Below are 130,819 nucleotides of genomic sequence, written 5' to 3' on the forward strand. Positions count from 1 at the left end.
AGCTAATACAACTCAAGGCTTGCAGCTAATACAACTCAAGGCTTGCAGCTAATACAACTCAAGGCTTGCAGCTAATACAACTCAAGGCTTGCAGCGAATACAACTCAAGGCTTGCAGCGAATACAACTCAAGGCTTGCAGCGAATACAACTCAAGGCTTGCAGCGAATACAACTCAAGGCTTGCAGCGAATACAACTCAAGGCTTGCAGCGAATACAACTCAAGGCTTGCAGCGAATACAACTCAAGGCTTGCAGCGAATACAACTCAAGGCTTGCAGCGAATACAACTCAAGGCTTGCAGCTAATACAACTCAAGGCTTGCAGCTAATACAACTCAAGGCTTGCAGCGAATACAACTCAAGGCTTGCAGCTAATACAACTCAAGGCTTGCAGCGAATACAACTCAAGGCTTGCAGCGAATACAACTCAAGGCTTGCAGCGAATACAACTCAAGGCTTGCAGCGAATACAACTCAAGGCTTGCAGCGAATACAACTCAAGGCTTGCAGCTAATACAAATACGAATACAAATACAGACGAGTGATAAAAGTAATACGTAGACATTTATTTAACGAAGAAATAACCAAAACAAACAATCAAATCTAAATATAATACAACTCAAGGCTTGCAGCGACTCAATACTTGCAGCTAATACAACTCAATACTGACATACAACTCAATACTGACATACAACTCAATACTTGCATCTAATACAACTCAATACTTGCATCTAATACAACTCAATACTTGCATCTAATACAACTCAATACTTGCATCTAATACAACTCAATACTTGCATCTAATACAACTCAATACTTGCATCTAATACAACTCAATATTTGCATCTAATACAACTCAATACTTGCATCTAATACAACTCAATACTTGCATCTAATACAACTCAATACTTACATCTAATACAACTGAAACTCTAAATAATTCAACACAATCATTTCAGTCTAAATAAGTGACTTCAAAGTCAGCTAAATTCAGTTCAAATGAATAAACGTGCCGATATGGAGTGGGGTGCTGAACATTACCTGGAGGTTCAGGGTCTCTGTTGCACCGCCAGCTGTCGAACTGGTCTCTCCTCTCCAGATAAAGACCCACCTTCCTCGCCCACTCCGGCAGGCGACGCTCACCGGGACTTACCTTTCCAGGCACACCGGGTCCCTGAGGGGGTTTAGCTGGACTTACCTTTACAGGCACACCGGGTCCCTGAGGGGGTTTAGCTGGACTTACCTGAATGCCTGGAGGTCCAGGGGCCTTGTTGCCCCACCAGCTGTTAAACTGGTTCCTCCACTCCAGATTAGGCCTCCTGTTCTTTGGACTTACCTTTACAGGCACACCGGATCCCTGAGGGGGTTTAGGTGGACTTACCTGAATGCCTGGAGGTCCAGGGGCCTTGTTGCCCCACCAGCTGTAAAACTGGTTCCTCCACTCCGGATCAAGCCTCCTGTTCTTTAGACTTACCTTTCCAGGCTCACTTACCTTTCCAGGCTCACCGGGAACCTCAGGTGGTTCAGAGAAACTTTGGAAAAACAACAAAATGATTATGCAGTTGGCACACAATGTTACATAACCATATCACAGGAACTATTGTCCAGTCTGAGCAAAACTGACAAAGACAAAAGTGAGGTAGTTGTTTTGAAGCCAAGGAGGAACAATTAGAAGTCAGCGCTCTGCTTAGATCGACAATGTTGAAAACCAGAGACCAAGACAGAACTCTAGGTGTTGCTATGGACTCTGAATTTCAACAGCCGCATGAAGACAATTACAACGTCAGCCTAGTGCTGGGTGGTATGACCAAAAGTGTGTATCACGGTATTTTTTAAGATTCTGCCAGTTTCACGGTATATCACGGTATTTTTTTTTCCCCTTGACTGTGTTTTTATATAGGTTTATAGTGGCTTACTCTACTGTCAGGAGTACATAGAATATAAAAACATGTTAATGTCATCATGTATAAAGGCTTTGCTTACTAGAGGGTGTGCTCGTTTGGTCGTATAATGTTGGGATAGCAGCTTGGCTGAAGTACTTCCGCCCCGGTAAGACGTACCTAGAATCCAGTGTTTTAATCATTGCTCTGAACCCGTCTTCCTCGACTGTCTGTAGCGGGACCATGTCCTTGCATAGCTGGATCGTTATTGCATTCGTAATGTCGCTCCACCGCTTGCTTTTCTTGTCATATGCTGCCTCAAGCAAATGCCTCTTCAAGCGATGTGTGACCCTTTGGCTTCACTGTTTCACTAGCGTTAACGTTACTGGTTGACGGCCTCGAATCCGACTGAGGTGATGGAGTAAGTTGCTCGTGTTACCACCAGCGGCAACAACAGTGGCTCGACAAACTCGCAAAACGTCGGATTTTTAAAAACCAAAACACTTCCAAACAGCAGACCCAGCTCCTCTCTTGGGCACAGACATCTCCGGTCTGTCTTTGTTCATCCTGCATCGCTCTGTTCTGTTCTTTAATGTAACGTTACTGTAGCAACGGAGCCTCTCCCAGCTGTAAGCAGACTGTTGTGCTAGCGGGCTAGCGAGCGAGTTGTACCCAGCATGCAGTTTGGCAGTGAAATTTTATAAATGTACAATTATTAGTGTTACAAATTGTTTATTTGTCACAAACTGTTGTGTCGTGGTGTTTTTCCCTGTTAAAGAGCGTTAGTTGTGGGTTGTTAATTGTTGTTATAAAGTTATAACCATGACTAGGGGTCCCTCTCAATACACTTAAGACAACTAGCTCTGACCGCAGCACCCTTAACGGCGAACAATATATTTAGCTGCCTGTTGAAGAGTGACAGCAGTTGTTTCGGCTATGCACCGGTATGACGGTGTGTGAAAAATTCATATCATATGGGAATTAAAACCGGTATTAAAAAATCAAAGCAGGATTTATAAAAACATGTCCATACACCATTTATCTGGAGTAAACTCCCAGAAAACTGCAGGTCCGCTACAACTGTCTTCTTTTAAACCAAGGCTGAAGTCTTTCTATTCGCCGCTGTCTTTTAGCAAATCGTTTCTGACTGCACTCTAACTGTTAGTCTTGTATTTTATTCCTGTCCTATTCTATTTTAGCTAGTCTTAGTTTCCTCTTCTCTTGGCTCTTTAATGCTTTTAATTGTATTTGAATGTCATTTTGTGGTGTGTTTCTTTTGTCTCAATGCTTTTGAAAACTTTGAATGGCCTTGTTGCTGAAATGTGCTGAGTAAATAAAACTTACCTTCTCTTGCCTGGCCTTTGGGGGGAGCTTGGGGGAGAGGAGGGAGTGGATGGCCGATGTGAACCCCCAGGGACACAGCGCGTTGAAGCTGGGATCCTACGGAGGATGTTCCGTGGGGCGTCGGGCCGGTTGGGGTCCTGGATGAGGAAAGGCCTCCACGTGAAGCGTCGATCCGCCTGAAGGTAAAAAGAAAATGACAACCATCAGACCATTGCACCTCGAGATCAGTATTTTGGCCGCCGCCATGTTGTTTTTGAACGGAAAGAGGGATGTGGTGACGCTGCCTACGGCTCTGGTAGTGACCTGTCAATCACGAGGTAGCCCCGCCCTAAAGCATATCCTTCTTTATGGTCTAAAACAGTTCACACAGCTCCACCGAAAACTAGGAATCACTTTAAACTTCTCGCTCCGCTCATAACTCCCTCAGAACCGTTCTTTCTAAAACACACCTCGTGCTCCACAGGTGAGCCGAGAAAACCTGACTACCAAATTAGCAAAAGAGCGTTTGGAACGTCCTCCTGTCTGCACAGAGCAGCAACTAACCATCAACTTGTGGCGGTACAGAGATCAAAAACAAACGCTCTGTGCAGAGAAAGTAACGACAGCTGCTGATGCTGAGGACTCGTCCTACAGGTCGTATCTTTAAGAACTTTTCTTTCTGGTGTTCAGCAGCAGCTGTTACAGGTTTGAATCTCCATCATGCGGATCATGTTGTTTATCCTGCTGTCATATGGTTTCTACACCAGTTTCAGGTTTTTTTGGCTGTCGTGCACATGTACGCATCCAGTTACAGACGGTTAATATCAGTTATAGATTACTCTGGAAGGCTGGAACTCCTCCCTCACCCCACTCCCCCAAACCTCCCCCTTTTGTCTTTTAGTTTTGTTGAGTTTTATGTCTCTTAGATATTTTCTGTTATTTGTAAATGTAACTTGTATAAAATACGTGCAATGGACTGATGATGAAAGAAACGTATAAATAAAGTGTTAAAATAACTGTGTGACGTTCAGGTTCTTGGTGCTCTTACCGTGCTCCTGGTTGGAGGGACTGTAATCGTCCTGCCAGGGTCGTCGTCAGGTGGGGGTCCGGGACGGTTAGGGTCCGGGATCTGGACGCTGGTGTTCGCGCTCCGTCGGGCCATCTGAGGGTAAAAACACACACAACCCTCAGACCACTGATGCACATCATGGTACTTTCTGACATCACATATCACATTAAAAGGATCAGTACCACAAAGCAGTATGACTAGACAGAAAGTAAATGTCACACAATAAATTATACGCTATAAATATATGGAGAAAAAAACACAGTAAAGTGCAAAATGTTTGCATTTGTGTCAGTGTTGTTACTGCAGGAGGCCTTTCATATGTCTACATGCTGCTGGTATCAAACCCGTGAACACACAGTCACCACTGATACAGTTTCACTGTACACAACACAGTTTACTGTCACATGTATTAAAATGACACCTGACCTGCTCTGATATTCACAACGCCATTTTGTTTTCATAATTCGTGAGCATATGAAGGATTAGGCTGTATAATGATTTCTGTCAGCTGTTTATTGTAAACATTAATATGTGCGTGCACGTCAACACGTGTACATGTGTGTAGATAATTACTATCAGTCTGGAAGCGTTATTACAGTTTACACAGAGTACATCTCAGATACATCTTACACAGCGAGATTTACACCAGACTACGTTAAAAAAAAATGTAAATTCTAATTTAAATTAGTCTTGTTGATTGACTAAAAGTCAGAAACATATCAGCGCTTTTTCTATAAAAAGAATATATATTTTAGTTTTTGAATGAGGTTTGGTGTAAAATAGTCTCATTTATGAAAAACATCAGGAGTATGTAGGAAACGTGTGAATTGTGAATACATTGAAATAATACGGATTAAATATATTGTCATACGTGCATCACTTATGATCCATATCACCTCGAAGTTGTATAAATATATAGAAACAATATTTGTATTCGCATTTATCAGCGTATGCTAGCTTAATGCTACACGGTCGGGGCTATAAAGCTAACGTTAGCTAACCAAGAAAAAAGCTTTGGTTTAAAACTTGTTTAAACTTGGTCACAACAGTCAAAAGTCAGTCCTAGTGGATGAATTTACACTGACAATTGAACATATTACCAATATTATCATAAATATTGGTGTATTTTGTGGATTGAGAGAGTCTCAATGGTAAAATACATTGAAAACAACAGTGGTTCAGAAAGTGTATAAATCTTACTTCTTTCCAGCAGAAAGTTCTCAAAACTTCGACAGTAGGTCACAAGTAGAGTTTCTGATGCAAGAAATGCTGGTTTGAAGGTGTATTTTGAGAGATTTCGTCAAGTGAAGGTAGATATTTCTGCTTTTCTGACTGACTGAACTTCGTTTCTGGACAGAAGCCGTGAATTTAGAAAAGATGCACATTTTGGTAGACATGGTAACGACAGAACGTTCAGGTCCCTGCTGAGAACAGGTCTTACCTCAGAGTCTCCATCAGGTCCGGATCAATAGTCCTCCGCTGCACAAACAGCTATTAAATACAACCTTATGAGGAATATCCTTATGGACATGAGCTAAAATAATAAAGCTAGCTTTAGACTCACGGTCTCCTGTCACGTTTGAGAGTCACGTGACCTGCCCAGGGGTTAACCACAAATTAATTCTCCACTCGGGCTTATTATTACATTACAAAACACCGTCTCATATAATGTCCAATAATATAGAAATGCATGTTTGCATGGAGCTTTGAGGGCGTCAGGTTGGACACTGTTATCCAAAGTAGTAGTTTTATGATCCGTTGCACCACTAATTATATATATATATATATATATATATACATGGAACCATGAAACCATGAAACCCATTCAGAGCCCATTATGTGCTCCGAAAATTGTATGAATGTCAATCTAAAACTGTGGATGGTATTCCTTCCTCTATAACTCATCTTCTGAGCGTTCAGCTGTGCGCTCTGTCATCGGGAAAGTGATGAGTCACAACCAGCAGATAATGACTGAGCCCATTTATGTGGATAATTTCAAAATCTGTCATTGGAGAGAGACAGAGAGGCTGAAGTTCACAGATTTATAGTTATAGTGAGATTCCCTTTCCCAAATGTTCATAACCAATTTGTACTGTGTGTCCTTTTGTTTTCCACTTTGACCGAAATTAAATTATAGATATTATCTCTGCAGCGGTGTTCACACAAATAAGATGACAAAAATGGTTATTCAACTAATAAATGGACTGAATAGCACTGAATAGCACACTGAAAAGCAACAAAAACAAAACAGAATCAGCAGGAATATATATTTAAGTACAAAAGCAAAAACAACAATCACACACAAATGCAGTATACTAAAAAGAGGAGTGCACTGCTATGTGCCATACTTGTTTTCATGTATAAGGAAAAAGTAAAGCTGCAAAAACGTCTGTAAGGTGCTGACCACTGTAAGTAGATTTGGAAACAGAGGAACAAGCTGTTTCTTTCAGGGCAACACACATACCATCAATCTTCTTTATAAAACATTTTAGCTAGCTGCTTTCAGCAGAGAGGCCCCTTGCCTTTATTGCTTATGGGGAAGACATGCATTCAGACTCTTGATCTCAGGTTGTTCTCCAAATGAAACACAAGGTTGGACAAACCTGAGTAGTTTCAAGAGGCAGTCAGAGGCAATGATGACCAGTTAAGCAGACAGTGTCCACTCGCATAATGTAATAATGTCTGGTATTCAAAATAAATGAAACCTGCGTGTTTCAGGGTCACTTTTGGTTCACATTCATTCTGATATCAATACAATATTAACCCTTTGATCCCAATTTATTTAGTTTGTGGCACAGTCGACGGTGGGAAGTTCCACCTTGATTCATTACTGAACACAAGACTAACCAGCAGGAGTCACTGTGGAAAGAAGGTTTGAATTGAAAACAGCTTTGCTGAATGTGTTCGGGAAAACAAGAAGATAACAATATGTTGTGTTCCACTTGCTTCATGCTATCTTCACTTTCAACAATCTCTACCAGCATCAGAAGCGTGAGCTTAGGTAACGTTAGCCTATGATGTAGCGACACATTTAGTTAGTATATTAGTATTGATATTTGATGGTTGAAAAATCTAATAATGATATATTGGCCAATATGAATTTTCTTTACAAAACCCTTGAATGTTTTTACAATTGCAACCAAGAAATGCACTGGGAAGGACATTTTGCAATTAAAAATGAACTTGTTGATAGTCATCGGTGGTCAAATTACTGAATGGTGACATTCAAAACTTGTCATTTATAGACTGGCATACGCCGATACCAATATATCTGCAATCAGCCAACACCCGCTTATATATTGCCGTGACTGACTGTAGCTCTAGTATAAACGAAGCATTACTCTTTCCAGTGATAGTAGTCGCTTCAATGCTTATTGTCAATAAGGTTTATTGGATTTATGGATGTTTATTGAATAAACATCCATATGGTAAATTGATGTGATGCAGTTGAAAGCTCCAGAAAAACATAGCAATTGGATATTTGGTTTGGATTATTTTCTCAAAATACATTTTCATATTTTGTCCTTAATAGCATACTAATATAATTTCATGACGTTTTTTATTACATAGAATGACTTAATGGCATAATGTAGTATGACCTTTTTTATGGCATTCTAAACTATGATTTTCTTTTGTGGCATACTGTACTATGACTTTTGATGACAGTTTTGACATACTATAGTATGGCTTTTTATAATAACTTACTGACATACTATACTTTGATATGTTTTGATATTTTAGTGCTATGCTATGACAGTTATTATAGCATATGTATAGCAATCTATCCGATGACGTTTTCAATGACATTTTAATAGCATACTGAAGTATGACCTTTTCAATTAATACTAAACTATACTATGTTTGTATGATATGTCAAAATGAATACTATTCTATGGCCTTTCTTAATGACTTTCATATGGTGTACAATATTATGACTTCTCTATAGCAACCTATACTATGACGTTTTTGCCATACTATAGTAAAGGCACACTATACTATGATATTTGTCTGTCACTTTAACGACAAACTATTCCATGACTTTTTTATGTTGGCATACTTTACTATGACATTTCTAATAACTATTTTTGGCAGACTATACTATTACTTCTTAATTACATATGTTGCACCCTTAAAATGAACCGTCCAACAACACGTCCATCTTCGTATTGCAACTTTTATTTTCAAACCCCACGGTTAAGCACAAGTTTATCTTTGCCTTCAGCCTGCATACATCACGTTCTCTCCAAACTCTCTTAAAGCGACAGCGCTTTCTTCTAAAGGGTCAGTACACCAACTTTCTTCCCTTTACAGTTAGCAAGCATACCGTTCAGTAGTTAATAACATTACCTACTGAAGTAATACAAATATGAATGAACTTAAACACATATTTAAAGCAAATGATTTTACATAGACACACTGATAGTAAATTAGCAAGAAATATGAAATGACAGTTCAGTGCGCTACACCTACTATACAATTATATTGCTTGACCTATAATAGATACTTTATTAATCCCGGGGGAAAGGGGAAATTTGTTAAATTGATGGTATAGTATACAAAGACATTCATGGCATTCTGTACAATACTTTTTGTCTTTTACATTTTATGGCATACATTACACTGTGATTTATTAATCTCATGCAATAATTCAATCCTATATGTTTATATAGTGTAAAATCATAACAAGTTATCTGGAGATACTTTTCAGAGCAAGACCACACCTTCCAAGAAAAAACATCCCTTTATTAACCAGAAATCAATGTGCGAAATATGAATTGTGAGTGCATGAGACAATTTGCAGCCGTAGATGACACAGTCGGCCAGAGCCGCACAAGGTTGCGTGAAGCTAGCCTGTCAGTTTGTGGACCTAATTGGACCCCTTTTGGACAAATTTCATCCAGTGCTTTTCGTGACAACCTGGATGGGAAAAAAGGAACATTGTCCCTCTTCTTGGAGAGCGAGAGCGAAAAAGTGTATAGTACGTCATAAAAGTTCAAAATATAGTATTCCATTTACAAGCCGTAAAAATGTCTCTATAGTAGCCTACTATTGTTTGTAGTCCAATGACCTCATTTTCTGTTTTTCAGTTCAGTGAACGAGTGCACTGAAGTCAGGTTGAATAGGTGAGATGTGAAGGACAGCTGACAGGTGATCGTCCGTGAGAGAGGATCTGGATTTGGATTAATTCAACTTCATCTCGGAGAATGTGTGTTCACATATGTAGGTCGATCGTGTAGGTTGCAGCTTAGCTAGCAAAGCCTCAGATGTCCGTGCCCGCTCTGCATCACCAACACATCCCAGGTATCCGAAATGACGTGGCCCAGCTCCGGCGCAAGCTCGGCATGCCGGAAGAAACACGTCGGGCCGAGTCCGGTTGCCGAATTACGCACCAGAATCGGGCCAAATACACCGGCTCGATTCTGCTGCCGACACTATTATTGAGATTGCAGTGACGCTGCTGCTCGCACACATCCACGAACGTACTAACGTACGTAAAGAGAGATAAAAAAACAACAGCAGTCGCCTTCAAAATAAAAGCAATGCAGCTGTACTCCATGCGTGAAAAAAAGCAGTCTACCACACCTGCGTCAAGATTGTGAACTTGCGCTCTTTGGCAGGGATGGAGTCGTCGAGGTGGACTGAGTTTGCTCCAGATGTTTCCTTGTAAGGAAGATGAGAGACACCAGACCCAACAATGCAGACGAGCTGAAGGCCCCTAGCAAAGCAACCTGGGCTTCCATAACACCTCAGCAGGGCCACATCTCCATGCCACACCGCATTGATGCAGTAATTCATGCAAAAGGAGCCCCGACCACGTATTGAGTGCATACTGTATACTGTACATACTTTTCAGTAGGCCAACATTTCTGTATTAAAAATCCTTTTTTAATTGGTAATATTGTAATTTTCTGAGATACTGAATTTTGGGTTTTCATTAGCTGAAAGCCATAATCATCAAAATTCAAAGAAATAAACGTTTGAAATACATCACCCTGTGTAATGAATCTATATAATATATGAGTTTCACTTTTTGAATTGAATTACTGAAATAAATTAACTTTTCGATGATATTCTAATTCATTGAGATGCACCTGTATATACTGTTATGACCTGGCTCAAAGGCTGCAACATAAGGGAGACAAGGCGAGTGATACAAGCAATAAATAGACATTTATTTAACTAACAAATAACTAAACTAAACTAAAACAAACAATCAGACAAAGAATCAATCAAATGAAGCAGCTGCCGTGAGGACCGGAGAGGAGGGGAGGCACCTCGCCATGTTCAGGTGGTGCATCATAGCTGGCCATTTCCAGCAGGCTGAGGTGGGGCTCGTTAGCTGCCGATCAACATCCTGAAAGACAGAGCAGCCAGCAAACGACACAGACCACTAGTGGATGGGAGGGCTCGTCACAATACAACTTACTACTTATATCTAATATAACTTAATACTTATAAAAACCTTAATACTTATATCAAATACAATACTTATATCTAATATAACTTAATACTTATAAAAACCTTAATACTTATATCTAATACAATACTTATATCTAATATAACTTAATATCTATATGCTGCAACATAAGGGAGACAAGACGAGTGATAAAAGTAATACGTAGACATTTATTTAACGAAGAAATAACCAAAACAAACAATCAAATCAAAATCGACTACAACTCAAGGCTTGCAGCTAATACAACTCAAGGCTTGCAGCTAATACAACTCAAGGCTTGCAGCTAATACAACTCAAGGCTTGCAGCGAATACAACTCAAGGCTTGCAGCGAATACAAATACGAATACAAATACAGACGAGTGATAAAAGTAATACGTAGACATTTATTTAACGAAGAAATAACCAAAACAAACAATCAAATCTAAATCGACTACAACTCAAGGCTTGCAGCTAATACAACTCAAGGCTTGCAGCGAATACAACTCAAGGCTTGCAGCTAATACAACTCAAGGCTTGCAGCTAATACAACTCAAGGCTTGCAGCGAATACAACTCAAGGCTTGCAGCGAATACAACTCAAGGCTTGCAGCGAATACAAATACGAATACAAATACAGACGAGTGATAAAAGTAATACGTAGACATTTATTTAATGAAGAAATAACCAAAACAAACAATCAAATCTAAATCGACTACAACTCAAGGCTTGCAGCGAATACAACTCAAGGCTTGCAGCTAATACAACTCAAGGCTTGCAGCGAATACAACTCAAGGCTTGCAGCGAATACAACTCAAGGCTTGCAGCGAATACAAATACGAATACAAATACAGACGAGTGATAAAAGTAATACGTAGACATTTATTTAACGAAGAAATAACCAAAACAAACAATCAAATCTAAATCGACTACAACTCAAGGCTTGCAGCTAATACAACTCAAGGCTTGCAGCGAATACAACTCAAGGCTTGCAGCTAATACAACTCAAGGCTTGCAGCTAATACAACTCAAGGCTTGCAGCGAATACAACTCAAGGCTTGCAGCGAATACAACTCAAGGCTTGCAGCGAATACAAATACGAATACAAATACAGACGAGTGATAAAAGTAATACGTAGACATTTATTTAATGAAGAAATAACCAAAACAAACAATCAAATCTAAATCGACTACAACTCAAGGCTTGCAGCGAATACAACTCAAGGCTTGCAGCTAATACAACTCAAGGCTTGCAGCGAATACAACTCAAGGCTTGCAGCTAATACAACTCAAGGCTTGCAGCTAATACAACTCAAGGCTTGCAGCGAATACAACTCAAGGCTTGCAGCGAATACAACTCAAGGCTTGCAGCGAATACAAATACGAATACAAATACAGACGAGTGATAAAAGTAATACGTAGACATTTATTTAACGAAGAAATAACCAAAACAAACAATCAAATCTAAATCGACTACAACTCAAGGCTTGCAGCTAATACAACTCAAGGCTTGCAGCGAATACAACTCAAGGCTTGCAGCTAATACAACTCAAGGCTTGCAGCTAATACAACTCAAGGCTTGCAGCGAATACAACTCAAGGCTTGCAGCGAATACAACTCAAGGCTTGCAGCGAATACAAATACGAATACAAATACAGACGAGTGATAAAAGTAATACGTAGACATTTATTTAATGAAGAAATAACCAAAACAAACAATCAAATCTAAATCGACTACAACTCAAGGCTTGCAGCGAATACAACTCAAGGCTTGCAGCTAATACAACTCAAGGCTTGCAGCGAATACAACTCAAGGCTTGCAGCGAATACAACTCAAGGCTTGCAGCGAATACAACTCAAGGCTTGCAGCTAATACAACTCAAGGCTTGCAGCTAATACAACTCAAGGCTTGCAGCTAATACAACTCAAGGCTTGCAGCTAATACAACTCAAGGCTTGCAGCGAATACAACTCAAGGCTTGCAGCGAATACAACTCAAGGCTTGCAGCGAATACAACTCAAGGCTTGCAGCGAATACAACTCAAGGCTTGCAGCGAATACAACTCAAGGCTTGCAGCGAATACAACTCAAGGCTTGCAGCGAATACAACTCAAGGCTTGCAGCGAATACAACTCAAGGCTTGCAGCGAATACAACTCAAGGCTTGCAGCTAATACAACTCAAGGCTTGCAGCTAATACAACTCAAGGCTTGCAGCGAATACAACTCAAGGCTTGCAGCTAATACAACTCAAGGCTTGCAGCGAATACAACTCAAGGCTTGCAGCGAATACAACTCAAGGCTTGCAGCGAATACAACTCAAGGCTTGCAGCGAATACAACTCAAGGCTTGCAGCGAATACAACTCAAGGCTTGCAGCTAATACAAATACGAATACAAATACAGACGAGTGATAAAAGTAATACGTAGACATTTATTTAACGAAGAAATAACCAAAACAAACAATCAAATCTAAATATAATACAACTCAAGGCTTGCAGCGACTCAATACTTGCAGCTAATACAACTCAATACTGACATACAACTCAATACTGACATACAACTCAATACTTGCATCTAATACAACTCAATACTTGCATCTAATACAACTCAATACTTGCATCTAATACAACTCAATACTTGCATCTAATACAACTCAATACTTGCATCTAATACAACTCAATACTTGCATCTAATACAACTCAATATTTGCATCTAATACAACTCAATACTTGCATCTAATACAACTCAATACTTGCATCTAATACAACTCAATACTTACATCTAATACAACTGAAACTCTAAATAATTCAACACAATCATTTCAGTCTAAATAAGTGACTTCAAAGTCAGCTAAATTCAGTTCAAATGAATAAACGTGCCGATATGGAGTGGGGTGCTGAACATTACCTGGAGGTTCAGGGTCTCTGTTGCACCGCCAGCTGTCGAACTGGTCTCTCCTCTCCAGATAAAGACCCACCTTCCTCGCCCACTCCGGCAGGCGACGCTCACCGGGACTTACCTTTCCAGGCACACCGGGTCCCTGAGGGGGTTTAGCTGGACTTACCTGAATGCCTGGAGGTCCAGGGGCCTTGTTGCCCCACCAGCTGTTAAACTGGTTCCTCCACTCCAGATTAGGCCTCCTGTTCTTTGGACTTACCTTTACAGGCACACTGGGTCCCTGAGGGGGTTTAGCTGGACTTACCTGAATGCCTGGAGGTCCAGGGGCCTTGTTGCCCCACCAGCTGTAAAACTGGTTCCTCCACTCCGGATCAAGCCTCCTGTTCTTTAGACTTACCTTTCCAGGCTCACTTACCTTTCCAGGCTCACCGGGAACCTCAGGTGGTTCAGAGAAACTTTGGAAAAACAACAAAATGATTATGCAGTTGGCACACAATGTTACATAACCATATCACAGGAACTATTGTCCAGTCTGAGCAAAACTGACAAAGACAAAAGTGAGGTAGTTGTTTTGAAGCCAAGGAGGAACAATTAGAAGTCAGCGCTCTGCTTAGATCGACAATGTTGAAAACCAGAGACCAAGACAGAACTCTAGGTGTAGCTATGGACTCTGAATTTCAACAGCCGCATGAAGACAATTACAACGTCAGCCTAGTGCTGGGTGGTATGACCAAAAGTGTGTATCACGGTATTTTTTAAGATTCTGCCGGTTTCACGGTATATCACGGTATTTTTTTTTCCCCTTGACTGTGTTTTTATATAGGTTTATAGTGGCTTACTCTACTGTCAGGAGTACATAGAATATAAAAACATGTTAATGTCATCATGTATAAAGGCTTTGCTTACTAGAGGGTGTGCTCGTTTGGTCGTATAATGTTGGGATAGCAGCTTGGCTGAAGTACTTCCGCCCCGGTAAGACGTACCTAGAATCCAGTGTTTTAATCATTGCTCTGAACCCGTCTTCCTCGACTGTCTGTAGCGGGACCATGTCCTTGCATAGCTGGATCGTTATTGCATTCGTAATGTCGCTCCACCGCTTGCTTTTCTTGTCATATGCTGCCTCAAGCAAATGCCTCTTCAAGCGATGTGTGACCCTTTGGCTTCACTGTTTCACTAGCGTTAACGTTACTGGTTGACGGCCTCGAATCCGACTGAGGTGATGGAGTAAGTTGCTCGTGTTACCACCAGCGGCAACAACAGTGGCTCGACAAACTCGCAAAACGTCGGATTTTTAAAAACCAAAACACTTCCAAACAGCAGACCCAGCTCCTCTCTTGGGCACAGACATCTCCGGTCTGTCTTTGTTCATCCTGCATCGCTCTGTTCTGTTCTTTAATGTAACGTTACTGTAGCAACGGAGCCTCTCCCAGCTGTAAGCAGACTGTTGTGCTAGCGGGCTAGCGAGCGAGTTGTACCCAGCATGCAGTTTGGCAGTGAAATTTTATAAATGTACAATTATTAGTGTTACAAATTGTTTATTTGTCACAAACTGTTGTGTCGTGGTGTTTTTCCCTGTTAAAGAGCGTTAGTTGTGGGTTGTTAATTGTTGTTATAAAGTTATAACCATGACTAGGGGTCCCTCTCAATACACTTAAGACAACTAGCTCTGACCGCAGCACCCTTAACGGCGAACAATATATTTAGCTGCCTGTTGAAGAGTGACAGCAGTTGTTTCGGCTATGCACCGGTATGACGGTGTGTGAAAAATTCATATCATATGGGAATTAAAACCGGTATTAAAAAATCAAAGCAGGATTTATAAAAACATGTCCATACACCATTTATCTGGAGTAAACTCCCAGAAAACTGCAGGTCCGCTACAACTGTCTTCTTTTAAACCAAGGCTGAAGTCTTTCTATTCGCCGCTGTCTTTTAGCAAATCGTTTCTGACTGCACTCTAACTGTTAGTCTTGTATTTTATTCCTGTCCTATTCTATTTTAGCTAGTCTTAGTTTCCTCTTCTCTTGGCTCTTTAATGCTTTTAACTGTATTTGAATGTCATTTTGTGGTGTGTTTCTTTTGTCTCAATGCTTTTGAAAACTTTGAATGGCCTTGTTGCTGAAATGTGCTGAGTAAATAAAACTTACCTTCTCTTGCCTGGCCTTTGGGGGGAGCTTGGGGGAGAGGAGGGAGTGGATGGCCGATGTGAACGCCCAGGGACACAGCGCGTTGAAGCTGGGATCCTACGGAGGATGTTCCGTGGGGCGTCGGGCCGGTTGGGGTCCTGGATGAGGAAAGGCCTCCACGTGAAGCGTCGATCCGCCTGAAGGTAAAAAGAAAATGACAACCATCAGACCATTGCACCTCAAGATCAGTATTTTGGCCGCCGCCATCTTGTTTTTGAACGGAAAGAGGGATGTGGTGACGCTGCCTACGGCTCTGGTAGCGACCTGTCAATCACGAGGTAGCCCCGCCCTAAAGCATATCCTTCTTTATGGTCTAAAACAGTTCACACAGCTCCACCGAAAACTAGGAATCACTTTAAACTTCTCGCTCCGCTCATAACTCCCTCAGAACCGTTCTTTCTAAAACACACCTCGTGCTCCACAGGTGAGCCGAGAAAACCTGACTACCAAATTAGCAAAAGAGCGTTTGGAACGTCCTCCTGTCTGCACAGAGCAGCAACTAACCATCAACTTGTGGCGGTACAGAGATCAAAAACAAACGCTCTGTGCAGAGAAAGTAACGACAGCTGCTGATGCTGAGGACTCGTCCTACAGGTCGTATCTTTAAGAACCTCTTTCTGGTGTTCAGCAGCAGCTGTTACAGGTTTGAATCTCCATCATGCGGATCATGTTGTTTATCCTGCTGTCATATCGTTTCTACACCAGTTTCAGGTTTTTTTGGCTGTCGTGCACATGTACGCATCCAGTTACAGACGGTTAATATCAGTTATAGATTACTCTGGAAGGCTGGAACTCCTCCCTCACCCCACTCCCCCAAACCTCCCCCTTTTGTCTTTTAGTTTTGTTGAGTTTTATGTCTCTTAGATATTTTCTGTTATTTGTAAATGTAACTTGTATAAAATACGTGCAATGGACTGATGATGAAAGAAACGTATCAATAAAGTGTTAAAATAACTGTGACGTTCAGGTTTTTGGAGTTCTTACCGTGCTCCTGGTTGGAGGGACTGTAATCGTCCTGCCAGGGTCGTCGTCAGGTGGGGGTCCGGGACGGTTAGGGTCCGGGATCTGGACGCTGGTGTTCGCGCTCCGTCGGGCCATCTGAGGGTAAAAACACACACAACCCTCAGACCACTGATGCACATCATGGTACTTTCTGACATCACATATCACATTAAAAGGATCGGTACCACAAAGCAGTATGACTAGACAGAAAGTAAATGTCACACAATAAATTATACGCTATAAATATATGGAGAAAAAAACACAGTAAAGTGCAAAATGTTTGCATTTGTGTCAGTGTTGTTACTGCAGGAGGCCTTTCATATGTCTACATGCTGCTGGTATCAAACCCGTGAACACACAGTCACCACTGATACAGTTTCACTGTACACAACACAGTTTACTGTCACATGTATTAAAATGACACCTGACCTGCTCTGATATTCACAACGCCATTTTGTTTTCATAATTCGTGAGCATATGAAGGATTAGGCTGTATAATGATTTCTGTCAGCTGTTTATTGTAAACATTAATATGTGCGTGCACGTCAACACTGTACATGTGTGTAGATAATTACTATCAGTCTGGAAGCGTTATTACAGTTTACACAGAGTACATCTCAGATACATCTTACACAGCGAGATTTACACCAGACTACGTTAAAAAAAAATGTAAATTCTAATTTAAATTAGTCTTGTTGATTGACTAAAAGTCAGAAACATATCAGCGCTTTTTCTATAAAAAAAATATATATTTTAGTTTTTGAATGAGGTTTGGTGTAAAATAGTCTCATTTATGAAAAACATCAGGAGTATGTAGGAAACGTGTGAATTGTGAATACATTGAAACAATACGGATTAAATATATTGTCATACGTGCATCACTTATGATCCATATCACCTCGAAGTTGTATAAATATATAGAAACAATATTTGTATTCGCATTTATCAGCGTATGCTAGCTTAATGCTACACGGTCGGGGCTATAAAGCTAACGTTAGCTAACCAAGAAAAAAGCTTTGGTTTAAAACTTGTTTAAACTTGGTCACAACAGTCAAAAGTCAGTCCTAGTGGATGAATTTACACTGACAATTGAACATATTACCAATATTAACATAATATTGGTGTATTTTGTGGATTGAGAGAGTCTCAATGGTAAAATACATTGAAAACAACAGTGGTTCAGAAAGTGTATAAATCTTACTTCTTTCCAGCAGAAAGTTCTCAAAACTTCGACAGTAGGTCACAAGTAGAGTTTCTGATGCAAGAAATGCTGGTTTGAAGGTGTATTTTGAGAGATTTCGTCAAGTGAAGGTAGATATTTCTGCTTTTCTGACTGACTGAACTTCGTTTCTGGACAGAAGCCGTGAATTTAGAAAAGATGCACATTTTGGTAGACATGGTAACGACAGAACGTTCAGGTCCCTGCTGAGAACAGGTCTTACCTCAGAGTCTCCATCAGGTCCGGATCAACAGTCCTCCGCTGCACAAACAGCTATTAAATACAACCTTATGAGGAATATCCTTATGGACATGAGCTAAAATAATAAAGCTAGCTTTAGACTCACGGTCTCCTGTCACGTTTGAGAGTCACGTGACCTGCCCAGGGGTTAACCACAAATTAATTCTCCACTCGGGCTTATTATTACATTACAAAACACCGTCTCATATAATGTCCAATAATATAGAAATGCATGTTTGCATGGAGCTTTGAGGGCGTCAGGTTGGACACTGTTATAACGCTTTTACACGTTTCCATTGTTGTGATCTATTTTTAGAGACAGGAAGACAGATTTTCAGAATAAGTGACACAAACATCAATTTGAAATATAATAAAAATATACATTTTCTGTGTTTTTTGGTCCACATCCTGCCTGTCTTTGGGCAATAGTTGGACAAATCTCTTCTCTCCAGAGACATTTACACACCCCTATATCACACTAGTATTACTCTGTGCTCCTATTGCTTTTTACCAACTAAACAACCTTTTAGTAGAAACTTGATGTTTTTTTAAAGGATGTAACTTTACTAATTGATAACATATTAGTAGCATGTCTGTACATGTTACTGTACTTGTTTGAAATAATAGGGGTTGTGTTGGCCAAGAATTGGGCCGATCACAACATGGTCAGTTTGTAAAGCACATATCCACATGGAGGACAGACACAATCCTCGAGTGCTGCCAGTGTCTCCTTCTAGCTGCTGGAAACTCTTCAAAACCAGCCTGTATGTATGGGTGTGTGGGGCAATATATAGCAAGAAGCAGAATATAAACCAAAAGAACAGTGTCATGCCAGTGGAAGAAAGGATATTCTCCCCTGCAGAGAGCAAGCCTGCCAAATTAACAAGGTATTTAATTAAGGTCAGAGCCGCACCGGCTCAAGTGGCTCATCCAGCTGATGACACTCCAATCATCACCACCAGCAACAAACAAGTAACAGGGACACATAGTATACATGGGAGTAGGAAGGTCGTCACATATGTCGATAAGAGTCCTAAAAAAGTCACAGGGTACATCCCAAGTCTCTTAATTGCATCCCCGTTTCCCTCACTTGCGTCCTTTCATTGCGTCTTAGTCCCTCCCACCAGGGATGCATGGAGGAAACCATGTGAGGAGAGAGGAAACGAGGAAATATGTTTTAAGAGACATCCTTTCCTCAGTTGCGTCACCTCAAGCGACGGCTGAAGGCGGCCGCTGATCACAGCTGATCCAGCTGTGATCAGCTGTCAGTCGGCTTTAACAGCTGGAGAGACTTTTGATAAGTGTGTCTGCACACATGATCACTGTACTTAATAATGGTAACTAATAAATACAGGCAGTTATCACTGTAGAGGTGTTTTCTTTCTGTAGTCTGTTACCTCTTACTGCATTAAGCTCAGTGTATTGGCTTTAAAGCCTTTCACAGCGTGTGTCCGCATGTCGATTGAGGGTGGTGGGAAAGGCGCGGGATAGTTTGGCCAGTCTTCTCAGATTCACGAGAAAACATCTAAATCAAAAGAGCCTATACCATAACTTTTTTCGTCATACTATATTATGACTTTTTTTGACACTCTAGGCCAGGGTGGGGGGGGGGGGGGGCAATTATTTCTCCCAATGGGCCACATGAGAGACAGGGAGTGTTGTGGAGAGCCGGACCAATAGACTGAACTCAATCCTGCTCAACATTATTCCACCCCTTTATAAAAAGCAGCACATTGTTTGGTTTTGATGAGCTGTGAGTGGTAAGAGTAAATATTATGATCAGTGGTGGAATGTAACTAAGTATATTTGCGTAAGAACTGTACTTATGTACAAATTCAAGGTACTTTACTTGAGTATTTCCATTTTATTCAACTTTGTACTTCCACTCCACTACATCTCAGAGGGAAATATTGGACTTTTTACTCCACTGCATTTGTCTGACAGCTTTAGTTACTAGTTACTTTAAACAATATAATTTTTCAAACCTTTCGTAACTACCCAAACTGAACAACAGTGTATAAAGAAGTTAAAATAAACTCCACCTGAAACATCTGCAGTGGGAATAATGATCCAAACAAATATAAATATGTAATATCCATATATAATAGTAAAACACTGACAGGGATCATGTTTCTGATAAATTAGTATCTTTATTAGCTATATTTGCACTCATTAACAGCAAAAAAACATGCCCAGTATATATTCATGTTACATACCTTCAATACTGGGACCTTTCTCATCTTTGAATTAACAATCATTGGATATTTCAACTTTAAAGTTTATAAGTGCCTTATAATTAGGGGAAACCCCCTAAAGAGATGAGCAGTCAGTCACTGTAATCAAGATGTTTTGGTTTAAATACTAGATTTCCTACATGTAGGCCTACAGCTGGTAAACCAGAAAAGTCAGTGAAAAAGGCTGTCACTTTTCCTGTGGATTGACACCGGAAGGCAGACACACTGGCAGGCACTATGACCTGTAGCAGAGAGGAGAGAGAACAGAACCAGTAATCGTCAAAAGGGAAACTTAAAGACGGAAGTAACGGAATACCGGGACAGAAGACGGTACGGACTGACAACCCAGAACTGCAGGACCAGGGTTACTGCCAAGATGTGATTAGTGGAACCCGGGTCTGGTGTTTCAGCCTGCAGGAGATGATCAGCTGATTGTCTACAGCTGTGCCCCAATCAGGGGTGTGGCCATGGGAGGTGTCTGGAGGCAGACAGATGAAAACACATGGCACACAATAACAAACAGGGAAATGACAGAACACATGAGGAGAGGAGATCGGGGGAAACAGAACTCAACACACAATGGGTCAGACAGGGATCCTGACAGGGGCAGTGGTCTCAGTGCTCGCCTACTTAAATACTGCTGGACTCAGCAGTGTTTTCATATACAAACTCACCCTCTGCAGCCAAACACCATTTAAACCCAAAGATATGTATTCTTTAAACTTCCAAATATATAAAATATGTCAGATTGAATTTTGGGGAATTGTACTTGCAGTATTTAGAGTAAAGAGGTTGTATAATATTTGTTTACCTTCCTAACCTACATTTACCCATATACATCTGTAGAGTATTGTGGTCAGAAGCCTGCTTTTACAACTTCTAGACTTTGTGTGTATTTCATTTACTTTGTATAAATCAACACATCAAATCAAAGTAACATGAACAAATTATTTTTCAGGTGTATATAAAAGTCAGATTGATTATAATTTTTCTTAATCTGTTGTGAACCTGCTGAGGTTTGTCCAGATGTTCCCATTTTGTTGCATGTAAGCTTTTCAGTCCTGTCTTCCAAGTGCTTAGTCCATCCTATTATTATCTTGTGACTGATTTTCAGCTCTCTACAGTATTTTCCCTCATTTTGCTGTATAACTGGACTGAAACATCAGACAATATGTTTTTGAAACAACAAACTAGATGTATCTGTCTCTGCAGACAAGGCTTTCACACTGACAGTTATCAGATTGAATTCAATTTCCCCCAGTTGGTAAAACTATTGCAGCATGTTTGTCAAAAGTGCACCTTTGAGAATTGATTTGGCATCAGTTTCCCAGGGCGAACCAACTGGAGGTAATCAGCCCCACCCACCCCCAACCCCCTCCCTGCTTGTTTCCGCACAACATGTAGTCCAATGATTGCTCCTCTGGATCCACAACAATTTTTAGTCTGGAGACTCTCTGTGCTGCTGTTGATGGGCCACCTCTGGTGCCCATTCATGACGCCAGGGGGAGTGTCTGTAGGGCTTGTATTTAAATGAGGGCTCTGCTTCTACTGAACTCTAGACTTTAAATGTAGTTTCATGCAGTTTGGGTGTGTGTCCATTTTTTTCCTGTGAAACACAAAAGCTCAGAGGAGAGGCTAAACAGGGGTTATGTCTTTCACTCTTGTGCTCACCGCAGGGATTTTGTCCTTCTCTTGTCCCTTACACCAAGGCCACAGGAGTCAATATGTGAGGAGGGCCATTCACTGACAAGTCAACACACATTGAACAGAGTCATGTAACAAGACCATGGACGTAAATAAAAAGAGGTGAGGGATCAATTTCTGACCAAAACAAAAGACAGATTCACAAATCATTGTCCAACTATTATCAATTCTCAAAATGTTATCTTTGTGTTCGGTTAATATTGATTTTGAGACCACAGCATGAGAGAAACAGAGCCTAAAGAACACAGCTGGGAGTGAACGGAACAAGATCTGCTCTATACATTTTATGCATCAAGTTCCCCCGTCTCGTAACCTGGGCCCTGTATCACGAAGCAGGATTTGGGGTTAGCGAGGTAACTTCAGGTTTAACCCTGGGTTTTCTGTGGTGGTTCACCCTGCAGAAACTGAAGAATGGGTAAATGAACAGGCTTTATAATATCACTGCCCATCTAGAGCACAATAATTACATGTGTGTATTCCATTAAATTGATGTTGCAGATGTATTCTTAAGGCTTGTATGAAAATATTTTAGCCTTATTCTTTCAGCTGCAACCCTGGTGGTGTGACAAGGACTTGGGAGTAAATGAAAAAATAATATGGGCTAAGCAGTAACTAAACTTTTATATCTTAGAAGTAGGGCTGTACCGAATAGTTCCAAAAGTCATTCTTAACGTTGATATTCGATTTGATAAAGACCACGCTGGACCAATATTAGGCCCATTGGCATTATAAATAGTTGTAGAAATACAGCGTAGATTACAGTGGTGGCTTCCTAGGATTGTTTCTGACTGGTATTTTTTCCAATAACTCCAGAGCGTGGTAAAGTGCAGAAGTCAACATTTATGAAAAAAGACAGATGTAATTATTTCCCAAAAATATTTCTAAATACAAAGTTTCTACTTAAGTTGATATTTCTTGGTGTTTAGCCTTTCATAAACAGCATTTTCACTGCGGTAAAAACATTCAAATGTTTGGTCTCCTGCATTCAACTCGCATCTGTATTAACGGGGCGGTCTAGCAAATGACAGTCCCTACAGTCCCGCAGACTTTATGCATTGCCTTGCGTTACTTTTCTACCAGTACTTTTACGTATACTCCGAGTGATTACAAATTAAGGAAGTAAGAATGCTTAACACTTAGAATTATGTTTTTGTATTTATTTTTTATTTGGACCCTAGTCCGTTCCATTCCGGCGGGGTCAAAAAAAGAATAATAATATATTGTCTCAAACACGCCATCATTTCCCTGAGGTGAATAAAGTATCTTCTTTTATAAGAATACATCGAAGCAACACATCAAACAGAATACACAAATGTAATTACAATCATATCTACCTGTGCTCTAGCTGGGGCAGTTATATTATAAGATTATAGTTACGCATTCATGCTTCTGGCAATTTTTCTGCCATGTCTTTTTTCTGCATTTGGCAGCTGCAACTTTGTTCATTTTATCCTGATTATGTGTTTAATTTTTTTGCTTTATGTCCAATATTGTAGTTTTCTCTTCGTTTGTAGAATAGGCTGACAGCAGACCTGTCAATGTTTGTAAATGGTGATATGCTGCAAACTCCGCCCCTTTTATGTGAACTCGCTTATAGCCAGATTGAGAATCCCTGGGCTGATTTACAAAGTTAATAACCATCATCATAGGGCCGCTTAGCCGGATTGCGGTTGTTGGGGTTGGTTAAAGATACCTTGGGGATGTTGGATTTGATTGGTAGTACACGGCCCTGATTTGAAAACCTGTGGAAAAACAGAGCAAAATGACTGCAGTTAATAAGATCAGTGTTGTCCAGCAGACATACTACACTAATATGTTTCTAATTCTTACATTAATGCTCAAAGGGACACAGACCAAAATCATTCAGACTGTCTTGTAAAACATGTTCATCAGGCCCACTCTTTGCTTCTGCTTGCTCGGTTGTTTTCTGCTCCTTGTTCATGTACTGTTTTAATGGTCTTAAAATAGAGTGTGTATACTTCCCTTATTGTCAGCATTGCTGACAGATAATTGTAAGACCTGCTATCTCACACTTGGAGCTTATTGTGTACATGACAAAATACTAACATTCAACTCAACATTAAAATGAAGGATCGGCGGCTCAGAGGTTTGTAGCAGTCAAGCCAGTTTGATCCTGGTCTTCTTTGCATGGACTTGTTCGTCTGTGCTTGACAACCCAAGAACACACTTCTTATTATATTTGAATACAGTTATCTGTGTGTGCCTTTTTTATTTATTTTTATGAAGCTGCCTTTGTTTTTTCCTAATGTATGCTGCAATAGCCAGGGTCTAGGTTTGGCTCTGTTACTCTCTTACATCATCTGTTTTAATGCACAATGCAATGCAATGCATGAAGAATTCTGAGCACCAATGCTAGGACAAAAGGTCATTTTGGCTTGTATCAATAAAGGGGTGATGCAATGTAGGCTAATGAAAACAGTTAATTTAAATTGACAATAATGATGTGGAACCCTCTTCTGCTTATTCTTCTGTACATAACGCTCACCATTACCTGATTCCACCAGAAAGTCATACAATTAACAAGAACAGGGTAACTCAGTTGTCAATGCAAACATGTAATCATCACACTCGATGACCTCTTGCATGTCATCCCCCTCTCTATCCCCATGACAACTCACAAAAACATCTCACCCTTCATGTTGATGGAGGAGGCAAATTCATTTATGAAATTTGCATGAATGGCATTTCAGCTGGGATGAATTAAATGCCGTGATGCTCCAGAGTTCTTGCTGCTTGTGATTTTGTAATGTCTCTTTGAGAATACTCTCACAACATGAATAGATTTTCCTCCCTGTAGGCTTTGAAGGTGATGGTATAGAGTTTGTAGTTTTCTCATTGAGGAAGAACAGCGGCTGCACTCAGCTTTGAATTCAGCCAGTTCCAATGGATTCCAATAGTGACGTCATTATGATAGTGAACAATATTACAATTTATATTTAATTAAATACTTTACAAACTAATCATAATCTACTATATTCCCCAAACACTCATCATTTTGCCAAACATTACTAAATTCACTGCTGCTTCTATTTCAAACTATTGATTTCATCAAAGGCTCAGCCGGATTTGCATATTTCGAGAAATATCTGCAATATTCTAAACATACAGATGGACATCAGAGGCCTTATTACAGAAACATCCAATGGCTGAATGTATTAATGGGATATACTGTACGTATTGACTGCCAAGAAAATCAATTAATTTATAAAAAGTGGGGTTTTCTCTTCTCCAGCAAATAGTGCCTCCGACACCTCGTAGCTAAAACTGAACGCCCGACTCCTTTTGGCCATGATAGCAAATTAGCTAGCAAGCCAGTTAAGTTAAAGTTTGTTGATATTTTGGCTTGTCAATCTCAAGTAGCCCACCGGTAGATTCTAATCAAAGATACAGGCAGTCACATGCCCCTTCTAAACAAGATTTCTGAAGTTAGGATAAGATAGGAGGTCTGGACACAGCCAGTACTTAAGGAATCGCTTCTGTAATTTTCATCTTTGAAACTTAATCTGAGATAGGAGAAGCAGTTAAGATATGTTTCTGTAATGAGGCCCCAGTGCTGCAAACTGACAAAAACTTTGTGAGACCCACGGGATCGCCTGTGATCTAGGTTGACATACTGTCTTTCGCAGGCTGTTTTGATGTTCGGGTGAGGATGGTGTTATCATATGAAACTAGATGATCTGATGAATCCGTTGGTACCGACCATGGCATGGTGGCTTGTCAGGAAGGGGGCTGAACAACGCGCCAAACTCAGACGCTATTTTGGGAATGGAAAACTGTCATAGCGATTTTCGGAGGGGTGTAACGGTGTATTTGAATATTTCTGCATACTGGTGTCCCTAAACAGTCTTGTATTACAGACATGACAAGAAACTATCCAAATCAGATAAATTCAAGCCCACTATGCGGACAGAAGATTGAGTACGAGTAGAAGATGAGTATTTAGAAAACTGAAAATCGAAACATTTAAAGATTATAAATCCTAAGAAGCACCAGATATTGTGAGCAGCTAGTCCCTAGCATTCCTGCATTTCATTCAACAGCCCAAACTCATTCTTGGCATTAAGCCATATAGGGTACCTCCCTGTATCACACTGACTTAAGATCAAACAGAGGAGGAATTAACTTGTGTTAACACTACTTGGCCTCGAGTTTTAAAAAAACACACACACACACATAACGGTGATTAAACCTTATTTTAACAACTGAGGGTATCGTAGATATTATCTTATTTGGACCTGGACTAGTCTCTTCATCTCCTCAACATCACATCCTGCTGCTTTGCTGTCATGTTTGGAGCCAGAAGGCTTGATCTGCTTCTGTAGTGCTGAGTATTATTATCTTTGAACAGGTTGTTAGGAGATACAACGCATACATACTATGTGTTTATGGCCCTGAGCTTTCTGTTTGGATGTCAAGTCTTTTCATTATATTATACTGAACATATAACTACCCTGAAAAAATTCACATCTGACGATAGTATGTGGAATAGGCTAGGCACTGTAGAATATCAATACTAAGTGATCTACGACATCTGCCCAATACTTTGTCTGCACAAAGACAGTAAGAGGGAGAATAAATGTGTATGCTAAAGTTGGGGAGTAAGAGGTGCTCTAATTCTTTCACGTTTCAGCTTTTGTGTACAATTTTAGATTGGTAAAAACTAGCAACTAAAAAGGAGACAGAAATTCAAACTGTGAAGAATAAAAACTGCAGCTAGTCATTCCTTGTTTTTTCTCTTTTGGAGGAGTGGTGGGGGTTGTTTGGGTCGACTATATTTTAATTTTGAACTGTGTCGGTGTTTTTGGATCACATCTTTCCCTTTCGTATCGGGTCTCTTTTATGATGGGTCAATTTATGCACTGTGGGTTCGGGGTTGATTTTCTATGGGTCAATTTAATATTGAGCTACCGCGTCACAAGGTTTTTAGCCTACCTTCTCTAGCCTCTGTTCCCGACATTGCGGTGGTCCACAGCTTCACTTTCCCGGCTCCCGTGGGCCCACACTCTGTGAGGCCTCTGGGGAAAACACAAACACAGCCTCCAGTACCACAATACACCACCAACAATCCAGACTCCCCAATGCACAGCCACGGTCTCTGCAGCCATTCCTTCTGCAGAGAACAAATCAAAGTAATTGCAGGGCTGCATCTCATGTGGTTTAAAAATAACAGTTTGTATGGATTGGTTTTAGATAGTGAATTGTGTCAAAGATTAATTCAAATGTCCAGTATTATTACTACAAGTTAACTAGTCCTTGTATACCCTGACTAAGAGCTATGTGTTCATTTCCTGCAACAAATCAAATGCATTCTCGTGGGCGAAGGTAGTGCTTGTCACTGATTATGTTTGTAATTTTAATTAATAAACAAATTGTGACATCAGGATCATATCTCAAGTTTATGCTAATGATGTATTTCTGTTAGCTTCATTGGATCAAGACCTCCATCATGCACTGAAGTGGTTTGCATCCAAGTGTGGATTGGGATGGGAGCCAGTACAGTACGATCTGAGGCCACGGCACCGGCCATGGCCCACAAAAAGTGTGGCTTACACACTTTTGTTTGGGTGTCTGGAAAGTGAAAAGGTGAAAGTAAAGGGATTCAAGTATCTTGTTTGAAAAGAAGGGTAAGCTGGAGTGTGAGTGTGCCTTGGATCACCCTCAGAATTAAGGGTGAGGAGTTCCACTAGAGCTGATGCTCCTTTATGTTTAAAGGCAGCTGATCAGTATGTGAACCTGGACACCTTCCTGTTGAGTTTTTCTGGGCACATCTCACTGGGAGATTACATAATATTCTATCAGTCTTGGGATTTCCTTTCAGTCCGCCAGGGGGATCCTGAGGATGTGGCAGTGGAAGGGTACATCTGGGCTACGGTCGAAAAAGTCCTTTTTGCTTAGGAAGGTTCCTAACTGTGTGAAATTACCTGGAATTATGTAAGCGGCCGCCACGATAAGAGCTGTTTGATTTCTCTAAATGTTAAGGAAAGGTGTTTCAATGCTTCCTTTGTTAGCTCCTTTAGCATAGGAAACACTGGACCTTCCTTTACCAAAGGAAATAAGATAATGCCGCCCCACAATTCCTTGCGGCGGCAACAATTAAAGCACCATTCATTCAAATATGAAAACAAATGATATCTTGCACATGTTGATTAATATGAATAGACAGGAACAATCCTTTCGTTTCATTTTATATGTATTTATTTACTTTGAACACGTAAAAAGTCAAAAATAAATAAATAAATAAGAATACGAAATAAAATGAATAGTAAATATAGCAAACAGTGAATGAACTAATTCTCATCTTCAAAAAAAATGCTAGGCCTATGATACATTATTCAACTGTTAAAAAGCAAAATATAACCGAAACGTTGAATCTACATTATTGCACAAAGGAAATATTGATATTGAACAGTTTCATTGATATTGCACGAGTAAATTGTGAGTTTCTACTGAAGCAGTGTTGATTGTTAAGTGTGACAGCAGCAGGAAGGAAGGAGCGCCGGTTTCTCTCCTGCACACCACGGGTGAAGCAGCCTCAAACAAAAGACTCTGTTTATATAGCCTGCATGCATGAGTGGAATAGATTAGAATTGAACATGTTTTAGTTGTGCTTTTTGTAGTCCTTCGTTGTAGTTTCACCATGGCAGACCATGATGGACGGGGCCATTCTACTTGTGTAAAAAGAAACCTCAATCGATAATAGACAAAGCTCAGGGCCTTGTATTTTGGCATTTTCTACTCTGTGTTGTCTTCAGTCATCAATCTGTCTGAAACAGCTCATTTATATTTCCTAGGTCATATTGTGGTGGTCCCTACTAGAGTTGTCTTGTCCACATAATTACCTGCAGTAGTGAGGGTATATAAGGCAGCTAGTTGCTATTAGTGTAAGTTGGTGTTGGTGTGTCTCATGGTGTCTGTACGTAGGACAATATATAACAGTTGGTGCTTTGCACATTACCTGTTTCATTCCTTTCTGTGTGAACACGTAAAGCCACCACCAGCCTATCGGACAGTATCTCTTTTATTTTGAATTACCACGAATTAAGAATGTAATCTTGAAAACTTCCGAATCAAATTGCGTCTGTTTGCACTGCTCCTGGCATAGATGGAAACACAAGATTCTTACTATCTTTCTGCTCAAAACAGAATCACATAGATTGTGGTAACTGCTGTAACAAGTAGAAATAACAGCCTAACTGCAGCCCCAGTTTGTGCTCATTCAGTAAAAGATTGTTTTCATGTTAGATCATGTCATTAATGGAACATTTTGTATTTTGGAGCCTGTGATACAGTATGAATATGTTGCACATTCAGTGTTGATTTCCTTAACAGAGATGTTATTCTCTGGTTCCATAAATACATCATCATATTTTCAATGGAAGTCATATTAAAGTATCTTTATATATAGTTATTCTATGATTTATTCAAAAATATCTCATGAAAATGAACAGATGAGGTTTGTCATTAGTTTGCAGCTGAAAGGTAACGCAGGTAAAAAAACATAAACAGAGGGATCACATGAATGCCTTTGGTTACAGTACACAGCATGGTCTAAAAGAAAATAATTACTCTTCTATTTGTGAAGTATCATCCAGTAAATCAAATTCATTATTTGTAGTCCCTTCACAGGGAAGGCTGGTGCACTGACAAATCTGGAAATCATCTTCAAAATGTAAGCAGTGAAAGATTTGAGTTAACTTCCACTGCATGTGGGAAATTGAGGGACGTCTACAGTTAGTCAGCAGAAGCCAGCGAGAAGTGCTCTGGTAAATAAGAGATGGAGGTAAATAAGAGAACAACATATAGACTCTATTCAGGGTTTTTTTGAGCTTCAGTTTGGTTTATTGAAAATGATGTATGCTCTCTTTATTATCTGGTTTGTGCCTGTAAATCAATTTGACAAAATAACGTTGGCCCTGGGAAAAGATGGAACTGTCAGCAACACTTTTTCCCCCATATGATACTTCCCTCTCTCCCTGCTGTCTCCTGCTGCTCCATAAGACTTCTTCATCACCTCTTCTCGACACTAGATAATAAAACTGGCAGCTCATTACTGCTTATCTCGTACCATCCTCCTTTAATAACCGATGTCATGGCTGCATCAAAATAAGATAAAATTTCAGTCCTTTCCTGATTGTAGTTTGACACTAGAAAGTCAGAAGTGCAAAGTTGTAACCGTCCTTCTCTTTGATTACAGTGTTGGCCTGATTTTTGTTGAATACTAGCAGTGATCAATCATGTACACCATGCAGGCACAGAAAGGACTGCTGATAGCAATACTTGACATCAGACTGAGCCAAGATGAATGATGCCATGCAGGCTCACTCTGAGGCTACACACCTAATAAATTAGCGTGAAAACAATACTTTTCGCTGACAATCGACATTTTCTGCTTACACTTAGAAAACAGAAGATTATTATTGTCTGTTTAAAGGAACAGTGTTTAACATTAAGGGGGATTTATTGGCAGAAATTAAATATAATATTCATAACTATGTTTTCATTAGTGTATAATCACCTGAAACTATGAAACCCTTCGTATCTTCATAGGGAGTGGGTCTTCTTCCACGGAGTCCGCCATGTTTCTAAAGCAGCGCAGAACGGACAAACCAAGCACTTGCTCTAAAGAGAGCTTTTTGCATTTTTAAGTTACCTGAAGCTTGGGATGGGTAGCGAACCCTGGTATTAAACGGGCCCCGGTGCTTGATTATTAAAGACCGGAGTATTAAAAAGCCCCGACGTTACGGTACTTTTTATCTGAACTTTGTACTTTACTTTTTTAATGTTTTGGTGTAATATATTACCACGCTGCGGTGTGCTCTTCCTCTGCACAGTTTATAGTCGGGTCTGAGCTTGTTATTTATTTTGACATTTTAGATTAGTTTTCAGTGAGATATTAATGACTTTCAGTACTAACTTTGCCATTGTAAACATTACTGTTCCTCTCAGAAACAATCTCTAATTTATAAATTCCAATCCTGTTCTGAATTTATTTGTTTTTAAAGTTATATGTTTTTAAAAGCAATTAATTAGTCATGAAAACAAACCGAGTATCAAGAAGAGTAGCTCCTTGTAGTAATAAAATCCTGAAGACACCTATCCCTACCTGAAGGCCACCGTAGGTCTCCGATACGCTTGGAAAATAAATTGCGTGCATTCTTTTTTTGGCAATGTCACATTTCTCAGTTCAAAGTGATGCATTCGTAATGCACCGGAGATTCAGCTTTTCTCTTCTCTTTTATTAATATTTACTTGCGTGACATTTCTCCATGGAGCCAGCGAATACCTTTAACTCAGTGGGGGCAAGACTGTCACCACAACACAACACACAAATGATGAAGTCCAGAGAGAACTAAGATTAAATCATCAAAAAAGTTTGCACTGTATTTAAGTGGCCTGTAGATGTGTAAGATGCAGCTCCACATAAGGAATTCAACTGAAGAGCAACATATCCAAAACAAGCACATGTTCTATAAGACAGTATGTTGTTTTAACTCCACCTCCTTTCTCAGGCACTATGACTTTGCTCAAAACTGAGCAAAACTGAGGTCGGGAGGGGTGCCCGTTATCTTGGTCAAGCCCAGTTTCAGCTAAACACAGAAAAGATTGTGCTTGATAAATAAATAATTAATTAACAATGATTTGCCTCCCAAAGACCTAATGTTTAACGGGATCTCATCTCTTCTTGTCATATGTTGCCACTTGGGCAGAGGCTCCTGGTTCTATTGCCTTTTGTGTAGTGTCTTGACACAGAAGGCTCACACATGGTTGGTTTAAAAAAAAAGAAATATTGTGGTTTGACTTAAAGTCACCACGCTTGAAATATAACTTAAGCTGCGGACTTAACGTCACATGACTAAGTGACATAACGATATCAGTTAAAAAAATATCTAAACTTCACACAGGACATGAATGGCTGTCCCCTGAGTAAAAGTCCTGTGTTTGTTTGACTTATTCACCACTCCTCCAGCCCTCAGCGGACTTTCTCGCTCTAAATATATGTCCATTGCTTTCAGCGTCTAATAATGATGCGGATGGGTTTACATTTGAGTTCGTTGAAATCTCACACAGAGTCACAGGGTGCTTTGTGCGTCGGTATCAAGACGGCGAGGGCCACGTTGGTATTTGACACCCTGGGAGTGAAATCTACGTTAAAAGCATGCTTTGCCAATTTAAAGTTTTTGTGACAGGGCTGAAGACTGGGCGACAAGGGATTGATATCAAATTTGATAAATTTGCAGAATTACTTGAGTCTTTCTGTTGACTGTTTGCAGCGATCCACTAATAAAAAAAGTTTGTCCAGACAGTTAAACTGTTCAACAAAGTCCTGCTTTAGCACTTCTGACTGCTCTCTGTAAACACATTTGGCCCCGACGAGTACAATAATTAGATTTTGGTTTTATTTATCAACGTTCTCTTTTGTGTCACGGTATGTGGGAAGCAGTATGTTTTAATTGTCTCACGGCTTATGTTTGGGATAGCAGCGTCTCAATAGTCATCTCCACTTCTGTCTCATTTGGGATTCATGAATGGCTTTTTTCCACTTGTAATACCGGGGCTGACAGTAGTTTGTGTTTATGCCCACCTTTGGCTGCCCGCCAGATGTCCAGGGGCGATGCTGGCTGAGGTGAATCTATATATGCCCTCTACAAAAAAAGATCATGGTTTGTTTTAAAATAATAATGTAACGACATAACTAGCATAAATTGCGTAGCAACCGTTAATAATTAATAATTTAGTTTTGGTTTCACATGGTACACGAACAGCAATCTCCTGGGTGAAATGTCTGTGTTCGTGCCAACAACCCTCAGAGGACTTTTTCACTTGTTATACTCATTTTTATGCCACATAACTTGCTCTGCGCATCTCTTGCTGTACTACTTGCTCTGGTTGAAGCTAAAACATCCAGATTCAACGTATCTATGGTTAAACGTACAATTGTATTCCTGGACACTGGGTTGTTAAATGATGTGATGGTTTGGAATGAGGGTAGCACATTTAAATGCTGCCATTAAGGAATAAGAGAACAGTTTGACCTAAAGGTTATTGCCATTAAGACACAAAACGGCAAACCAGTCAATCTGAAGAGAGTGGGGGTTGCCTATTGAAGGCTTGCAAAGAGTGAAGGGAGCAATTTAAATCAAAATTTTCAGCCAGTTTTGCTCTTGGTTTTTGTCTCCGTCTCTCTGTCTGTGTCTACTATTGTCTGACACATTGGGTTTTACTCACTGTATGTGCGTAGCCTGATGATGTATGAATGAACTTTTGACATTAATGGATTTTTTATGGATTCATCCATCCATAATATCAGCTCAGTCTCAGCATTCTGTTGCATTTGTTGATATCACTGAAAACAAAGACATTACAAAGCTGACATGATTCTTCCTGTCCGAGCTCTATCGCTCATGTCCTTTGCTCATTGCAGACATGATGTATATCTTTGTGTACTGTGCACTAAAACTTTAAAACATGTCCTGGCTGTAACACAAACTTTTTAGAACATGTTTTTAATTCCCGTTAGGTGCTAGTCATGCGACTCATTTGTCACTCGTTAGTCACGTGAGTTTTCAGTCACTCGGTAGTAACGCGAGTCGTTAGTTAGTAAAGAGCGTCATAGTTTGACGCTTAGGGTTACTGACCAAGTGTTGGTATTTGTTAGTTAGGAATAACAATGTGTTGGTCAAACCCATGGTGATCCAGAGACCAACAATGAGACGGTACATATTCGAGGCAATTCGGAGTCCAAATCAAATCACAAGGATGATGTTTCTTAGTAGCAGCAACAACATAAAACTCTGAAGCTAAAGTCAAAAACTTTGCGTAGATGCAATCCTAAATATTCTTAATTCTGGAAAAAAAATGTCACACAAAAACAAAACTACCCATAAATAGTAGAAGAGTCTGTAGCCATGTTAGCAGTTCTGTGAGGCTGTGCTTTGGCACAGTGGTGCTCAGTGTGTCAGCATGCTTGCATCTAATAATTAGCACTATATAACATACACTTGAAGCTGATGGGATGTCAGTAGGTTTTTATAGGATTTCGTTTGTGAAGGGGGCCAGAGGAGAAAAATCAGGGGGTCCCCAAAGTTAATACAATTTTCTGAGGGGTTCTTGCACCAAATTTCATGACAATCCATGTGATAGTGTTGAGATATTTCACTCAAAACCTCAAATATCAACCTCCATGGTAGCTCTGTAGGAAAAGTCAGGGGATCAACAGAGTCAGTCGGTCACATTGCTTGAGAACCACGAATGTCTGTACAACATGTCATGTCAATATGTTATTCAGACATTGTCCTCCCTGGAACCATGCTACTAAAAATGTGTGGCTTAAAATACAAACTGCACAACCAAGACTCTCGGTACATTTTCAAGTTATTAAACTCTGTCATTGTTTGCAGAATTCTTTTCTTTCTTTTGAGGTGTTGCTATAGTTATAAAATAGGTTAATTTGGGTTGGTATAATGTACCCACATTTATGAATATGTAGGATATTAATGCACATTCTTGTAAACTCATGTCGCAACATATGCTGTCACAAGTTAATGTTAGCTTCAGCAAATTGTTCATTCAAATACTCTGTATTAGCCATCGTTGCAAACTTTTAGGCTGCGAGCTGGTCTGACAAAGTGTCCCTCTGTATAATCATGTTAGGGGGTTTCTATCAAGGTGGCGTTCTTTACAAAATTAATCCACCTCTTTTTTGTAAATCCTGGTATCCAGGGAATATGCATTTGTGTGAAGTCGAGGAAGGCTTAGCTAGCTAGCTAAGTGTACGTAGTGTTGTAACTGCCGACTGAGCAGCAGAGCCCCTGATGCTACGCGCTCTAGTTATTGTATGCCAAGTTATGCTAAGGATGGCTCGTCTGCGTCATCCAGGCAAAATTTCAAGCCCGGACATAAAAGCCTGAACACAAAAATGCTGATAAACAGTTTAACGTTCTATCTCCACAATTCAGTACTACTGTATGTAGTTCAGTCTTTTTAAATGCCTTCAGCAATTATTTTCCAACGTGTATGATGTATTTCAAAGAAATCTCAGATTTTACTTTACTCAGACTTTAATATTGCCACTGTGAAGATAACAAAGAAGTGTGCTGTACTTTTTGTATATTTCTAGCGATAAATATCTCCCTAAAACGAACAGGCGATAGATTACCCTGTGAAGCCTTTTTTTGCCCAACACATCTCGACCCAATTATAAAAACATCAAAATGATGCAGATGCTGTAGGAAATGTACAAGAGTGGGTGTTGTTCACATGTCAGATTTGCATTTTTATAAATACCAAAGTCGGTGAGGAAATTTGTGTGCATACCTTTTGTGCGTGAGCTCCATTGGCAGTTGACGCCCTCTGAGTTTATTGCCACTGTTTTCGAGAGAGCGTGCCTCCGGCTTACTAAACACACCAAAGTGTTACTGCAAGACCCGATTAAAGCAGACATATTTATGTAATCAGTACTCAATAAGAGCGAGCAGTGTACGGCAGCTCTTAGGGAATGTGCTCAGATGAGAGGGTTGTTTAATGAATTGGGATTCATGTAAAAACTTACCCAAGTCTGTGCTCTGACCCTATTGTTTTGACATCTGGTTATTGTTAACTTGAAAATGTTCAATCATGAGCTACTTTAACATTACCTTCATTAATAATGATGCTAATGTGATTATCAGCAAGCAATTAAATCCTGAAATACTATAAATCAAAAGCTGTAACTAACATTCACCCACAATCTCCCCCAACGTTAGGGACAATCCACCTTTAACCGCAAAGAATATTGGGTAACATCCTGACATTTACTGCATTCCTGGGTCTGAGACTATTTCATGATATATTATGGGGAAACATGGACAGTGTAGGATAATGTAACTCCCACTAAAATCAAGTTTATTAAAGGAGAAAATAATCAATTTTCTTTACATATTTATTTTTTTCGCACCCAGTAAATACATGAGGACTGTGACTCTTCATTTCTGGTGCTTGCTGAGAAGCACACACGGAAAAGACAGAAATTGCTAACTTAAGCAGGACAAAAGGCAGACACACCATAATGTAAATTATAATATCTCATTTAAGCAATAACACAGGAAAAAGTGTCCTACTGAAAAATAATGGATGAGGCAGAGGCGAAGAAAGCCATGACGCTTAGTGGAGTGGCATTTCCTACACAAAGTCAATTTATTTCCGCATCTATGGACATCTCAGAGTGCATTTTCACATTTAAACCATAAAATCATAAATTTTTCAAGTGTGTTTGTTGACAGTGTAAAGGTCCAAAATCCTTCCAATGGTGTCGTACTATTACACTGATCAACAGGTAGCGGTAAGATATGCTGCATTGTGCCAACGAAGGCATGAAAGCAAGTAAACAAAGATGTAAACAATGTTTGATTTAGAATATTTAAAAATTTGGCTTTTCAAATGTTTTTTCATGAGGAAAGAAATGCACTCAATACATTTGTTAGAACTCAAGGACACACAAGGTTAGTGTTGGGGAGTAACACTGAACGTAAACATAACTTTTGTTTGTTTACAAGAAAATTAAATTAATCTGTTAGTTCACTGCAGCAAAGCAACAAGTTGAACCACTGGAGGTCAAGTTACTCTCTCGCTCATGTAGGTCATTTGAGACAATGCCGACAAACAACTTAGTTGACTATGAAAGTACTATGACAGTTTGAGAGGACTAATTCAGTGAAAAAGTTTTGAATAAATCTTACTCTCAGAACTCATTTGGTGTGCGTTCCCATTCCCCACTGCTGACACCTAGACCGAAGCATCAAACAGTTTGCTTATGTGATTCACAATGCTGATTTATTTATTTGTCATTACAATATTAGAAAATGTTGTTCCCAAAGTGTATTACTGATGAAGTCTGTAGTATATTTATAGGACACAGGAAGTCCAGACCGAGCAGCTTAGCAATAATTTCACTCAAACCAATTACGGTATGACAATTCAACGGAGATCAAATGATCCTGTATCTTCATTTAAACTGCCCTCATGCCTGCGTGAATAAGCACCCTTCAGAGTAAATATAGGGGACTGTATATCATCTCCAAAGCAAGAATCTTTCAGTAAATCCTCCACTTTCTTCCCTGCGAGCCGGTCCGACTGTAGAACCTGTCTGTCAGCTCTGCCTCCTCTAGGACTCGGATGGGTCTAAAACTCTCCATGAACCCTCATGAATTATTCATCAGCACATATAATGTTGGCAAATTATTTTATATAGTGGGGAAAGATTCATCTTAGGAGCAGGAATTGGGAAGGGAGAAGCTAATGTGTTTATTATGCCAAGATAATGGCATGAAATAGAGGCCAGGGGTGGAGAATTTGTAGGAGTGTTTATACTTTATATTCATTGGAGGGTAGCATCTGAATGCCTCGTGGTCACATGATGGCAGATGTCTTTTGAATGCAATTTGTGTGTGTATGTGCACATACGAGTGCACATGTATACACGTGCAGTCGAACCTTTGCAGGTTTTGCACGTCTTCATGTGCGCCTATAGTGTGATTATATGCAACGTATAGACTAGTCAAGGTTTCAGTACACGACCAATGTTGTCTGCTCTTACGGCTGTTGTTGAGAACAGAATTCAATAAACATTACACGGGCACTTCTTTCTGAGTGGCAGAAAACACCATTAGGGCGAGAAAGATGGTCGCTCTATAACTGCTGTTTGGCCTTGCTTAGCTTAGAGAGGCAGAGATCCTTCCTCACATCGCTAATATCGGTGCCATAATGACATTGCACTATCAAAAAGACACGCTGCATTTCAACTCAGGGCTGGCTGTTGTGTTGAAAAGGAGACACAGGACCTCCATACAGATATGTCAGCGGCGTCAGAGGGGAAATGGGATCTCGCAGGTCAGCCATCTGGAAAAAAGCTTTTTTATTTTTGGATGATCTTTTTCATGCACCTGTCATTTGATCTAATTTGTCAAATACATCACAGTTTCTGTGACCAGATTGAGGGCAACCTCCATGATCATGAGCTCCTTTTTTGGAATTCAAGTGGTGTACTTTTGTCTTATTTAAGAAGAAGCTGCTTGGACATCCAGCACTTCCTTGGATATAATTCCCCGATGCTGAATGCAGGACATTTCGGGATGATAATATATTCATATTGTGCTACAGGAACGCGTCTCTTCTGTGCCTTTCATAAATTGGGGTCAGGTGATATCTGTCACAGCAGAGAATGTGCTTATTGCTGACAAAGTCATGTTGACATTTTTTTTAGAGAGGAAAGCACAAACATGAAATAAAAAATAGTCTACCAGGAGGCAGGGAGGAGAGGAAATTAAATTGCCTCTCCACAGCCCTTGTTAAGAAGGAAAACCAATCAGCCAGCCCTCGATTCACACTCACAGTTCCACAAAGATTGTAAGGAATATTGATATTAGTATTAACAAATGCACTGTCCTCTTTGGGTCTGACGGTATGGGGCCCGTTGCAACTGTACTGATAAGATGTTTTTTTCCTCATTTACAAAACAGTTTAAACTGATGGAATCACAGCTATTTTACAAATATGGCTGTTAAGCATGCTTGAATAGGCTCATGGGTATTGTGAAACTGAATAAATAGAAATCCCTGCGTCCATGCATAAAACCTCTATCAGTATTCTTCAAATTCGTGGATTTCATGTTGAAAGTAACCAGATCCTTTGTAAACCAAGAAATACCCTAATTGCAAAACTTTGTGTGGATATTGAAACAGCTGTGATGAGTCTCATTTCAGAAAGAACTAAACTGTCAGCACTTTTAACTGTATTCCCAATGGTGAGCGTTGTGCTTGTGTTTGGCCTAATTTGGGAGTTCTCAGGCTTACTTCCCCGTGAAATCCCTTCCAGTAACATGAGCACACATTCAAAGCAGTGAGAAGGGGAAATAATGAAGTATATGGACAGAAAGCCAGTCACAGAATGCTGTATTAGCAGTGGTTATCGCAGTTAATTTCACAGTGATCAGTTCAGAGAAAGTTCTCAGACTTAAATTGCATGTTGGTCAATATGTGGCTCATTATGGTGCATTGTGTGGAGGACAAAGAGTGTTTACAGAGGAGAACAATGAGCTAGTGTGAGCAATTATGTTTGTAATATATTAGTTTGGAGCTTAACAGCCTATTTCACAAAAAGGTTATTTGGAATTAGGCTACTTCAAACGAAATAACATCAGAGTTGCGGGGGAAAAAAGCCTTCATTTTAATAATTCAACATCATTAGGGATAGCTGGTGTGGCTAAACAAAGGTTATTCAGGTGTGCGGTCAGGCCTGTTTGTTTGTTTTTTAGGCAGAACTTTTAGAACTTCAAATAAACAAAGCAGTTTTGTTGGTCACTCAGAAGAATTTAACAATTCTGTTGACAAGAATCTACAGCCACGATAACGGCTCTGTAGATGCAAACATTAGTATGTTAACATGCTCGCAGTGACGATGCTAACATGCTCATGGCAATCCATCCAAAAGTTGTCCTTTTTAGCCACACTAACTAAAGACCGGCCATTTCATACACATTTGTAATATAGCTTAACAAGTCACTGTCCTCAGTGGGAGTTGATACCTCTGCTGCTCGCCTTGATCTGATGTTTTATTTTGAATCAAGCTATTTAATAGTGTCTGAGTCAATATGAGGAAAAACTGCCTTTCATTTGAGGGGAATCGAGCCTGGATGGTGTATCAGACCTGAAGGTTTGCACAGCACTTTGTACACAGATCTCATCATCATGCTCATTTGGCATAGGTTAGGCAAACGGCAGGCAGAGACGGGTGTTTATACTGAATAACAATTGAGTTGTTGTGTTGCGCTTGTTATCTGCTGCAGCAGCTTAAAGGAGATGGCGAGGATAATTCATTTTCTGGAAACATTACAACAAATGGACGAGATTGAAGTAATTCTTTAAGCTTTAGATATCAGTTTACAGTTCGGCATAACGCACCATGAAGAAAACGCATTGCAATGTGAATAACCCCTTTGCCTCCTTTGTCAAGCTAACATAGCACCCTCACTTGAGCTGGCAAACAGTGCACGAATCATCGGAAGTCCTGTTGAGATAACAGCACTTCACACATGCTGCAAGGACTGCAACGATAGCGGCGATCCCTCAGGGCTCATATCTACCCATGGATCAAGCAACTTAAACAATTTCTGAACCAGAAAGCCTGTCAATCATAATTGATCTTGAGTAGCGGGGGTGGTGGGAGACGACGATGAACACAAGCAGAGAGCGACTGGAGGCTATGAGCACCTTTTAAGAAGCCGAGGCCCAGAGGACTCATCCGCCCTTTCCCCCCCGCTTCAAGATCAAACCCATTTCTCCTCCATCTCTCTCGCCTCTGCTCATCCTCCTTATCAAAATTCCTCTTCATTATAATTAGTGAGACAAGAGCCTCTCAACAGCTGGAAATAAGAGCTGCACATTAAGAAACATATGGACAAACTTCTATTCAGAATGAATTCTGAAGTCACGGGGGGGGGGGGCGGGGGCACGGTGCAAAATAAAGAATAGACAAGGCAGGCGATGATTCACTTCATCTGCACATTCAAATCCCCTCTATTTTCCACCAAGAGACTCTCTTGTACAAATCCATTAGAGGCTGCTTTTGTTAAGCTGCATTCTGGTGGAAAAAGCGTATTATCATATATCTTACACTGTCACTGTAATTATCTTTACGATAATCTCTGTCAATGGCTTTTTACCCCCTGGTGTACTTTGTATGCTCTGTTGGGGCTTTCCAATACACACCACAAATTGTAACAGTTAGACTGCAAGTCTTTTATGTCAGGGACACCGTGAAGCAAACGTGAGAGGTATGATGCGATGGATTAAGAGTCTTACAGAAATTGCTCCCTTTTAAAAGTGCATGTACATTCAGCTCTAATAATACATTGAGAAGAGCAAAACTTACACTGAATTAATTCAGATGCTTTAGTTAAATGTGTACTACACAGCCAAAAGTATGTTGAAAAGGTCCTTCTGTACGTTTGTTTTTGGGCCGTTTGAGGGTTTTACAGTCCAACATGCTGGTGAATACGCCCATTCGCTTTCTTGCTTAAGAGTGAGATGAGAAGATTAATTCTAGAAGAACATTTTATATCTTCAAATTGCATTTACTGTATTCTTTTATACCGCCTGTGTATTCCTGAAAGTTCTGTCTTTCTCATCAACCTCGGTGTAGACGGATTTTACATTAATTAACAAACCTCTGTTAGTGAAACCTTTTGGTGTAGTGTGAAGAGAGCCCAGACCAGACCTGTCCGAGGTCACATCTCAATTTATCAATCCCCCTTTTGCTTTGTAAAACAGACCTGTATTGAGCCTGTGCAAAGCCACTACTACAGACTTGCGCGTTGAGTTCCCAGACACAACTCGCTCCCTGCACTGAAAACGAATACACATCTTGGGCACAGATACTTTCAATCTCCTTGTCCTTCCTAAGAAGCTTAGTCAAACCCACACCTTTTGTTATTTCCTGTAATCCAGTATATAATCATGGACAGAACTCTCCCTGGTCAGAGGGAATTCTCCACTGCGCAATGAATAAAACTCATCTGAACCAGCCACAGAATTGGACCTGAAAGAAACTTTTCTTCAACAACCACACTCACACGAATATCGATCTTCTTCTCATAAAACTCTGCAAGAAGTTAATTTCCCAAAAATATCGAACTATTCCTTTCAGGGAAGTCTTAGTGCTACGACATAAAGTTATATTTTAGACGATATTGTACTTCTAACTTTGTGGCCTTACCTGTTTCATCATCACAATTCCCCCGGGCACAAAACCTGGAAATCGTTTTTTCCACTCCAGTGTGAAAGAACTATCTCACCATCCAACACCTTTGGGTTGAACTTGGGACAGGCTACTGTTGTGCTGCTGTTGGAATTATTCAGAGAGAATGCCCTCACTGATATGAATGGGGTGGACAAAATAATAGACCCATCTGTCAGCATAACGCAACACAATCTAACAGCAGCACAAACCTCTAAAATGACAACTGAACACTATAACCTTCACGAAGGTAGGTTTTATTGCATTGGATTTATAAATTGACAGTTGTCTTAGACTATTAGTTTGAGCTAGCTCTACCTAATTAGCTGGGTGTATATAGTAAACACTCAATTGGGGAACTGTTTATAGACAAAGCATCCATATGAAAATGTCTACTTTTGCCTGCAATGGCTTCAGAAAGTAAGAGACCACCCTATCAGCGTCACACAGGCTTTTTGTTTAGGCAGGCAGCTTGCCCCTTTCATTCATGTAATTACAAACAGCAGGTTTCTGCGCAGGTATGATGTGAATTATGGTGTGCCACTTTAACAATGCAGCCTCCACTGGATTTCACAATTGTTGTGATATTGTCTCAGCCCAAAACAAAAGTGTGTACTGTATCTTCTTTAATCTCTATTTCTTACAAGATTATTTTACCGTTTTATTCAGCAGATTGTTTGGCTATTAATCAGGGGAGGTAAACTCAAGGCAAATGCAGCTGGAGTCTGGCACTGGCTGCAGTTTATTTACCTCACTGACACTTGGCAGGTATCCAGCGCTGGTTTGGAGGTTATTTCTAATCCAAAAGGTCAAACATTGCTGGTGAATTTGGGAATCTGGAAGCCGCTGTGGCCCGTGAGCGAAAGAAATGTTAATTTTGTGCCTGATGTGAATGTTCACATATTTGTGCAGATGAGTCATGGAAGGTTCAAGTTGAGTTACTCTGAGGAAAGTGCATCAGGAAATAAGGCGAAGGAGTGGAGAGACCTGCTGGCCAGTTGCCAGAAAGTCAAACAGTGAAATCCATTTCATTGTATGCACTCCTCAGCTGCCCCTTACACTCCTTTTGTGAAAGAGTAATACTGTTGCAGCATAAACAGAGAAAAAAGTTCCTGCCAGTGTCACCCCCTCTCCAGTGTCTCCTCCTGGTTAATTTCCTTGGAGCCTGCAGGGCCAGCCGGCAGGGGGATTTGACAGAGGACTTCTGACAATCCTGAGGAGAGCTGACACCGAGAGCGCCAGTCTCTCCATCGCTTGCGGCCAGATTGGAAGATGCTCGGCATGCAGAGAGCAGATGAGACAACCCAGAAGAGCCAGGAGGATTGTTCGTGCAGTGCTGGCTAAGCCTGAATTGTCTGAGAAGGACACTGTGAGCACACACTGCCACACAGAGGCTGTAACTCATACCTCAGTCACAGCTTGCAACTAAATAAGCCTGGGGTCACTAAAAATGTTACTCCATTTCAATGTCATTTATAAATTAGATTCTGAGGAAGATAAACAAACCTACAGAAAAAAAACAACTACAACAAAGCAGGGGAAAGAAACTTAAGAGGAAAGTGGATATATATATATATATATATATATATATATATATATATATATATATATATATATATAAAGAGCAACAATGACCATCAACATATACAAGTAAAGTGATCACATGCAGAGACACATCTGGGATGAATATAGTGATTTTTTTTTGGAAACAGTTTATTAAAATGCAGCTCGGCAGACATGTCTGATATCAAAGGTGATATGAGCTCAGTGTGTGCAGCTTTTAATGGAGTCCCATTTAAAATGCGGCACCAATTGGCAGCCTGGAGCTCACATACAGTATTTCAGTCATGTCTTTGTGACCTTTCTCAGCGGAATATACATTTAAATTTCAATAATAAGCAAGTTCCCACTTTCAAAGTGAAATTCAGAGGCCAAATTCATGCCAAGCTCTTTTCTCCACTATATCCACAACTCTGCCACTTAGAATTTAAATAAGATGAAGAAATACATGTGCTGCCATTTGCCTCTATCAATGTCAAATCACAGCAGAGTCATGGGAATACAAGCTAATGTTTGGTACAGACGTGTATATAGTGCAGGGAGAAGAATAGACTCAAACAACAGTACCAGGAGATGCTGAGGGACTGTAAGCAGAAAGAGGAAAACATGTCACTCAAGTTGTTTTGAATCTGATGAATTTTGAGGGCAGGGTTGAAGCTTGGCAGACCACAATCTACATGTAATAGAAAGGGCTGTTTTGATTCATGCAAAGAAAAGTCTGGCGAAGACAAATCTTGACATTTCTTCAAAGGAATATTTTTCTGCCACAAAGCTGGATTCCGTATTCAGAGTTTGCCACCAAAAATGCAGGAACGGAAGGTTAAAGAAAGACCTCGTTCTGCCAAACAGTCATGAAGCTCCAGTTGTTACAATCATTGCCCAAGTCGAGTACAACTTTATCATAAACCTACCCAGTATCTTAAGGCACTTGGAAGCCATGAGCTTCACTTCAGGACAACACAGGATTTCTGTCACAAGCAGCAGAGCCAAGTGTTCTGCAATATTGTGCTGCAGTGGTTTGAAACATGGTCCGAGGACTTCTTAAGAGTCACTGAGTGAATCTAGTAGTAATTGGTATAAGTGAATGGAAAAAAGGTTGCCATTGGTTTTCACCCATTTCCAATTGACTTGAAAATCATTTCTAGACTCTTGAAACATACTTACTTACTTAGCTGTATAATCCATCATAGTAAACGTCAAGTCTGCATTCATTCCTCACATTATATTATAGGGTGATGCAGGGAGGACTTTTCAAATCGGCTCGCGATTTCTGGAAATTTCTGGCACATTTCAACATAAATGTGTACACTGTGACTCTTAGGGGGGTGCTAACCTTGCACCCCCCACTGTAGAGACTCTAGGAAACGAGGGACACAAGCAAAACAGCTTACATTGAAAGCAAGCTGACTTTCCAAATAAGCAGGAATTATTAGTCCGACCAAAGGTAAACACAGAAAATGATTGCCTGGAATAGCTATATTGATTACAGTAACTGCACAGGCTGGCTTCTTCTCTCAGCTAACATTATCACTGTAAGATTGGATCATAGTGGGTCAAGGTAAATGTATTACCTGGTGCTAGTGTTTATTGCTGGTGGATCACACATATTGTAATTACTCACATAAATAGCATTTTACTTGCTGAATGTTTGGTCCAGCCGGCCTCTGTCTTTTCTTACAGTGTATTTTTGGGAAGAGAAACAGCCTAAAAGAAGACTGTGTTGTTCAGTGCCGCAAATTCATTTAAACTTTTCATGTATTTATGTAAAAATCAGGCTTTAATGTTGTTTTGCAAGTGTCCTCATTTCCCCGTATCTCTGCAGTGGAAGTGGTGAGTGCAAAGTTAGCTTGACCCAAAGAGTCACAAAAGTCACATTTATGGGAAATAAACGACCAGAATTTCCCTGTAACTGCACCGCCATGAAAATAGAAGAGCTTCAGTAGAAACATGATGATTACTGTGATGCATTACACAACTCAAGGTTTCAAGTCTTCATTGTTTTCCATCCATTTATGTATGTTATAAAAATCAAATATAGATATAGAGAAAAATGTATGATTTTAATATTTACTTACTTTTTCAGTGAAAAAAACTCAATGTAAATGAATAGCCCTCAATTGTAAGTATGATGCTTTCTATGTCTTCCCCTACTGTTGAACAACTGGACTATTTCGTGCTGAGAAAAAATGATTTAGAAAGAGATCCCTTCTGTGTTTGGATGAATTTACAGCTGAAATGATGAGTTGATTAATTGATTGACAGAAAATAAATCATTGACCAACTTGCAAATGAATGTTGCTTTCTTTGTTTTATATCATTGCACATTGAATATAGTTTGTGTTTTGGACTCTTGTTTGGACAAAACAAGCGATTTGAAGACGTGTTTTCCACCTTTCCGGCATTTTTAAGACTAAGATTTAATCGATCAATTGACATAATTCCTAATAATGAAATCAATCGTTAGTTGCAGCCCCAGATACTGTAAATTCATATGGGTAGTTGTTTTGGGATGTCACAACAAAGAAATGACCACATATTCTTGTGTTATTTTGTCCCAAGACGCCTCAAAGACGTTTGATTAAGTACTGAAACAACTTTTGTCATCATTAACAGGAAAATAATAGTTTTCAGAATAAAACTTAATTCCAATACATTTATCTCAAGTGAATTTAATTGAATTTCAGTTTAACTACTTCTAATTTTCTCAGGAACCTCCTGGATTCCACCCCAGGATCTCTCCTGTGGAGGGAACTGCTGCTCTACCTGTGCAGCAACACTTCTCCCTCATTCTCCCCCTCCTCTCGGCTCCTCTGTGAGACTCAATTATTCATATTCTAACCCGATTAAGAGCTGAGGTCGTTTCACATTCAAATAGTTAGTGTTAGTAACAGCGCCCATGAGATGGTGAAGATGTCTCTCCCTTCTCTCTGTTCGGATTCTATATATTCACACCTGGGTGCCGAGGTGAAGGAGCTGGAAAGATAGCCAAATAATGATGTGTGGGAGTGAGAATGTGTCCAGTGCAGCCCGAGCTGCTGTTTCTTCCACTAATGGTGGCCATGTCCAGCCTCTGATTAATTAAACATCCCTTGGGGTCAGGGAGTCATGGAATGCAATGTAATTTATCATCTGGCTCATGCGTAATGGAGCGTGTCCTACTGCAGAGTCTCTCATTAAGAGTGATAAACTCAGCAATCGCATTCCAAGGCCTCTCTACAATTCAGCGAGGCCAGGGAAGGCTTGGCATCGGGACGTCTCTTCTCAAAGAGCTGCTGCTATTTGCCCCTGGAAACCAAACGGGTGTAATCATAATCGCCAAGCTTTCACCTTGAAATTAATGGAACAATACCAGCTTTCCACAACGTCAGGGACTTACAATAAACGTTTTAGGGAACGTTTCGTCTCCAATGGCCATTTTCAAAAGGGTAGAGTAAATAACATCGGCACTAAATTTGCAACTAAACCACCACTAAAAACACTGCTACAAATAATATATGGGTCATATTTAGTCGAGTGCAATTTATAGCAACATTTGTCAATTCCCTGAATGTCACGCATGTCTGTCGTATTTCCCTGTTGGTTAAGTTCAACTTGTGAACACTCTTCTTTGATGATGCGGTTAGATTTTTGCTATACTAATGTGATCTTGTCACTTTGGAGCCTTAAAACCCAATTAAATTTTTATAATTCTTTATTTTCTAGACTATTAACATTAGGTGCAGTATCCCAATTACCAATTTCTCTGCCAACTATGACACACACCTACCGAGGGTCTCCAGCATTTCTCTACTGTAAACTCTATAGAGTTATCACTAATGCGGTCCACTACCAGCCTCTTTGATCCACTTCCAGCTTCCTTTTTAAATCTGTTTGCAATTTTTTTAACAGTTGACATCTTGTCAAAAGTAAACTGTTCTCTCCAGACCGGTATCTTTCCACATTGCATGAAAACTGCTGCTATTAGACACGAAAAAAGAACAAAGTACACTTAGCAACTATGGGTTAATCTCCAACCTAATCTTCCTAAGTAGGATCATCAACAACTGAAGTGCTTTCTTACAAATATTAATATTTATGATAATTCCAGTGTAGTTTTCACATGTCTCATAGCATAGAAATTGCTCTTTAAAAAGTCGTTAATGACGTGAGGATCAATAGTAACAATAAATAAAACCCTCAGTCCTCATACTCCTGAACCTAAGATCTGCATTCCACAGGGATCCTGCTGAAAGGGCTGGAGACTGGGTGGGTCTGTCTGGCACGGATCTCAGTTCGTTTGAATACTTCCTTTATAATCAAAGTTTCATTGTCACACTTGGGGACTTCCACTCCACCCAACAGTCACAAATAGGTGTGTGGGGTCCTGCGGGGCTCCATCCTGGTCCTCTTCCATTTATCCTTAATATGCTTCCCCTTGGCTACATTATCAGCAAACATAACAACAGCTACCATAATTATGCCGACGACATGCAGTTTCTCACATCGCTATCCACTGACATCTTGCAAACCATGAACTCCCTAATCAGCTGCTTGGAAGAAATCAACCACCGGATGGCAGCGAGCGTAATTCAGCTGAACAGGGAGCAAAGTGAAATGTTGGTGGTGGGTGCTAAAGCCCAGAGACAGCTTGTCTGTGAGGACCGAGAGTCCAGATCACTAAAAGAAATGCGCAGATTAAAAACCTCAGAGTTACTCAGCTTCAAGGATCATGTCCTTCCAACTCTGATACATATCTAAAATCAGAGGCTGTCTTTCACAAACAGACTCCGTGAAAATCATGCATGCATTTGTTATGAGCAGATTGGATTGTTGCAATTCTCAATTTATGAGTCTTCCAAACAAAACAATCCATAGATTATGTATCCAGAATTTACCTGCACGGGTTCTAACCAGGACAAAAAGATCAGACCATATAAATCCAGTCTTCCAAAACCTTCATTGGTTACCTGTTGCTTTCAGTATACAATTCAAAATCCTCCTTTTGGTTTACAAAGCACTAGCTGGACCGGCTCCGCAGTACGTCTCAGCCGTGCTGTCAGTTTATAATCTCAGCAGATCTCTCCGGCAAAAAGGTGGAAATCTCTTCCATGTGCCTTGAACCTTCTCAGTCCAGTGAGATAGCTTCACTATTTATCGACCTAAAGAATGCAACAGATTGCCTGCTGATCTTAGACTCGCTCTGACACCATGTTCTTTTAAATCCAAACTAAAGAGCTTCCCTTTTCACTCGAGCCTTTTCAGTGTGTATGTGTGCATATATATGTATGAATGTTTATTTGCACATTTTTTTATACACTTTTTTGTTTGTTATTTATGAAAAGCACTCTGAACTGATATACAAACACATTGCTTGCACTGTTTGCAATTGTTTTTAACAGATGGCATCTTGTCAAAATGAAACTGTTCTTTCCAGACTGGAATCTTTCCACATTGCATGGAAACTGCTATTAGACCACTTCTTAAAAAGAACAACCTTGATCCAAGTACACTTTAGCAACTATAGGCTAATCTCCAACCTAATCTTCCTAAATAAGATGCTCAACAACTGAAGTGCCATCTTACACATAATATTCATGATAAATAAAGTACAAGCAGTACTTGGTACTATACAAATACATTTGAATTGAATTTATAAACGCTCATTTAATAGCCCCATACAATGTGTATGCATAACTAAATAAATATGATTGCATCCGTCTTGGTTTTTCTGCGCTAAATGATTTAACACAACAACATTAGCATAGTACCTTTCAGGGTGATGTGACGAACTCGTTAGTGTGCAGCTTCATATTTACACATCGAGCTGATACAGGAGCATTATTAGCATTCATTTGGAGTGTTGTTTCTGGCCACCTGGCGCAGGTCCAGAATTCCCCAACTCCCGAGGGAAGTACTGTATCTGGCTCTTTAGCTAAGCGCCCCACTATTGTCTGTCTGCTGCTGTTGTTTGGTGCTGTGCAGTTAGTGTGTTGTTTTTTTAGAGCTTTTTCTCTGAAATTAAAGGGCTGCTGCAGAATAAAAACGACACTACGAGAGTTAACCAAAACAGCAAATCCAAAACAAATAGCTGGAAGACGCTATAAGAACTGAGTGGAACTGCAGATTCAGATGATAACTCTCAGAGGATTCATATTACGAGTGACCCCTTTCACAGTACAGTCATTTGATCCATCGTTATTGTGAAGATATCGATTGTAGCTGCTTTAAACTTGCTAAACTGACACTCTACTTCAAAAGATGGCAAGAATGAAACTTAAGCTATTTGACAACCAAAAGTGCCAAGAGAGGATTAAGAGAAGGCAAAACAACTAGCTTAACGTTTCTGATTAACATAACAGATTAACTAGCCAGCTACCAACTAACACATACAGGCCTCTGCCATTTAAGTATTGATTGCATGACTTTTTCCATCATCTGCCAAATGAAACATATCAATCCAGAAAAACCCAAGGAAAACATGAAGCAACAGGTGAATTCTATGAGTTTTGAAAACCCACATCAGTGTACTGACTGCCAGACCTCGTTTATAATGATAAACATAATAAACTCTGTTTGTATAGCACTTGTCATACAAGACAAGCGGCAGAAAGTGCTAATAATATTAAAACCAGTACCAATATTTGCAGCATTCACATATACATCAATACACATGTCAGCAGCGCTCTTCTCTCCTACTATGTTATTTATTTCTAACTTCAGTGGAGGGAATTAAACGTAAACGTATTAAACGTAAACCCAGACAGTTTGACGCCATGTGCACAATTTATTTTCAGTACCTTAGTGCCTGAGGCCAGACGCAGTCGCAGAACCAATTTCCCGACGGACACAAATTCACAACAGGTCTCAATTACACCGAAACAAGCATTCTCAGCCATCTCAGAACATCTTTCCTCGGGCGTAACCTCACTTCAGGTCTTATCTGTGTCAGGTCCAGCCAGAAAACTGGCCACCTAGTCTTACAGTCTTACAAAACTAAATGGAGTTACATTTGAAAAGAATTTAAAAGAAAAGGAACATAGCAGCTAGTTAGAGGCTTAATAAGTTAAGATTTTTAGCTTTCTTTTAAAAGAAAGCTAATTTCCATGATTTTCTTTTGGCCATTGCAGGGAACCTCCAATAAAGCAGCACCAGATGATCACAGTGAAAAAAGTGCACTGAAGTAATCGAGTTGGCTTGAAATAAAACGCATGAATCAGTGTTTCAGCATCTTTTTGATTGTAAATGGTCGTACTTTGGCTGCTTTCCCAAGGCGTCTTCAACTTGTTCATGTGAGACTTGAAGTTTAGATCTGAAGATAACACCAATACTTATATCCTCAGATTTTATTTCCCCAGACTATTAAACAGCATTTCTCTTTTTGTTTTAGTGGGATTTGGGATTAAACCTCATACAACCTGCCTTTGTGCCGGTTTCACTTCAAATCTAAGTCATTTTCCATGGGGTACTTACATTATTGTTGTAAGAGTGAAATTGTGTAAGTCAGACCTCTCTGCATTTGTCAGATTTCCACACTTGACATCAGAAGGCAGTTTGGTTGGCTGTGTAACATTAGTTGGCAGACTGGATGGCTGTGTTGGGCAGGTGGACACATTACAGGGCTGAATCGAGCGCAAGCGGAGCTCCAACGCAAGTTTTGCCATTGACCAGCAGAGCATCGGGAGTGCCACGGGGCATTCCCTTATCACCACCATTTCACAGCGATGGCCGTGAGTCTTTTCAACTGGTTCTACGCTATGAGAGAATTCAAGAGGCCCGTTACAAGGACAGTGTTGTGGATTTGAGTACAGTGTTAGCAGCTGAGCTACCCACTAGACTACCACCTGAACTGTAACACCAGCTGCATTAGATTTTATAAAGAGGGTGTTGCATTTACCAAGCCCATGGGCATCATACAAAACTGGTAAAGTCCTCTACCTGTGGTGAAAGCTGTCTCTGCTTTGTCCTGTTCCTCGAGCTGCACTTGCCAATACCCTGATGAGATCCATAGTGCTGAACACCGATAACCCAAGGTGTGCATCTGTTAATGTGACTGCATTCAAGCCCCTGTAGTCTACACAAAAACGCCATGTGCCATCCTTTTTTCTGACCATTGCCACAGGTGCTGTGACTCACCACTATTCCTTTTTCCAACATCTCATTTGCATGTGATTGAATCAATGTTTGCATTTTTGGAGATGTACGATATGTATGCTTCCTAACTGGGGGTGCATCTTTTGTGTGGATTTTGTGTTTAACAATGTCTGCATTTCCAAAGTCTGTGCTGGTTTTACTGAAGACATCATGGTAAGACGAGAGCAAGTTGTGTAATAAAGAGACCGTGCGCTGTGTTTCACTCTGTTGCACAAAACAGTAAGCCAGCAGGTGCTCAAGAAAAGCACTACTATGCTCCTCGGATGAAACACACGGCCTATGGGCCAGGTGACTTGGTGTGGGTTGACCTTCCAGCCATTGCCAGACAAAAGTTGTCACCAAAGTGGTCGGGCCCTTTCAAAGTGCTGCGAATGTTAGGCTCGGCAGTGCTGGACTATGAACTGTTGGACCAGCGAGACCAGAGAGCTAGGCCTAAGGTCATTCACTACAACCGCTTAAAACCTTATCGCTCCGCCTGGTCAGCTAAAAAAAAAAATCCGCCCTCACCTTTAAAAGGGGCTGCAGCAGCAAACAGCTCAGGTCCCTTGCTGCTTACTGCACTCTCCGGCTTCAAACCTTATGTTTACTGGAGCCCAGACGCACAAAGATGCTCTGTGCCTCCAGATAAGGCTCAGACTAATGTTTGTCCTCCGACTCAAGGGGCTGCCACCACCATTACACATGTGGGAGACAATACTGCCACAGGATCTTCCAGTGAACTGTCTCCGGTGCCTTTTGAAGGAGTAAGGACCAAGTCCGGCCGCTGTGCTTCCCCCAGTAAGTTATGGAACTGTTGTATGAACTTTTGCTTGTTCTTGCTGGTGGATTAACGAAAATGTAAACTTGGACGGGGAAAGACCGTTATGGACATACAAAAAAAAAAATGCTGCTCTATTATTTGTTATGATCCTTACTGTTGCTCCTGTTTTAACACCTATATTGTTGTTTAGTGAAAGTTTGTAAGTATACCTTAAGTGTAAATTCAGCTATTTTAAAGCAAGGACGCTTCTTTCGTAAGGGGAAGATGTGTAAGAGTGAAATTGTGTGATGTAAACATAATTACGTAAACACAGGTTTAAACATAATTGTACATGTTCAAACGGAAGTTTAGTTTGATATTGAATATCTGTCCATCATCTTGTGTACACATATTTAGTATCTGCAGTTATGTTAAGTTGATAATCCAATAGCAGATATGACCACTAGTCTGCACTGTTCAGGCAGCTGGAGGCTATAGGGTTAATTAATGAGAAAAATAGGGCGATAAGGAGGAGGAGAGAGTATAGCACGAGTAGAGCGTGGTGTTGGCGTGTCTGGTTCAGTGTTGGGAAGTTGCGAGGAAAACCCAAAACGTGTTGGACTGATTTATTCCTTATCATACACCCATGTCGCTTAAATTGGGTTTACACCCTGTATTTGACTGTTGTCTTAGAAAGTAGTGTCTCTTTCTCTATAGCTCATGTCTTGGGTTGAGGAGCTGTAAGCAGTTTAAGTCCATAACCGCAATTAGCCATCTTCCTCTGAGACAGAGAGTTACTAGCCCCAAGAAGCTGGCTAACTTGTTTTGTGACACCACTTTCTAAAAATCCTTCAGTGGACTAAAATAGAGCTCAATGATCTGATCTTTTTGTACTTCGCAAACCTTATATCATCAATTTTAACATAATGGAAATGTAACGCGATACTCAGACCAATATGATGTCATTACTACAGGGAAAGAGATAATGAAATCTCTTTCATCTTTGTGTAATGATGTGGAAAAATCTCGCCCTGGATGGTCGGTTTTCCCAAATTGTCTTGTCTGCTTTATCTTTGTTACAAATATTTATTAGATTAACAATTTTGCTTTTCTAAGCCGCAACAAACTCAGCAATTGGACTGCAAAATGTCAGCAAGGGCAAACTAATTAATCAGATTTAGATTCTCAGTTCATTTTTTCTCTTTTATATCTACTCAGCCCCCTCTTATGAAACCGATAATTTATGTAAGAGCCAAAAAAAGTGTTGCTTTATTTGAACCCGACGCTGTAAATTAGTATAGTTTGTGATCAGATCTTCCATCATGCTTCCCGCTTGTTGGTAAATGCAGCAACGTGATCCGAGGAGCACGCCGCTGCTCATTGCCTGCCATTTCTCGGCTTCTCCTGCTGAGCTGCGTAGGCGTGACTCAACCAAACCTCTCCCTGCCAGGCAGAGAACAGCCATGAGGCCCCACAGCTATACCCCTGCTGGAATATCAGAGCATCTGTCCCCCCTGCGGCTTGCCTTTCAAACAGCACAAGGCCATCTTCTCCCAGCACCAGCATTTTTCAAAGGCAGAGCCAACGCTTAGGGAATATATTATCATCGCAGCCCGAGCCCATCTGCTGGAGCAACACCTGGGAGGGTGTTTTCACTGACTCTCCAGCCCACACCAGGAGGCAAACTCTTGCCATGAACACTAATAAAAAAATCCCTCCATCAGTTTTTAATCATTAAAACTAATTGTGCCGGCCAGAGGAAGGAAAAGTAAAGGTGATTGTTTTTCATAGTTTTTATCTTTTCTATCGTATGTCTTTCATCTGAGTTCTGACATCAGATATTTAAGTGGATGAAAGGAACCATGGGCTATTTCTTTGCCAGTGCAAAAATCACAAAAGGTGTGTCAGTGACTAACATGCTTTGATATAATACATCATAAGACCCAAGCAAGTTTTCATTTAGAATAGATGACAATCACAGGCAATAAAAGCTGTGAAGCTCCAATATTTCCTTAAAATGAAATCCCCCTTTCTTTCCTCCTGAAGGGTGTTTTGGCAGGATTTGCTGATTACATGGTTCACATAGCTTTGACAAAAGAGGAAATTGGTTTCTTCATTATTCTATTCCACGGGGACACAACAGGTCTCCAACGGACAAAGATGGGTTTGACCTGACCTTCGTAAATATTCAGATGTTTTGCATTCCTAATAATGAGGGTAATGAAACAGAGAGGAAGAGTGACAGAAATCACCTCCGCAGATTCTTTGTTGTCTTTCTGGAGTGAGAATAAATTAGCTTCCACATCAAATGCTGAGTTTTCTACGTTGTGCATGTTAATCACAGGATGATGTGGCCTGCACTTGAACACAAACACAATTTTGTTCATAAACAGGTACACAAGAGCACTGATTGTGTGTTGATTACAGCCAATGGAATACAATTGATTTGCCTTATAATGCACATTGTTCCTATATCCTTTCATATTACAGGGAGAGAAATACATCAGAGCACCTAGAGGAGCTAGGTGCAGGTATGCTGTAAAATTAAACTTGATGGAATACTAAATCAGAGGGCATGAAATCTAAACTATTCTTTGCATGCTTCTTCATGTTCATGCAGATATATTTATAGATTTCATGAATGTTCCTCTCTGTGCCGTTTCCAGGTGTCAGCTCTAGGCTGCAGTCATGTGATGCACCACCACAATAGAGCTCCAGGTGCTGTTCAACATGTTCAACATGTTCAATATGCTCGTCAGGAAGCCCTGCCCCAGGTCTATCCAGCGCTTCAGATACAAATCAACACTAGGAGGAGTATCTTCTGTCACCATGGGGTCATCCCTGTCTTCTGAAGGTCCCGTGTTCCCACAACCCAGTCAACCAGCAGAATGTTAATACTGGAAGATTCTGCACACGCGTATTACATTCTGTTGTTTCCTGCCAACATGTTTCAAAATTATTATTCCTACAACACACATGGTTTGTGCTTTGGGTATTGGCCAATACCGAGTACCAATCCGATACCACTGTTTTATTAATAAGCTGTACGACTCACTGTGTGGAAGTGACATGGATCTTTCTTTTATGTCCAAGGCAACAGCAGGCTTGACGTCAATATTGCAAAAGGAAACTTCTGGTAATTGTATTTTTGAAACTATTGTCTTTAGTGGTTGTAACATTTCAATAAACAAGATAATTGCTGAGATTATTATTTTTTTATTATTTATTATTTATTTTCTTGAATGAGTTATTCTATCAAAATTTGTTTCTGGAGTTGAACCAGAAAAGGACTGATTGCATTGGATCCACTGAAAAAAGGAAGCACATTTTAGGTTGTGTCAGTATTTCAGCTGCTGCTATAATCATTTTCAACGGTTCTGAGGAGTCCGTTTAAATCGGTAGACTAGTTCTGATAGCTTGCAAGAAATGTAGACATTTAAGTATCTAATAGTTACATGGGATAGCACAACAGGTGGGCTGTTTATGTCCCGTGTAAAAGTTAACTACTGAACATACGAAATGTAACTTCATTTATGTAGGCTAAGTAAGTAACAGATGTTCTCATTTTAATCAAGACCAAGATAGTTTACTAACCAAGTGGTATTGTTGTCCAAACAAAAGCTTAAATTCACAACGTTAACCACATGTTTAAAACGTTGACTATCACGATCACAATGTGCGGGTAGGTGCTGTTTGCCCTGTCTGAAGCATTAGAATGGTGTCGATAACTGATCATGGCCATTTTATGGTCTAACAGCATTCAATATGGGTGTTGGACTTGCACCTTTTTACAATGAATAGCAGGTTTGTGGATAAAGTCAGAAGAATAGATTGAGACTTTGGAAAATGTGTAAAGTAGCACATCTGCATACAGACTTATTTTAAATAAAGAGGGAATGAATGGACTCAGTCACAGCCTTTTTCTGAGTCAGCTATTGTTTCTTTTCTGCCCTGTGTTCCATGGTGTGTTATACTGCATAGCTTGTGAGTGTTAATCACTGCGAACTATTTGGAACAGACCTTATAATTACCCATGTAGCCCTCTCCAGCAGGAAAGACATCCGCTCTCATTAGCTAAAAGAATGCAAATGTGCCTATTTGTTGATTCTTTGATTTTAAACCAAACAAAAAGAAAAATCTTTTGAAAGCTGTGCAATAAACAAATCGAGCTAGAGATGTAAACACCACAAATCTCCACTTCAATCTTAAAACTCCACTCATCCTACGAAATATGGAAGTCTGCCACCTACTCCATCCACAAAGAGGAGCCGAACCAAACTTGTACCCAGGTAAGCAATCAACCCTCAATCATCAGGGCTGATGCTAAGTATCAACGTGACAGTCAACGGTGACGAGTCTGTACAGGCGCAATTACTTCCATTTGATTGATCTGATTTATTGATCTCATTATAGCCTGGTGGGAAATGGCGCTGACTGCCTCTACATTGGGTATTGCAACATATTTGCCTCCAGTGCATAGATCTTTAGATCTTTCTGCGTCTTTCTCTTAAGATTTTTTTAGGACAATAATTTCATATAAATTGTTGTTCTTAAAGGAATATCGTCTGAAGGGGAACTTCGATATCGCCCAAACCTAAATAAGCAACAGCTGGGAGTAAGGCTTGCACCTTTGTCAGGTTTGAGTGGCGGTTTAATACAAAACATTCAGATGTAATGAGATTTTAGAATTATGCATGATTTATTTTTATTATTCTAGTAAAATGAGGTGAAATAGTTCACCTAAAATATTTTACACCACCTGTGTTATATTTGATATTCCTTTCGATGAATATTAAAAAATATATAAAAAGGCAGCATTAGTAGCAGCATGAATATTAGCCTTTAGCTATGATGTAACACTGCACATTAGCATTAAACACAATTTCTCCCATAATTTGTTCATTGCAACGCAATTGCATCTTGTATACAAAGTTTAAATAATATTTGCATATTAATTACAACAAAATTATAGTTTTTTTAAATACCGTACACCAGTCTTATGTGCAGTATTAGTCTTTGTACTGTATGCTAAGGGAACATGGGGCTGATTTCAGTTTGAAAAAATAAAAAAGGCAGACACAGAAGCCATATGCTCAGTTCTTTTCACCACTGCTGTGTAAATTCCAGTGGGATGAGAACATTAATTCTTCATGGGGACTATTCTCTGAGGAGTATCTGTTTACGTCTCTGCACTAATATCAAAAACACAATCACACAACGCTGTATAATAGCACTCACAACACTCTTTCCTTTCGAAATGTAATTCTGTAAAATCTAAAATATGTCGCAAATGTCACTTATCCAAACTGATCAACAAGAACATTGTTGATCAAACATTTTACCTAAAACTAGAGGAGAGCTGTGTAGCTTCTGTGTGCGCCTGGGTTGCCTTTTTTTTTTTTTTTTAATACAAGTGAGAAATGTCATCTTCCTCTTATAACTTCTACATTTATCACCGGTGGACCGACTGAATGAATATTGACTTTGCCTGGAATAATAGCTGACAAAGCACAAAGTCTGGCCTATTCAAATATTGCTCCCTTGCAAATGCAGAATCTGAACCCTCCCAGTAATTTGATTCCCTCCTTTCCCTCGACTCCGCCTCACGTCCTCACTGCTCCGACACTCTCTCGTCTGTGGAGTGTTCTTTCCCTCAGGATCTTCCACCATATGTCGCTCTACCCTTCCTACCTTCAGCATCCCGCTTCCCTGCAATGGAATTAATATTTCACAGGCGGCTCCTTCGCCATTTTTCTTGCTAACAAATTGGAGGTGGAAAGAAAGTTTCCGACCAGCCACGGAACAATAAATATTAAAGTGTTTACCTTGGAAGTTCTCCAATCCGGCGCTCCTTATGAACACTGTCAAGCACGTGCTCTTGTGCCATTTCTCTCTTACTCAGTCTTACTCTCACTCGCCTTATCTACCCATCTATCCTTCCCATCTCATCTACTGCACCATCTGTGCAGCTGTAATATGCAGGACTCCTCATGTGCTCTATTTCACTCCCTCGCTTTGTCTTCCCTACCGATTCTGGCTCATCCCTCTCTCCAGGCATGGCCTCCCCTGCATGGCTGTTTTGACTGACTTGTTTGCATCCCACGATGGGGCTACCATGCAGGCAGGCTCCCTGTGTGCAGAAATGTCTCATACACACACACACACACACACACACACACACACACAACGTGCTGCCATTACACAGCAAGCCCAGCCAGTTAACACAACGCTGCTTTCATCTTTTGGTTGAAAGAATGCTGTAACCATCAATGTGATGACCTTACACGTGCTCCCTCTGTGGCATGTACAAGATGCTTGATCACCCTCAATTACTCCAACAAAACAAAACCATCTCCCTCTCACCGTGAAGAGTTTACAACCCTAGATCTAACAATTCAAGTCTTCACCAACAGCACACTATTGATCTGAGCCAGTCACCACACTGACATCCCACTCAGCTGGATAATGAGAAGATCAGTGTGAAATATTGTGTGCGATTCCAGTCTTGGAAGACATAGTCAGAGAATGCGATGCGTTTGTCTTTGACCATGTAGTGTCTGCTAAAGCCTTCCAACAGCATACAAGGACACTGTGCCACAGTGCAAATGGTGATAGGCTTTTGTGGTGTCCGTATTGATTGTGTGCCCACTAAATGAAAATGGCATGACTGGGAAAACAAGGCGTATCATCCAATACAACAAAGACCTCTACTGCCTCACAGTGGGCCATTTGGGCAACAGTCCTAAATGTTTTGGACGGGAAGAGGGACATCAAATAGTAAAACTGTGTGTTGTTCATCCTTCTGAGATGTCTGGAAAATGTCAACAAATAAATAGGCTTGTCTGGCGAAGGGAAACAGTTGAAAGACAGACATGTGAGCAATAAGACTTTGTCGTTTGTATATATGTATAACGCTCTGATTAATTTAATTCTTATTTAAGGATACGTTAACTTCATTTTTAAATAAGGTGGGATTCAAAGGCATTTTTACATACTTTAAATGCCCTGAAAAGGTATTTACTCAATCAGCCTCCTACTCTGTGCAATGTGATACTACATGAACACTGTTCTGCCAAGTTAGAAAAGTTTTTTTGATTTCACACAAGACATCTTTATTTGTGTTTTTCTCTGTTCTTACATCACTGGACTGGATTCAAATGGGAAATAAATTATGTTACAAACTTCTTTTAGCTACATTTGGATCAAAATTTGATGACAGATGTGGAGTGCTTTGTGCTGCCAGTACTGCCAATTAAATCTGATCAAAGCACACCCACACAGTCCTGAAGAAGCAGAGTAGCAGGATTTATGAGCGTTGAACTGATAATGACTTAGGATATTTTTCTGAACTTTAATTGTTGCATATTTAGTGGTGGATATTGTGTGTCATAAGAAAATACTTAAAGGGGAGCTATGGCCATTTAAAAAAAAAAAAGTTATTCCTACAACAGTCCAAAAATAATAGTAAACATGATATCTCTCACAAATAAATAAATTAGAGGAGCTCACAGTCATAGATATCGATTGAATTTCCCGAGGCAAATATAATATACTGGAATTATCGATTTAGGTGGAGTTTCCCTTTAAAAATATAACCAAGGTTTTTAAGGCTTTTATGCCATTGTAAATTCAAATACAGACTGTCTTAATTGAATAGTTCGGTAAGACCAAAGTGAGCTCTTTCAACATTAATATAAATCACATTAAAGGTTTATGGTGCGTCTTTGATTCAGACATGCTGTGTGAGAGCGAAGTTGATACATTTATTCACCACAAAGCCAGAATATAGCCTCAGCCACACTTGACTATATCATACAGAAATATGTAAGAGCCAACGAAGAGCCCCACAAAGTGATATAAAACTTGTGAACTGCATAAGCAAGGAGAGTTGCTTTTGATGCATTTTTCTTTTTGGAGAGATTCCTCAAAGTTTCAAGTTCAAGATCAGCTGCGACGATATTACATTTCCTCTCGCCGATAGCTCTTCCTTCCATTTGATTGGATTTTAAAATATCCTCTTAAAGCAGGAGAAATTCTATAGGAACGATTCCTCTGGAGTTATTGATTTAAAAAAAGCTTGATATCTCCGGGACAGTGCCGAATCAATATTAGCAAGCTATCTCATATCTAGCTGTATAATGCCTCCACTTAGCCAATCCTTCCAGTTTAGAGGTCAAGGAGTTGGCCTATTCTCCAAACTATTAAGCCAGAGACGAAACCATTTTTTTTGTGGAGGCCATGGTCATAATTAGGGAAATGCATTACACAGGAAGACAAGCATGACGCCTCAATGAGTGATTGATAACAGCATATTGAATGGGAGTCGCTGGTAGCTGAGATTTCCCCATCAGAGGACAGACAGACAGCCAGCCTGCCTGCACATCCCCCATCGTGAGTCTTCACAGACTGCAGGGATGTTGGTGGGTGGGTGGGGTGAGGATTATCGTGGCAGTTCAGAGCAGGGTTCCTGCAGCACGGTGCGGGACTCAGCGGCACCAGAACTCAGTGGATAATGAGCAGCCTTTGTGATGTGTGCTGCAGGGGCTAGTGAAGGCTGAGCCAGGGAACAGTAATGACGCTCAGGCCTCCGTCTAAAGCCACACAGACACCGAGATATGACGCAACGCGCCTACTTTTTTCCTCTTTCACAAATGTTCGATAAGATTTCACACATTTCTGCACATAGTCCTGCATCTTATTCCCGTTATGGAACTCAGGGAATGGGTAAGCCACAGTGGTATTTTTTAACATATCTAAGGCCAAAGGGTCTTAAAGTAAAGGACTTGTAGAGATACATGTAGAATTTTAAAAGACACGTGAATAAATTAAACCGTTTGAATGTAAAGAAATTTTAAAAATACAAATTTCCATAGCCATGAAGACCAATACATCTAAAATGTGAAGCACTTACCAAAGAAAACATAACGGTATGTGCATGCCATTTTGCATGCAGCAGCAGCTGCTGGATCACTGGTGAGGACAAGACACCCTGACCTTTACTTCCACAACATTATGTAATGCACTTGTCACTGCTGCTTTACAAGTCATGCTCCGCCCATGGAGCTTGCCTCTCAGAACAACGGCCTCAGATTTGTTTTAATTAAAGAGACACACGCACGTGCCAACACGAGCACGGCTTCACCTCATCGCCACTTAACTGACGGACAGCTTATTTCACACTTTACAGCTCCATCTCATTAACTGAACACAACACATTTCTGCTAAAACGGCACGGTAATGTGCGAGTTATCAAAAGGAGCAGGTTCTACTTGAGTTACTGCTGTCAGCGAGGGCTGAAAACATAATGACTGCTGCCTGCTACTTAAACCTCTCTAAACAGCAGAATACACACGGCGGCTACTGTGTGGGCGTCAAAGTTATGCATTGGGAGAAAAAATAAATTAAAAAAAGATACGGCTTGTAGATGGAGACTCAAAATAGCACATTACTAGACTGATATGTTTTTTTTTTTTGCATGGACCGCTGCACCCATTGGACTTTTGCCCATTTAAGTTGCATAGTCAATCTGTTGTGTGCACTCATGCTGAGAGAGATACCGTAAAATCCCTGCTTGGGCATCAGATCTTTACAGCCAAGAGGGACGCATTTTCTTCTTTAGGAGGCACATTTCTCATTACTTTTTTTGGCAACCATTTGAATATATCTATATGGACTTCCATTTCATGCTTGACCTGCTTTTCACCATAGATGTAGGCAGAAATGCCAAAGACAGTATGGCTGGCTTGGAAAAATCAGAAATGGCTAAATCTGTTGTCTTTGTTTCTTTTTATTTATTTGAAGTACAATCAAATGTTCACGGTGGCTTCATAAAGTTTTCAAGCTCGTTAACTTTTCACTCTCTGCATGTGAGTCTGATTTTCAAAGATGAATAACACAATTACCCGTAATATCGAAGTAGACTATTAGTTCCAAAAGGGGTTTCCACTGTAGGAAGCCTGCAGGTACAACCTTTGTCATTCTTAAAGTTACAGTCCTTAAGATTTTCATGACAGTTTTGTTTTTTTATACCATTCATGGGCGTAATTTCGTCTGTAATAGCCATTCAAAATAAATATATATATATATATATATATATATATATAAAGACGATACAGCATTAGTACAGAATATAGTACTTAGTAACAGATGCTGCCATTCCCGTGCTGGATTCAAATTACTTTCACATGCACCAGGGATTCACAGGAAAACAATGCATAGAAGTAATCCAATGTGATTTTATCTCAATGATAACGGCTTCACTGTTTATTGTTTACTCTCTTTCCATCATGTTACAGCTGTATTACATTAATAATGCAAAACAAACATCCTCCTGCTACTGTTTACCATTAAAAGCTTTAATCTGGCGGCTTTTTTTTGTGAAGCAGCAAGGATGCAATGAATTTTTCAATGTTATCAGTGTTGTGTCTTGCACCAAACCTGCACTATGTACCTTTGAACTAGAATTACTGCATTGCGGTTGTAGCCAACCAGTCACGTTGCAGTTTACATCCATGTATGTCTTAAATGTCATCAGCTCATCATTTTGTCCTTTGAGACCTTTGTGTGACATTGTCATACTTAGCAAATAAATTCTTGAGTTATGGCAAAAAAAAAAAATGTTTTGTGAGGTCACAGTGACCTTTGACAAACCAATTTCTAATCAGTTCAACCTTTTGATAATTCCCAAGGTCCCGATTCTCTCAAGCTGTTGCCGAATGGACTAAACGGACGTACAACCCATAAAAATAACGCCTCAGGCTACGGCTGCTGTCTTGAGTCCAATATAATAACAACTGCTGTGTTTTCAACATCAATACATTCCAACATTAGATGGCCTGCAAATAGAAGTTCTGAGTTAAGCTGCAGTTTAGCAATACACATAATTGATTTAGTTGAATAAGGTCAGTTCAATATCTGCGATGAGTAAATGTTGTGATCCGAGCACAGCAAGCACCAACAGCCTGTATTACTGGAGAGACACCAGAAGTGCCAACATGATCTGCATCTTCTGATATCGCCACAGATCATTTACCTCCGAGGATAAATACTAAAATATTCATCAAAGGAATTCTTAGTTGGTGATAAATCGTATCCTGTTTCCTCCAAAAATATAAGTGATCCTGATCAAATGTGATTTAGAAAAATATCAGAACTTGTTAAAAATATGCAAAGTTTAGTCCGATTTTTCATGTCCACTTGTGTGTGTTTGAAGTCTGCCAGTGGAAAGGAGTGATGCAGTGCAGTGAAACCAGAAATAATAAAATCCGGCTTTTTTTTTGGCACCTCTGAATCACTGGAGCATGAGAGCAGCCGAGATGACCAGAGGCAGGAGGCCAGAAGACATTCGTCTGCTTCCTGAGGTGAGAGTCGCCCCACACTGGTCCAGGAGCTGCAGGGCCACGCCATTGGTCCAGCCAAAACCCAGCTACGGAAAGGGCAATACAGCAGCTCTTAAAGGATGTTTTCATTTATATTTAGCAAAGCAGCAAAATACAGTGATAGCTGTAAAACACTAAGAAATGAAACAAGTGACCGATTTCTGCTGATGGAAATAGTAAGAAAACCAAAGTGAAAAGTAGACGACAACAAGACCCAACAGGGTAAGATAATTATACAAAAGGAAAAAAAAGATGGATAAGAACAAAAAAGTGAGGAGGAGAGAGTATATGTGTAGATGATGAGCATAAAAATGTGTTTACGTTAAGAAGCAGAAGTGAGGTAAAGAGAATCGACAGGGCTTGGCATGAAATGTAAAAGACTTGTGTGACTATAAGCACATTAGTCGGACACCATCAACACATGAAAGGAAATACCTGAACTTCATATTCTCCTCCACCACCAGGTTTGCCATCGCCGTTCACATCATACTGTCAGGAGGGAGAAAACGACACGTTCTGAGCCAGCTGTGTTATCACTGTGCAGCACGAGCTCCGACTTACTGAAACCGCAGACGTCTCACCTTTTCAAACATGGCGTCATACTTCATGTATGCCAACCAATTTGTCTTGATCCAACGCTGGGCCAAATCAAATGCTAGTTGTTAAGCATTCTCTGAGGGCAGTTTGGATAAACCTGGAAATACAAAAATATTCTTGATTCATTCAAACTAAAACGAGGCTTGCTGGTAATAGTTTTAGGAACATTCAGCAGGACGTTGATCATAATCATACAGATTGTGCTACCAAAGAGTTTTTAGGGCCAAAAATAAGTCACTCTAATTATGTGTCGCACAGACAAGACTAAGGCAAAAATCACACTAAATAAGCAACACGTAAAGCTAGCTGCAGTACGGGCCTGGCAGAGCATCGCCAGGGCAGATACAAAGCGTCTGCTGATCTCTGTTGGCGGCTGAATTTGAAGTCAAATATAACGACATAATGTAACTTGTCCCAATTCATTTCTGACCCCTTTAAAAAGGTATCCTGGTGGGTTTTTCCACCACTGGTCGCACTATGAAGCAACCTTCTTCCAAGTTGGCTCCCTTTTTTGTTTGTACTGTGCACATCCACAAGGAAGCACATGTGCATGACGCGATACATTTTCCTGCAGATGGTTTCACACTCCTCCACTGATGGAGGTATAAGTAGCGTGCTAAGAAACACAGCAATGTCCCAGTAAAGGCTGGCAAGGAGAAGACTGCTTGTGAGCAAATGTAGATGGTAAATGGACTTGCATTCATATCGGGCCTTTCTACTCTTTCAACCACTCAGAAAAACACACGCGTGCACGGCAGAGGCTGCCAAACTACTCATCAGATCCTAATCTAATCATGGCACAGCCTTCGGGAGGAATTTGGCGTTCAGTATCTTGTCCAAGGACACTTTGACATGTGGACTGAAGAACCACTGATCTTCCGATTGATGGACGGCCCATTCTACCTCCTGAGCCTGAGCCGCTGGATGATAACAATGCCAGTTTAAAACTCTCAGAAGATTGGCTTCATTCATTTGCCTTTTATTAGTGGCATATATTCAACAGGTCTGTTAGACCTCAGCGATACACACAATGCATTTTTGTGAGCAACACTTAACATAAACATAACTGTTTTCAAGGAAACTCCACAGATATGTGCAGATATACACAGCCTCAAATTAAACCTGAAGGTCAGTAGTTTAACCTGAATACAAAGCTAAAGCAAATAAGTAAAGCACGACCCGATGACCGCTGTGCATTTTCAGAATTGAATATGCCAAGACAACAGAGCAACATGTTGACCAACTGCTGGTAAATCATCAGTACAGGTTCACGATTGGTGGCAGATCACTTTACTGATACCTACCATCGATGAGCATGTGTTGCAGAGGAGGCCATGCATTAGGATAGTCCCACTGCTGCCCAGACTCTCTCAGTGACGTTGGAACTCCATTGGGGAACTGGAGAGCACCGCTCTCCTGCACAGACATGAAAACCAGCAACCATAAGAGCGTGCATGGATTTGACCAGTGCAGTGTGTGTGCGCCATCTGCTGGAGCAAATGAGCACAGTTCATAGCACACGCACAGCATCCTACTCGGTAGCCTTCTCAGCAGGAGGATTCGTGGCTGGAAATGGTGGTGACTAAATAATAGTCAACAATATCTTCTGTCAGGAAGAATTTCATTAAAAAGAATGAATAGTCAAAAATAATGTCAACTTGTTTTGAATGTATTGTTAATCGTTTTTTTTCATTATTCAAAAGGACAGAAAAGGGTCTTATATCAGAAATGCTCCTTCTTGTCTCAGCTGCCACAAATTCGACTTGTATGATGCCTTTATGTTCAGTATCTGTCTTAACACTGAGGTCATAGTGAGTGGTGGTGTTGTACTACATTATATCAAGAGGTGTTTCTAATACTCTGCCTCCCTCATGTGCACCACCTTTATCTAGGACCTCAGCAATCAACAGAACTAAATTTAAACTCATTCTGACAATGTCAACAAAAACTGAACATTTTACTGTACTTCGAAAAGGTAGAATGTGTGGCAGGGCTGATGTAATGAATAGCAATAGATTGTACGGCTGCACCTAATAAAGTGGTCACTGAATGCATCTTCTCACTTCCCCTTCAGGGTATCTAGCCACACAGTTTGGGCTTCATTTGTTCAGGTTTTGAATGATACAGAGGAGGCGAAGGGTAATTGGTAATTTACCTGCTTTAGCTTTTGAACTACTTTATACCTTTCTATACATCGGTGTGTTTTTTATATTAAAAGTTTTTTTTTTTTTCCTGTAAACACAAGCTGCTAAAAACTAAATATTTTTAAATTTAAAGATGATCCCTAGATATCTTTGGTGGAATTCCTAACACCTCTACTGCATTGAGGTGGAGGCCGATATCACACATGCTAGATACCATTGGAGGTAAGTGGGGAAAACATCCATCTTGTAATTTGGATGAAACAACCATTTAAATAAACAATAATCTATTATGCATAATTTATTCATGAATTGAGACCATAATGAAGCCTAGAATGTGCACCCACCTTCAGATACTGTACTGCCTTCTCTCCCATCTCAGGCCGAGAATAGCACCGTGCCCAAACAGGTGCCAGGTTGGAGGGGTAAAACTCAAAGTTGTTGGAGTGCGTCATCAGGTTGAAGTCAAACCAGGCTCCCCTCTCAGCATCCCACAGCACAGACTCTATCGCCTCCAGTCTGCGGACTGCTTTGTGGTCATACAGTGCAGCTGAGTCACCATCACCTGTCAGGAAACGGCACATCACCGTTACGCAACACCAGTTGGGAGCTGAAAGCAGTGTGCAGGCCACAGTTAGTTCCAAGGTCAAAGGCTGCTCGTGTACTCACCCAGTGAAATGAAGCAAGAGTCCTCTCATTGAGGCACAGAAAAGCGTTGAGGTCAGTGGGCAGGACCTGACTAGTGCTGGTCTCCCCGAGGCTGCCGGTGCCGTACATGTACCAGTGGGATGTGAAGTCCCAGGCAGACTGCACCTGCTTTTAGATCCATCCACAGCTGCTCCTTACCGACTGAGGGCAAGGAAAAACACATGAATTCCCAAGTAGAGCCACAACAAATCAGCATTCTCAAATTTGGCACTTACTCATGCGTGTCTTGTTTGTTTACTGCACGTGCCAACGAAAAATATGCAATATGTTTCTTTCTGATTTTTAAAACCTTCAGAGACAAAAAGGGAATGTCTCCTCCAACAGGAGGAAATTACTGTTGACTATTTGAAGAAAAAATAAATACCTGAAAATGGGAAAAGGTCTTCAGAAATCTGAGCAAACCTTTTACCAAACAGTATTTTTCCTTCCAACAGCTTTTCTTAAATTTAGTGGTCAAGTTGTTCAATTCAGTTGTTCATGTGTTCAACATATTATATTTTCATTAAAACATGGTACCGAGGAATATTCTGAACACATTTGTTTTGCACAGATGATCCTTGAATCGAGGGGAGGATATTCCCCTTCTCTGCCGAGGAGCAACTATAAACTACTGTACATTCATTCCAGAACAAAGCACCCCACAGCGTTATCTATATTTTTAATCTCTCATGGAATTAAATTACCATAGCAGGGTGATATTCTCCAACTAATAAAGGTGGATTCATTCAACCACCAACAACTAATAAGCCATTACCCTCTGTGAGTCCTTCAGCTAATTCCAGATCATCTGTGTAGGATTCAGGCCTAGAAAAAAACTAAATGCATGCTTACCGTAGGTTAAGGCACACGCTACAATATACACATCTTAAATTCATTTTTATTGTCTACAAGATGTGTTTCAGTACGTACCTGGGCAAGCCCACCTGCACATGATACCGGTTCAGTAGATGCTCCGTTCCATTTACTTTCACAGTCACAGAGCGGTTGTGCATCCAAAATCGGCACTCCTGCTCCAGAGCTGGTAAAGCTGCTCTAAACCAAGTTTGTACAGACAGCAGGGAGCAGTGTTTTTAAATCAGACTACTTCTCACAGTCCTTAATATCGCCACACAAAATAAAATGTTAGGGTGTCTCATTCTAATTAAGCACGTTAGGAAAAACAAAACACCAGAGGCACAGACAGACACGAGCACTGAGGTTTTGATGTTTAATACGCTTTTTTCTATTCTGGGAGAGACACGAGGCAGCTGGGGAATGATAATGTGCCTGGCAGGACATCAGCTTAGACCTAAATATCACCTGAGGAACTCTTTATCCTTGGTTGCTTGATAGTAGCTCTCCACCATTAGAGTGAGGAATGGAGGCTGACTGCGCCTTTCATAATAAATCCGCCCACCATTTGGAACGAAGCCATATCTGTAGCAGAGTGATTGAAAAAAAACATTTTATTCCACAAATCTTAAAATCCTCCCCGAGAGCTCCGTATCCAAAGTGTACAACCTTAGGTTGCTAAATGACTTATTATTCAAAATGAGCCTGCTGAACTACCTGCAGTGAGCTGGTAGTTGTGCTATGAAAGATGAAATGAGCTTTGAGGCTCACCTGTTGACGAGGTAGAGGAAGTTTTGAATCATCCCGTGGGCCGTGTCTGTCATCTCTGACAGCAGGAGCCCGTTGATGACCCAGTAGGAGTCCCTGTTGGGCACAGAGGAGGCTCACGTCACTGTCTGCACGTGGCACCCAGGTGGGCTCTCAGCAGCAGAGACCCCTGGCTGGGTCTGGCTGTGATCTGTCCTCGCTCTGACCTGGTGAGACTTTACTCTCAGGCAGACGAGCTGAAAGACGGGCTTCATCGCTCACTCACCAATAGTAGAGTTCCCTGAAGCGCCCCCCTGGCACTACAACGGGATGTGGGGTGTATATCTGCGAGTAGAGCTCTGGGTGATCTTTAACATCGGCAGATCTGGAGGAGAATTTAAAGTCTGTGGAATCTCATCACCCTCATCATGAAGGCTGCAACTAACTGCTGTTATTATTGATGAATCTTAATTCTTTCTCTGTTACCCATTTGGTCTACAATTCATCAAAAGATATTGAATATTGATTTTTCTTAAGACCAATTGGACATATTCAAATAGCTTGTTTTGGTCTAACAAAAGATATTCAATTTACCAACAGACAAAAATAATTCACATTAGAGAAACATTTGCATTTCTGCTTAAAAATTACGATTATTCAATTACTAAATAGTGACTGTATGCCAAGTTTGGGCGTTTGAGCTCTCATCACCTTTCTGCCGAGCGACTTCCAAAGAAAATGTATCTTTTCAGCCCAGTTACGTAGTTCTTGGTCTGCTATTCCTCCCAGGAACTTTGGTCTGCATGTAAATATCAAGTCATGTCACTCAAGCAAACTAAAAAAAAAGAAATAAAAAAAAAAAGACCACTATCTGAGCATTAGTCCTCTAATAACTGGTTCTCACTTGTTATGCCAGTCGGGTGGTGTCCATGACTCAAACTCTGTCCCTGGTTTCTCAAAGTACGCACGTAGGAACTCCTGCAGTTTCGCAGGCGGGACAGTGATGTTTGGAGATTCATTTGAAAGGTTGCGAAAAGCAGACAGAACAACATCTGGAGAAGACATGGGGAGCAACAAGAGCAGCCACGTAATGAAGAAATGTCATGAAAGCAACAAAAAAAAGATTTACCGACTTGACTTACCAGGAGCTTCCCTCAGCTTCATGTCAACAAAGTACTTGTCATCATCAAAGAGTTTCGCTTTCTGTACCTGATGCAAGATGGGACCAGCGCAGTATATCTCACTGAAATTAATGTAGAGTTGTGAATTATTAAACAGACACGATAGACATGTGAAGAAGTACAGAGTCCGTCAGGGAAGCAATAAAACCATTTCAAAGGTCTGCTGACAACTTGCCAATAGGAGATAATTCAACACAGATATTACGAGAAACATCTGTTCCCTGGCTGCAGACTTTTTACTCGATTAAGAGTAAAAAGTTTGAAGGGTCTAGGATGGTCCGTGTCTAGAGACAAGTGTGAGATCAGTTTATCAGCCGCACATTAACCAGAACGTTCTCTTAGAATCAACAGTTCAAGAACAGGAATCGGTCTGAATAGACTTACAGGTGCTGGTCATATAATTAGAATAATTATCAAAAAGTTGATTTATTTCACTAATTCCATTCAAAAAGTGAAAGTTGTCTATTATATTCATTCATTACACACAGACTGATATATTTCAAATGTTTATTTCTTTTAATTTTGATGATTATAACTGACAACTAAGGAAAATCCCAAATTCAGTATCTCAGAAAATTAGAATATTGTGAAAAGGTTCAATATTGAAGACACCCGGTGCCACACTCTAATCAGCTAATTAACTCTAAACACCTGCAAAGGCCTTTAAATGGTCTCTCAGTCTAGTTCTGTAGGCTACACAATCATGGGGAAGACTGCTGACTTGACAGTTGTCCAAAAGACGATCATTGACACCTTGCACAAGGAGGGCAAGACACAAAAGGTCATTGCAAAAGAGGCTGGCTGTTCACAGAGCTCTGTGTCCAAGCACATTAATAGAGAGGCGAAGGGAAGGAAAAGATGTGGTAGAAAAAAGTGTACAAGCAATAGGGATAACCGCACCCTGGAGAGGATTGTGAAACAAAACCGATTCAAAAATGTGGGGGAGATTCAGAAAGAGTGGACTGCAGCTGGAGTCAGTGCTTCAAGAACCACTACGCACAGACGTATGCAAGACATGGGTTTCAGCTGTCGCATTCCTTGTGTCAAGCCACTCTTGAACAACAGACAGCGTCAGAAGCGTCTCGCCTGGGCTAAAGACAAAAAGGACTGGACTGCTGCTGAGTGGTCCAAAGTTATGTTCTCTGATGAAAGTAAATTTAGCATTTCCTTTGGAAATCAGGGTCCCAGAGTCTGGAGGAAGAGAGGAGAGACACACAATCCACATTGCTTGAGGTCCAGTGTAAAGTTTCCACAGTCAGTGATGGTTTGGGGTGCCATGTCATCTGCTGGTGTTGGTCCACTGTTTTCTGAGGTCCACGGTCAACGCAGCCGTATACCAGGAAGTTTTAGAGCACTTCATGCTTCCTGCTGCTGACCAACTTTATGGAGATGCAGATTTCATTTTCCAACAGGACTTGGCACCTGCACACAGTGCCAAAGCAACCAGTACCTGGTTTAAGGACCATGGTATCCCTGTTGTTAATTGGCCAGCAAACTCGCCTGACATTAACCCCATAGAAAATCTATGGGGTATTGTGAAGAGGATGATGCGAAATGCCAGACCCAACAATGCAGAAGAGCTGAAGGCCACTATCAGAGCAACCTGGGCTCTCATAACACCTGAGCAGTGCCACAGACTGATCGACTCCATGCCACACCGCATTGCTGCAGTAATTCAGGCAAAAGGAGCCCCAACTAAGTATTGAGTGCTGTACATGCTCATACTTTTCATGTTCATACTTTTCAGTTGGCCAAGATTTCTAAAAATCCTTTTGTATTGGTATTAAGTAATATTCTAATTTTCTGAGATACTGAATTTGGGATTTTCCTTAGTTGTCAGTTATAATCATCAAAACTAAAAGAAATAAACATTTGAAATATATCAGTCTGTGTGTAATGAAAGAACATAATATACAAGTTTCACTTTTTGAATGGAATTAGTGAAATAAATCAACTTTTTGATGATATTCTAATTATATGACCAGCACCTGTATACAAAAACCTTTTAAAGAACCACTTTCAGTCGTTTGTCTTACCTGTCAAATGGTGGTGGGAAAGCACCATTTACACAGGCGAAAAGAGCCACTGATGAAACGCTGAATACCACCAACGTGTGCATCTTGAGCTGCAGTCTGTGCGACACCAGAGTACAGGAAAGCCTGCGGTCTGAGGACTTCCTCCAGGTCAGGGTTTATAAGAAGACATTACATCTGCAGAGAGCAGTAGCAACACGCTGTGGAAGTGGTGCAACAAGGAACTGCAGTGGTTGCCAAGGACATCAAAAACACAGTAAATTTCAGTGAGCTTTATTATCAACAAAAGTTTCAATCGAATCCAATAATATTCATGACATTTTTTTTTAAACTTAAGTCCATTGTAAAATTAGCGTCACTGAAAAATTTGCCAATTAAATAACGACCAAATTTCCATTAAATAAAATATGAACTCAGGCTTTAAATCCTTCCTTAAATTTGGAGACTTTTTAAATAAGGTTAACTCCACTTGAACGTTTCACTTGAAAAAAAAAAGATGGGCAACTTTTTCAAACCTTTTTATACCCATTAACATAACTTTGGAACTTTAGATCTTATCCTGTTTTATGGCCCAAAGGCTCCTCCCCATTTTGTTTCACTGATGCATCAGTTTTGAAAGGAATCCCAAACAGACTCCTCCCACATCCTCCACAGATAAACGGCCAGATTGTACACAAAAGCTGTGTTTTCGTAGATGTTTCAGAACTATCGAGAGAGGATGAACATGTGCATCAGGGCAGCAAGAGCATTAATTTAGCCACCCCACGAATTAAAAAAAAAAAAAAAAAACACCCTTAAAGAATGAGACAATTTAGTTACTAAACTCCAATTAAGTCGCCCAATCTGGGGCAAGATGCTCTTGTCTCAGTCTTTAAGGTTTTCAAGATGGCAGCCACTGGCAGCAAAGCAGCATTCCATCAAGACGAAGCGATACACTACATCTTGAGGGATCGTCAATTTTCGCTCCGAGAGCATTTGCTGTGGCGATTACTGCCAGTGGCTGACAAGAATCAGGCAGCTGCCAAGCGCCTGCACAATGAGATCCCTGTTCACTCAGCTAACGCTTCATTTAATTTGAATATGTTTAATACAGACCTCCCACCCACCCAAACCCAAACCAGCCAAATTAGATGTACAAGTATTCAGGGGACAACGATAGAGCTGAGAGGACAGGGATCAGTCCTAACCAATGAGAAATAAAAAAGGGAATTTTTAAACTGATCAACATTGTCACACAATTTGGATTTTTTTTTTTTTTTTTAAAAGACATTAAATTAAATGTGCAATACTACTTCTCATTGATTAGAACAGTCTAGAGAGCATCTCACCATAACAAAGGGAACCTCATTCGCAAAAAGGTTCCAGCTGATCAAACGAGTGGTCAGAGGACCTTAACGCAGAACGAGGTCATCATGTTGCATAAAAACACAAAAAACATCTGTATTCCAAACCCCAGATAACACAATAAAGGGCAGAGAAATAAGCCATGAACTCAGCAGTCTGAGGCGCCCACAATATTTTCTAAACAAGCAGTCCGACTAATGGTAATATGCAATCCTTGATGGCCGTTCCCCCTCTGCCATTTCTTTGTTTTTTTTTTAGATGTTCTGCGTCACACTTTTCTCCCCATTTGGGCCTCATGGGTGCAGAAAAAGCAGTGCAGTCAGCATTATTGCACTGAACCCATCTCTGTGCCTTAAGTGCAGCCCAACCTGCTCGGGTTGTTTTTTTATTTTAAATGAGGCGTCTTTGGTTAGCTGGGTTTAATAAAGCCAGCTAACTTGGAATGCACAGAGAGTGAATTCCTGCTACATTTCTAGGTCAGATGGTTCATTTTGATGCATTTGGCAAACTTTCTTCAAAAAGGGGGAACATAACTCCACAGCCTCCACCTCGACATTTGTAAAGTGATGCAGCCGCGCTTAAAGAGCACACAGAACGTAACAGCTAATACCTCCCCCGGAAAACAAATTCTCTGCCAATTCGGCTGCACTGCGAGAGCGAGTAGTACTACTACATGATAGAATATTATTTTCTCTTCCAATAACAACACTCACTATAACCGGAGAGCTTTAGAGTGCGTCTCAAGAGTCAGTTGCACAAGTTAAGGCCGGTGACAACAAAGAATTCATTACTCAAATGTCTAGACTGAAAATGTGTTAACACTGGTAGCAGGAGAATACGGGTGACAATTGAAACAATCTCCTGTTTAAGTGCAGCTTTGAAGAAGTGCACTCTCCATCAATGGAAGGGGCTAAAGATTAGTAGTGAACTCTGCCTCCAAAAGAAATTTCATGCTCAAGCTCCTTTAAGTGTTTTAGATTCTAATAAACTCTGCAATTTCTAAAATTATAAATAAATTCACAGGCCAATATCGCAGATCTAACAAACCAAGTTAAGAAAACAGTCTCCAGTGCTAACAAGAGAGGGGTGGGGTGGGGTCTTTTCAGTTTGTTGGCCAGCCTTTTGAACTTGTTTAAAACAATCTTAAAATTAAGGTATATACACAGGGTTTAAGGTGCCGCCCACATGTTGGCTGCACATCTCGCAGAATAAAGTATGGCCATCCATAGGAAGGTGAAACACAGGACACAGAAAAACAGAAAAGAAAGAAAAATGCGTTCCCTACAATTAAACTCCACCGAAGCAGGAATCCTCATGACTCGTGGTGTTGAGAGGCTGCTTATTCGTTTTTAGTGTTCTGAAGCTGAAGACGGAGGAAAGGATCTGGGTCTCTTAGAAGCTCAAGCTTCTACAACAAGCAACCGGACAGTCTGGCTGTCTCTTGAAACTAAATCCAGCATCTCTGTCCGTGGAACATCCAAGTTTGTCCTTGTTCATCAGCCAGACTCAAAGTACAGCCAAGCCAGCAAAAAAAGGATCATTCAGACCGGCCTCCCTCCTGTTCATCTCCACTCCTTGCAAAAAAGGATGACCCAACCAAAAAACAGTTATGACTTCACCTACGTGGTCGGACATTAAACTAGTGGAACAAATTTTCAATTAGGCGAACGTGAGTGTGTGGTATGACGTGAGCAGGATGACGGATAATGAAGGGTTATTACTTTAGAACGAGTTGATCTGCTTGTTAAGGCACTTGATACAAATTGGTTAAAACTTCCCAAAATAAAAACACGGAGAATGGAGGGTGTCGTATAGCGGTCTGTTGGTGCTGGCTTCGCGTCATTGGTGGATATGAATCTTCACAATGTGCATTGATACATTTTCGACTTGGTCCCGTGCTTTCCTCCCGGTGCTCATGTCTTCAGGGTGTGTTGGTGCAGCACAGAGCCCCGTAAAAAGGCAAATGAGTTCTTCCGAAACGCGTCCCATCAAAATACACATTCCTTATGGTGGCATCCAAAATAGGAAGACGGACAGAAACTGTACATAAAAAAAATAAAAAACGAGAACTCCAAGACAAGGGGGGATGAAAAAAAAAAAGATACAAAGGGGAATGGAGGTGTGACTGATCTGTAGAGAGAGAAGAGGGAGAAGATAAGTTAGTTGTAACTCCAGCTCCATTTACATTAGAAACCCAAAAATGATGACATAATAAGTGTTGAACGATTTCAGTATGCAGGCATGAACAAAGAAGAGGAAATCAGTACATGAATCCACACACCGTTATAGATTACTTGTAGTCTACTATACACCATGTAGTTTGTTTTCCTTGTAAAATCATCTAGCTGGTCATTTTCAGGACTCCTATTCTGAGGTGAACTTCATTCATATATTAATTCAACTTTATAATTTGATTATGTTTTGAACCAATGCCTTCACTAGTATCAACAGATGCACAAAATTATTTGAAGGGGGCCAAAAAAACATATCATCCATATAGATTGACTATCATTTTACAACAGAACACTGTTAAAAACAACAATATCCCTCCTTGACTTAACTTTAACGTGAAGGACACTTCAGGTTAGAGAACTTATGTTACGTGTTGCTTTCAGACAATATTTCAGGGACAGTTATTGCACATCTTCCGACATGTTTAAAGGCAGTAATAGACCTTTCTCACAGGGCAGATTATTACTTTGCAGGGCAGGAAATACACCATCAAGGTAATGACAGTAATAATGGATAAATTACCGTTAGTTGTGCATACCAATATACTAATAGAGCAACATGTAATGTCTGCCATAATAATCTCTAATGTGGCCCGTGTGTTAAAATTGCTGCACCGACATGAAAAAGACAAGACATGTGAAAACAGAAAAGCAGTAAATATTTGTGTATATTGAACTCACTGGCTCATGGCTTGACTTCTTCGCCACTCTCGCTGTGGTACTCGGCCACATAGAGGCTCTTGTCGATGATGCCGGGGATGGGCTTGATCTCCGTTCCGAGCTGCTCCTCAATCCCCTTCAGGTTGAAGCGATCATCGTAAGTGATGAGGTTGATGGCCAGACCCAAGTGTCCAAAGCGGCCTGGATGTGAAGGATGTGAAGGTTCAAATGATTATTTTTATCATCATTGTTTGAGAAGAGGCTGCACAGTAGAAAAACAACTGAAAACCACAACTTTCATGTAAGTAATATGAGCTCTTACCAGATCTACCGATGCGATGAAGGTACGTTTCTCCCAGCTTGGGAAAGTCGAAATTGATCACAACATTCACAGCTTGAATGTCAATTCCTCTTGTGAAGAGGTCTGCAGAAAAGGAAAGAAATCAAACCTACATCAACAGATCACACATCAGGATCAAAATGTTGTGTATCCACAGAATAACAATTTCAAGACGACAAGCGGCAACATATTTCAACCCACATAAGCCTCTACAAACTGGTGTTGTCAAAAATATTTAAGTATATCTACTGAAGGGTTATTAATATTCATTTTCTTGTTACACAGGCACCAGCTGCACTTTCTGCTCTCCCTTCTGTCAGACACCAAGGTGATAAACAGACAGCTATTCATCTCTAATAAACATGTTCCCCGTGGTATCGAAGATGTATATTTTTCAAGGTGTTGTATTGAAGTTAGAAATTCCAGTATTGTGACAACACTACCACAGAACAAACAAACAGATGGAACCAAAACAGAGCTCCGTTTGGAAATGTGGGCACACCTGTGTCCATCTGTTTGTGTGCATGATGCGTCATCACAACCACAGTGTATGAGTGTCAATCAAATCATGGGAGCAAACCCTCAATTACTAAAATGCAGAGCAACAGCACAGTCTAAACAAAACTGTTTGATGAGCTCCCACAGGTAACTACGTGAACAAAACTCTATGTTTTAGAATATAAATAACAAATATCTCTTTAAAAGGAAAGCCAAGTTTAAATCCGTCAGTGAAAGAAAAGAGTTGAAGTTCAGAGTGCACACCGAGTCTTCACTGAGACGCCAGTAGAGCACGTTTCAAAAGGTGGACACAATTCTGCTGCTGGAAACTCAAGTAGCGTTTAGCTGACTGGCCATTCTGGTACCAACTTATTAGAAAAATAAAAAACATTTCAAACATTTCTGAATGACATTGTACGAACACTGAACAAACTAAAAGGCTACAGATATCGGCTAGAAATCTAAAACTATATTTGTATGCTGTGAAATCACTTTATGCAATAGAAACACACTTGCTCCTGCTATAATGAAAAGGACTATTACTTCCGTTATTGTTTTAGCCCGTTCTGCTTTTGCCTCCACAGGCTGCTTGAAACATTTTTTGGGGTTTAGCGGTAAAAATAAACGGACTATGACAGAACAAATAATTCCCTTTTGACATAAATCCATCTGTAGAGCTCTGCCACCAGCGCTGTCATATGCATCATAATGACAATGTTCCTGCTTCCATTTAGCTACAAATCAGATTGAAGCACCCACGCATTGTTGTTTTTACTATGAAAACGTCGATTAAGATTAGAAAGGTTTTAGTGAGGCATAGCTGCAGCATTCCTTTAAACATTTTAACACCACAAATGTTCCACTTTCTGCCATCTAATGGACAATTTGCCTCCAGTGTGTGTTAAAGAGGCACCGAGCTCAGACTGTTCTCTCTTTGTACATTATTTCTTAACTGTTAATAGCAATAACCCTAAAAAGGCAACCATCATCCAAATCATTTGACATCGTCTCTCCCAGTGGTATTCAACGAGGTCCAGTTAGAGAGAACTTGCTCATACAAAGGAACCGAACATCACAATGATGTCGAACTTGCACAATGATTTTGTTTCGTATATATTAAAATAGCTAATAGTTGTATCAACGTTCTTACGTAGTCAACTGATTATCAAATCAAGAAACTTCGATTGAATAATATTGCAGCAATATTTATTGTCAGTTTTCAAATTGAACTGGATGAATTATAAATAATATATACTCTAATAATAAATGTTCTCAGTTCAAGTAAAATAAGGGCTGCGTTTAAGACTAAATAAAGCTTTTGAAAACTTTGTCTTTGCCCTGCAGCTGTAAATTTAGTTTAGTCGGGTAAAGTGAGGTCACTCAAGAAAACTATTAGATTTTTCTCATCTTCTAAAAAGAGAAATGTGTGCAAGTACTACATCTGTGGTTATTTAAACCACTTGTTTCAGCTCTATTCTCTCTGTTTACATCACTGTTGGGCAGTGAATGAATGCGTTAGGATTCTGATCATATTGGACTCTTAGTTTATTTTCTGTGTCAGTATTTCAGATGCGAGTGGGTACGTTTGTGCGTCATCTCGTAGTGGCGCTTCACATTGCTGCTTTTAATAATCACCAGTCTCTGAACACACGAGACACTGGATTTTAACTGCCCGTGGGAGGAATGGACATTTAATAGTCTGTCCATTATTGGTTAAAGACTCTGGTCGTGCTGTCTACATTCCTCTTTTTGGAGACTCGCGTACTTGTCCTGTTGGATCTCTCTCGTATGTGTAAATCTCACTGGAGTTGCGATGCCAATCAGAATACAATAGATCAGCTCAACGCGGATGTGTCAGCAAACTAAGTTTTGAACAAGAACATACATATGCACTTCCAACACCTTTACACTAGACGTATATTTAATCTTTGGCAATTCAAATAAATTGAGGTCAGCTGCAACCTGATTGGACTCGCTTTAAAAAGTCAAACAGCTTATAGTTGAAATGGTTGAGTGGTGAAGATTCAAAATCCAAGCAATGTGCATCACAACTCTACATGGAAAACACTGGTATAATGTGTACACCGTCTCACAATAGCTTCTGTAGTATTTCACAATGCTCTACCACTTACCAGTGCAGACGAGATTCCGGCAGAGGCCGTTTCTGAAGTCGTGGAACACACGGTTGCGATGCTCCTGGAGAGCAGAAAACACACGTCATGTGAACCTCGTGCAGTGGATTCTGTAATAAAACACTTTTTCTATTGCTATGGAACCAGGTTATGAGTCTATAGCTCTATTGCTATGGTCTGTAAAACGTTTTACTATGTAAAGTACAAGCTAAGCTGCAACGCTGGTTTATAATTTAAATATATTCAAGGTAGGCAATCTGGATTTCCCAGTGTTCAGACATGAAACTATTACAAAATGTTCCCCACCGCTCCGGCTATCTTTTTTGTTTATGTCGGTACAGAAGAATCCCTGATTAAGGCCACCTGTAGTAGTAAATGACATATGTGTAGGATATGTTGTTACCCAGGTGTCAACATGACCGTTTTCTCTTCTAGAAAAAACTGGTAGCGGTAGCAACACTCCAGAAATAGAGCGTTGGTGTAAACTGTAGTGAAAGATTATGCACGTCTATGAGATGCACCATTTTAATGCACACCAAAAATAATAGTAGCAGCTGTTCTGGGACCATCGCCACCCATGTGTATTTTGGTCTTAAAGCTGGTAGAGATGGCATTTCGGAGGCAGTACTTTGAGCTGACCTGTCTCATCTTGGCATGAATGTAGAAACATGAATAACCAAGCTGGGAGATCTTCTTGGCAAGGAGTTCCACTCTCTGAGAGGAGTTGCAGAAGATTATTGACTGGTTGATCTGGAGCTGTAAAAAATAAAAAATAAAAACCAGTAAATCCAACAGTAAATCCTGGTGAAATCAATGTTTGAATTGTGAGGATTCACAACAGTTTGAATGACATCTGAAATTAACTAACACAGGATCATAAAGTGCAGGGAGGCAATACTTACCCTGGAGAACAAGGTGTTAAGGCAGTGGACTTTTTGCCTTTCAGTTACATAAGCGTAATACTGAGTCACACCCTTCAGTGTCAGCTCCTCCATCAGGTTGATCTCATAGGGTTTCTGCAAGTGTGCATTCTACAAAGCAGGTGAAGAGAGGAGTCGTTGCATTCAGGTTGTGCTACAGATTATGGCGGCAGATTTGTTTATTAGCAATAAGAAATGATGAAACAAGTACTTCAAAAGATAAGAAATGTGTACCATAAACTTCTGAACGCTGATAGGGAAGGTTGCAGAATAAAGCAGGATTTGCCTCTGTTTGGGCAGGAAGCTTAGCATGTCCTCCATCATAAGCACAAAGTCCTGAGACAGGAGTTTGTCAGCCTATTGAGCAGAGAGACATGGGAGGGGGGGGGGGGGGGCACATTGAGAGCCAGCTAAAGAGAATGCTTCAATATGAAAAAAGGTCACACTTCTATATTTAGGATTAAAGCCATGTTGGTCAAACTCTGCTACTTACTTCATCCAGAACGACCATCTGCACTTGATTGACTTTGGCCACTCCTTTCTTGATGAGGTCTAAAATTCTCCCAGGAGTGGCAATGATCACATGTACTATAAAATAAATAAAGCATTGGTAAGATACACAGGATCTTTACAAAAGAATGGCAGTGTTAAGACTTGACTGAAGAAAATTAAATGTATTGCCTCAGAATGTAAAAAGATCGTCTATCGCACCAACAATATTAACAACAAGCATCTAACATTGTGGATTTGTGATGCGGCCAGTAAGTTATAAATAATCACATTGAGAGACCCAGTTCACCATTTCAAACCAAAGAGGACAGAATCCATTCACATCCAACCAAAGACAGAGTCCCTTAAATGTCAAACAAGAGATTTTCATTTGCTTGTATAAAATGAATTATGTAACAAACAACGCAGACACATTAATTGTGTTTTGCTGAAGAGGAGTTTTAGAATGATACCAACATGAACATTTAGCCGTTTCAGATAAATCTGAACACAGCATTTAGTATGAAGACGAACAGTTTCACAACATCAGGGCGACGACAATGTGTGCAAGTTTACCCGTTTCATCGAGTCTCATGATGTCGTCACGTAGGTTGGTTCCACCTGTGGTTGCCATTACCTTTACTCCACCCATGTGTTTGCTGACCTGGATACATATTTGGCTTACTTGCAGAGCCAGTTCTCGGGTGGGCACGATGACCACAGCTGGAAACACAGAGACACATACCTGTGATAAGACTACTCACATGTGTATTAACCCTGAGCTAGCTTGGTCTCAATTTGGACCCTTAAACACAGCTTTTTCCTAACCATTAAGACACTTAATCGTTTATGATTATCCTCCTCCGGTTGCAGTCATCTATTGCCTTGCCACAATGTTTTTTTTTTTTTTTTAAAGCAATTTTCATAAAGAACTATTTTGCGTTATTCCGGCGACAGTATGCCCCATAGGTGACACATCATTAACAGCACTCGTTATTTTTTCCCCATTCCAGGTTTCTTAATTCCGCTGCTGACGGTTTTAAAAAGTATAGATTTTCTTTTATTGATTTCCAAAAGCAGGACTAAAATCTTTGACCTTGGTCGGTTCTTTGGTGCCATGTTTATGAATGAACATTTCTGGACGCTTAGCTTTACATGGTATTATTGGGGCGCTACTTATGCTAATTTCCTATTCTCATGAGCCGATGCATATTTAAGCACACGTGGAATTCATCATGTTTACGTCATACACAGTTATCGGAGGTTAGAAGTGTTTGCTGAATCTGACGTGGCACATTCCAACGAGCCCGACACACGGAAAAAAAAAAGAGGAGAAAGTTAAGATTAGTTTAGAAATATGTTCTTGCATGAGACCCATTGTTGCAAAGACACCCTGATTAGTGCTTTTAGACATTCCATACAGTGCAAACAGAAAGCAGTTTCACACACAGTGGATGATCATTCAATTCATGTTTTTACTCTAAATAAATCCAGACAAATAAGTAACTAACATTCATTTTAATTAAGGACAGATGTTGAGATATTGTATTTACTATCAGGCTAAGAAAACCAGCCATTACTACCTTTTGAAATGCTGGAACCTCAGAATTTTAGTTTGCAAAATGAACAACTGATTAAGATTAGGAAAGAATCCAAGTGTCAACCTTCTGACATTTACTGCGGCAGACAATGAGCTTCCTCACCTTGTATGAAGTCCCTCTTCAGGTCAATGCGTTCAAGTAAGGGAATGAGGTAGGCTCCACTCTTTCCCGTGCCATTTTTGGCTCTGGCCAAGATATCCCTTCCTGACAGTGCAATGGGAATGCTTTCCTCCTGCGCAAAAAGCAGTAATGACAGATTCATACACAATACTACTTTTTATGGATGGATACAGTCAGTGCATTTTTGGCCCATACCAAATTATGTTTGCTCAAACAAAATATATTCAAAAATCCAATAGTCGGTCACTTAAAGTAACAAAGAGTGATTGGATGAAAAGTAAAAGAGCAACAGTCCAGGGTCACTGGCCCGATAATATCTGCCAATCAGGCTGCTCAGCAAAGCAGGTTGAACCTATTCAGGGGTATATCGGAATGGGTCCGATAAGGAGAACTCAAGGGATCATCAAAGTCATTCAAATATATAGTCTGTGAACCAAGAATTTACAAAACTGCAATCAATCAAATAGTTTGAGATTTTAGTCTGAATCACAGTGGTTGACCGACCAACATTGCCATGGCACTAGTATAACAAATGAATAATCATTGAATCAATCAAATAAAAATAGTTGTAAGAATTCATAGAGTGCATTTTAATTCTTACACTAGCAAGGCAAAAAGTCATTTAATTTCAAGTGTAAAGGCTTACTTTAAAAACCCAATTATAAGCCTGTCCAATTTTTAACCCTAAACTCCACACTAACCAGAGTGTAAACAAATCCCCATCATTCGGTTATATTTTGAACTAGAGGCAGGAGCTATTATTTAAAATCAGCAAAAGTATGAAAGCCAGTTTTGGTAACTTATCAAAGTCATGGTACTATCAGGTTTTTTTTCAAATGCACCAAACTCTAATTATGAAATTAGGAACCTTAAGCACAAAGACACCTTCTTGTCCAGCTGTCAAAAGAGATCAAATCTGAGCTGGGTCTGAATGTACCTGGATTGGAGACGGCTTTTCCCAGCCCATCTCAAAGATTCCCATGAGCAGCTCTCTCTTTAGGCAATAATCTTCAAACTCGTTGCCTTTAGTTGCGGTCACATCCTGTAATCATAACAATGGATTAATTAGCATTTGATTAACGAAGCATTAACAGAAGGACCCATCAAAAGCACAAGAAAAACATGTATCTGCAATTTCTACTTCCAAACTGGAAGATTTTCAGCTCAATAAAAGGAGATCTATCTTGTACCAACCGAAGTTCTCATCCTCGTGTCTTTTGGGGGCAACTTCAAACTTTTCTTCCAGTCATCTCCAGGCCTGTGGGGGGTTAAGTTCTTGTAAGCAACAAGCATAACAAAGAATTGCTAGTAATACTTGTGCCAACATCCACATTTTGGATTTCTAGTATTGAATAACTTACTTGATGACAGAATTTGTTGCCGGGGCCAGTTGGGAGTTACCATTGTTGATTGTGCCTTTCATCTGATTAAGTTGCTGTTGTTGAGGACCTCCTCCACCTCCACCTGGTGCTCCAGCAGGCTTAACTGAGCCTCTGAGCTGTCCATTCTGGTTGGACAAGCCCAAAATCACTGGGTGCTCTGTCCTGGTGGTACTCATGTCTACTTAGCTTTTCTGCTCAAATAGCTATGAAATGTTTCTAAATGAAGTGAGTCCAGTCAGCTGGAACCACTCAAAACTTAAGATTGTCCTTCCCTCTTGAGACTTTTTATCATCCAAATGTAAATTGTTCAAATCCTGTCACAGCAGGTTCCACAACAACGTTGCAGTTTCTGGGACATCAAGTGTCAAAATAAACAAATCCCCCCATTTAATTTTCAGATATCTTCGAAACACGGATTTACGAAGCAAATCAGTTCTTAGCATTAAAGTAATCTGCCAATGTCACATGTAATATCATATACCAGAAGGCTTAGCTAGCTCTCAAGTGTTGGCTTGTTTATCTGGCCATCTTGTGTAGCGTCACTGAGCCGCTGCGTCCTCTCAGGTTTCTCCAACCCTGAAACATACAAAGACAAAGTGTTAAAAACATCGTACTCGACACGAAATGGCAATTGTGTGGCAAGATGCAATATGCTGTATTTAAATTGTATAGAGACATATCGAGTTAAATGTAGCTGATAAATAAGCGACAGCAGCGCTAGCCCAACGTCATAGGTTAGCTGCAGAGTTAGCTACACAGTGGTAGCTCATGTTAGCTCGTAGCTAATGTTGTTTAGTTCACGTACGTTGACCGTTGCTAACACTATGAAAATAGTGTTGAAATGCGGAAGGTCAATCACATAAATAGATTATCTGTACAGTTACCTCAATTACACCGCCCGTGAAGATTACTTGGATAAATATTTGAACACATGGCTGACCAAAAACATTTACTGTCTGTTAAATCCAACCGTGTAACTAACGTTAGAGGGTAACCAAGCTAACGTTTAATATCTGGCTAACTGACGTTAGCACATGACGCTTAAGCTTTGTAGTAATGTTATGCGGTTTCGGTAAACCACGTTAAAATACCAGTTCAAGAATATTTTAATACAGTCGGTATGTTATAACGCTAGTGCAGCTGACACCTTTCCCAACGTTAGCTAACAAACAAAACTGGATATCCACCATCAACTAGCTATCGTTGGCTTGCTCAGCCGAATCCATTGCCGTGCTAGGTCTGCTAGCAAGCTAACAAACTGGCTAACGATGGCAAACAGTGAACGATAATTGTAAAAGTCACCACGAAATAATGGAGTATCTGATTAACAACCACCCAGAAATATAAACAGTCTAAATGTGCATGCATTTACCTTGGATAACTTCAATAATCGGTTCTCTTTGCGGTGTTTATAAGGTGTACTAATTTCTTTTTAGCTGACTACGAAAGAGTCTTGTCAACCAAACGTTCAAGATGGCTTCCACTCGTATTTGAACCCGCCCCCATCCAACGAATCAGCTGATTTCATTTCAAATCAGCGATTTACCTGCAGGGTGTCCTGTCAAAATTATACTTTCAGACCATCTTAACATCTACTGATCCGCATCTACCGAACCCAAGTTTTGGTTGGTATTGTGTACCGTCAGTGAACTATTTTATTCAAATGTATGTCGCATACACGCATGTATAGTGCTTGCCCTCTATTTGTTTTTCTACCCAAATTGGAGGGTATAAATGTGAAAATTGATAAAAAATGCAAACCCAGAGGAAATACAGGCACCGTATGTAAATGACTCTTAACAGGTCCTGTTAGTAAGGCGAATATTTCCTGCAAGTTACCCAAGATAATCACTTCCTGACATCTTTTATTTTGTAAGTGCCTTTTTACGTTTCGGGTTCTTTACTTTGAAGTCCTTCTGGCGTAACCGGAAGCAGATACAAATCTCCTCAGAGAGCAGTGACTTGACTTCGCATTTAAAAAGTAAGATAATTGACGGTGGGTACTAAAAGAAAAGTGTTCGTAAGATATTCCTCTGCAATAAGGGTTTCTTCATTAACGGTTAAGCACCTAGCTGGAACGATAACAGGGTATTGTGTGTTTATTGTGTTTCATGATCACCTTTAAAATATTTTTTATTTCATTAAAGTTACGTAAACTGCACTCTACTGCTCCATATCATACTGTAACTAGGTTTATAAAGCCTACATAATAATTACAATAGTATATCCAATAAGTATACAATATATTTAACAGCTGAGTAGCTACCTGCATTAAGAAATGGTGGATAATTAGGGCGGGATGGTTTTTCTAGTTTTATACTGGTGCTGCTCGCAAAAAAAAGTGGCATAGCAGCTTTACATTGTTATTGCTATAAGAAAAACTGGAATCAGTACGTGACATTTACGTGCCAAGGGCAACCATTGTCTGATCTGCTGGCTATTGAGCAGCTCCACTCCACTGGAGCAGTTGGGGGTTGAGGGCCTTGCTCAAGGGTTCGTTGTGTCTTCCCCCTCTGCGGTCAAGTCAGCAGACACTTAAATTGTAGTGCACCTATACGCTGAAACTTACGGTAAACGCAACCAAACGGCACAGGACGGGAGCAGCGAAGGATTTTGCAAAGTTAGCGGAAAGATTAACGTGAAAACTTCCGGTTTTCTACAGACGAACATCCGGTTTTCAAAATAAGATGCCAACAAAGTATACATATTGCATAATGAAATGAGATTAAATTAATTATATTCCAATAAGTATAAAAAATGATACCATCATCTCGTGAGTTAAAGGGAAAATACACCTAAATTGTGTGTAAAGTGTATTTATTTTTTGATTTGAGGGTTGCTGGAAATTAATAATACCTGACTGACAGTCAATTAAGATGTTTTACGAAGCAAAAACTCTGAACTGAATTTATATCTTCAAATGACAAATTTCTGAAGTTTTTAAGGTGCTATGAAAATGTTTTTCTCAATAATTCCCCACAATGACTAATGCATATATGTTCAGGACAAAATAAAGGCTAATATCACAATATTTGAGCTGCTACAAAAATATTTTTCTCAATAATTCCATACAATGACTGATGTATATGTAATCAAGGCATCGTTGAGGCATCAAGGCACCCATAGAGAAAATAAGACATTTTGACTGTACCAATTAAGAGATATTTCAAAGTAAATGTCATACATTTGAATCGAGAAAATATCTAATAAATTAATATTTGAAGTGTAATAAAAACAGTTTTCTCAATAAGTCCAGACAATGACTGACATGTATGTGTTGAGGACATCGTTGACTCCACCCATACTGAAAATTAGACATTTTTACTGTACCGTGCCATGCCGCATTGATGCAGTAATTCATGCAAAAGGTGCCCCGACCAAGTATTGAGTGCATACTTTATACTGTACATAGACATACTTTTCAGTAGGCCAACATTTCTGTATTAAAAAACCTTTTTTAAATTGGTCTTATGGAATATTCAAATTTTCTGAGATACAGAATTTGGGGTTTTTATTAGCTGTAAGCCATAATCATCAACATTAAAATAAATAAACACTCGAAATATATCACCTTGTGTGTAATGAATCTATATCATATACGAGTTTTACTTTTTGAATTGAATTACTGAAATAAATTAACTTTTCGATGATATTCTAATTCATTGAGATGCACCTGTATACATTAACCATTGTTTGGAATTATTGAGGAAACACTTCAAATATTCAGTTATTGGATATTTCTTGGAACAAATGTAGGACATTTACTTTAAAAAATCTCTTAATTACCACAGTAAAAATGTTTAATTTTCTGTATATGTGTAGTCAGAGATTTCCTCAACTTATATGCATTAGTCATTGTTTGGAATTATTGAGAAAATAGTTTTTATAGCACCTCAAATATTCAGAAATGTACCCGTTTCTGGGTACAAATGTATGACTTTTAATTTGAAATATCTCTTAATTGGGACAGTAAAAATGTCTAATTTTCAGTATGGGTGGAGTCAACGACGTCCTCAACACATGTATATCAGTCATTGTCTGGACTTATTGAGAAAATACTTTTTATTACACTTCAAATATCCATTTATTAGATATTTTCTCGATTCAAATGTATGAGCTTTAATTTGAAATATCTCTTAATTGGTACAGTAAAAATATCTAATTTTCAGTGTGGGTGGAGTCAATGATGTCCTCAACACATACATATCAGTCATTGTCTGGACTTATTGAGAAAATACTTTTTATTACACTTCAAATATTCATTTATTAGATATTTTCTCAATTCAAATGTATGAGTTTTAATTTGAAATAGCTCTTCATTAGGACAGTAAAAATGTCTAATATTCAGTGTGGGTGGAGTCAATGATGTCCTCAACACATACATATCAGTCATTGTCTGGACTTATTGAGAAAATAGTTTTTATTACACTTCAAATATCCATTTATTAGATATTTTCGCAATTCAAATGTATGAGTTTTAATTTGAAATATCTCTTAATTAGTACAGTAAAAATGTCTAATTTTCAGTATGGGTGGAGTCAACGACGTCCTCAACACATGTATATCAGTCATTGTCTGGACTTATTGAGAAAATACTTTTTATTACACTTCAAATATCCATTTATTAGATATTTTCTCGATTCAAATGTATGAGCTTTAATTTGAAATATCTCTTAATTGGTACAGTAAAAATGTCTAATATTCAGTATGGGTGGAGTCAACGATGTCCCCAACACATACATGTCAGTCATTGTCTGGAATTATTGAGAAAAATATTTTTGTAGCACCTTAAATATTGTGATATTACCCATTTTTGTCCTGAACATAGTATATGCATTAGTCGTTGTGTGGAATCATTGAGAAAAACATTTTTATAGCACCTTAAACATTTAAAAAATGTGCCATTTGAAGATACAAATTCAGTTCAGAGTTTTTGCTTTGTAAAATATCTTAATTGACTGTCAGTCAGGTATTATTAACTTCCAGCAACCCTCAAATCAAAGAATAAAGACACTTTACGCACAATTTAGGTGTATTTTCCCTTTAACTCAGGAGATGCAGGTAGCATGTTTTATACTTAATGTGAATATAATTCATTTTATCTAATTTCATTATGCAATATGTATACTTTGTTGGCATCTTATTCTGAAAACCGGATGTTCGTCTATAGAAAACCGGAAGTTGTCTCACGTTAATCTTTCCGCTAACTTTGCAAAGTTCTTCGCTCGCTCCCGATCTGTGCCATTTGGTTGCGTTTACCGTAAGTTTCAGCGTATAGGTGCACTGCAATTGAAGTGTCTGCTGAGTTGACCACGGCGATCTGAGTGTCTGCTGACTTGACCGCAGTCTGAATGTATCCTGCCAACGGCTACAGCAGCAAACTAGACTTTCTGATCCTCCCCGCTCCAAGTGTAAGATCATGGTAAATTAATAAATAAGGGCTGTGTTTACCTTTTTTTTCATAAATGATGCAATCAATAAAAACAGAACTGATACCAGTCACAAAGTCGGATGATGTCTGTGGTGATCTCAGTCACACCAACATGTAAAAGATTTGGTCTTTTTTGCAAAAAAATACCCAAATAACTCAGACCAGTTCAGTATGATTGCCTCTTGCTTGTCAAAAGCTAAAATACACTGTAGGGTGTTTTTACTCGGATTTGCATTAGGCTACTGCTCTGTCATGCTTAAAGCCGCATTTAAAGCTTCGGTCTGATTTGACAGGCTGTTTCCACCAAACGCACCCCCAATGAAGAAATTGACAAGGCAAATAAGAACCAGCACTAACAGGAAGTACAAGCACATTTCACTATATGGCAGTGTAAGATATACATTCAAGTGACCAAGATTTACCCACATGGCTATAACAAAAACCTTTACGGTAAGACATAATTAATAATTGAATGGTAAATTGCTGTAGATGCTTTAAAGGTCTATTTTATACGATATAGTCGGTAATAATCTGATCTAAATCTAATTTTAGTTGTGCAAATGTAGCATTTCTGTATAATCAGTTTTTTTTTTATAAACGTAAAACAGTAGGTGCAACAGGGTAAGTCTTACTGATTTAGTGTGATATCAAATGTCCTTTAACTGCTAGTGGACACCTTCCAATAGATTTAATCTACTGTTTCAGACAGTATAGCGTGACTCTTTAAAATGTTATACACCTCCGCTGCTGGATCTGGCATTTTAATGCAAGATATTTTAAGGTTATAAGCAACATGTAGCTTTTAAAATTGTCACAAAGTTGAGAAACATAATATATACACTACAGTAGCTAAAATGACTGAACCGTAGAAATGGCCCTAAACAGATGTAGGTGCTTCTTTCCTGTTTACTCACCAGGGAAATAAGCAATGAGGAAAGCCACTGTAATACATCCTATATGTTTATCATTAATAATCTGTAGGGTGATATATTTCTAATCATAGGCTTCAAATAACCTGCAAATGATTTGTCACCAAAGCAAAGTAAAGATAATATTTTACACAAATGCTGCTATCTGTGTTGAAATCACATCACATATTATCTTTCTGATGATCTTTATATGAATCAAATGGAGAAACTTGATTTTTGTAGGGGAAATTACATTATAAATGTTAAAACATTGTGAAGAAGAGGTTAACGTGTAGTAGTCATTATGAACTTTAGGATCAATAATAACATTGACAGCAATGATTACAAGCATATTCTAATAAGATTATATAGATTTACACTTTAAAGTTTAGTTTTATCAAACATTTTTGTTTATAAGGGGAACTGTTATAACAAAAGTATGACAGAAATAGCACAATTTTTTTTAGAGAAGTTCCACAACACGGGAGTAACTTTGGCACAAAGTACATTTTGCTCCTAATATTACCAGAGGATGTATACAGTGTTGTCTTATGTTTGTACAACATCACATTTTATCTATATTTTAATAAAGATACACATGTTTTTGGTGTTTTTCTTGGTCACTTAACTTAATTATTATTTAACAGAGAAATGGTAATTTTAGGCTTTAGCTGTGATTTCTCCAGCAGATATATTAATTTGGTTGTTGATTGGAGAGTAAAAATAAAGTGTTCATTTATTAGTACACAGCCCAAGTCGGATGTTTTGGCATATTTGCCCAAAACATCTCCTAGTTATCGTTAAGGGGAAGTGAAAACAATCTGGCCTATTCTGTGTTTCCTGCCTAATGATTTGACTGAGAAAACCAGAACAAAGACAATCAAAACATTGCTTTTAAAGCTAAGCTAAGGCAATGATTCATTTTTCATTTCATTATTGAAAAAACGCTATTAGAATTCAGCCCAAATCGTTCGAGGAGACAATTGTGTATTATTCCACACACACACCACACAAAGTGATTCTCAAACTGTGATGAGGTTATTAAAATGACCATTCTCCTCTTTATATTTTTTACAGATGCCAGGCAGAGGTGTGGATAATTCCATATATACAGATGATAATTCCACATATACATATGATTATGGAAGCAACACACTCTGTGATGATGAGGAGACTGCCCTCTGGCTCTTTCATGCAGTTTTCCAACCTGTGCTGTACAGCTTGATCTTCCTGCTGGGCGTGGCAGGGAACGGCCTGATGGTAACAGTCCTCTTGAGACGTTGGCGCCTCCTGCGCATCACTGAGATCTACCTGCTGCACCTCGCCTTGGCGGACCTCATGCTCCTTTTCACATTTCCTTTTGACATAGTCGACAGTGTCGCCGGTTGGCTGTTTGGGGAGTTTCTCTGCAAGCTGACGGGCCTGGTGCAAAATCTTAACCTCCACTGTGGGAGTTTCCTTTTAGCTTGCATTGGGTTCGATCGGTACTTGGCCATTGTTCATGCCATTCCTAGTATGCAAAGTCGACGTCCGAGAACAGTGCACCTAACATGCATTACATTATGGCTGGCCTGTTTGGGGTTATCAATACCCAATGCTGTGTTTCTTTCTGTGAGAGAAGAAGCCAGACCAATATCTAGGCTCTCCTGTTTCTATAATGATCATGGTATCCATGCAAACAACTGGGTTTTGACTAATGGAGTTTTAGATCATGTGTGCTTTTTCCTACCTCTGGCTGTCATGAGCTATTGTTACACAGCAGTGGTAGTTACAGTGTGCAAGACTCAGAAAAGCCAAGCAAAGCAAGGAGCAATTAGACTGGCTTTACTCGTCACTGTTGTCTTTTTCTTCTGTTGGCTGCCATATAATATCACCCTACTGATAAAAACTACGGTGGACCTGGGCCTTATCTCGTATGAAACCTGTGCATTTTACGTCCTACTGCAACCAGCCCTTGATATGACGAAAAGCCTCGGTCTCTCACACTGTTGCCTGAACCCTTTCTTGTATGCCTTTGTTGGGGTGCGCTTTCGCAATGAGCTAATACGGTTACTTTGTAAATTGGGCTGCAGCAATTGCCTACCTTTCCTCCGAGCTCAGGGTCACAGTCGACCATCCATTTCTGATGGAGCAATGACCACCAGCACCGTATTCATCTAATAAACTCTTGTACGTCTGCTGGAACTAAAATGCTTCCATTCTATAGTAATTCATTTGTACAGTAATCATGAAAAATGTTATCATTTTATCAAATGTTTTGACAATATAGTACCCACTGCAACTTTGAATGCATTTAAAAGATGTTTTATTTACCCAGTCAAGAAAATGTTATTGTTTGTCCAGAATCTGTTTTTGCTTGTACTTCAGCTACTGCTTATTGAATTCAATAAAGATTTCATATATTATACAGCAACCGTGTCCCTTTGTCAGTGTTCGCAAACAACAGTAATTGACACAATAACCAAAGCTAAAACCACCGTAGAGATCAGTATTATTCTATTTTTAGACTTCTATTAAAACACTGTTATACAGAACAACTGCAAACAATCACAAATTGCATCTTATATACAGCAGGTATATATTATATATATTGACATATATATAATTCCTTTGCACAACAGTTTGGTAGTTGGAGAAAAAAAAAAATCAATGATATTAAAACAAAAAGAAATTTGAGGCACTCCTCTCCTGACTGCCACTCTGTTCCCACAACAACTACACAGATCTTTGTAATATACATATTTTACAGTATTTTAGAAAATGGCTTCAAATATGTTACTGAATTGGTTTACAGTGCTTTTAAATATTCCATTTTTAATCAGTTGTAATCCATAACTTGAAGCATCACTGATTTATTGTTTTTACAGTTCCTCTTTTCAAATAACTGCGAGAATAACATTAATGAAAAAATTTGGATACAATGGTAAGGTAACCTAGAGGACACTTTTTTTTGTTTGTTTTTTGTTTTTAAAAGTTTATGTTAGCTGGATCAGAATGGCATATGGGCCATACCTCCGGGTCCATAGCCAATGGTACTGTCCAGAGACATTCCTCGTTGTCTGAGAGACTGGGGGCCCATCATACCAGCCTGTGGGTGGGACGGGGCCATCATCGGACCCTGAGGGGACATGAGAGGACCCTGGGGGCCAAAGGGATCCCCTGGAATTGACATGCTTCGCTGCTTAGCCTGCATCATCATAATGTTTTGCTGTGCCATCAGATTGTGTGAGTGCTGCTGGGAGGACATCATGCCAGGGTATGGATTGGAAGGATGGTGGAGAAGGCTGTTCGCCATCATGGCTTGCTGTTGCTGTAGCTGCTGCTGGGGCGCCATGCCTGTCCTTCCCATCATATGTCCAGGGGGGCACATGGGGCCCATGCCCCCGCCTGAAACCATGCCCCTAGAGCCCCCTTGAGGAATGCCCATGTTTTGGCGTATTCCAACATGTGAGGGATGAGGTGCCAGCTGCTGTTCAGCCATCATATTCTGTAAGTTTGCTAAGTGGGGGTTGGATGAGGGGCCGCTGCTGTGTGGAGGACCAGAAGAAGACAGCTGTTTGAGGAGCTGCTGTGGAGTAGGTTGCTGGGATAGTGGCCCCTGATGCAGATTCTGATGTGGCTCACTCTTGGGGAAATACTGGAGAGTGCTACTGGGCTTATCAGAAGGAATGATGCGGGAGAGATCAAACTCAGGGATACCCGAGTGATTGGTTCGTATAACTTCACTTAGATCCGGGCCATCCCCCATGTGCAAAGAGGCAAATGAGTCTGAGGGATGAGAGGGGCGCTGGTGAGGATGACCTTTTCTAAGCAGACTAAGGTGTAACTGCTGTGGTGGTAGAATATCCTCATTAGACTGGGAGAAATTATGTGACATTCCTCCAATAGGTGAGTGCATGGGCCCATGAGGTGGTGGCTGGATGCGAGAAAAGCCTGCCATCTGGCTCTGAGATATAGGTGAAACATTGCAGGGCCCCATCCCGTCAGGTGGACCTCCTCCCATCATGGCAGAATTCATGGCAGGCATGCCCATTTGGTTTGGGGAAGAAAGCACAGGTCCTGATGAGTCATGTGGCAGGTGTTGCTGACCTTGGCTTACAATGCCCATGGGGCTTTGTGGATTACTGTGGGGACCAATGGAGCCCTGGGAGACCAGTATCTGGGAGGTCTGGGGGTTCCCCATGTTTCCTGGTGATAAAGCAAGGCAAGCATGTGAAAAATCACACCATTAACATTTGAAAAAAGATTGCCCTTTTTGTCAAGCCATTATACTTACGAAATATTAATTGGAGGCCTATTCATATTTTCAAGCAGCTCTACTATAATATGGCAAAAACATCATAGAACTAAGAATGAACACACTTTATTATGCTACTGCTTCCTTTCTACACACTGCCAAACTGTACAAGGTGTTCTCTGTCTATGTCACAATGTGTCCTTGTTTCATACCTCCAATGCTGACACCGGATAGAAGAGGTCGATCTGGCAGCATCTCATCATCGGAAGTGGCAATTGTTTTGATTGCATCATGGTAGAGGGGAGTAGAACTGGGCATGGCATACTTGGACATCTGAGACATGATGAGAGATAAAGGATTCGGGGTTGGATGGTTATCGGGAGAGGAAGTGAATGGCATACCAGGATTCATAGAGCCTGGCTGGCTAACGGGTGTAGAGTTGGAACTCCTGGGGGGAAGTGATTGGCCTGCAAAGGACATTAAAATAATTGATTAATATCACAGCAATACAAGGAAAAGCAATAATGATGATCCAGCGTCAACTTGAATTTTAAGTGTACCTGTCTCGGTGGAACTACTTCCTCCATTGCCCACTACCTTCCCACTGGTTGGACCACCTGGACTCGGAAGAGCTGTTTTAGGAGACGCCCAACCTGGAGAACCCACAGCCATGGCAGGGGACTTGAGTTGTCCAGGAGAGGCAGACGGAGAGTGCAACCCAAGGTTGGAAGACCCCATTATCTGGGGAGACTTCATGGAAGAAGAGGAAGGAGTCCCAGCACCAGACGCAGGGGGAAGAGTGGGGTGATGCCCTGCAGAGGATATCTGTGGGGGGGACTTCAGTCCTGGAGCAGAGGGGGAAGGTAGAAGTGGAGATGGCTCTCGGTTGAGGGATGGAGATTTGAGCTGATGAGGACGAGGCACTGAAGGAGAGCTCCTGGGGTTAATATTGATTGATAGGTCAGAGGGGTGCCTAGGTCCGAGGTCTACTCCCCTGAGGACTCCACTCATCGGCATATGACTAAGCCGCGATGTACCTCCCATTTGATGATGACCTTGCTGGTCAGGCCCAAACATCTCAGGGCCAGGTTGCTGAAGAAAAGGCCCTTCCACCTGTCCTCCAGAAAAGGGACCATGATTGGGAAACTGAAAGGGGCCATCGGGTCCTGGAATCATTCCCTTATTTACTCCTCTTCCATTATGTGAAGCCCTGATTCGTGAAATATCTCCAGGGCTAAACATCTCACCTAAAGTTCCCCCTCCAGCAGGACCTCCTCTGAGCTTCTGAGAGAGCATCATCTGCTGTTGTTGTTGCTGAACATTCATCTGTGGGTTCATATTCATTGTGAGGCTGCTCCCCAGAGGAGAATCCACAAGGTCTCTCATCTGAGGACCCCCTCCAGGAGAGCCCATAATCTCCCGTGAACCAGGAAAGTCCATAGGATCACCTCGAGTGGAGGGTGGACCCCGGCCCATTCCCAAATTGTGAAAGTCTGGGCCCCCGGGATTATCCATCATTCTTGAGCCCAGGTTGCCCTGTTGCTGCTGTTTAGCTAATCTGTCAAGTTCAAACCTGGAAAGCCCCTGCATCTGCCGTTTCTCCATGAGGCGAAACATTTCCTCATGTGTTAACAGATGTTCTGGGTCACCTTGCAAGTGCTGAGGAGGTCCACCAGGGTAGCAGCCATGAAATGGACCCCCACCGCCTATATTGTTGGGCATATCATCAAGCCAAACCATCCCTGGCCTGGTGGGCCTTTGGGGTCCTAGACCCTCCACTGATAAAACTCCCCCTTTACCACCAGGAAAACCACCTCCTCCAGGTGGCCCTCTCTGCATCTGTCCCAGGAACCTTGGGCCGCGGGGTCCCTCTTGGTGCATGTCTATCATTCGTGCATTTCCACCCATTCCTCCTCCCATCATATTGCCAGGACCCCACTGCTGTTCTCCAGGCTTGCTGTGGTAGGGAGGAGGGGGTCCTCTCATCATCACAGGACCTCCTTGCATGCCAATCTCTGTCATCATTCTTAAGTGCTGTGGATGTGAGGGGGGTTGTATTTCCTGTTGTCGTCTCTTATCTTGGTAGTATTCTTCTTGAAGCTTCCTCCACGCCACTTGCTCTGGGGTCAGCCCATCTGGTCCAAGTAAGTGACCCATGTCGAGCCCAGGTGAAGACAGCTGGTGATGGGGATGTTGTGGTAGGTTATGGTGAGAGTCCATGTGAGGGCTGTCAAGTACAGGTCCAGCAAGGGACTGTGTTTGAGAAATGATGGACTGGAGGGGTTCTTCATATTTCTTCATCCCTCCCATCGAAGCCAAGGCTGTCGACAGCATATTACCACTACCGCAATTTCCGGAGCTATTTGTACCATTGTCACGGTCCTCGAGAATACCGCTCCTATCAGTATTGTTGTTATTATTTAGGTTGGAGGAGTTATTACTAGCATTGTTGTTCGTGGCTCCTGTGTCTCCAGGGCCTCCACCTGCTCCACTACGCAGAAGCAGCCTCTCTATGTCCCTCAGTGTCTGCAAAGAGCGCTCCCTGTGTTCCAGCTGCTCTTTGGAAAGACCATCCATGTTCCCCGGGCCACTCCTCTGGCACGGATCACCCTGTAGGTGTGCAGAAAGCATGGAGGGACTTCCCGAGGGAGAAACGGTAGCAACAGGAAGAGACATACCCCCTGCACCCTCGCCAGCTCCTGTGACTGGGCATGCAGGTGTGGCTGTGCTCCCTGCCTCTGACCTATGGGCGACGATGCTGTTATTGCTGGAGGCTCCGCCAGGTCTGGTCTGAGAGGATTCATTATCGGAGTGTCCTGCTGATGATGGTGTCCCTGCAGGATGCAATGGGCCTCCAGCACCTGCAGAGGCTGGTCGTGGAGTTCCACATTGTGATTTAGGGGTGCCTGTGGGTGGAGAGCTGCTGGAGTTCATCTTTTCAGATAGGTTAGGAAGCTTGCCTGATGAGTGGCCCTGTGGCAGACAGAAGAAAAAAAAAAAAAAAAATGATATAATGTAAATTGTTATTATTTCTAGCAGTAATAATTGCAGTTATTATATTGCCAATTTGTTATTCTGCCAAAACATCATATAGTGCACTTTCTCAGTACAAGCATTTACAGCAGTCACAACTGCTGATGAAAACAGGAACTAAGATGTATCTGAGACCAAAATAGTTAAAACAACTTAACCCCCTCGCATACTTTGCATATGTGGTCTTTACTGTGGAAAACACTTGTATCCCCATGTGGTTTAACACAAACGTGACACCTTGTTTAATTTGACGCCGAGTTGTGGATGTCTGACCTGCTCCAACTTGGGGCGTGAAACATTTTGCTGGTGAAACAGAAGGATGGAATCGGTCTGTCCTTTCATTACTGCCTCTGCAGCGCTGTCAAACAAATAGAGCAATCATAAAAATGTAATATTCACAACAGTTACACAATTCAGTGTTGAGTCATAATGCAAAAAAACAAAACAAATAGGTTGGTTGGTGAGATAAAGACAATCCAAACATCTCTACTTCTGATGTGAATAATCACCTGCATGACAGGCCTACAAATTGTTCTCACCTGTTAGCTAGGCCGGTTGTGAAAACATACACCACTTGCTGTGAAGGCTGAGGAGGCTGCTCTGTCTTTAGCCCTGGTCCCACTCCACATCCCATTACAGGAGCCGCGGGTTCAGACACGGGCCCTGCAGACAGGCGATCAGAGAGCCCTTGAACTGGACCTGCCAGCCCACGCTCTTCTGTGAAAAAGCAGCAGCACACTGGTTTAATTTGGCTACATTTGTAACCTGGTTTATAATTGCAATACCAGTACATCCTTTTGGCTACAACATCTAAACACTAGATGGAGCTAAAACACATGTAAAGTCATATCAGTGACGAGGAGCAGTAAGGCACTCCAAGCCTCTTCCTTTCAGTGTGTGCCGGACCTGAAAACAGCTATGGATAATTAACGGCTTTAGCCTGTTGTTTTCAGGGAAAATAAAATTGAGAGGGGGTAGGGGATTTCTACATGTAATGCATACAGCCTTCAAAGTTACGGTCACAATGACACTATTGTTAGTGAGGACTGGATCTGGGGAAAGGGTTTCCCCCTCTGTGGAGATAGACTCACGGTGGGTCGCAGTGTGTGGCTTGTCTTCATCCTCCTCTGTGTCAGGTCCAGAGCACCATTCATCTCCACTGTATGGCTGTTTCTTCTCCAGAACACAGCGCCGCTTACTGCGCATACCACCCTCTGGAGGATAATACACACATGCACACATCAACTGTTGGACAACAACTAGTGTAAAATATATATATATGTACATACATACACACACACACACTTTAAAGGGTACTATCAATGTTATTTTTTTCCGCATCATTCACCACTAATGGTCTAAACACACCACAGTATTTTCCACAGCCAGATGCGGATGTACTACTGTCTGCTCTAATACATTTGGCCTTACTTGCTGGAAGTTGTAGGATCAGTCTACAGCTTTAAATCTGAACAGGATGTCAAATGTCAGAACCACTTTAAACTGAAGCTCTTTTTGTCCTGTGAAACATTTGTAAATACCAAAATAGCCTGAGCTGACTCATAAATATATTTTCTTAAATGAACTGAAAATTAAATACGTGCAGGTAAAAAATGAAAAACTGCAATTATTTGCAGTTCTTCTCATCTCTGTACTGATTTTATTTTCTTGTGAAACAATATGCCACATGCATGCTAATCACATCTGCAAATGCAATGTTGTGAGAAGCATGAGCTGAAGCTTCTCACATGGTGGAATTATGATTTTGTGGATGCACAAGCTGCTGCGCACCAGTGAGCACAAACAGCTGCAAGAAGCATGTATGTAGCAGCTTTAGCATTTCCACAAGGCAATGTGCAATAGAAGAGGCAGAACAACTCCCGACAGCAAATACAATGGTAATGGAAGGAAGGATGTGTGCAGTGACAATACAGAGAAAAGGACAGCAGAGGGAGGGCGGCCACCTTGACACAGACGGGCAGTATGACAGAGCCGACTTCGTCTTCTGTGAATGTTTTTGTTGCCAGCATTTAGTGGTTTATCTTAAACAGTAACATAAAAAGAAACCCAACTGTGTTCACACCTTTTGTCACTGAATGTTTTCAGGTTTGGCGCCGGAGTGATTTGATGTAAAATTGTGGGAGGCTTGGGTTTCAATTGAATGTACTTCTATAAGCAGAAACTAGATCACAAAGAGACAGAAAGAGAAAGAGACAGAGAGTCTGTGTGTGTGTGTGGAGGCCAAATGAAGCCAGAAGAGATTTCCCTATCTCTCATTCTCTCACTCTTTTGGCCTCCGTCAGTCTATATTTTGGAACCACGACTCTCCTTCTGAGTGTGCATGTGTTTAAAGAGGTTTAAGTCATGTACAGGAAGCCCAGATGAGTTTCACAAAATCACATTGTCATCCGCAGTCACGTGAACGCACAAGCACGTTAATAACAACCAACAAATGCAAATCAAACACTCTGTACCGAACCACACAAACACAAATATATATCAAGACACTCACAACAAAAAGAACATTAACTCTTCCCACCCAATCACCGTCTCTGATTCAACAACAACAACAACAACCTCTTTATGCTTATTCAGTTTTTGCTACCTCACGACCCGTCTCTTCCTCTGAGCACTACAGAAAGCCCAGATGCCTTTTCATCTGCGACACGTCAGCGCAGCGCGGGCATGGCGCAAACTATCAAAAGCCAGGGGGAAATTCTGATGCTTCACTGAAAGGTCAGGGCCTTTCAGCTCGAGAGAAAACAAGTTATTCTGTCCTCTCAGTCCTTACATTCACTTCCTGCTGTGGAGGAGGTGAATGCACGTAATCTGGTATTTCGGGTAAAGATTTGGCTGATAGGATGGTGAAGGAAGTGAACTTCCGCATACTTAGAACAGAGACACACTGTCTATACGTCCCAGACGCTGACACAGTTTAGTCTGTGCGCGAATGCCTTACCTCCTTTGGCATCCGTCTCTGGAGGAACGGCATTTCTTGATTCACCAGAGTCGATGGAGACGCTCCTCTCCCGCTTGGATTTGGTTTTCTGCATCCCTCCGACGCTGCTCACCGATTGGCTGACAGCCTTCAGCCCGGGGTTGCCGGGGGAAATCTGGTTCGTTTTGACTCCATGGCTCCCGGCACCGACGCCCTTTGGACCCAGGTGGCCAGCAGCTCCTTGCTGCTGCTGAGCCTGTTGGTTTACACCGGGTATTTGGGATCGGCTGTCGCCGGTGACCTGCTTGCCATGATTGGCCAGTTTATTGTCTGGGTGCATTTGATTGGCTGGTGATTGAGGTGGAGGTCTGGTGTGAAGAAAAGCTGTTCGTCAGTGGAGCTCACATTGCCAACAGGCGACACTGATGGAGAAAAGAAAAATCATGAGCATCAGTATTTCAGAATAAAAGTCTGTATCGGGCCCTACAGTTCAAAGACAAATTCACATCATTTCTCTACAAGGCCTAATCTGGGAGTAATAAAGTGCTGCAGGAAGCACGAGTTTGCATTTTGGCAATTCCAGTTCCCTCGTCTGAATGTCAGGGTTTTTGTTTAGATGCCTGAATAAGGTCTGTGGTTATCAGGGGCTTTAACGTTTTGTTCTACGATATAAAATACGTCAGTAAATACCACACTTGTGAACTTTGAAGATTTTACGTGCGTTACAAAAGGCGGTTTTTTCACAAGTGGCTAAATGAGACTACAAAACGTCTTCTCGCCGACTAGTTCGCCTTCACAGCCTTGTTGTGTATACTCACACTCATGTGACTGTGGTGTAGTTTGTTTATAGCCTCACACCTTTTTTACTTCTGGCGATTGCTTTCACGCTACAAATATCCTGAAAGTGGTCTTTATTTGTGAAGATTATCTTGCTGAACAAAACGTGTAAGTATCATAAACTTGTGTTTACCACGGAGCATATTTCTGAAATAATCCAAAATCCAATGGAATGGAATCCCATTGGCTTTTTGTCAAGGGAACCAAAGCGATGCTAACTTCCGGGGTTGGGGTACAAAAATAGGTCTTCCCTGCAGCACTCTACACAAACCTTACATTGTGCCCATACTGACTGGATGACTGACAACACACTCTGGTTCCGGGTTAGGTCTTTAGAGTTAACTGTTCACTCACCTCATCTCAACCCGACGCTCAACTGATACATTGCCATGTTGCTCTCCAGGATGCTTCACTGACCACACATGGACCTGGGGGACAACAAGAGGGTAATATCATCAGTGGAGCCAGATAGCAACCTTTACAGTCAGCGCTATCTGTCAGTGTGTGTGTCCTCAGCCTATGGCTCAACATCAACTTCATGAGCGCAGACAGAAAAGAGACAGAAGAAGCCAAAAGATTGATAAGAGCGCAAGGCCAGAGAGACACTGTGAGGTAACTGTTCCTTTAAGGGAAAGAGAGCAAAGACTGAGTTTGAGCTGGGGGAGGGACCTGCGGCCCAGAAGCAGCTCAGCAGTGGTTTAGGTCCCTCCCCCTTCCAAACACTTTGCAAACCACAAAAACTCCACCACACATTCCACAACACTGTCTGTAGCAATACCCGTCTGTCCCTCCCTCACTCAGAGAGAATCTCTCGGTTTCACACTGTGAGTGTAAGCAAAAACAGGCAACAAAAAAAAAACTCATCACCTGCTTATTACAGATTTTAGTTCAGGCCTATTTAGACACACCACCACACCTCATGGGTTCATCAGCGTTACCCGCGTTTGTTTTTTAATCTAATTTAGTGTGACCTGAGAGCCCAGATGACAACGCCTCAGCTCTAAGATATCCAATTCTAGCTTTCCCGGTAATGTCAGGGACTAAAAACAGCCTTAAACAGAGTAGGATTCAAGCACAACATTAAGAATGGAGGACACTTCCGAGCACATTGCGCTTCGTTCTGGGTTCAAGTCTATAGCTGCAAGCTTTCGCCCTCTTGACACCACCACCTGCCAGTGTCCATGACCCCAAGCTTCTGATTTTAACCTTTGCCACTGGACTGTGCTTCTCAGTGAGTGGAAGAATCTGTGTTCAGTCTACGAACTAGTTGTACACAATGTATTCTTGCCATATCCAACAAAAGCCGCTTGTGCACAGAGTATTAAAACACTTCTTCGTTATCTGCAGGTCTCAACAAGACCGGTCCACACCTGTTGTTGGTGAACAATAGTTGGTCAAAACAGTCCTCCCAGCCTGTTCGAAAACATCCAGCTGAGATATGTGACTGACATAATGCAATCTCGTGTAAACATTTCCACTGGCTTCCATTTTTGGCCGATGACACAATCCCACCGCCGCACACGACACGGTTTAGTCGCTCAGGTCAGCTGTCCCGCTCTTACAGAGCCATGTGTACCACTCGCTCACCTTGACGGGTAATGGTAAACACAGCGCTGCAATTAGTCATTAACCAAAACCCGCTCATGTCAGCACAGAAAAGGTGCCTTGTTCGTCGGCTGGAGGAGTTCATCACTCATTAACTCAAAACGGGGACAGTCAGACGTCGGTCCTGTTGACAAAGTGTGACTCACTCGCTTTTGTGCAACACAAAGTGGAGGCAGACTAATCATATGGTGAGTCGCTGACCTATGAGTGGACAGTTGAGAAAAGATAGGCCTATCTAAAGTGAATACCGGTCTCAGTAGAGCTACCCAGTCATTTCTGCTGTGGTTGATATGATCAATAGGGCCCGGAAGATACATAGAGTAAAAGAACTTTGAAGCAAATGCACGAGTCTTAGAAGGCTCGAGTGAATCTTGCATCTCATCCAACATTTTGTAAACCTGGAGTAAGGCCTCGCACTACCATTATCCCCACTCCTTGCCGTGGGAATGGAGCCTATATTTAAGTAATCAGGAACATTACAGTGACTTTAGAACAGCTAAAGCCTTTCTCAGACTGGATGACTTTTTACTTGAGGGTTTAAAGTGTTTTTTTAGGTTCTGTGAAGTGGTACTACACCAGAGAATGAAAAGGATTGCAACTATTTAAACCGCTCGGCCCTTAATGAATAATATAATATGTAATCAATGTTGTTCCATGACCTTCTATGAGAGTAGCTAGACAAGGTGCTGGCCTGACTAGCAATTCTTGGTGAGCACATTAATGTTTAACTGAACCATTATGTAGTCACAGGTCTCAAACAAAGCAGGTTTCCCTATTCAAGCCAAGACATTCCTCTATTTGGAAGAGTCTCAAGACCCACTTTGTGTTGCAACATCTGGAGAGAAGCGCTTCAGAGCATTGCAGACAAGAGAATACAATTAAACCACAATGTGTTATGCGAGTTTATTTTGGACTACACCTGTAAACGGAAGCCCAAATGAATAACTTGAGTAAACAAATTAAGTAATCTGAGGGTACGTTATTCAAATGAGACCTTTTTAATCAAAAAAATCATTGTCACATCTTGATTACACACAGCTAATCGCCATTAAAGTTGTTAGGCAACTTCTCAAAACAACTAGTTGCACCAGTGATGACATAAGTGTTTCGTGGCAGAGTGGGAACGTCAAAATGACGGCCGAGTACGCGAGGTAGGAAGTGGGGAAAGGGGCCATTGGCTCCACCACTTCACGCCCCTGGCCCAATTTGTTTACGCTTTGACGTGTTTATTCGTTTTCTTTTAATCATAAAAAAAGCAAAATTATATCCATTTGATTCAATGCTGCGGGACTGGAAACAAAATGCCAAGGGGTTTAATCGTTTTTATAGGTTCTCTACTGTATATTGAACAGCAGTACAGACACAAGCAACATCTGACTCACATGTTCAGCTCTCATTTCTTCTTGTAAAACAAGGCGTCGTCTAATCGGACACACCTGGAGAACCAGCACCAAACTTAATTGGTGTAATCTGCATTCATTACATTCTGACCTCAACAAGATATTTAACGCCCGACACCTTAATTATGGGGACATTTGAGTAACATTGATCAAATCAACATGGCTGCTATGCAATTAATCTGCAATAAAATAAACAAGGTTATGAAATAAATGGTAATGTCCCTTGAAGGAGGTGCTCTCTTTCCCGCAGCTTTGAACATTCATTCTCAGTCCAGCTTTTGTGTTCATGTTGATAAAGTTGCAGAACTAAAGTAAAAAAGTGCAATAAACCCATGAAGACGACGAGACAACTTTCACTGCATTGTACAGAGGCATGTGTGCACTCCACAGCCAAACCAACACTAAACAGTTGAAGCTGAAAGAACGCCCCGTGTAGCATCAGTACAAACACTGCGTCAAGTGGATGAAGACAAATGGAATGAAAGGAATGACGTAATAACAAAGTCAGTTGAAGGCGTTACTCCACTGAAACATACCTTGCTGCTGTGTCATACAATGACCTGTAACTTCAGCTCCTACTGCTGAAAAGCTTGATGGTATACTTTTAATAAAATTGCTAAAATTGATATGGATTTTTAAAAAATAAACAAAAAATCTATATTTAAGGGCATAAATGAGTACAGTAATTTAAGGGGTGAAAATTATATTTTTGTGCTGGCAGTTAAAAAATACTAACCTTGGTAACTGCCTCTGTTAATCCAAATTATCCAGATAAATTTTAAAAAATCCTGCATTTCATTCAGGAGTCTGCTAAGTCATCTGAGAATGTCAACAAACAAGTCTGTCTGAGCGAATATTTAAATAAAATGTAAACTCAGTGGACCGATGCCGACTCACTGGAATAGTCTCTTGTTTGAATTGCCTCAATTCAAATATCTCTAAGTACTTGCTCTAAAAACTACACTCTTAGCTAAAACTAAAGCAGTCTCATTAAATCCTACCGTCATGAAAGTTATAATATTCAGGTCTTTGTTGACTCATACGGAGGTGTTTCTAATATTTAGTCTCTCCTTACTATAAACACCTCTCTTAAGTGGCAGATAAAGGACACTGATGATGATAACCTCCTGAATACTTGGTTTCAAATAGTACTAATAAATAGTAAAACGTATCTATAACCTTCAAATAGTCATGACCAAATATGCAGCAAACGCAGTTTGGGGGAAAAACATATTCACTGGTTATGAAACTGACTCAATGAAATACTGATGCCATCAGAAAAAAGACAGGCCAATTCTATATAACGCGAGTTATTCACAATGCCTGTCAATGGGTCCGATTCCCCGAAAAACGTCAGACGAAGCTGAAGGAATGCAGGTTCATCACAGGCTCCAGCGGGGCCTCCAGCCCAAATGATGTGCACAATTTTACCAAAAGATAGCCTGTCCAACAAACACCTGTTTATGTGTGCCCATGACACAAGGAGCCAGCAGAGAAACTGAAAACTAAAATACGAGAGCTGGCGTTGTTATGTTCATGCCCTGATGTCCACTGTTCTTTAAAGCATGCGAGGTACTTATTAAGCCTTCAACGAAACATGCTGCTCCTGTTAAAAGCAGAGTTCAGCTGGGAATATATCTCTGCAAAGGTGAGCTGTTATCCAAACAACAAGTGTGTTGGGGCATAACATTTCTCCATTTCCTTTTCCTCATTTGACATTTTCACAACCTGTTTGGGAAACAAATCCAATTTAAAAGTGGGATGTTGTCCAGATGCATCCAAACACTGCTCCAAACAAATTAGGGAAATAATTCAATGAGATTTAAAATCCACAGCACATGGTCTTTACGGCTAAAGCCAACTCATTTTGGGAGCATGATGATTAGCACAGAGCACACACAAAGCAGGCAAGCGCTTCACACAAACACAAAGCCCTGTGCTTTACTTCTACATCAATGGAAACTGACATTACTGTTCTCAGAGTGTTTGATGAATGAGTGAAATTAATTGTGGAGAAGGTAAGGAAAACACTGATGTTCGATTCATGTTTCTTCAGCGGACCATCCAGGAATGTTGTATTTTAAGAAACTTCATGGATGATTTGATTTCAGTGGGAATCCCAGGACAACGACACAGCAACCATAATACAGGTGAGAAGTTATGACTGCTGTGTGTGTTTGTGTGTGTTAGAGTGCCTAAAGTAAGAGGCTGAGCTCCTATTTAGTCCCAGTGGGTCACACATTGCCCTGTATTTTTAGAGCGAGCTGGTATTAATAGACCCAGTGAGCCCTGAGAAGTCGGGGCAAACGGTGAGAACAAAATACGAAGCCAAGTCCAAAACACAGATGCCACAGGGCTGCTCTGTGGATTGACACCGGTAAACACTGAGGCCAAAGTGTTTAACAGTACTGATGAATGAATAATGTGTATTGACGCAGGAGCGCGCGCAGCTGCACAGTTGAGATGTTTTTTGACATCAGCGAGTTAAACTGCATTTGCGCCCGGCGCCAGTCAGACTGCCGAAGAGAAGGAAAATAAGTCAAATGTGCTCTTTAACTCAGGACAAGGCCACGGCTAACACAACATGGATGACTGTTAACAAAATAAATCATCTGTGAAGGACTGTTATTAAGTTAAAATGTGTCCTTCAGTCTGTATCAGATATTAAGGTGACCTAAGGCAGTCATTCCCAAAGAAATTTGATCAGCGTCACCAAATACATTTGCTGAATTTCCTAGTCCGTTATTTAACATGTATACCTGCAGTAGACCTTAGGGCCACATATGGAAGCCTGAATGTTTGTATTGTTCTGAAAATGATGGCCGACTAATAACATTGAATATAAAATTAAAAAAAAGGTAAATTATCTTTGTTTAACAGACGAGAGGAAAAACACAGCCTGTTACCTTTGACTAAACGTATTTATTTGGTCTCATTTATATGCATGTTTTCAATAACAAAATCATAAATGAGGTTATGATTTAGAAAACGTATATTTCTTTGAAATGGGTGATTTACGTATTCAAGATAACGTAAGGCGATGGCAGAAAAATGGTCAAGAAATATTCATTCATGCACAAATTCTCTCTTCGCACGATTTATAGATAAGGCCTTTTGTGATTGGGTCGCAGTGGTTTGCCATTTTTAAAAGTTTAGGAAACACTTATGTAAAAATGACAGCTGTTTTCAGCATTGTTGTCGGGTTCACCAGAGGATATTTGTTGGGTTGTGTTGGAGGTCCTGTTCCAAAGTTTAAGAGCATCAAAAATCTCTGGTAGTGAGAGTCATCAGCTGGAAATTATATTATTGAACAATTGAGCACCTAAACATAAAAATGATGCTAAAACAATGTTGGGAGTACAGTGAGAATATTGCAGTGATTTCTCCATATAGAGCCAGTTGACCACGTGACTGATAAGAGACAAACAGAACTAAACTACTCTCTCATTAACACCGTGTATTGATTCCCTCGGTGTTTTCTAGTCTTCACTGCAACTTTCACCACCTGAAGTCCTGATTCTGAGTTACACTTTCTAAAATAATTCAGTCAGGACTTAGACTACAGATTCTAGAAAAAATGTCAACCTATTTTTTTGCCGTCCTGGAAATGTTGTGTTGAACCTCCTTAGTTCAAGTACTGCTACTTAAACATGTTAACATGCAGCTCTAGTTTATCACAACCTGCTCAAATGAAGCGTACAACACACCTCTGATGGTGGGTTATTCCTCGCCTGCTTTCATGTTACACACATGTCATGTGGGCGATGTGGCCGGTGTGATGACTCCCTTCATTTCCACACACAAAGGTTTCAAACAAGCCCAAAGTTGTCACCCTTATCACCACTTACCACTGAGTTAGACATGCTGCAGCCTATATTTCCCTTTATGCTGGTCAATCTACCCGTGGACCTTCTTTAATAGCAACTTTTACAAATGTTACGAACGGTGATGTGACACGGACAGCTTTCAACCCTTTTATGTTATGTAACCAAGACCATATTGAAGCTGCTGTAAGATAACAGTTTGATTGGGACGCACTGCGACAGTGTGGGATGTAATGCAATAAAAAACTGAGGATAAGACTCTGTTTCTCAGCAGCAACACAGGAAACAAAGCTACAAACAGCCCGTTATTGGTCGAGTTTCATTTAGATTAGACCTGTGAAGCCTAAACTTAGTGAGAATTGTCTGAATATAGAAAAAAAAAAGATCGGCTAATACATTTCAAATATCACAACTGGTACTCCTCTGATGTGAAATCTATAGTGACCTGGCAGAATAAAAATTGCTGCACTACATTTATGAGAGAGAGAAAAATAGTTGAAATGCTTCTGTCTGCTGCCATTGGGCTGTAAGAGTTGAACTGATTTGCACACCATGCGACTTTGGAAAAATCAACGAGGGTGATGACAGGGGAGCTCAGCTAGGGTTAAAGATGTTGAATCAGCCATCAAGCCCCTGCCAACTTGCACTCATAGAAAACCAACCGACACCAATGATGTGAAACGGCTTCCAAGTGACAGTCATCAGTACACAGTGAGTGATCATTGCACCCGATAAATCACAACCGGCAGACTCTCTTTGAACAATGCAGTTTCACATTTTGCACGCTTCTGTTGGAATCATAGAAAACCAAAAAGGTGAAATAGAAATTCCCTCATGAGTCTCTTACAAAGTGACCACTGAATGGTCACTTAATTGGAAAGCACCAACCATCCAGGTCAGATATTATAGCAGCTGATGGCAGATTGTGCCCATCTTGGTGAAATGATCTGGTGTTGGTGCAGTAAGTGTGAATGTCTCTCGCATTGAGGCAGTAAATTCAAAACTCTGAACTTTTAAGTGGAGAGAAGATGATATTTGTATGCCGTCAGCGAGCGAGGAAAGGACACAACTGGAGCGTGTTCAAAAGTCTTGCAGGAGGAAAAAAAACAGTAGACTACATTTTTGGTCAGAGCACCGAAGTGAGTCTGCTCAGAGTGTTAAAAAGCGGGGAAACCCCGATCATGGATTATTGACCACATTCAGCCCCATCTATTTCCTGCTTTTTATAGTATTTGACATAACCTTTTTTTCCCTCTCTTCCCTCCCTGTCTGCCTTCAATCACACACTTGTTCTCTTCTCAACATGCACTTTGTTTTTCTGCAGCCTGGTGTTGTAGGAATGCATAAGAGTACACGCGGAACAAGAGGTTACTGCAGGTCAGCATCCATTTAAATAAACACCAAAGAATGAGAAGGATTCAGTTTGTTAAACCTTTGATTAAAAAAGGTGGTTTTTACTTTTGGGACATTTTAATCCACAAACTCTGTTAGGTCTGTGATCTGTATCGCTGCACTCCCAACTCTCAGCCTAGTCATAGGTTCTAAACTGCAGTGCATTGTGGGACAGTGCACAGGTGACGGAAAAAAAAAATCAGCACACTAGGGTGGTTGTGGCAGGTTGCTGTGGCAACAAAACATGTCACGGGGCTGAGTAAATATAGGCGAACCAGGAGGTGATGTGCAGAGAGAAGGGCCTGCAACAGGGGAAAGGCCACAGAGGAGAGAAAAAAGGGAAAAGTGAGACATTTGTGAAGATCTCAGAGCAGAGCAGTCTTTTGATGTAGCAGGCCAGTGATGACAAAGGAGATGACCTAAGATCTACCTTCCTTTTCACACCAAGAGGAAACATAACATTAAAGAGTTCAGCTGAGGACAATAAATGTTTAGCTAAAATATGAACTGATTCGGTGTAAGTAAACACTGATTTATGTGCTACTATCAGGGTAGATATTGCATGCGTTTGTAAACTGTGTGTTCAGGACTGGCTGAACTGGGATAGGCGTGGAAATGTGGGCAATTCACACACGATTTATTGGCCAGTCCACACAAATGTTGATAAAGACCTCCTCAACAGGATGGAAATTAAGCGGTAAGAAGACTGCAGGCACCTAGTCTATGGTTTTGCCTGAGCTCTGAGGACAGGGAAGAAGTACTGGGCTCATTTTGTACAGAGGGTCAAGGGTTGTATCCTTTCCAACACATTCTGGGAAACAAGCCAACTAGAGCAAGGAAAAAAAAGAGCAAACTGCAGCTTCAGAACAGATAGAAAGCAGGCGTTACGGCACAGAAGCAGTAGGCTGATGGACAGAAGCCACTCAGTGTTGAACTGAACACACACCTACCAGTCTGTTCCAAGAGAGGACGCCCAATCTGTCCAATCTCATGCAGGGTCTCGTCTTTTCCCTCAGGCCAGAGATCATCATCATTAAAAACACATTGTTTATCATACAATGTGTGAGACTTTTTTTTTCAGATTTGGCAAATAAACCAAGTACTGCACGTTGTTCCCCTGGGCAGCAGTAGGGTTTGTACACAGCATCTTCTTCCCACAACAACGCTGAACAAACCTCAACAGTGACCAAAACGTTAGCCGAAACATAACCCGGCCTGAAATAAAATAACTTACCCTGGCATTAAACAAATTGGGGGACAGAATTAGTCAGTTAGCTGCATCTAACAATGACATGGCCCTAGTACGAGTCATTACTGTAGAAAAAGAAAGGTCAGTCCTGAGCTGAAGCCAGTTGTGAAAAACTTAAGAGATAAAAGAAAACCACAGAAAGAGGAAAAGTCACCTGGATAATTATTGCAATGGATATAAACAAGGGGGAAAATTACCTGCTAAGTGTTTGCACATGTTTGCCCTTTGCTGGCTCATTTACAGTATGTACTCTAACAGACACTTTGTAAAGTAACCAGCCAGAAGTCTTTTCAAAACTAGGATTTTGTCTCAGAAACGGACGCAGCATCTGGATGTGCTGCAGAATCCCAGTCAGAGACGGCTCGACCACTCCAACGCAACTTTGAGCTGATCAGTCTGAGCATGTGCAATAAATGCATTAAAGCATCAAGCTATCACAGAATCCTCCAAATGGTTTTAAGATAAGGTGATGAAAATCCAACTGATATTATGTTATAGTGATTCAGTATAGTGATACCGACGTTATGGAAGCAAAGTATTTTGACACCTACAAGATTCAACAATAAGGCCGTCTTCCCCAGGGCAAGTAAAAAGACACGTCGGGCTAGTAAATCTCAATCGGGCAAGTGGTAATAAAGAATTAAAGGAGAAGGAGTTAGCCTTCTTTTCTATATTGTATTGCTGATTTATACCTGTACAACACTTTCATTTTTTTTTGTTTTGTAATGTACAAATAAACAAGACATTTTGTATAGGGGCAAGTCAAAATTGACTTTGGACAAGTGGACTTGTGACCCACTTGCCCGACCGGGCCAGTTAACTAACGTCCTCCTTGCTGTATGAGGCACTTTGAAATGCAATGTGACGTGCAGTCACAGCGAGCATGAGATTCTCTACTTCCTCAACAAGACTTGTGTTTATTATCTCAAAGGTGAAACAAAAGTGACGCTGTCAGTTCCCACATTTTTCTGACACAGAGAGCAGACGTAGTTTAATATTGTTAAAAGGCTTTGAGGACTGGTTAGATCTGATCAGAGCTCAGGCCTCGCGGGATATGAGGAATGTGGGCTTGTTGGTCAACAAGCCTGTAAACGCACCTACACTGGGTTCTGTATGTGGAAAATGTTACGCTGATGCATTTTCCTGTTTGAGTCATCCAGCTGAACTCAGACGACTTTCAAACAAAAGGTCTCACAGACCCACAAGTATCTAATTTATTGGCTATTGGGGCAATTTGGCAGTGTGACGAGAGTCAAAACAAATCAAGATTCCTCTCCTGGTAACCATGTAGGACACACTTGGTTCTGCTTTTTACTAAATCGTACACTTTCTTGTGTACACGTCAGCTTTGAACACATGGAGATCCACGAGGCTGAATTTGTTACACAAAGCTTTCCAAGCACAAGTAAGTGCTGACAGACAGAGGTGAACATCTGTCCTGTTGCACCCATGAGACTGTACAGTATCTGAGGGTTAAGCACCACAGTTTGCTTGTAAAGGGGCCGAGACCTGCATGCTCACAAGGTCACAGCGTGGTTATTTGGTACACACCTGAGTTCAAGTGGCCTTGTTCTCACCCGGCCGAACAAACTCACGTTAAAAGAGCCTGAATACAACGCCTTGTGTGACTAAATATATTAATGTCGTTTGAAAGGTTGATGACCAGCAGCAGTGTGGACAGAGTGCTCTTGTCCACAAAGACAGCATGTAAAAAAAGATATGCAAAAGATAAGCTCAGAGAAAGGCACAGAACCACGACAGTCACTGGGACATTAATGTGAACCATAATCTCATGAGAAACGCTTAGTCTGAATGCTTTCTATTCAGGCATTAGACCAAGGCCGCTTTTTACTAGGCCTACAGAGTCCAGAGCTTAAGTGTCTTCTGTCGTGTGGAAACATTCTCAATATCACATTATTCTTTCATAGCTCACCTTAGCAGTGCTCCCTGTAACTCACCCCAAAGTTCTCAGATCACCTAACCAGATAAAAAACACTGTCAGCAGCGGACCAAATCGGTCTCTGCTTGCACGGGAGCAGTCTGCGCGGACATGCAGTCGCTGTCACATGCTCGTTCATGTCACATCAACTCTGGACAAAACAAAAGAGGCAGGAAATAGACTTCTCATTCACACCCAGAATATGTCAATCAATACACGCAGGCTTGCATTTCGCTCTGCTGTACAATTATAGACACATTAGCCTTCTTGCTGTTACAGGAAGACTTCTTCATCATGTTTGTTATCCAAGAAAAATCGACCAAAGTGCACACAGTTGCTAAAATATCAGTTTGTGAAGTGCTGAGAGCACTGGATAGACTAAAAACAGAATGTGGTCTATTAAGCCCTGTCATCCTAAAGTGTCCATCATTATCCACAACAAACAAATTTACAGGGACCCCTAAGGATAACACATACAAAAACAAAAGCACAAAATAAACATGCACTAAGGCCTACAGGTGGACTGTCCTTTTAAAAAGAAAGATGCTCTGAGATATCTCACTTCCAGTGGAAAGCAACACACACTGTACTGTAGCCTTGAAAGACAATTCGGATCAAGTTGCAAACTCTGTTAGGTGCTATATATAGCTCACCAGGATATTGTAGATACACAAACAGCATGAAGCTCCGGTGTGCACGACGCACACACACACATGTGGAAAGGCTGTGTAGCTAAAGAGAAAAGCTGTAGTATCTCTCTTTGTGAACAGGTTCAAGTGCAGCATTATCACACCATATTCAACAGGCTGAACCAGCAGGGTCATGGGTTGTCAAAAGAGAGAGAGAGGAAGAAAGAGACAGGGGAAATGTGTGAGAGAGAGACACTTCACAGTCTTTTTGACAGCATTTCGGTACCGTATATAATTATAATGGCTACAATTCTAATTATGGGAAAGGGTTATTATCACATTTAGACAGTTAACTTTAACCAACATACCGTGTTAGTGGTCAGGTAATGTTATAAACTTAGCTTGACGTCCAGCTGCACAGTGTGCTTGTCTGAGTGGAACTGAAACACCGCGGGGCAGGAAATGCCTATTAAAATAACATGTATTCAATTGCATGTACGTAATTTATCTAACGTTACATTAAAGCTAACGTTGACCACGTCAGTAAAGAGGCATACTATAGTGTTAAGCAGCAGCAGTATTAACAGCATATGTTGTGCCCACGCTGAGTCCGTGTTGAAGTGACAGGTAACGTTCTGGTTACGCAGTCTGTCACCTTACTGCACACGGTGTAGCTGTTTAGCTCAAAACCATTCAAATGTTGCTTTGGCTGCGTCTGTCAGATTAGCTTTCCAGACGAGCTCATATTAATAATGTACACATTGTTGCATTTACATGTTCATGTCGGCCCGTCAAAACATAATGTCGAGCAAGCACCGCATTCTCGCTCGGAGAATATAAGGACACATGCCCCTGGTGTGAACCCCGACGCTCATGAGTGGAGCCTTGCTGCGCCAGCCAGGTCCACGGGCTAACTTAGCATGCTAATTCACGTCTTCGCTAGGCTACTTGCTCGTAAACTGACGTCGCCGTAGCACACATCTGCAAGCGAACCAATGCTAGCTAACGGGATTTGAACTTTGTTACAGGCTTGCTAGCGACCCGAAGACTTCGTAAAAGGAAGGGAAAGTTACACGAGCAGACGCGTTAGGAGGACAGCTCCGAAATAGGCACACGGCTAGCATGCTTCGGCAGTGACAGTGTTTTGAAACGCTGTGTACTCTACCTGGTGCGTGAGATCACAAGAGGCCGATGTCAGGACTGACGGCCAGTCGACATTCCCCGGAGTGGCCGCCACCGCTTGCTCCGCTCGCCGTACCACTGCGCAAGATGGTCCCGATCTCGTCGTTTGATAAGAAAGGAGCTGGTGCGGTTTGACGGGAGGTTCAGATGGTGATAAATAACACCGCGTGTCTAGGTTGAAGTTTCGGTTGAAATCAAGGGACGCGTCACCTTGCAGCGGTTCATGACTCCCACTATTCAAGATGTAGAAGGGCAGGACGTTGCATTTCTCTGCGAGTCCATATCACTCCCAGCCGCTGACAATAATTAGTGTGGCCACACGGGCATCCGTATGTCACTGTACTGATATGTCATACCGGACATCTGCGCTGGCTGAGAGTCCGATTTTTATCGGTGTTATAAGAATGGAAATGTAAGGGAAATTACTTCAAAATAAACATATATATTCATATTTATAGCATAGTATTTGAAGATTGTAATGTCAACACCCACATATTAAATTATGTCGTTGAGATTTTAGAAGGCACTGTATGCGCCATAATCAATAAAAAAAAAATGAATAGGTTTCTTATTTTCAGGATTATCTGATCCAGCAAATCAGTGACCTTTTCCATCTCAGACCACATTTCTGATGGACACCATCCTGCAGTAGAATTCAAATTAGTAGAAGTAGCCTATATCAGAAACACTGTAAGGTGAGCTCAGACGCTTCAGGTTTGGGGAATCCATTATAAAGTTACTCAGAGTGAAGATCCAGTTGTTGCACTGTTAAACCTACTATTTTGTCAGTTGATTACTCCCTCTGGTGGTTTGGGTAGCAGAAGTAGGCTTGGCAGCGTATACTTACAAGTGAATTTGGGATAAAAGGCCTTTCTGGCAAATACACTGTCTGTGTTTTTAAATTGCGATGTTAGAAATGTTTCATACAATTTGGAAAAGCTGACAGAGCACATGCGTTTTACTGCAGTAGTTTATACCGTTAAGAACACTTAGGGGGTACATTTGAGCAGCAGTAGTGCTGGCTACCACTTAGCCCCACCAAAGTAATTGCCATGGTCATAGGAACATGAGACATTGTTCAGGTTTTATTCGTACAGATGTTGCAAGTATTTGCACCTGCAACAGTTGATTCTCTAACCTCTAGGATGTAGCTTTCTAGACCACCCACAATGAAGTTTTTTTTTTCCTTTTTTGCTGAAAGGATGAATAAGAAACCCTGATTTTTTTTTCAGACAACCAGTTGAATGTAAGGGAAGGACACATTAGGAACAAGTCGTAAATCATTGAGGAGGGAGCTGCAATGATTTATACTGAGAGGGAGAGAACTAAAACACAAATCTGCAGTGGATGCTGGTCAGAATGGAGCTGTGAACATAGTCACAAACCACAGAGGTGACTTGCTGAGGCTCCCTGACCTGCAGACATGGTGCGAGAGCAGGCAGGCTGGTCAAAGTCATGCAGGAGACCGACCACTGTCTCCATGACCTTCTCCTTCCAGACAAAGCACAAAGGACTGGCATTAATCAGCCGAGGAAGCCCCATCACACCTGTTGGCATCAGACATTTTTAATCATCGAGTAATTAAATAGCTTGAGATTTTAATTATGCCATCGGGTAGAGATGTGCACTCTACATTATTCTGTCATTATATGCCAAATCATAATGGACATAGGCTCAGATAAGCTTTGATTTGCTTGAATAACTAACTTTAAGGATAGGGAAACAACCCTTTGAGGTGTGCAGGTTGTTGTGTACACACCAATTGCCAATTGCTTTTAATCCAAAGAAAGAATACTCGGCTGCACATTGTTTTGATTTAATAATTTTGGGCTCTAGGCATCACTCCTGCCAAATAAACCAGCCCGAAGATATTTAAGAGCGAATAAAACAGCCCACAGACATCCTGCATTTTGTATTTTTTACGATGAAAATGCAAAAAGATGCCGTGAATTCTATCCCACCGTTCGCCCCTGAGATATGTTTTATCTGAGTCCATTATTCTCTGCTGGTATATGGCAAGCAGAGGAATGAGCTCAATTAGGTGAGGAAATGAGAGGAGAGGAGAAATTTGGACCCCGGTATTTGGAGAGAAAGAAAATGAAACATTGGAGGAAGGTCAAGAGAACATAAGAAAGGAGCAGTGGGGAATGAGAGGACGAGGGAGAGAGAGAGAGAGAGAGAGAGAGAGAGAGAGAGAGAGAGAGAGAGAGAGAGAGAGAGAGAGAGAGGATGAGAAAGTGAAACTATGTTGTCATGGAAACTGGCATGGATCTGAAGAGCAAAACAAGAATGTAAATTGGTTTACCCTCAGGGAATGTGATGGCGCTACAGGGAAGAAATAAGCAGGGAGGTGTATTTAAGAGAGGACCTTCCATAACATCATATGCAAATAAAGAAATTTGAAACGAAAATAAATGTATATTAGTAACGATGATGACAAAACTATGGATCTTTGAATGTAGAGGCTTATATTGACTCATCTACACAGTACATGGAGACGGTAGTTGGGAGAATGAGCCCTGATCTCTTTAGGCTGAGCAGTTTCTTACATTACTAATTAAAAAATGTATCAGTTTGGGAGGTGCAGAGGTCAGTGTGTGAGTGAATTACTAATATGGGTAAACAACTTGTGGCTCGGCTACTGCTGGATCCCAGGTAAGTATTTCTCAGGTTGACATTTAGTGATGGAGAAGCATGTTAGTCCTTTCACACTTTTCATTCAGAAATATTACAGATAACAAGATTCAAGCCAAAATGTTGGGTTTATCGTGTTTAGACAGCCACCTGTCAGCAGCTGCAAGACGTCCGTGCAGACCCTTTTGGTAGGGAGCAAAAAAATAAAAGGTTTTCTGTACCTCCTCATTATTTTCCCCCTCACCTGTGTGCGTTTTCATACTGCCAAAGCCTTTTCCGGCACTTTGCTATAGCAAGATAGCCGACTGCTTGAATCCCATCATTAGATTTGATTTTAGTCGATGATAGGAATGTTGCCAAGAAACGAATGGTTTCCGTGGTGACAAACACTACCCCTGCCATTATGTGTAGCAATGTAGGAAGTCAAGTCCCTCACCTACAATCTCTACCACTGTCTTCAGAGTGGAAACAGAGTACATCTGAGAACAGCATGTTCTCAACAGACAACAGCCTGTGCTCTAACGCGTGAGCTTGTACAAAAGTATTATGCATATCTCAGATTCATTCACATAAATTAAACAAGTCTTTATGCAATACACATGTTTGTGCACAAAGTACATATCAAAATTGTATAATGTATTGTCATGCTGAATTTCGCCCATTAATATTAGCAGAAAAGGCTCTGCACCAATTTATGCACATAATACACAACACTTAACATACAAGACAAGGAAAGAAGTGACACAGTAAGTGCATGTAAAATACAGGACAGCAGTAATGACAAAATTAAATTACATTAAAACTAAATATCACGTTGAAACACAGTCTTGACATATATCATAATCTTATATATCTCAAACAGAAAAGGATCAACTTGAGAATGCAGTGAAGCACAGAACAAAGTGCCAATGATACATCAGTAGCTGACATTGATAAAAAGCTTGAATAACTTAATAATCAGCAGCCATGTGCAGATTTGTTTGTTCAGCCAGTCTGACGGCGTGTGTGTGTGTTTTTGGTGAGAGAGTTATTGTAATTGGGGAGAAGCGGTTGCCGTGGCGGCTGGTGCAGGCAACGATGCACAGGAGCAGTATCTCAATCTGGTTTCCCAGATGGGCAGAGTCAGCAACAAACATGTTTCCCTCTTGCCCTTACTTTAAACTCACACGGGTTTTTATTGATAAGGATTTGGACAATTTGCTGTGTGACATGTGTAAGCTGCCAGTGTTGAGACGGGAGGCGAGTCTTTCAGTCAAACTGGAAATGTTCTCATCTGATCTGAAGGTTTTGATGTGTTGAATTGACTCAACTGTGTACACAAGGTGGTACTGTTGATGCAGGGGGAGATGAGCATCTGGGTTGTGGTGGAAGTAAATCTAATCTCCACAGTCTTGTTTGTGTTATGATCAAGGTTGTTGGCACACCTAAATACCCATGCGGCAAATTATCTGCAGTAGATGGCCAACTTGTTGGATTAGGTCCAGATAGGAGGGGAATTAAGGTAATTTTTAGTTGGGTAGTGTGGGGTTCAGTGATTATCACACTGACAGCAGAGTGTTCATTAAAACACAAAAAACGAAGAGGTTCAAATTGCGCTTCCCTTATTGGTTGAGAAACAAAGTACAAACCCAAATAAATCATACTTTAGGTTCAGGGAAAGATGAGTAGAAGTAGGAGGATTTCTAACATGATTAGCTCCACGGACCCCCTGCTGCTAACTGAAAATGCTAAAGTGTACTGTCCCCATGATGGCAACACACACGTGATCCATTAAACAGGTGAGCAACGTCGAGTTTGGAAAGCATGCTTAGCTGCAACTCCAAAGTGACTTAGTTGATGACTAAGCAGTACTCACAGCAGTCTAGCACAGAAATTGGGGAAGTATCCAGGTATCAGTGGAAGCCATGTTGACCATATTGTTCTCAAAGTGGTTCGTCTTCTGGTCTAACTGCAGAAGGTCTGATTCCAGGACAAAACTAGATGCCCTAGACAGGTATCATTGCTGTCAGTTAAAATAAACGCTGCTCTTCTTTTATCGTACTGGTGGGCAGAGTAATCTCCTCCTGCTCAAGTTCTAACATGAAGCTCCACAACAAAACAGAAAATGGGCTCTCTTTTCATTGTGGACAACAAGTGCAGACAGTAGATGGCAGTAGAGCTATTCTGATGAATTTTAATCATGGTCACAGTCCTTCACAGTCCCCTTCCTCTAGTGGCAGCCGTGCTTTGCTCAAACACAGATATGACTCATTGAAAAGCAAAAGAGGAAAAAGCAAGTTAGAAGAGTATTCACGACGGACTCCAGATGGCCGATTTTTTCAGATTTTGCATAAACTGCCATTTGGGTTCCTAATAGCATTCCTAATCCTCTGCAACACACTCCAACGGCACAGAAATTGTTTGGTCCTGGGTTATTGCATGGACATATCTTCTGTGGATAAAACTATTTGCTAGTCCACAAACTAATATTAAACACATTGAAAAATGGAGTGAAAGTAAAGCGAAAAAGTACGACAGTATAAACAGTATTCTGTTCTATAATTTCACTTGCGGTAGGACAGGAAAAAGAAAGGTCTATTTAATGATAGACAGCGGGTAGTTTCTTTGTTTTTATAGTAACTAATTACACTGATAAGTAATGTTTTCATTGAACTCAACTCAAATAAATCGGGCTAATGTTATATTCTACGTGTAAGAAGCCTACAAATCAAAATATCGCTGCACGAGGACGTGCAACATCCGACCAGTTGCAACTGTGAGTATTTGCATTTGTGAGGGTAATGGGAGACACAGAGCAGGCCATGCCTATGAAGTTGAATGGGGCCACATGAGGTGAGGTCCTGCACTATTTGTGAATTGAAAGCTTGACCCTAAAGAGGTTATGGGGACTGGAGGTGTTGCTGTGACCTCTTGTAGAGCTCTGAATGCCTGGCCTGGCCCGCTCAGGTCTCCAACAAACACAGTGAGCGTAGACGTACATATGGCAGCGTCTCCCTTTGAAACAGTGAGAGCTCGAAACAATCTGGATCCTATTAAACCCTTTTGTCTCTCTCCCATTCTCCCCTCCTGGTTGCGCTGTCTGTTTTTACTTTGTGTTATTCATATTCATTCCATTACGACCCTCCTCCCCTCCATCTTTGGCATCCCACAATGCAATTTTGTTGAGACTGCTGGGTAGATGTTTTTCATGGTGCCGAAGCATATGAAATCTGGGTACAGAAATGTAAAACAAACTCGGATATTGAGATTTGTTTTAGACTATAAAACGTAAAAAGAGAGACAACCAACTCATTCTATTGATACTCGCAGAAATCCTTTCCCCAACCCACATGACAGAGAAGCTGGCTGAGAGTGGCCTCATCTGGAACTACCATCAGTCGCTTGTTAAATGCAGTGTGCGCGAGTGGAGCGGGAACACGGCAGCATGCGGTCTCAGCCAATCCACAACCAGACACTGGGAACTGTGCGCACAGGCTGCAGGTCACAGAGCAGTTTGTTCAGTGTGTTTGTGTGTGTGGCTGCATGTGGGCTACATGCCATGCTGGACCAGGCTGTGATATAGATCCCTGCTCCCCTCCTCTCTCTCTGAATCCTGTCTAGGTAATTGATCCCAGACTGGACATTCGAGTTGCCAGCAGCGATTCATATCGTTTTTATCTTTTAGACAAGCCTTCTACAGCTTCCAGATGGGGAACGCACTCCGGGGTTCAAGTTTGTTTTTGAAAAAAAAAGTATAATGCTTTAATGTCTTTACCTTACAAAAACCATGCAGCAAGAGGAGGAACCTACTTGAGTGGTATGCCGGTCACAGGATTTGTGTAACTCATTGGCCATGTATAGTTTGTTTATCCTTGTTGGTGTTTGTTTACTTGGCTACTATGCATGCATGGAAGCATGCCAGTGACAGTGTCAGTGGTTTTGGAAAAGGTATGAACTTGTGAAACAGCCCCTGAGTACAACTTTATGTTATCATGTGTGAAAACTTGAGGAGCCGATGAAATTATTGACACAATATCCATCTATTCTTTTATATTCCATCTTTAGGACACATTACAAGTAAGATGTTGCTTGGTCTGAAAATTGTTGTGCACACACCCAGTCCTCCAGCGTGCATGTCTATGCTTACTGTACTGCAACAAAAGACCTTAACACCACCATTCTAAATTGAACTCTTCAAACAAGTGTGTAATCCACACTGGGAAGCAATGATAATCTCCATTCTCCATTCGAAGTTCAGTTTTCCAAAATTAAAGTTGTAAATACCAAAAGTTTGTGTTCCAACTGTGACAACACAAGTCCCTCTCTTCTCATAATATTCATAAGGTCCAAATAGTGAGAGGAGGAACAAAATGACGGCCCACTTCACAGTCACCTTTCCCACCCAAAGAGCCCTCGTGACCTCCTTTATATAAATGTGCAGAAACCACTTCAGAATGAGCAAGTATCCATTTTAGGAGCTTGTAAAGTAGCTGAAGGGAACAGCAAGACGGAAGGAATTGATGGTGGGTTTTAACCTTTGTCTTACGTGGAAACATCTGTCGCATGTTACATTGAGGTGTCTGAGATTACAAGAAACTGTCCAGCAGAGTCATACAAACAGATGAATGACATGCATATTGTTCATTCATTATTGTTCAACATCTTTTCACCTTTTTTAAATAACTTTTTGCAATACAAAAATGAATGAAATCATATTCATTGGCCCGTAAAGACCTTTAATTTAAGCCAAATTTCATCGTATTACTGGTCTGGACTAAAAGTAACAATGAAACTCAGAGGGACAATATTTATTAAGAATATTGTTCAAATGTACAAATTTAGTTTTAGTCATATAGATGAGCTTTTAGCAATTTACGGTGGTTGAAACCAATAAAATGTTAGTTAAATTGAAGTGAGCCAGCTATAGCCATTGCCATTTTAAACATTAAATACTGCAATAAAACAGGCAGCCTCTTTTTAAGTTTATAATGTCAATCAGGTACAGTACAATTATAAAGCAGAGCAGCAGAATCAGAGGCACCTCCATATTTGACGTTACAGCCTTTAATCAATATTAAAGGAATATTCACCCACAAAATGACCTTTTGTATATCAATTACTCACCCAGTGTTACCTTGAGTTCTTGAAAAAAAAAAAAAAGTTTTTCTCACGTCTCCATGGTAAACAGAGAATCAAACAATGGAGAAAAGAGTGATGAATTGAAGTTCAACAACTTATACAAACTATATCAAAACATCCATTTACAAACTCGCACAGCTTGTGCAGTATAATCCAAGTCTCATTCAGTCGTATGCTCATACTTTCTTTACACATGCATCTTTGCTATAACCTTACATCTAAAAAACACTTTGGACTCGTCCGGACTAGCATGGATGCATAGCAAGTCTGCACAAGTGTGAGGCTGTTTATTCGAAAGTGTTTTAAAACGTAAAGTTTTAACGAAAATCTCAGGTGTTTTGATTCTCCGTTCACCATGGATGCATGCGAAAAACAACAATGTTTTCTTCAGGTATTCAAGGGAACACGGGGAGAGTGATTGATACACAAATGCTCGTTTTTTGGGTGAAGTATTCCTTTAAAAAGTCGCCAACCTAAAACTCCACCACTGCGTGAAGAGAATATGAAAATACTTTTGTTTCTACATTATTCATCAGTTTGAAATGAAATCAATGAAACACAATCTGCTGTTGTCCTTGATGCTGGCAAGACTTCTTAAAAACATGGCGTTTTGTTTAATCCTGCTTTCACTCACTCAAAGTGACTATGAAGCTTGAATGGTAAAGATCAATTTCTTCTGTTCCCTTGTTGCAAAAAAAATTGTATTAGTGTTTAGTGTTTCTTCACAGCAACAGAATCAGCTGCAGCTCATGAATATGTCAGCACGAAAGCTGATCACCAGTTGTAGCGGTTCAGACTTGAGCCAACAGACGGGTGGAGTAATAGGCTACACATACACAAGTACATGTTGGGAGTTATGAACTGAGCTGAGATCATAGTTGGTTCCATTAAATCACTATAGATTATGAATATATTTTCTCTCAGGCTTCAGCACTATTTAGCCTGAAGACACGTTGTTGGGTCCACAAATTCACATGAAGCCATAATTACTGTTATAAGTTGTGTGAATTTGAGTGTGATAGCCTGTTTATTCTATTTAAGAAAATGAAAGAAGCTCTTCGTGATTTTCATATTTCAATGCATTTTTATTAACCTTCTTTTTTATGTATAAAATATATACAAAATAAATACACATCACAGAACCTGTAATTCAATCTGCATATTAAGTGAGGTCACATGAGATCCTAGCCAAGGCTGAGAAACTCTATAGTGTAAGGACTATCAGATTGCTGCCAGTCTCGAATCAGCGAGTGACGTGCCAGCCAGCATGCTGTTCACCCCCCCCCCCGCTCGCACAAATTAGTGGTGTGCTTGTAACTTACACACATACATTTTTTTTCTCCAGAAGACGAAGGAGTTAAATCATGTTTGACAACTCCATTGCTCTCATGGAAACAAAATAGTAATTTCACTGTCATGTTTGAAGCATTTCTTTAGCAAATTTTTGGTTTTAGGGAAACATCTCAACATTTAAATTGTCGACATGCCACAGTGTTGGCTACTGTTGATGGAGTCTGATTTACTGTCGTTCATTACACATCTGGTGATAAATTGGATAATAATACAAAGTGTTCCCTAAATGCTGCAGTAGAAACAGTTTGAACAAGAAAACAAGGGTCACAGCGATGGTGAAAATGTCATCCGACACTGAAGGGAAGATGAAGGTAACGTCTTCCCAAAGTTATTTAAACACCTGGGTTTCTGTATGTTTTAGCCCATTTACCACACATCACATGACACAAGTAATTTTGAAAGCGTGCTATAGTTTCAGGTTTTTGAATTGTGTTTCACCAACTTCCAGGTATTCCCATTAGTTCTATAAATTGTTGAACATTGTGAAAAAGGTTTTCAACTTTGATTTAATTCATCACAGTAAACATTGTTGTCACATTAATGGACGATAATGCAGATTGGCTGAAACATGTGCACATCATTATCATCACTTTTGAAAAAAATACAAAACAAATATGATGTTCACTGTAATGGATGATTACATTGCATTAATTTAGCAGATGCAAACCAGTAGTTTAAATGTAACTATTCCTTTAAATCATGCAACAACACTGGTATGGTCCTTTAAATGTTCGCCATGACCACCAGTCTCAAGACAATTCCCTGTCAAGGCTTATTTAACATAAAAGACAGAAAGCTAATCCTCTAAATCACACAATCATCTGATTCTTTAGCATCTTGTGAACATGCACAGGCATTTGGTCTCTGAGATGTAATTAAGAGTTTTTGGAACATGCTCACTGAAAATCACAATAGTTATAGAGCATTCTCAAAGGTCGTAAAGATCAAGAGGAATATGTTTCAATTAGTTATGTTGTCCGTTTTGCCAAAATACACATTTCGTTGTAGTAACGTCGCAGCAGAACTTGCTGCAGTCACTGCCTTCTGTATGGCCATATAGGCCAAATGAAATGTTCATTGAGAAAACCGCTGTGTCAACCTTGCGCTCCTGATGTGATATGACGACATTCTGACTGAATGAATTAACTAGAGACAATGTTAATTCAAAAAAAAGACTAAAGTGCTGGATTGTTGCTGGTTCTCCTTGTTCTCTGCCCTCAGCTGCCATGGGAGACTCTGGAAAACAAAGAGGCCTATGACAGACCACCTGCTCAGAGAGGATTGTGGGTACGAGCTACTGTACACTAAACAGCTGAACCAGGAGCAGTACGAGGGTCCCGTGGGGAGAAAGGCCGGAGCAGGGGAGTTGCAGTTGGAGGGGGTTGGGGGGATAGGCTGGTCCAGACGAGGTGGTCTTGTGAAAATGGTTGCAGAGGTTGTGGCTGCATGTGACATATCTGCTCCCCAGATCCTGATGGACAGTGGTCAAGTCTGCGCTCAGTACATAAATACTCCACGCTACATTAGCCGCCAAAGCCTTTCCACATGTTGTTTGCAGGAGGCCTCCATGGTGCTTAAACCCCAATCCCCATCTGGCTCTTTCCAGGTCAATTCGTCCAGGACTTCACACACGTTCCCTGACATGGACCTGCTTTCTGCTTCACAAGAGGGGAGAGTGCCAGGCCCTCTGTAGTCCTGTGGTTTACATACCCAACCTGGCATGTCGCAAGCGCCACTCAGACCAGCACACTGTAAAAAATGACCACAGCAAGACTGTTTAGCACTACACTGTGTCTTGACATTGCATCCTTCTGAAACCAAAATAAAAGTTCGGTCAGCAGAGTGAGACAACTCCTGTTCGATCCAATGTGGGTTCTCTTGTTACAGAGCTCTGTGAGTGTAAACATCTTGAAACAAGGCAGAAGAAGAGGTTCTTTCCACTAATCTCAAGAGAACAACACTTGAGTCAAGTAAATCATTTACACAAGTTGATTTGAATTGGGAACAAGTTCAATAATCTAACCCTGAAGACAGATTTTTCTTCTTGTTTTGAGAAAAAAAACAAGAAGTCAACCCTAAAAAATAAACCAAAGGACTTGCTATGCTGTAAATTGTGCACAGTGGAAGTGATCATCAAATGCACTCTAGTTTGGCTAGAAGCACATTTATCTACAGGCCTTTGAAAGCCAGTTGAGCTCATCCATTCAAAACTATATAACATGTCTTCTCAGTTATTACAGAGCATTTTATCATTACAATAACTTGGTAATTATTGCGCTTTAGATGTGCTGGTAGATGGATATTTTTAACCTTTGGACAGAGCCAGGCTATCTGCTTACCAGGGTTTACAGTCTTTATGCTAAGCTAAGCAAACCAGACAATTATAATAGTAGCATTTTCACATCAAAGTCTCGGGAAGAAAGTGATTTGACTTATTTCCCAAAATAATCAACTATTGCTTTAAGCACATTTACTTTTGATGATTGTTTTTAACGCAAGTCACTTGATTGTAATGTTTTGGGTACTATTACAGATGTTTCTGGTACAAGTGGAATTATCTCACCCTACTGACCTATTTTGTCTCTTGCTGTAAGAAAAATGGATTCTAGTCCCACAATAGACATTTGTGCATGTCGGCAGGACTGCAGAGGTTATCTCTAGCTTGTCTGTAAAACAATACTTTGTGCATGTGTACACCTGGGGCTCAGTCGGGGAGAGAACCTCCTTCCTGCTGCCCTTGTCCCAAGGCCAGTCAGCTGTGGCTGTGCTCTGTTCTCTGATTCAGGTAGAGGCCCAACAGGGAGCCTTCTGCAGAGGAGGCCAGCGTGGCGAGGTCTGAGATGAGTGAGCCAGGAGGGAAATGGGGGTCATGGGGGTGGGCCTCTGTGCTTTACGAGCACAAGCCCCTGCACGTCCTTGCTTACCTCCGCTCTGCCTGTCTGGTAGATAAATGATGATAGAGCAGAAATATACGGCAGGCTGGCTGATATATGTTAGCCTGTCTGCCAGTATAGTACAACAGTCTCTCAATGTGTGGTCCCTGACACAACTGTCAACTGAAGAAAAAGCAGAGAGGAGGAGGAGGAGGAGGAGGAGGAGGAGGAGGAGGAAACCTCACAGCTGGAGCCAGTATGAGATGTGTGAGGACGGTGGGGCAGAGGACAGCCACACTTACAAATACGAGTAAGTCAACATTGTTGGACGCTGGACAACTCTGATAAGAACTGAGTTACAAAAATAAACACAGTGGCTGTACAGCACTGCGAATCTCTATCTCATTAGATGATAAGTGGAAACACACATCCTCACTGTGAGCCGAGACTATTTTTCTCATCCACAGATTGAATCATCTGCTGTTAAGCTTTAGCAACACATTCCATTACAGGCGGTCCTCTGAAATGAGAGGTTAGCTTTGCTTTCAACAATGCCAGGGGTAATGATCTAACTGATCTAATCACAAGGCACGCTCACGCAACCCACCTGTTTTGTCAGCTTTGCTCTCACATAAAGCGCAGTGTTGCCAAGTGCTCACAGTCGGGGCGGGTGGCACATGTTGGGGTGGCAGTAATGAGTTACCCAGATCCCTATATAGTCCCAGCTATATCTTGGTCTGATTCTGCTCTCTCATCTGCTGCCAAGAACAAAAAAAAAAAGTGTCTCGAGCCTGGCCTGGACAGATCCACTCAATGCTGCACCTGAGAGCTTTTACAGGGGCCAGATAAGATGCAACCCGTGTTCCACCCCCACCACCCCCACCACCACCGAGGCCAACCAACACCGACCACCATCCAAAACATTTAGTTTTTCAACGACTCACATTTTCCAGTCGCCTGATCTTCCTTCCCAATTTTTTTTTTGTTTAAAGTTGCAAGCAGCCAGGCAAGAAATCAGGCAGGCCGCCAGCAGATGTGGCAGGCCCTTGTGTGCAGAACTGCAGCACTTAGAAAGGATGTGCTTCACCAGTGAAGAATTTAGTGAGCTCTTCCTCCAACAGAACAGGACTTACTGGTCTCATTAATGGCAAATCACACTAATTCTCTCTGTCATAGCTTGAACATTATAGCCTGCTGTGGCAGCTGCAAGACATGATATTGTCATGGCTGTGTCAGCGGCCTAGCTGCGCTGCACTGCACACAGGCTCAAATTTTTACGATGCACAAAAGGAATTTATTATATTGAGGATAACTTTATTGCTTATATAAGGTCCAGTTCAGGTCAGATACAATAAAGCTAAAGCGTTTCTAATGGGTTTCTGGGAGGCTGGGATGCATAATGCTGCCCTTCATAACATGTATTGCGAGCCATGCCTATCATATACAAACATTCTGGTCGTTTGTACATAATCTTCAGGTCAATAATTACCATTTCAATATATATGTCTTGGCAATTTTATCAGTAACATCATTGTGCAATGTGTTTACTAGCTCGTCAGCGTTCACACTGTTGCATTTCATCTTCCAGTCGCCTCTGCTCTCAGAAACCATGATGTTTTATATTGCATTTTATTACATCTGTCTGTCTGTCTGTCTTCCAACAGCCTTCTAAATATAGTCCGGCCCCCCAGAAAAGAGCTGAACGCTAAGTCCTTACTAGTTAGAGCCTCGTCCTCAGTCTGGGGCTGTAAGAGCAGGTTTATGGGCTGCATGCAGGGCAGCACTGCCTTTTCTGTTGCAGCGAGCAGGCCCAAACATCAGCCTGAGGCTCTGAGGAAGTTAATACTGGTGGCTGTTGCCTGGCACCAATAATGATGCTAACTGTTTCTCTCTTTTCTTAATCGAGTCTAAACAAAGTCTCTTTGCAAGATACTTGCACGAGTGTCCTACTTCAATAAGCATTTAAGGAACATATTATCCATACATGAATAATGCAAAAACCCATGCATGTCTGAGTGTCTATGTGCACTGCTTCCATCATCCACACCTGTCTACGCTTGGAAAAGGCACAATGTCAGGCTAACTCTAACCCACTGAGTCTTGAGAATGTGAATCAGCTGTGATTTTATTCCGACTGCTTGCCTCTCATAGGGTAAATAATAACCGGCATATGTTTACGAAGGAGGCTCCGCGCCGATTTTCCGCCCTCGCCGGGCCCTGGTTTTTCATTTCTCCTTGGAAGTAATGGAATTTCTAAAAAAGCTATCTCCACCGGTTTATTCAATAATATATGACGCGACGGCATCATCCTGACACCCTACACCTTTCAGTCTCAGGTCTAGCCATTAGCCCAGTCATGAGTGGAAGAGGTGGAGAGACAGGCAAAATGGAGCAACACTGGGGAGGTGGACGCACTGATGAATAATTTAAAGTGAATTTAGTAGTATGAAAGAATTCTCCCTGTCAGTCCTTCAGCTTTGCTCAGTCACTCTCAGTGTGTAGAGCAGTGTGGACTGGAGAGAAGACACGCGTGTACCTCTGTGATACGCTTTAAATAGCCTCCTGACTTCACGTTTCCAGTTGAAGCTTTGCGGCACAACAGGGAGTCTGAGGATGATCCCTTCTTTCTGCTTGCTCCTCTGCTGGCTGGCTCTTCCTCTACAAGGTAAAAGATCATTGTACTTTAGCTTTCCTTAACAACGAAGATGTTGAGTTTGAGACAAGTTGAGGCGAGTTCCTCTTTCTTACAAACTGCTGCCATTATTATGTCAAATTGCTAAGCGCAGCCAGAGGGAGGGAAACAAAATTTGATCCATCAAATAGGCCAGAGGCAGATAAACTGAGAGTGCATTTAATTATGTGTTGCTCATCCTCAGGAGCTGACGCAGTCCATTCCCAACGAACTGTGAGGTCTTGCAAAAGTTTTCTGAAGACGCTCACTAATAAACATGTGCCAATACTGAGCTTGCTGGGGCTGTTTTTGTCATTCTGTTCTCTCCTTACAGTGATAGTAACTGACTCCGGCTGTCTTGTGTTACAGGTCTGGAGATACTCGACCCAGAGGAAGTGGAATACATTCGCTCCAACGCCACAGCGACAGTGGGAGGCTCAGTCGCCTTGGACTGTGGTTCCACGATGCCCACCATCTTCATCTGGGGCTTCACCAAACCAGGAACTGATAACAATGTAGCAGTGGCTTACAACTACGGGCAAGGCCCAAAGCTCCAGTCTCAGTCCAGCCGCTTAGGTCACATGCAGGTGCCCGTCAACACCTCTGCTTTAGTCATAGAGGAGCTTCAGAGAGATGCAGAGGGGATGTACACCTGTCAGGCTTTGTATGATACAGACAACGGGGCCAAGATAACTTTCTACTTCACCCGGCTGGATGTGGAGGATGACTGATAATAACTCTCTGTTCACATCAGTCGCATCATTTCAGAAGTATTGTCTAATAATGTCTAAGATCAATGTCTACTTTTAAGCTTCATGACCACGGTGTCTATCTTCGAATCTTCAGCTTTAAAATTCAGGTTCATCCAAATTCCCCAAAACATATTCTCAAACTTATCTCTAGTGGCAATCCAATGGATGTGAATGGAATTTCACCAGTGGAAATGTAAATTAGAGTTTACACATCAAAATTTGCTTTGATTTGGTGTCAGCAGTGTGCCGGAATCAAGGAGTAATAATGACAACAATGGAGAGCGCTACAGACGACATTGACGTTACTATTGAGGCTGTTTTAAATTGAATAAAAGTACCGAACAACACTCTGCTTCGATTTCTGGAAACATTAATGATATGCCTCTGTCGTACTGCTACAAGATACTAAGTTGAGACTTTGGCACAGCTTCTTTTTTCGTGACGTCTTTGTTGGCATATCATGGTCTCTCTGCTCGAGCCATCCTCAGGCTCCGACTGCCACCTCTTCAACTTGTACAAGTAATTTTCAAACTTTACACAAATCCTCCCGGAATAGAAGCCTGGCCTATATGGGAGAATTACCCCGAGATCTCTGAATCGCTCACTAAATGGCCTCTTTTGCGCGTTTTGGGCTGCTGAATACTAGTTTTGAATTTGATATGACCCCCTCGGTTAAGAAATTTATTTTACATATACGGCATGTCTTCTCAATATCGGCCTACATAGTACGCTAGTTCTGTTTAGTTTTTTTACTTTGTCTGTGAACCCGCTGTTTCTTGTGCTTTTAGAAAATGTTCTTGCGAAACGCAAAATACTTGGGAGTACCACCTCAATGTGTCTTTAGAAAAAAAGTTCTGGTTGCTCTGTATAATCCACAGACCTCGCAGTCTGCAATTTCACCAGTAGTACTTTCTATCTACGAAGTAGTCAATAAAACAACAATCACACTGTGTTCTGTCGATTATGATTTTTAATTATGTAAGCATCGCAACTAGAATTCTACTCACTTTCATTGTATTAGGATTGAGGCAGAAATCTCAGAAACTCAAAACCTGGGCAAATAAACCCAAAACTACCTGCA

At 40.8% G+C, this 130,819-nt stretch overlaps 4 protein-coding genes across 9 annotated transcripts; 1 reads left to right on the forward strand and 3 right to left on the reverse strand.

Annotated features, from left to right (window-relative positions):
* Positions 1–62,169: 62,169 nt before the first annotated feature.
* treh (trehalase (brush-border membrane glycoprotein)) lies at positions 62,170–72,174 on the reverse strand. Its single transcript, XM_076100950.1, is given in 16 exon segments — positions 62,170–63,825; positions 64,214–64,267; positions 64,360–64,472; positions 65,680–65,791; positions 66,864–67,081; positions 67,182–67,324; positions 67,326–67,365; positions 67,979–68,028; positions 68,134–68,256; positions 68,524–68,640; positions 68,827–68,919; positions 69,089–69,187; positions 69,512–69,601; positions 69,707–69,854; positions 69,945–70,045; positions 72,020–72,174. Coding segments are annotated over 16 exon segments (1,719 nt in total). The 5' UTR covers positions 72,103–72,174; the 3' UTR covers positions 62,170–63,690.
* A 99-nt stretch (positions 72,175–72,273) lies between these two features.
* Positions 72,274–85,224, reverse strand: ddx6 (DEAD (Asp-Glu-Ala-Asp) box helicase 6). Of its 2 annotated transcripts, XM_076100948.1 has the most exons (14): positions 85,106–85,224; positions 83,713–84,309; positions 83,546–83,609; positions 83,289–83,393; positions 82,334–82,463; positions 81,207–81,353; positions 80,635–80,729; positions 80,376–80,498; positions 80,124–80,252; positions 79,861–79,977; positions 79,222–79,285; positions 76,574–76,675; positions 76,273–76,452; positions 72,274–75,490 (listed from the first exon to the last, which is right to left on the reverse strand). In XM_076100948.1, the coding sequence occupies exons 2-13, from the start codon at positions 83,907–83,909 to the stop codon at positions 76,277–76,279; spliced, it is 1,449 nt and encodes a 482-aa protein (XP_075957063.1). In that variant the 5' UTR covers positions 83,910–84,309; positions 85,106–85,224; the 3' UTR covers positions 72,274–75,490; positions 76,273–76,276. The 2 variants fall into 2 exon arrangements, with proteins under 2 accessions (XP_075957063.1, XP_075957064.1); XM_076100949.1 differs by lacking the exon at positions 80,376–80,498.
* Positions 85,225–89,458: 4,234 nt separating this feature from the next.
* cxcr5 (chemokine (C-X-C motif) receptor 5) lies at positions 89,459–92,481 on the forward strand. The gene is made up of 2 exons (XM_076100040.1): positions 89,459–89,614; positions 91,150–92,481. Exons 1-2 carry the CDS (start codon positions 89,591–89,593, stop codon positions 92,230–92,232), a joined length of 1,107 nt encoding a protein of 368 aa, XP_075956155.1. The 5' UTR covers positions 89,459–89,590; the 3' UTR covers positions 92,233–92,481.
* On the reverse strand, positions 92,361–114,625 carry bcl9l (bcl9 like). 5 transcript variants are annotated; one of them, XM_076100039.1, is made up of 9 exons: positions 114,321–114,625; positions 101,472–101,545; positions 100,302–100,702; positions 98,434–98,556; positions 97,882–98,059; positions 97,616–97,700; positions 94,870–97,282; positions 94,522–94,776; positions 92,361–94,260 (listed from the first exon to the last, which is right to left on the reverse strand). In XM_076100039.1, exons 3-9 carry the CDS (start codon positions 100,618–100,620, stop codon positions 93,062–93,064), a joined length of 4,572 nt encoding a protein of 1,523 aa, XP_075956154.1. In that variant the 5' UTR covers positions 100,621–100,702; positions 101,472–101,545; positions 114,321–114,625; the 3' UTR covers positions 92,361–93,061. The 5 variants fall into 5 exon arrangements, with proteins under 5 accessions (XP_075956154.1, XP_075956152.1, XP_075956153.1 ...); XM_076100037.1 differs by having other exon boundaries at positions 97,580–97,700; XM_076100038.1 differs by having other exon boundaries at positions 97,882–98,080.
* Positions 114,626–130,819: the final 16,194 nt, after the last annotated feature.

The sequence above is a fragment of the Anarhichas minor genome, unplaced genomic scaffold, assembly GCF_050575085.1.
Source record: "Anarhichas minor isolate MPS153535 unplaced genomic scaffold, ASM5057508v1 ptg000026l, whole genome shotgun sequence".
In the NCBI taxonomy this organism is placed as follows: Eukaryota; Metazoa; Chordata; class Actinopteri; order Perciformes; family Anarhichadidae; genus Anarhichas; species Anarhichas minor.

What these genes read in the sequence shown, in the direction of transcription:
- bcl9l (XM_076100035.1), bottom strand. Translation starts at nt 100,620, where the DNA reads ATGCACCCAGACAATAAACTGGCCAATCATGGCAAGCAGGTCACCGGC. An exon ending in GCCACACACTGCGACCCACC is followed by an intron (nt 98,081 to 98,433) that starts GTGAGTCTATCT and finishes AAATTAAACCAG; the next exon opens with TGTGCTGCTGCTTTTTCACA. An exon ending in TCGGCGTCAAATTAAACAAG is followed by an intron (nt 97,283 to 97,579) that starts GTGTCACGTTTG and finishes TGTCTGCCACAG; the next exon opens with GGCCACTCATCAGGCAAGCT.
- cxcr5 (XM_076100040.1), top strand. Translation starts at nt 89,591, where the DNA reads ATGGCTATAACAAAAACCTTTACG. An exon ending in CTATAACAAAAACCTTTACG is followed by an intron (nt 89,615 to 91,149) that starts GTAAGACATAAT and finishes TATTTTTTACAG; the next exon opens with ATGCCAGGCAGAGGTGTGGA.
- ddx6 (XM_076100948.1), bottom strand. Translation starts at nt 83,909, where the DNA reads ATGAGTACCACCAGGACAGAGCACCCAGTGATTTTGGGCTTGTCCAAC. An exon ending in ACACGAGGATGAGAACTTCG is followed by an intron (nt 83,394 to 83,545) that starts GTTGGTACAAGA and finishes TTATGATTACAG; the next exon opens with GATGTGACCGCAACTAAAGG. An exon ending in TCATCGCATCGGTAGATCTG is followed by an intron (nt 76,453 to 76,573) that starts GTAAGAGCTCAT and finishes CTTCACATCCAG; the next exon opens with GCCGCTTTGGACACTTGGGT.